Source organism: Anomaloglossus baeobatrachus, chromosome 2, assembly GCF_048569485.1.
Source record: "Anomaloglossus baeobatrachus isolate aAnoBae1 chromosome 2, aAnoBae1.hap1, whole genome shotgun sequence".
NCBI lineage: Eukaryota > Metazoa > Chordata > Amphibia > Anura > Aromobatidae > Anomaloglossus > Anomaloglossus baeobatrachus.
The window spans coordinates 356,270,756-356,399,928 of record NC_134354.1 but is presented as its reverse complement, the minus strand read 5'-3'; the positions used below and the strand labels follow the sequence as shown (position 1 = coordinate 356,399,928).

At 41.3% G+C, this 129,173-nt stretch overlaps 41 non-coding genes across 41 annotated transcripts; all 41 read left to right on the top strand.

Annotated features, from left to right (window-relative positions):
* Positions 1–17,627: 17,627 nt before the first annotated feature.
* On the top strand, positions 17,628–17,700 carry TRNAV-AAC (transfer RNA valine (anticodon AAC)). The gene has a single exon. It is a non-coding gene; the product is annotated as a tRNA-Val (tRNA).
* Positions 17,701–18,616: 916 nt separating this feature from the next.
* TRNAV-UAC (transfer RNA valine (anticodon UAC)) lies at positions 18,617–18,689 on the top strand. The gene has a single exon. It is a non-coding gene; the product is annotated as a tRNA-Val (tRNA).
* A 4,018-nt stretch (positions 18,690–22,707) lies between these two features.
* Positions 22,708–22,780, top strand: TRNAV-CAC (transfer RNA valine (anticodon CAC)). The gene has a single exon. It is a non-coding gene; the product is annotated as a tRNA-Val (tRNA).
* A 1,406-nt stretch (positions 22,781–24,186) lies between these two features.
* TRNAV-UAC (transfer RNA valine (anticodon UAC)) lies at positions 24,187–24,259 on the top strand. The gene has a single exon. It is a non-coding gene; the product is annotated as a tRNA-Val (tRNA).
* A 176-nt stretch (positions 24,260–24,435) lies between these two features.
* On the top strand, positions 24,436–24,508 carry TRNAV-CAC (transfer RNA valine (anticodon CAC)). Its single transcript has one exon. It is a non-coding gene; the product is annotated as a tRNA-Val (tRNA).
* Positions 24,509–27,607: 3,099 nt separating this feature from the next.
* On the top strand, positions 27,608–27,680 carry TRNAV-UAC (transfer RNA valine (anticodon UAC)). Its single transcript has one exon. It is a non-coding gene; the product is annotated as a tRNA-Val (tRNA).
* A 668-nt stretch (positions 27,681–28,348) lies between these two features.
* Positions 28,349–28,421, top strand: TRNAV-UAC (transfer RNA valine (anticodon UAC)). Its single transcript has one exon. It is a non-coding gene; the product is annotated as a tRNA-Val (tRNA).
* A 1,655-nt stretch (positions 28,422–30,076) lies between these two features.
* On the top strand, positions 30,077–30,149 carry TRNAV-UAC (transfer RNA valine (anticodon UAC)). Its single transcript has one exon. It is a non-coding gene; the product is annotated as a tRNA-Val (tRNA).
* A 665-nt stretch (positions 30,150–30,814) lies between these two features.
* Positions 30,815–30,887, top strand: TRNAV-AAC (transfer RNA valine (anticodon AAC)). The gene has a single exon. It is a non-coding gene; the product is annotated as a tRNA-Val (tRNA).
* Positions 30,888–31,063: 176 nt separating this feature from the next.
* On the top strand, positions 31,064–31,136 carry TRNAV-UAC (transfer RNA valine (anticodon UAC)). The gene has a single exon. It is a non-coding gene; the product is annotated as a tRNA-Val (tRNA).
* A 1,651-nt stretch (positions 31,137–32,787) lies between these two features.
* On the top strand, positions 32,788–32,860 carry TRNAV-UAC (transfer RNA valine (anticodon UAC)). Its single transcript has one exon. It is a non-coding gene; the product is annotated as a tRNA-Val (tRNA).
* A 2,757-nt stretch (positions 32,861–35,617) lies between these two features.
* Positions 35,618–35,690, top strand: TRNAV-UAC (transfer RNA valine (anticodon UAC)). Its single transcript has one exon. It is a non-coding gene; the product is annotated as a tRNA-Val (tRNA).
* A 5,096-nt stretch (positions 35,691–40,786) lies between these two features.
* Positions 40,787–40,859, top strand: TRNAV-UAC (transfer RNA valine (anticodon UAC)). Its single transcript has one exon. It is a non-coding gene; the product is annotated as a tRNA-Val (tRNA).
* Positions 40,860–42,813: 1,954 nt separating this feature from the next.
* TRNAV-UAC (transfer RNA valine (anticodon UAC)) lies at positions 42,814–42,886 on the top strand. The gene has a single exon. It is a non-coding gene; the product is annotated as a tRNA-Val (tRNA).
* A 2,951-nt stretch (positions 42,887–45,837) lies between these two features.
* TRNAA-AGC (transfer RNA alanine (anticodon AGC)) lies at positions 45,838–45,910 on the top strand. The gene has a single exon. It is a non-coding gene; the product is annotated as a tRNA-Ala (tRNA).
* Positions 45,911–63,436: 17,526 nt separating this feature from the next.
* Positions 63,437–63,509, top strand: TRNAV-UAC (transfer RNA valine (anticodon UAC)). The gene has a single exon. It is a non-coding gene; the product is annotated as a tRNA-Val (tRNA).
* Positions 63,510–64,175: 666 nt separating this feature from the next.
* TRNAF-AAA (transfer RNA phenylalanine (anticodon AAA)) lies at positions 64,176–64,248 on the top strand. Its single transcript has one exon. It is a non-coding gene; the product is annotated as a tRNA-Phe (tRNA).
* Positions 64,249–65,164: 916 nt separating this feature from the next.
* Positions 65,165–65,237, top strand: TRNAV-CAC (transfer RNA valine (anticodon CAC)). Its single transcript has one exon. It is a non-coding gene; the product is annotated as a tRNA-Val (tRNA).
* A 416-nt stretch (positions 65,238–65,653) lies between these two features.
* Positions 65,654–65,726, top strand: TRNAV-AAC (transfer RNA valine (anticodon AAC)). The gene has a single exon. It is a non-coding gene; the product is annotated as a tRNA-Val (tRNA).
* Positions 65,727–69,357: 3,631 nt separating this feature from the next.
* TRNAV-UAC (transfer RNA valine (anticodon UAC)) lies at positions 69,358–69,430 on the top strand. Its single transcript has one exon. It is a non-coding gene; the product is annotated as a tRNA-Val (tRNA).
* A 551-nt stretch (positions 69,431–69,981) lies between these two features.
* Positions 69,982–70,054, top strand: TRNAV-AAC (transfer RNA valine (anticodon AAC)). Its single transcript has one exon. It is a non-coding gene; the product is annotated as a tRNA-Val (tRNA).
* Positions 70,055–73,686: 3,632 nt separating this feature from the next.
* TRNAV-UAC (transfer RNA valine (anticodon UAC)) lies at positions 73,687–73,759 on the top strand. Its single transcript has one exon. It is a non-coding gene; the product is annotated as a tRNA-Val (tRNA).
* A 552-nt stretch (positions 73,760–74,311) lies between these two features.
* TRNAV-AAC (transfer RNA valine (anticodon AAC)) lies at positions 74,312–74,384 on the top strand. Its single transcript has one exon. It is a non-coding gene; the product is annotated as a tRNA-Val (tRNA).
* Positions 74,385–77,279: 2,895 nt separating this feature from the next.
* TRNAV-AAC (transfer RNA valine (anticodon AAC)) lies at positions 77,280–77,352 on the top strand. The gene has a single exon. It is a non-coding gene; the product is annotated as a tRNA-Val (tRNA).
* Positions 77,353–80,249: 2,897 nt separating this feature from the next.
* TRNAV-CAC (transfer RNA valine (anticodon CAC)) lies at positions 80,250–80,322 on the top strand. Its single transcript has one exon. It is a non-coding gene; the product is annotated as a tRNA-Val (tRNA).
* A 5,916-nt stretch (positions 80,323–86,238) lies between these two features.
* Positions 86,239–86,311, top strand: TRNAV-AAC (transfer RNA valine (anticodon AAC)). The gene has a single exon. It is a non-coding gene; the product is annotated as a tRNA-Val (tRNA).
* Positions 86,312–87,228: 917 nt separating this feature from the next.
* Positions 87,229–87,301, top strand: TRNAV-UAC (transfer RNA valine (anticodon UAC)). Its single transcript has one exon. It is a non-coding gene; the product is annotated as a tRNA-Val (tRNA).
* A 1,653-nt stretch (positions 87,302–88,954) lies between these two features.
* TRNAI-UAU (transfer RNA isoleucine (anticodon UAU)) lies at positions 88,955–89,027 on the top strand. The gene has a single exon. It is a non-coding gene; the product is annotated as a tRNA-Ile (tRNA).
* A 6,556-nt stretch (positions 89,028–95,583) lies between these two features.
* Positions 95,584–95,656, top strand: TRNAV-UAC (transfer RNA valine (anticodon UAC)). Its single transcript has one exon. It is a non-coding gene; the product is annotated as a tRNA-Val (tRNA).
* A 1,654-nt stretch (positions 95,657–97,310) lies between these two features.
* On the top strand, positions 97,311–97,383 carry TRNAV-UAC (transfer RNA valine (anticodon UAC)). Its single transcript has one exon. It is a non-coding gene; the product is annotated as a tRNA-Val (tRNA).
* Positions 97,384–98,296: 913 nt separating this feature from the next.
* On the top strand, positions 98,297–98,369 carry TRNAV-UAC (transfer RNA valine (anticodon UAC)). Its single transcript has one exon. It is a non-coding gene; the product is annotated as a tRNA-Val (tRNA).
* Positions 98,370–100,904: 2,535 nt separating this feature from the next.
* Positions 100,905–100,977, top strand: TRNAV-UAC (transfer RNA valine (anticodon UAC)). Its single transcript has one exon. It is a non-coding gene; the product is annotated as a tRNA-Val (tRNA).
* A 3,279-nt stretch (positions 100,978–104,256) lies between these two features.
* TRNAV-UAC (transfer RNA valine (anticodon UAC)) lies at positions 104,257–104,329 on the top strand. The gene has a single exon. It is a non-coding gene; the product is annotated as a tRNA-Val (tRNA).
* A 911-nt stretch (positions 104,330–105,240) lies between these two features.
* On the top strand, positions 105,241–105,313 carry TRNAV-UAC (transfer RNA valine (anticodon UAC)). The gene has a single exon. It is a non-coding gene; the product is annotated as a tRNA-Val (tRNA).
* A 2,890-nt stretch (positions 105,314–108,203) lies between these two features.
* On the top strand, positions 108,204–108,276 carry TRNAV-UAC (transfer RNA valine (anticodon UAC)). The gene has a single exon. It is a non-coding gene; the product is annotated as a tRNA-Val (tRNA).
* A 1,550-nt stretch (positions 108,277–109,826) lies between these two features.
* TRNAV-UAC (transfer RNA valine (anticodon UAC)) lies at positions 109,827–109,899 on the top strand. The gene has a single exon. It is a non-coding gene; the product is annotated as a tRNA-Val (tRNA).
* Positions 109,900–110,810: 911 nt separating this feature from the next.
* On the top strand, positions 110,811–110,883 carry TRNAV-UAC (transfer RNA valine (anticodon UAC)). The gene has a single exon. It is a non-coding gene; the product is annotated as a tRNA-Val (tRNA).
* Positions 110,884–112,030: 1,147 nt separating this feature from the next.
* Positions 112,031–112,103, top strand: TRNAV-AAC (transfer RNA valine (anticodon AAC)). Its single transcript has one exon. It is a non-coding gene; the product is annotated as a tRNA-Val (tRNA).
* A 919-nt stretch (positions 112,104–113,022) lies between these two features.
* On the top strand, positions 113,023–113,095 carry TRNAV-UAC (transfer RNA valine (anticodon UAC)). The gene has a single exon. It is a non-coding gene; the product is annotated as a tRNA-Val (tRNA).
* Positions 113,096–114,753: 1,658 nt separating this feature from the next.
* Positions 114,754–114,826, top strand: TRNAV-UAC (transfer RNA valine (anticodon UAC)). The gene has a single exon. It is a non-coding gene; the product is annotated as a tRNA-Val (tRNA).
* A 911-nt stretch (positions 114,827–115,737) lies between these two features.
* On the top strand, positions 115,738–115,810 carry TRNAV-UAC (transfer RNA valine (anticodon UAC)). The gene has a single exon. It is a non-coding gene; the product is annotated as a tRNA-Val (tRNA).
* Positions 115,811–129,173: the final 13,363 nt, after the last annotated feature.

Here is a 129,173-nt window from a genome sequence, read left to right as displayed (position 1 = left end):
TAAGCCATTATACTAGCAAACACTCAGTGTACCTAGTGCATCCTAAACGTGGCTATTGGACTTTGCTATAGTCACACTAGTGCAAAGACATTTGCAGCACCTCTGCCTGCATTGCACACTCCAACTCATTATAACTAAGCCATTATACTAGCAAACACTCAGTGTACCTAGTGGCATCCCTAAACGTGGCTATTGGACTTTGCTATAGTCACACTAGTGCAAAGACATTTGCAGCACCTCTGCCTGCATTGCACACTCCAACTCATTATAACTAAGCCATTATACTAGCAAACACTCAGTGTACCTAGTGGCATCCTAAACGTGGCTATTGGACTGTTGTCTAGTCACACTAGTGCAAAGACATTTGCAGCACCTCTGCCTGCATTGCACACTCCAACTCATTATAACTAAGCCATTATACTAGCAAACACTCAGTGTACCTAGTGGCATCCTAAACGTGGCTATTGGACTGTTGTCTAGTCACACTAGTGCAAAGACATTTGCAGCACCTCTGCCTGCATTGCACACTCCAACTCATTATAACTAAGCCATTATACTAGCAAACACTCAGTGTACCTAGTGGCATCCTAAACGTGGCTATTGGACTGTTGTCTAGTCACACTAGTGCAAAGACATTTGCAGCACCTCTGCCTGCATTGCACACTCCAACTCATTATAACTAAGCCATTATACTAGCAAACACTCAGTGTACCTAGTGGCATCCTAAACGTGGCTATTGGACTGTTGTCTAGTCACACTAGTGCAAAGACATTTGCAGCACCTCTGCCTGCATTGCACACTCCAACTCATTATAACTAAGCCATTATACTAGCAAACACTCAGTGTACCTAGTGGCATCCTAAACGTGGCTATTGGACTGTTGTCTAGTCACACTAGTGCAAAGACATTTGCAGCACCTCTGCCTGCATTGCACACTCCAACTCATTATAACTAAGCCATTATACTAGCAAACACTCAGTGTACCTAGTGGCATCCTAAACGTGGCTATTGGACTGTTGTCTAGTCACACTAGTGCAAAGACATTTGCAGCACCTCTGCCTGCATTGCACACTCCAACTCATTATAACTAAGCCATTATACTAGCAAACACTCAGTGTACCTAGTGGCATCCTAAACGTGGCTATTGGACTGTTGTCTAGTCACACTAGTGCAAAGACATTTGCAGCACCTCTGCCTGCATTGCACACTCCAACTCATTATAACTAAGCCATTATACTAGCAAACACTCAGTGTACCTAGTGGCATCCTAAACGTGGCTATTGGACTGTTGTCTAGTCACACTAGTGCAAAGACATTTGCAGCACCTCTGCCTGCATTGCACACTCCAACTCATTATAACTAAGCCATTATACTAGCAAACACTCAGTGTACCTAGTGGCATCCTAAACGTGGCTATTGGACTGTTGTCTAGTCACACTAGTGCAAAGACATTTGCAGCACCTCTGCCTGCATTGCACACTCCAACTCATTATAACTAAGCCATTATACTTAGCGCAACACTCAGTGTACCTAGTGGCATCCTAAACGTGGCTATTGGACTTTGCTATAGTCACACTAGTGCAAAGACATTTGCAGCACCTCTGCCTGCATTGCACACTCCAACTCATTATAACTAAGCCATTATACTAGCAAACACTCAGTGTACCTAGTGGCATCCTAAACGTGGTTATTGGACTGTTGTCTAGTCACACTAGTGCAAAGACATTTGCAGCACCTCTGCCTGCTTTGCACACTCCAACTCATTATAACTAAGCCATTATACTAGCAAACACTCAGTGTACCTAGTGGCATCCTAAACGTGGCTATTGGACTGTTGTCTAGTCACACTAGTGCAAAGACATTTGCAGCACCTCTGCCTGCATTGCACACTCCAACTCATTATAGCTAAGCCATTATACTAGCAAACACTCAGTGTACCTAGTGGCATCCTAAACGTGGCTATTGGACTGTTGTCTAGTCACACTAGTGCAAAGACATTTGCAGCACCTCTGCCTGCATTGCACACTCCAACTCATTATAACTAAGCCATTATACTAGCAAACACTCAGTGTACCTAGTGGCATCCTAAACGTGGCTATTGGACTTTGCTATAGTCACACTAGTGCAAAGACATTTGCAGCACCTCTGCCTGCATTGCACACTCCAACTCATTATAACTAAGCCATTATACTAGCAAACACTCAGTGTACCTAGTGGCATCCTAAACGTGGCTATTGGACTTTGCTATAGTCACACTAGTGCAAAGACATTTGCAGCACCTCTGCCTGCATTGCACACTCCAACTCATTATAACTAAGACATTATACTAGCAAACAGTCAGTGTACCTAGTGGCATCCTAAACGTGGCTATTGGACTGTTGTCTAGTCACACTAGTGCAAAGACATTTGCAGCACCTCTGCCTGCTTTGCACACTCCAACTCATTATAACTAAGCCATTATACTAGCAAACACTCAGTGTACCTAGTGGCATCCTAAACGTGGCTATTGGACTGTTGTCTAGTCACACTAGTGCAAAGACATTTGCAGCACCTCCACCTGCATTGCACACTCCAACTCATTATAACTAAGCCATTATACTAGCAAACACTCAGTGTACCTAGTGGCATCCTAAACGTGGCTATTGGACTGTTGTCTAGTCACACTAGTGCAAAGACATTTGCAGCACCTCTGCCTGCATTGCACACTCCAACTCATTATAACTAAGCCATTATACTAGCAAACAGTCAGTGTACCTAGTGGCATCCTAAACGTGGCTATTGGACTGTTGTCTAGTCACACTAGTGCAAAGACATTTGCAGCACCTCTGCCTGCTTTGCACACTCCAACTCATTATAACTAAGCCATTATACTAGCAAACACTCAGTGTACCTAGTGGCATCCTAAACGTGGCTATTGGACTGTTGTCTAGTCACACTAGTGCAAAGACATTTGCAGCACCTCTGCCTGCATTGCACACTCCAACTCATTATAACTAAGCCATTATACTAGCAAACACTCAGTGTACCTAGTGGCATCCTAAACGTGGCTATTGGACTTTGCTATAGTCACACTAGTGCAAAGACATTTGCAGCACCTCTGCCTGCATTGCACACTCCAACTCATTATAACTAAGCCATTATACTAGCAAACACTCAGTGTACCTAGTGGCATCCTAAACGTGGTTATTGGACTGTTGTCTAGTCACACTAGTGCAAAGACATTTGCAGCACCTCTGCCTGCTTTGCACACTCCAACTCATTATAACTAAGCCATTATACTAGCAAACACTCAGTGTACCTAGTGGCATCCTAAACGTGGCTATTGGACTGTTGTCTAGTCACACTAGTGCAAAGACATTTGCAGCACCTCTGCCTGCATTGCACACTCCAACTCATTATAACTAAGCCATTATACTAGCAAACACTCAGTGTACCTAGTGGCATCCTAAACGTGGCTATTGGACTGTTGTCTAGTCACACTAGTGCAAAGACATTTGCAGCACCTCTGCCTGCATTGCACACTCCAACTCATTATAACTAAGCCATTATACTAGCAAACACTCAGTGTACCTAGTGGCATCCTAAACGTGGCTATTGGACTTTGCTATAGTCACACTAGTGCAAAGACATTTGCAGCACCTCTGCCTGCATTGCACACTCCAACTCATTATAACTAAGCCATTATACTAGCAAACACTCAGTGTACCTAGTGGCATCCTAAACGTGGCTATTGGACTTTGCTATAGTCACACTAGTGCAAAGACATTTGCAGCACCTCTGCCTGCATTGCACACTCCAACTCATTATAACTAAGCCATTATACTAGCAAACAGTCAGTGTACCTAGTGGCATCCTAAACGTGGCTATTGGACTGTTGTCTAGTCACACTAGTGCAAAGACATTTGCAGCACCTCTGCCTGCTTTGCACACTCCAACTCATTATAACTAAGCCATTATACTAGCAAACACTCAGTGTACCTAGTGGCATCCTAAACGTGGCTATTGGACTGTTGTCTAGTCACACTAGTGCAAAGACATTTGCAGCACCTCTGCCTGCATTGCACACTCCAACTCATTATAACTAAGCCATTATACTAGCAAACACTCAGTGTACCTAGTGGCATCCTAAACGTGGCTATTGGACTTTGCTATAGTCACACTAGTGCAAAGACATTTGCAGCACCTCTGCCTGCATTGCACACTCCAACTCATTATAACTAAGCCATTATACTAGCAAACACTCAGTGTACCTAGTGGCATCCTAAACGTGGCTATTGGACTGTTGTCTAGTCACACTAGTGCAAAGACATTTGCAGCACCTCTGCCTGCTTTGCACACTCCAACTCATTATAACTAAGCCATTATACTAGCAAACACTCAGTGTACCTAGTGGCATCCTAAACGTGGCTATTGGACTGTTGTCTAGTCACACTAGTGCAAAGACATTTGCAGCACCTCTGCCTGCATTGCACACTCCAACTCATTATAACTAAGCCATTATACTAGCAAACACTCAGTGTACCTAGTGGCATCCTAAACGTGGCTATTGGACTGTTGTCTAGTCACACTAGTGCAAAGACATTTGCAGCACCTCTGCCTGCATTGCACACTCCAACTCATTATAACTAAGCCATTATACTAGCAAACACTCAGTGTACCTAGTGGCATCCTAAACGTGGCTATTGGACTTTGCTATAGTCACACTAGTGCAAAGACATTTGCAGCACCTCTGCCTGCATTGCACACTCCAACTCATTATAACTAAGCCATTATACTAGCAAACACTCAGTGTACCTAGTGGCATCCTAAACGTGGCTATTGGACTTTGCTATAGTCACACTAGTGCAAAGACATTTGCAGCACCTCTGCCTGCATTGCACACTCCAACTCATTATAACTAAGCCATTATACTAGCAAACACTCAGTGTACCTAGTGGCATCCTAAACGTGGCTATTGGACTGTTGTCTAGTCACACTAGTGCAAAGACATTTGCAGCACCTCTGCCTGCATTGCACACTCCAACTCCTTATAACTAAGCCATTATACTAGCAAACACTCAGTGTACCTAGTGGCATCCTAAACGTGGCTATTGGACTGTTGTCTAGTCACACTAGTGCAAAGACATTTGCAGCACCTCTGCCTGCTTTGCACACTCCAACTCATTATAACTTAGCCATTATACTAGCAAACACTCAGTGTACCTAGTGGCATCCTAAACGTGGCTATTGGACTGTTGTCTAGTCACACTAGTGCAAAGACATTTCCAGCACCTTTGCCTGCATTGCACACTCCAACTCATTATAACTAAGCCATTATACTAGCAAACACTCAGTGTACCTAGTGGCATCCTAAACGTGGCTATTGGACTTTGCTATAGTCACACTAGTGCAAAGACATTTGCAGCACCTCTGCCTGCATTGCACACTCCAACTCATCATAACTAAGCCATTATACTAGCAAACACTCAGTGTACCTAGTGGCATCCTAAACGTGGCTATTGGACTTTGCTATAGTCACACTAGTGCAAAGACATTTGCAGCACCTCTGCCTGCATTGCACACTCCAACTCATTATAACTAAGCCATTATACTAGCAAACACTCAGTGTACCTAGTGGCACCCTAAACATGGCTATTGGACTGTTGTCTAGTCACACTAGTGCAAAGACATTTGCAGCACCTCTGCCTGCATTGCACACTCCAACTCCTTATAACTAAGCCATTATACTAGCAAACACTCAGTGTACCTAGTGGCATCCTAAACGTGGCTATTGGACTGTTGTCTAGTCACACTAGTGCAAAGACATTTGCAGCACCTCTGCCTGCATTGCACACTCCAACTCATTATAACTAAGCCATTATACTAGCAAACACTCAGTGTACCTAGTGGCATCCTAAACGTGGCTATTGGACTTTGCTATAGTCACACTAGTGCAAAGACATTTGCAGCACCTCTGCCTGCATTGCACGCTCCAACTCATTATAACTAAGCCATTATACTAGCAAACACTCAGTGTACCTAGTGGCATCCTAAACGTGGCTATTGGACTTTGCTATAGTCACACTAGTGCAAAGACATTTGCAGCACCTCTGCCTGCATTGCACACTCCAACTCATTATAACTAAGCCATTATACTAGCAAACACTCAGTGTACCTAGTGGCATCCTAAACGTGGCTATTGGACTGTTGTCTAGTCACACTAGTGCAAAGACATTTGCAGCACCTCTGCCTGCATTGCACACTCCAACTCCTTATAACTAAGCCATTATACTAGCAAACACTCAGTGTACCTAGTGGCATCCTAAACGTGGCTATTGGACTGTTGTCTAGTCACACTAGTGCAAAGACATTTGCAGCACCTCTGCCTGCATTGCACACTCCAACTCATTATAACTAAGCCATTATACTAGCAAACACTCAGTGTACCTAGTGGCATCCTAAACGTGGCTATTGGACTGTTGTCTAGTCACACTAGTGCAAAGACATTTGCAGCACCTCTGCCTGCATTGCACACTCCAACTCATTATAACTAAGCCATTATACTAGCAAACACTCAGTGTACCTAGTGGCATCCTAAACGTGGCTATTGGACTGTTGTCTAGCCACACTAGTGCAAAGACATTTGCAGCACCTCTGCCTGCATTGCACACTCCAACTCATTATAACTAAGCCATTATACTAGTAAACACTCAGTGTACCTAGTGGCATCCTAAACGTGGCTATTGGACTGTTGTCTAGTCACACTAGTGCAAAGACATTTGCAGCACCTCTGCCTGCATTGCACACTCCAACTCATTATAACTAAGCCATTATACTAGCAAACACTCAGTGTACCTAGTGGCATCCTAAACGTGGCTATTGGACTGTTGTCTAGTCACACTAGTGCAAAGACATTTGCAGCACCTCTACCTGCATTGCACACTCCAACTCATTATAACTAAGCCATTATACTAGCAAACACTCAGTGTACCTAGTGGCATCCTAAACGTGGCTATTGGACTGTTGTCTAGTCACACTAGTGCAAAGACATTTGCAGCACCTCTGCCTGCATTGCACACTCCAACTCATTATAACTAAGCCATTATACTAGCAAACAGTCAGTGTACCTAGTGGCATCCTAAACGTGGCTATTGGACTGTTGTCTAGTCACACTAGTGCAAAGACATTTGCAGCACCTCTGCCTGCTTTGCACACTCCAACTCATTATAACTAAGCCATTATACTAGCAAACACTCAGTGTACCTAGTGGCATCCTAAACGTGGCTATTGGACTGTTGTCTAGTCACACTAGTGCAAAGACATTTGCAGCACCTCTGCCTGCATTGCACACTCCAACTCATTATAACTAAGCCATTATACTAGCAAACACTCAGTGTACCTAGTGGCATCCTAAACGTGGCTATTGGACTTTGCTATAGTCACACTAGTGCAAAGACATTTGCAGCACCTCTGCCTGCATTGCACACTCCAACTCATTATAACTAAGCCATTATACTAGCAAACACTCAGTGTACCTAGTGGCATCCTAAACGTGGTTATTGGACTGTTGTCTAGTCACACTAGTGCAAAGACATTTGCAGCACCTCTGCCTGCTTTGCACACTCCAACTCATTATAACTAAGCCATTATACTAGCAAACACTCAGTGTACCTAGTGGCATCCTAAACGTGGCTATTGGACTGTTGTCTAGTCACACTAGTGCAAAGACATTTGCAGCACCTCTGCCTGCATTGCACACTCCAACTCATTATAACTAAGCCATTATACTAGCAAACACTCAGTGTACCTAGTGGCATCCTAAACGTGGCTATTGGACTGTTGTCTAGTCACACTAGTGCAAAGACATTTGCAGCACCTCTGCCTGCATTGCACACTCCAACTCATTATAACTAAGCCATTATACTAGCAAACACTCAGTGTACCTAGTGGCATCCTAAACGTGGCTATTGGACTTTGCTATAGTCACACTAGTGCAAAGACATTTGCAGCACCTCTGCCTGCATTGCACACTCCAACTCATTATAACTAAGCCATTATACTAGCAAACACTCAGTGTACCTAGTGGCATCCTAAACGTGGCTATTGGACTTTGCTATAGTCACACTAGTGCAAAGACATTTGCAGCACCTCTGCCTGCATTGCACACTCCAACTCATTATAACTAAGCCATTATACTAGCAAACACTCAGTGTACCTAGTGGCATCCTAAACGTGGCTATTGGACTGTTGTCTAGTCACACTAGTGCAAAGACATTTGCAGCACCTCTGCCTGCATTGCACACTCCAACTCCTTATAACTAAGCCATTATACTAGCAAACACTCAGTGTACCTAGTGGCATCCTAAACGTGGCTATTGGACTGTTGTCTAGTCACACTAGTGCAAAGACATTTGCAGCACCTCTGCCTGCTTTGCACACTCCAACTCATTATAACTAAGCCATTATACTAGCAAACACTCAGTGTACCTAGTGGCATCCTAAACGTGGCTATTGGACTGTTGTCTAGTCACACTAGTGCAAAGACATTTCCAGCACCTTTGCCTGCATTGCACACTCCAACTCATTATAACTAAGCCATTATACTAGCAAACACTCAGTGTACCTAGTGGCATCCTAAACGTGGCTATTGGACTTTGCTATAGTCACACTAGTGCAAAGACATTTGCAGCACCTCTGCCTGCATTGCACACTCCAACTCATTATAACTAAGCCATTATACTAGCAAACACTCAGTGTACCTAGTGGCATCCTAAACGTCGCTATTGGACTTTGCTATAGTCACACTAGTGCAAAGACATTTGCAGCACCTCTACCTGCATTGCACACTCCAACTCATTATAACTAAGCCATTATACTAGCAAACACTCAGTGTACCTAGTGGCATCCTAAACGTGGCTATTGGACTGTTGTCTAGTCACACTAGTGCAAAGACATTTGCAGCACCTCTGCCTGCTTTGCACACTCCAACTCATTATAACTAAGCCATTATACTAGCAAACACTCAGTGTACCTAGTGGCATCCTAAACGTGGCTATTGGACTGTTGTCTAGTCACACTAGTGCAAAGACATTTGCAGCACCTCTGCCTGCATTGCACACTCCAACTCATTATAACTAAGCCATTATACTAGCAAACACTCAGTGTACCTAGTGGCATCCTAAACGTGGCTATTGGACTGTTGTCTAGTCACACTAGTGCAAAGACATTTGCAGCACCTCTGCCTGCTTTGCACACTCCAACTCATTATAACTAAGCCATTATACTAGCAAACACTCAGTGTACCTAGTGGCATCCTAAACGTGGCTATTGGACTGTTGTCTAGTCACACTAGTGCAAAGACATTTGCAGCACCTCTGCCTGCATTGCACACTCCAACTCATTATAACTAAGCCATTATACTAGTATTTTTGCTGCCAGTTTAAGGGCTGTAGTTGCATTGTCAGGGATATTTATTCTTTATTATTCTGCTGTTAATAAAGCTAGACCACCACTGCAATCTACACCACCTCTCAATTTTTACTACCACATTTTCCGTGCACAATCTTGTCGCATTCAACATGAGTGGCAAAATATCAGATGCTGGTGGAAAGGGGAAGAGGCGTGGTGGAAAAGGCAAAAAAGGTTTTGTCCGTGGGGAAGGTGGCAAAGCTCCATTATCATCTGCTGAAGATAGACCATCTACCAGCAAAAGTAAGATGTCTACTACTTACCGTGGACAATCCGATGTGCTCCCTTTTTTACGGACACGAACAACAGGAACAAAGGTAGATGATGGCCAAAAAAGGAAAATGCTTGAATGGATCTCAAGTGGTCCAACAAGTGCCCTCTCAGCCACTTCAAGTACCGCATCCAAAAAACACCAGTCCTCTGAGTTGTCATCCCAATCAAACTTGCTTTCTCCCAGCTCTGAAGTCTCCATCAGCCCTGCACAGTATGGTGGAACTGAGATGGCTGAGTCTGCAGAGCTGTTCAGTCACACTATAGCATGGGAATCAGAGGTCTGCTCCCAAGCTACAGTGAGTACAGAACAGAAAATGGTCTGCAGTGATGCCCAGAACCTTTGTGACTCTGATTCAGGCCGTGAGGACCAAGTTTCTGAGCATAATGTTGACCCTTTGTCACAAACTGTAACACCTGTGGTTATAGACAATGAGGAACATACTGATGAAGATGAGACTCAGATACCCGATTGGGATGACAACTTAAATATTCGGTCAGGGCAAGAAGAGGCTCGGTCTGAGGGGGAGGGGAGTGCAAACACAACAATTGATGATGAAGTTCTAGATCCCACCTACTGTCAACCCACAGTCAGGCACTCGAGGAGGTCAACAGAGGTGGTGGAGGAGGATGCAACTGATGACAAAGTTACCTTGCGCCTTCCTGGACAACGTCGGAGTACTGGTAGCACGTCTACAACTGCATCCTCAGCCACCACTCTGCCTCTGAGCATTATTCGGGGTGGATCAACAGGTCGCATGGCCTCTAAGCCTTGCCTAGCCTGGTCCTTTTTTGACATAGAAAAAGATCGGCCAAATTATGTGATCTGTAAAATTTGTCAGGGTTCTCTTAGTAGAGGTCAAAACCTCAGCTGTTTGACAACTTCTTGCATGAATCGTCACATGAATAAATATCATATGGCCCGGTGGGAAGCTCACCGTGCTGCAATGCGGCCTAGCGGAGCGAACCATCCACCGCCTGCCCCTTCCATGGCATCCGCGCGCTCGTCATCTTCTAGGACTGTGGGGACAGCTGTCACACCTGTTTTTCCACCCACAACTTCCACCACTGTAACCGCAACAGGCAGTTTGCTTGGTAGGTCGTCAGTTGGTTTGGAAGAGGAAACAAGTGAGTGTGTACAGCTCTCTCAGACATCGATAGCACCAACGTTGGATGAAGGCAACATCATGTCTCCGCCTGCACTTTCCTCACAAACCTGCATTTTTCCAGGGACACCCTACTCAACACCGTCTACACACAGCAGCCAGATCTCTGTCCCTCAGATGTGGTCAAATAAAAGGCCACTTCCTGCGACCCATGACAAAGCTAAGAGGTTGACTCTATCCCTCTGTAAGCTGTTGGCTACCGAAATGCTGCCTTTCCGCCTAGTGGACACACAGGATTTTAGAGACCTTATGTCTGTCGCTGTGCCCCAGTACCAGATGCCTAGTCGCCACTACTTCTCTAAGAAAGGTGTGCCCGCGCTACACCAGCATGTCGCACACAACATCACCACTTCCTTGAGAAACTCTGTGTGTCAACGGGTGCATTTCACCACCGATACTTGGACCAGTAAGCATGGACAGGGACGTTACATGTCGCTGACTGGGCACTGGGTAACTATGGTGATAGATGGTGAAGGGTCTGCTGCACAAGTCTTGCCGTCCCCACGACTTGTGTGTCAATCCTCTGTCTGTCCAAGTTCCGCCACTGCTTCTGCATCCTCCACCTCATCTGGGTCCTCCACCTCCGCCCCAAGCCTGCCTGGTCAGGCCACCAGCATTCTCACAGCACAGAAGGAATCACGCACCCCTCATTACTATGCTGGCAGCAGAGCGCAACGGCATCAGGCGGTCTTTTGCTTGACATGTCTTGGGAATAAGAGTCACACAGCTGAGGAGTTGTGGTCAGCTCTGCGTTCCGAGTTTAATAAATGGTTGTCTCCACTCAACCTGCAGCCTGGTAAGGCCGTGTGCGACAATGCTGCAAACCTGGGTGCGGCCCTTCGCCTGGGCAAGGTGACACACGTACCTTGTATGGCTCACGTGTTGAACCTTGTCGTGCAGCAATTTTTAACACACTATCCCGGCCTAGATGGCCTTCTGAACAGGGCACGAAAACTGTCTGCTCACTTCCGCCGTTCAAGCGCCGCTGCTGAGCGACTTGCATCGCTCCAGAAGTCTTTCGGCCTGCCGGTTCATCGTCTGAAATGCGATGTGGCGACACGCTGGAATTCAACTCTCCACATGTTACAGCGACTGTGGCAGCACCGCCGAGCCCTGGTGCAATACGTCATGACGTATAGCCTGGGCCAACGAGATGCAGAGGTGGGGCAGATCACCCTGATGGAGTGGTCTCAGATCAAGGACCTATGCACCCTTCTGCATAGTTTCGACATGGCGACGAATATGTTTAGCGCTGACAATGCCATTATCAGCATGACGATTCCAGTCATTTACATGCTGGAGCAGACGCTAAACACTATTCGGAGTCAGGGGGTGGGACAACAGGAAGGGGAGGAACTACAGGAGGATTCACATGCGCAAGACACAACAACATCACTAAGGTCCAGACGTTCATCATCACCAAGGCGCCAGGCATGGGACCATGGGGGACAGGGATCAACAAGGGCGCATGGTAGCAGGCGAGATGTTGTGGAAGGTGCAGGAGGACATGAAGAAATGGAGGACGAAGTGTCCATGGACATGGAAGACTCAGCAGATGAGGGAGACCTTGGTCAAATTTCAGTTGAAAGAGGTTGGGGGGAGATGTCAGAGGAAGAAAGAACGGTTAGCACCTCTATGCCACAAACACAGCATGGACTTGGTCCGCATGGCTGCGCAAGACACATGAGTGCCTTCTTGTTACACTACCTCCAACATGACCCTCGTATTGTCAAAATTAGAAGTGATGATGACTACTGGCTTGCCACACTATTAGATCCCCGGTACAAGTCCAAATTTTGTGACATAATTCCAGCCATAGAAAGGGACGCACGTATGCAGGAGTATCAGCAGAAGCTGTTACTCGATCTTAGATCGGCTTTTCCACCAAACAACCGTGCAGGTGCAGGGAGTGAATCTCCCAGTTGTAACTTGACAAACATGGGACGGTCTCGTCATCTTCAACAGTCTACCCGTACCAGTAGGACCGTATCTGGTGCTGGTAACAGCAATTTTATGGAATCTTTTCATAATTTTTTTAGACCCTCCTTTGCAAGGCCACCAGAGACAACAAGTCTGACACATAGTCAACGGCTGGAGAGGATGATACAGGAGTATCTCCAAATGAACATCGATGCCATGACTTTGCAAATGGAGCCTTGCTCCTTTTGGGCTTCAAATCTAGAAAAATGGCCAGAGCTCTCCAGTTACGCCTTGGAGATTTTGTCGTGTCCAGCTGCCAGCGTTGTCTCTGAACGTGTCTTCAGTGCTGCTGGTTGTGTGCTGACAGATAAGCGCACGCGTCTGTCCAGTGACAATGTGGACAGACTGACGTTCATCAAAATGAACAAGTCATGGATCCAGAAGGAATTTACTACCCCTGTGTCATCCTGGGGAGAGTAAATGCTTGTGGATTTGGAATGTGCTTGATGCAAATCAAAACATCCTGTTTGCAACTAGGGCACAACTGCTGCCACTGATGGGGTGTGTGTGTGTGTGGCCCAATTTTTTTTTTAAAAAAGGGAGGCTCCGCTTGGAGTAACCCTTGCTTACATTGTTTTTAAAAGAAGCCAAGATGAACAAGTCATGGTTCAGCAAAGACTTTGCTACCTACCCCGGTGTCATCCTGGGGACGGATATGAATGGCGTATTTTTGAATGTGCTTGATGCAAATCTAGCTGTGAAGTGTACAACTAGGGCACAAGTGCTGCCACTGAATGGGTGGGTGTGTGTGGGGCACAATTTTTGGAAAAAAGGGAGGCTCCGCTTGGAGTAACCCTTGCTTGATGTGTTTTTAAAAAAAGCCAAGATGAACAGAGCTGGGATCAGGAAAGACTTTGCTACCTACCCCGGTGTCATCCTGGGGACGGATAAGGATGGCATATTTTTGAATGTGCTTGATGCAAATCTAGCTGTGAAGTGTACAACTAGGGCACAAGTGCTGCCACTGAATGGGTGGGTGTGTGTGGGGCACAATTTTTGGAAAAAAAGGGAGACTCCGCTTGGAGTAACCCTTGCTTGCTGTGTTTTTTAAAAATGATCCAAGATGAACAGAGCCGGGGTCAGGAAAGACTTTGCTACCTACCCCGGTGTCATCCTGGGGACGGATAAGAATGGCGTATTTTTGAATGTGCTTGATGCAAATCTAGCTGTGAAGTGTACAACTAGGGCACAAGTGCTGCCACTGAATGGGTGGGTGTGTGTGGGGCACAATTTTTGGAAAAAAGGGAGGCTCCGCTTGGAGTAACCCTTGCTTGATGTGTTTTTAAAAGAAGCTAAGATGAACAGAGCTGGGATCAGGAAAGACTTTGCTACCTACCCCGGTGTCATCCTGGGGACGGATAAGAATGGCGTATTTTTGAATGTGCTTGATGCAAATCTAGCTGTGAAGTGTACAACTAGGGCACAAGTGCTGCCACTGAATGGGTGGGTGTGTGTGGGGCACAATTTTTGGAAAAAAAGGGAGACTCCGCTTGGAGTAACCCTTGCTTGCTGTGTTTTTTAAAAATGATCCAAGATGAACAGAGCTGGGGTCAGGAAAGACTTTGCTACCTACCCCGGTGTCATCCTGGGGACGGATAAGAATGGCGTATTTTTGAATGTGCTTGATGCAAATCTAGCTGTGAAGTGTACAACTAGGGCACAAGTGCTGCCACTGAATGGGTGGGTGTGTGTGGGGCACAATTTTTGGAAAAAAGGGAGGCTCCGCTTGGAGTAACCCTTGCTTGATGTGTTTTTAAAAGAAGCCAAGATGAACAGAGCTGGGATCAGGAAAGACTTTGCTACCTACCCTGGTGTCATCCTGGGGACGGTTAATTATGGCGTATTTTTGAATGTGCTTGATGCAAATCTAGCTGTGAAGTGTACAACTAGGGCACAAGTGCTGCCACTGAATGGGTGGGTGTGTGTGGGGCACAATTTTTGGAAAAAAGGGAGGCTCCGCTTTGAGTAACCCTTGCTTACATTGTTTTTAAAAGAAGCCAAGATAAACAAGTCATGGTTCAGCAAAGACTTTGCTACCTACCCTGGTGTCATCCTGGGGACGGATAAGAATGGCGTATTTTGGAATGTGCTTGATGCAAATCTAGCTGTGAAGTGTACAACTAGGGCACAAGTGCTGCCACTGAATGGGTGGGTGTGTGTGCGGCACAATTTTTGGAAAAAAAGGGAGGCTCCGCTTGGAGTAACCCTTGCTTGATGTGTTTTTAAAAGAAGCCAAGATGAACAGAGCTGGGATCAGGAAAGACTTTGCTACCTACCCTGGTGTCATCCTGGGGACGGATAAGAATGGCGTATTTTGGAATGTGCTTGATGCAAATCTAGCTGTGAAGTGTACAACTAGGGCACAAGTGCTGCCACTGAATGGGTGGGTGTGTGTGGGGCACAATTTTTGGAAAAAAGGGAGGCTCCGCTTGGAGTAACCCTTGCTTGATGTGTTTTTAAAAGAAGCCAAGATGAACAGAGCTGGGATCAGGAAAGACTTTGTTACCTACCCCGGTGTCATCCTGGGGACGGATAAGAATGGCGTATTTTGGAATGTGCTTGATGCAAATCTAGCTGTGAAGTGTACAACTAGGGCACAAGTGCTGCCACTGAATGGGTGAGTGTGTGTGGGGCACAATTTTTGGAAAAAAGGGAGGCTCCGCTTGGAGTAACCCTTGCTTGATGTGTTTTTTAAAAATGATCCAAGATGAACAGAGCTGGGGTCAGGAAAGACTTTGCTACCTACCCCGGTGTCACCCTGGGGACGGATAAGAATGGCGTATTTTTGAATGTGCTTGATGCAAATCTAGCTGTGCAGTGTACAACTAGGGCACAAGTGCTGCCACTGAATGGGTGGGTGTGTGTGGGGCACAATTTTTGGAAAAAAGGGAGGCTCAGCTTGGAGTAACCCTTGCTTGATGTGTTTTTAAAAGAAGCTAAGATGAACAGAGCTGAGATCAGGAAAGACTTTGCTACCTACCCCGGTGTCATCCTGGGGACGGATAAGAATGGCGTATTTTGGAATGTGCTTGATGCAAATCTAGCTGTGAAGTGTACAACTAGGGCACAAGTGCTGCCACTGAATGGGTGGGTGTGTGTGGGGCACAATTTTTGGAAAAAAGGGAGGCTCCGCTTGGAGTAACCCTTGCTTGATGTGTTTTTAAAAGAAGCCAAGATGAACAGAGCTGGGATCAGGAAAGACTTTGCTACCTACCCCGGTGTCATCCTGGGGACGGATAAGAATGGCGTATTTTTGAATGTGCTTGATGCAAATCTAGCTGTGAAGTGTACAACTAGGGCACAAGTGCTGCCACTGAATGGGTGGGTGTGTGTGGGGCACAATTTTTGGAAAAAAAGGGAGGCTCCGCTTGGAGTAACCCTTGCTTGATGTGTTTTTAAAAGAAGCCAAGATGAACAGAGCTGGGATCAGGAAAGACTTTGCTACCTACCCTGGTGTCATCCTGGGGACGGATAAGAATGGCGTATTTTGGAATGTGCTTGATGCAAATCTAGCTGTGAAGTGTACAACTAGGGCACAAGTGCTGCCACTGAATGGGTGGGTGTGTGTGGGGCACAATTTTTGGAAAAAAGGGAGGCTCCGCTTGGAGTAACCCTTGCTTGATGTGTTTTTAAAAGAAGCCAAGATGAACAGAGCTGGGATCAGGAAAGACTTTGCTACCTACCCCGGTGTCATCCTGGGGACGGATAAGAATGGCGTATTTTTGAATGTGCTTGATGCAAATCTAGCTGTGAAGTGTACAACTAGGGCACAAGTGCTGCCACTGAATGGGTGGGTGTGTGTGGGGCACAATTTTTGGAAAAAAGGGAGGCTCTGCTTGGAGTAACCCTTGCTTGATGTGTTTTTAAAAGAAGCCAAGATGAACAGAGCTGGGATCAGGAAAGACTTTGCTACCTATCCCGGTGTCATCCTGGGGACGGATAAGAATGGCGTATTTTTGAATGTGCTTGATGCAAATATAGCTGTGAAGTGTTCAACTAGGGCACAAGTGCTGCCACTGAATGGGTGGGTGTGTGTGGGGCACAATTTTTGGAAAAAAAGGGAGACTCCGCTTGGAGTCACCTTGCGGTGTTTTACATGATTTTAGAAGGGCATGCCATGCCTATATCTGTGTCTCGTCCTCTTTTTCCTCGTAACGCTGTTTTGTTTTCACATGAGAATTTGTCCTTGTCACTTTCCCATGTGTTTGTGTTGTGAGTTGTTTGTCACCTTTTGGACACCTTTGAGGGTGTTTTCTAAGTGTTTTTCTGTGTTTGTGATTGCCTGCCATTGTTTCCTATGCAGTTCGAGTTCGGTTCGTCAAACGTTCGACGAACCGAACTCGAACGGGACCTCCGTTCGGCGAACCGACCTCGAGCCGAACGGGGACCGGTTCGCTCATCTCTACTTGTAATATGTGAAATTCTTGGTTTCGTTGCCAAATGACAATACATTTTGGCTTCCATCACAAAGAGAACTACGATTTTGGGTTTCTTTTTTATTGACCATTTTAGCAGAAAACATAATCCCATATTATAAAAATCCAATTTGTTTCAAAATATATAGTACCCATAAATACAAAAGCAAAAGACCAAACTTTGGAGAAAAAAGTAACACATTCAATATAAACTTCAATTTAAGCAAAATCCCTTTGTAGGAATAAAATTGGTAAAATATGTAATAATAATTGTAAATGTTTCATTAACCAAAAATACTTTCCTTCAGCAATAAAAAGGCCCGTCCCAATACTCAATGACTTTTCGTCAGGTTTCATAGTGTAGTGGTTATCACGTCTGCTTAACACGCAGAAGGTCCTGGGTTCAATCCCCAGTGAAACCAATCTGTTCTTAGTGTTGAAATAATATGCTATCCAACTACAATATATTAAGTTTTCGGCATTGTTGCCAAATGACGGGATGTTTTGGCTTCCATCACAAACAGAACTACAAATTATTTTTTTTTTCCCCTGGCGGTCAAAACGCGTCTCTAAATGCCATTACTTTGCACGATTTCACAGGTTTCATAGTGGAGTGGTCATCACGTCTACTTCACACGCAGAAGGTCCAGGGTTCAATCCCCAGTAAAAACAAGCCGTTTTCGCTGTTGAAGTAATTTTCTATCAACCTGTAATATATGAAATTCTTGGTTTTGTTGCCAACTGATAATATATTTTGGCTTCCCTCACCAAGAGAACTACGATTTTGGGTCTCTTTTTTATTGACCATTTTGGCAGAAAACATAATCCCATATTATAAAAATCCTGTTTGTTTCAAAATATATAGTTCCTTTAAATACAAAAGCAAACAACTAAACTATGTGGAAAAAAGTAACACATTCAATGTAAACTTCCTTTTAAGCAAAATCTCTTTGTAGGAATAAAACTGGTAAAATATGTAATAAAAATTGTAAATGTTTCATTAACCAAAAATACTTTCCTTCAGCAATAAAAAGGCCCTGTCAGTCACAATTCTGCTCTGCTAGCCAATACACAGTAACTTTCCATCAGGTTTCATAGAGTAGTAGTCATCACGTCTGCTTAACACGCAGAAGGTCCTGCGTTCAGTCCCCAGTAAAACCAATCTGTTCTTGGTGTTGAAATAATACTCAATTAAACTACAATATATGAAGTTCTTGGCTTTGTTGCCGAATGATGGGATGTTTTGGCTTCCATCCCCAACAGAGCTACGAATTTGTTTTTTTTTTCCCTGGCGGTCAAAACTCGTCTCTAATTGCCATTACTTTGCAGGATTTCAAAGGTTTCATAGTGTAGTGGAAATCACGTTTGCTTTACACGCAGAAGGTCCTGGGTTCAATCCCCAGTGAAACCCATGTGTTCTTGGTGTTGAAATAATCCCCTATCAACCTGCAGTATATAAAGTTCTTGGCTTTGTTGCCGAATAACGGGATGTTTTAGCTTCCATCACCAACAGAGCTACGAATTTGTTTTTTTTCCCCTGATGGTCAAAACTCGTCTCTAATTGCCATTACTTTGCAGAATTTCAAAGGTTTCATAGTGTAGTGGATTTAAGCAAAATCCCTTTGTAGGAATAAAACTGGTAAAATATGTAATAATAATTGTAAATGTTTCATTAACCAAAAATACTATTTTGGTTAAAAACATAATCCCATATTATAAAAATCCTATTTGTTTCAAAATATATAGTTCCCATAAATACAAAAGCAAAAGACCAAACTATGGAGAAAAAAGTAACACATTCAATATAAACTTCAATTTAAGCAAAATCCCTTTGTAGGAATAAAACTGGTAAAATATGTAATAATAATTGTAAATGTTTCATTAACCAAAAATACTTTCCTTCAGCAATAAAAAGGCCTCGTCAGTCACACTTCTGCACTGTTAGCCAATAAACAATAACATTTAGTCAGGTTTCATAGTGTAGTGGTCATCACGTCTGCTTAACAAGCAGAAGGTCCTGGGTTCAATCCCCAATGAAACCAATCTGTTCTTAGTGTTGAAATAATACGCTATCCAACTACAATATATGAAGTTCTCGGCATTGTTGCCGAATGACGGTATGTTTTGGCTTCCATCACAAACAGAACTACAAATTATTTTATTTTTTTTCCCCTGGCGGTCAAAACTCGTCTCTAATTGCCATTACTTTGCAGGATTTCAAAGGTTTCATAGTGTAGTGGTCATCACGTCTACTTTACACGCAGAAGGTCCAGGGTTCAATCCCCAGTAAAAACAAGCTGTTTTTGCTGTTGAAGTAATTTGCTATCAACCTGCAATATATGAAATTTTTGGTTTTGTTGCCAACTGATAATATATTTTGGCTTCCCTCACCAAGAGAACTACGATTTTTGGTCTCTTTTTTATTGACCATTTTAGTAGAAAACATAATCCCATATTATAAAAATCCTGTTTGTTTCAAAATATATAGTTAATTTAAATACAAAAGCAAACAACTAAACTATGGAGAAAAAAGTAACACATTCAATATAAACTTCAATTTAAGCAAAATCCCTTTGTAGGAATAAAACTGGTAAAATATGTAATAATAATTGTAAATGTTTCATTAACTAAAAATACTTTCCTTCAGCAATAAAAAGGCCCCGTCAGTCACAATTCTGCTCTGCTAGCCAATACACAGTAACTTTTCGTCAGGTTTCATAGTGTAGTAGTCACATGTCTACTTAACACGCAGAAGGTCCTGAGCTCAATCCCCAGTGAAACCAATCTGTTCTTAGTGTTGAAATAATACGCTATCCAACTACAATATATGAAGTTCTCAGCTTTGTTGCCGAATGATGGGATGTTTTGGCTTCCATCACAAACAGAACTACAAATTATTATTTTTTTTTCCCCTGGCGGTCAAAACTCGTCTCTAAATGCCATTACTTTGCAGGATTGCACAGGTTTCATAGTTGAGTAGTCATCACGTCTACTTCTCACGCAGAAGGTCCAGGGATCAATCCCCAGTAAAAACAAGCCGTTTTCGCTGTCGAAGTAATTTGCTATCAACCTGTAATAAATGAAATTCTTGGTTTTGTTGCCAACTGATAATATATTTTGGCTTCCCTCACCAAGAGAACTACGATTTTTGGTCTCTTTTTTATTGACCATTTTAGCAGAAAACATAATCCCATATTATAAAAATCCTGTTTGTTTCAAAATATATAGTTCCTTTAAATACAAAAGCAAACAACTAAACTATGTGGAAAAAAGTAACACATTCAATGTAAACTTCCTTTTAAGCAAAATCCCTTTGTAGGAATAAAACTGGTAAAATATGTAATAAAAATTGTAAATGTTTCATTAACCAAAAATTCTTTCCTTCAGAAATAAAAAGGCCCCGTCAGTCACAATTCTGCTCTGCTAGCCAATACACAGTAACTTTCCATCAGGTTTCATAGAGTAGTGGTCATCACGTCTGCTTAACACGCAGAAGGTCCTGCATTCAATCCCCAGTAAAAACCAATCTGTTCTTGGTGTTGAAATAATACTCAATTAAACTACAATATATGAAGTTCTTGGCTTTGTTGCCGAATGATGGGATGTTTTGGCTTCCATCCCCAACAGAGCTACGAATTTGTTTTTTTTTTTCCCTGGCGGTCAAAACTCGTCTCTAATTGCCATTACTTTGAAGGCTTTCAAAGGTTTCATAGTGGAGTGGTCATCACGTCTACTTCACACGCAGAAGGTCCAGGGTTCAATCCCCAGTAAAAACAAGCCGTTTTCGCTGTTGAAGTAATTTGCTATCAACCTGTAATATATGAAATTCTTGGTTTTGTTGCCAACTGATAATATATTTTGGCTTCCCTCACCAAGAGAACTACGATTTTTGGTCTCTTTTTTGTTGACCATTTTAGCAGAAAACATAATCCCATATTATAAAAATCCTATTTGTTTCAAAATATATAGTTCCTTTAAATACAAAAGCAAACAACTAAACTATGGACAAAAAAGTAACACATTCAATATAAACTTCAATTTAAGCAAAATCCCTTTCTAGGAATAAAACTGGTAAAATATGTAATAATAATTGTAAATGTTTCATTAACTAAAAATACTTTCCTTCAGCAATAAAAAGGCCCCGTCAGTCACAATTCTGCTCTGCTAGCCAATACACAGTAACTTTTCGTCAGGTTTCATAGTGTAGTGGTCACACGTCTGCTTAACACGCAGAAGGTCCTGAGTTCAATCCCCAGTGAAACCAATCTGTTCTTAGTGTTGAAAAAATACGCTATCCAACTACAATATATGAAGTTCTCGGCTTTGTTGCCGAATGACGGGATGTTTTGGCTTCCATCACAAACAGAACTACAAATTATTTATTTTTTTCCCCTGGCGGTCAAAACTCGTCTCTAAATGCCATTACTTTGCAGGAATTCACAGGTTTCATAGTGGAGTGGTCATCATGTCTACTTCACACGCAGAAGGTCCTGGGTTCAATCCCCAGTAAAAACAAGCCGTTTTCGCTGTTGAAGTAATTTGCTATCAACCTGTAATATATGAAATTCTTGGTTTTGTTGCCAACTGATAATATATTTTGGCTTCCCTCACCAAGAGAACTACGATTTTGGGTTTCTTTTTTATTGACCATTTTAGCAGAAAACATAATCCCATATTATAAAAATCCTGTTTGTTTCAAAATATATAGTTCCTTTAAATACAAAAGCAAACAACTAAACTATGTGGAAAAAAGTAACACATTCAATGTAAACTTCCTTTTAAGCAAAATCCCTTTGTAGGAATAAAACTGGTAAAATATGTAATAAAAATTGTAAATGTTTCATTAACCAAAAATACTTTCCTTCAGCAATAAAAAGGCCCCGTCAGTCACAATTCTGCTCTGCTAGCCAATACACAGTAACTTTCCATCAGGTTTCATAGAGTAGTGGTCATCACGTCTGCTTAACATGCAGAAGGTCCTGCGTTCAATCCCCAGTAAAACCAATCTGTTCTTGGTGTTGAAATAATACTCAATTAAACTACAATATATGAAGTTCTTGGCTTTGTTGCCGAATGATGGGATGTTTTGGCTTCCATCCCCAACAGAGCTACGAATTTGTTTTTTTTTTCCCTGGCGGTCAAAACTCGTCTCTAATTGCCATTACTTTGCAGGCTTTCAAAGGTTTCATAGTGTAGTGGAAATCACGTGTGCTTTACACACAGAAGGTCCTGGGTTCAATCCCCAGTGAAACCCATGTGTTCTTGGTGTTGAAATAATCCCCTATCAACCTGCAGTATAGAAAGTTCTTGGCTTTGTTGCCAAATAACGGGATGTTTTAGCTTCCATCACCAACAGAGCTATGAATTTGTTTTTTTTCCCTGGCGGTCAAAACTCGTCTCTAATTGCCATTACTTTGCAGGATTTCAAAGGTTTCATAGTGTAGTGGTCATCACGTCTGCTTCACACGCAGAAGGTCCTGGGTTCAATCCCCAGTGAAACCACTCTGTTTTTGGTGTTGAAGTAATTTCCTATCGACTTGTAATATGTGAAATTCTTGGTTTCGTTGCCAAATGACAATACATTTTGGCTTCCATCACAAAGAGAACTACGATTTTGGGTTTCTTTTTTATTGACCATTTTAGCAGAAAACATAATCCCATATTATAAAAATCCTATTTGTTTCAAAATATATAGTTCCCATAAATACAAAAGCAAAAGACCAAACTATGGAGAAAAAAGTAACACATTCAATATAAACTTCAATTTAAGCAAAATCCCTTTGTAGGAATAAAACTGGTAAAATATGTAATAATAATTGTAAATGTTTCATTAACCAAAAATACTTTCCTTCAGCAATAAAAAGGCCCCGTCAGTCACAATTCTGCTCTGCTAGCCAATACACAGTAACTTTTTGTCGGGTTTCATAGTGTAGTGGTCATCACGTCTGCTTAACACACAGGAGGTCCTGGGTTCAATCCCCAGTGAAACCAATCTGTTCTTAGTTTTGAGATAATATGTTATCCAACTACAATATATGAAGTTCTCGGCATTGTTGCCGAATGACGGTATGTTTTGGCTTCCATCACAAACAGAACTACAAATTATTTTTTTTTTTCCCCTGGCGGTCAAAACTCGTCTCTAAATGCCATTACTTTGCAGGGTGTCACAGGTTTCATAGTGGAGTGGTCAACACGTCTACTTCACACGCAGAAGGTCCTGGGTTCATTCCCCAGTAAAAACAAGCCATTTTCGCTGTTGAAGTAATTTGCTATCAACCTATAATATATGAAATTCTTGGTTTTGTTGACAACTGATAATATATTTTGGCTTCCCTCACCAAGAGAACTACGATTTTGGGTTTCTTTTTCATTGACCATTTTAGCAGAAAACATAATCCCATATTATAAAAATCCTGTTTGTTTCAAAATATATAGTTCCTTTAAATACAAAAGCAAACAACTAAACTATGTGGAAAAAAGTAACACATTCAATGTAAACTTCCTTTTAAGAAAAATCCCTTTATAGGAATAAAACTGGTAAAATATGTAATAAAAATTGTAAATGTTTCATTAACCAAAAATACTTTCCTTCAGCAATAAAAAGGCCCCGTCAGTCACAATTCTGCTCTGCTAGCCAATACACAGTAACTTTCCATCAGGTTTTATAGAGTAGTGGTCATCACGTCTGCTTAACACGCAGAAGGTCCTGCGTTCAATCCCCAGTAAAACCAATCTGTTCTTGGTGTTGAAATAATACTCAATTAAACTACAATAAATGAAGTTCTTGGCTTTGTTGCCGAATAATGGAATGTTTTGGCTTCCATCCCCAACAGAGTTACGAATTTGTTTTTTTTTTCCCTGGCGGTCAAAACTCGTCTCTAATTGCCATTACTTTGCATGCTTTCAAAGGTTTCATAGTGTAGTGGAAATCACGTCTGCTTTACACGCAGAAGGTCCTGGGTTCAATCCCCAGTGAAACCCATGTGTTCTTGGTGTTGAAATAATCCCCTATCAACCTGCAGTATATAAAGTTCTTGGCTTTGTTGCCGAATAACGGGATGTTTTAGCTTCCATCACCAACAGAGCTACGAATTTGTTTTTTTTCCCCTGGCGGTCAAAACACGACTCTAATTGCCATTACTTTGCAGGATTTCAAAGGTTTCATAGTGTAGTGGTCATCACGTCTGCTTCACACGCAGAAGGTCCTGGGTTCAATCCCCAGTGAAACCAATCTGTTTTTGGTGTTGAAGTAATTTCCTATCGACTTGTAATATGTGAAATTCTTGGTTTCGTTGCCAAATGACAATACATTTTGGCTTCCATCACAAAGAGAACTACGATTTTGGGTTTCTTTTTTATTGACCATTTTAGCAGAAAACATAATCCTATATTATAAAAATCCTATTTGTTTCAAAATATATAGTTCCCATAAATACAAAAGCAAAAGACCAAACTATGGAGAAAAAAGTAACACATTCAATATAAACTTCAATTTAAGCAAAATCCCTTTGTAGGAATAAAACTGGTAAAATATGTAATAATAATTGTAAATGTTTCATTAACCAAAAATACTTTCCTTCAGCAATAAAAAGGCCCCGTCAGTCACAATTCTGCTCTGCTAGCCAATACACAGTAACTTATCGTCATGTTTCATAGTGTAGTGGTCATCACGTCTGCTTAACACGCAGAAGGTCCTGGGTTCAATCCCCAGTGAAACCAATCTGTTCTTAGTGTTGAAATAATACGCTATCCAACTCCAATATATGAAGTTCTCGTCTTTGTTGCCGAATGACGGGATGTTTTGGCTTCCATCACAAACAGAACTACAAATTATTATTTTTTTTTCCCCTGGCGGTCAAAACTCGTCTCTAAATGCCATTACTTTGCAGGATTTCACAGGTTTCATAGTGGAGTCATCATCATGTCTACTTCACACGCTGAAGGTCCTGGGTTCAATCCCCAGTAAAAAAAAGCCATTTTCGCTGTTGAAGTAATTTGCTATCAACCTGTAACATATGAAATTCTTTGTTTTGTTGCCAACTGATAATATATTTTGGCTTTTATTACCAAGAGAACTACGATTTTGCGTTTCTTTTTTATTGACCATTTTAGCAGAAAACATAATCCCATATTATAAAAATCCTGATTGTTTCAAAATATATAGTTCCTTTAAATACAAAAGCAAACAACTAAACTATGTGGAAAAAAGTAACACATTCAATGTAAACTTCCTTTTAAGCAAAATCCCTTTGTAGGAATAAAACTGGTAAAATATGTAATAAAAATTGTAAATGTTTCATTAACCAAAAATACTTTCCTTCAGCAATAAAAAGGCCCCGTCAGTGACAATTCTGCTCTGCTAGCCAATACACAGTAACTTTCCATCAGGTTTTATAGAGTAGTGGTCATCACGTCTGCTTAACACGCAGAAATCCCCAGTGAAACCAATCTGTTTTTGGTGTTGAAGTAATTTCCTATCGACTTGTAATATGTGAAATTCTTGGTTTCGTTGCCAAATGACAATACATTTTGGCTTCCATCACAAAGAGAACTACGATTTTGGGTTTCTTTTTTATTGACCATTTTAGCAGAAAACATAATCCCATATTATAAAAATCCTGATTGTTTCAAAATATATAGTTCCTTTAAATACAAAAGCAAACAACTAAACTATGTGGAAAAAAGTAACACATTCAATGTAAACTTCCTTTTAAGCAAAATCCCTTTGTAGGAATAAAACTGGTAAAATATGTAATAAAAATTGTAAATGTTTCAGTAACCAAAAATACTTTCCTTCAGCAATAAAAAGGCCCCGTCAGTGACAATTCTGCTCTGCTAGCCAATACACAGTAACTTTCCATCAGGTTTTATAGAGTAGTGGTCATCACGTCTGCTTAACACGCAGAAATCCCCAGTAAAACCAATCTGTTTTTGGTGTTGAAGTAATTTCCTATCGACTTGTAATATGTGAAATTCTTGGTTTCGTTGCCAAATGACAATACATTTTGGCTTCCATCACAAAGAGAACTACGATTTTGGGTTTCTTTTTTATTGACCATTTTAGCAGAAAACATAATCCCATATTATAAAAATCCTATTTGTTTCAAAATATATAGTTCCCATAAATTCAAAAGCAAAAGACCAAACTATGGAGAAAAAAGTAACACATTCAATATAAACTTCAATTTAAGCAAAATCCCTTTGTAGGAATAAAACTGGAAAAATATGTAATAATAATTGTAAATGTTTCATTAACCAAAAATACTTACCTTCAGCAATAAAAAGGCCCCGTCAGTCACAATTCTGCTCTGCTAGCCAATACACAGTAACTTTTCGTCAGGTTTCATAGTGTAGTTGTCATCACGTCTGCTTAACACGCAGAAGGTCCTGGGTTCAATCCCCAGTGAAACCAATCTGTTCTTAGTGTTGAAATAATACGCTGTCCAACTACAATATATGAAGTTCTCGGCATTGTTGCCGAATGACGGTATGTTTTGGCTTCCATCACAAACAGAACTACAAATTATTATTTTTTTTTCCCCTGGCGGTCAAAACTCGTTTCTAAATGCCATTACTTTGCAGGATTTCACAGGTTTCATAGTGGAGTGGTCATCACGTCTACTTCACACGCAGAAGGTCCTGGGTTCAATCCCCATTAAAAACAAGCAGTTTTTGCTGTTGAAGTAATTTGCTATCAACCTGTAATATTTGAAATTCTTTGTTTTGTTGCCAACTGATAATATATTTTGGCTTCCATCACCAAGAGAACTACGATTTTGGGTTTCTTTTTTATTGACTATTTTAGCAGAAAACATAATCCCATATTATAAAAATCCTGTTTGTTTCAAAATATATAGTTCCTTTAAATACAAAAGCAAACAACTAAACTATGTGGAAAAAAGTAACACATTCAATGTAAACTTCCTTTTAAGCAAAATCTCTTTGTAGGAATAAAACTGGTAAAATATGTTATAAAAATTGTAAATGTTTCATTAACCAAAAATACTTTCCTTCAGCAATAAAAAGGCCCCGTCAGTCACAATTCTGCTCTGCTGGCCAATACACAGTAACTTTCCATCAGGTTTCATAGAGTAGTGGTCATCACATCTGCTTAACACGCAGAAGGTCCTGCGTTCAATCCCCAGTAAAACCAATCTGTTCTTGGTGTTGAAATAATACTCAATTAAACTACAATATATGAAGTTCTTGGCTTTGTTGCCGAATGATGGGATATTTTGGCTTCCATCCCCAACCGAGCTACGAATTTGTTTTTTTTTCCCTGGCGGTCAAAACTCGTCTCTAATTGCCATTACTTTGCAGGCTTTCAAAGGTTTCATAGTGTAGTGGAAATCACATCTGCTTTACACGCTGAAGGTCCTGGGTTCAATCCCCAGTGAAACCAATCTGTTTTTGGTGTTGAAGTAATTTCCTATCGACTTGTAATATGTGAAATTCTTGGTTTCGTTGCCAAATGACAATACATTTTGGCTTCCATCACAAAGAGAACTACGATTTTGGGTTTCTTTTTTATTGACCATTTTAGCAGAAAACATAATCCAATATTATAAAAATCCTATTTGTTTCAAAATATATAGTTCCCATAAATACAAAAGCAAAAGACCAAACTATGGAGAAAAAAGTAACACATTCAATATAAACTTCAATTTAAGCAAAATCCTTTTGTAGGAATAAAACTGGTAAAATATGTAATAAAAATTGTAAATGTTTCATTAACCAAAAATACTTTCCTTCAGCAATAAAAAGGCCCCGTCAGTCACAATTCTGCTCTGCTGGCCAATACACAGTAACTTTCCATCAGGTTTCATAGAGTAGTGGTCATCACGTCTGCTTAACACGCAGAAGGTCCTGCGTTCAATCCCCAGTAAAACCAATCTGTTCTTGATGTTGAAATAATACTCAATTAAACTACAATATATGAAGTTCTTGGCTTTGTTGCCGAAAGATGGAATGTTTTGGCTTCCATCCCCAACAGAGCTACGAACTTGTTTTTTTTTTTTCCCTGGCGGTCAAAACTCGTCTCTAATTGCCATTTCTTTGCAGGCTTTCAAAGGTTTCATAGTGTAGTGGAAATCACGTCTGCTTTACACGCAGAAGGTCCTGGGTTCAATCCCCAGTGAAACCCATGTGTTCTTGGTGTTGAAATAATCCCCTATCAACCTGCAGTATATAAAGTTCTTGGCTTTGTTGCCGAATAACGGGATGTTTTAGCTTCCATCACCAACAGAGCTACGAATTTGTTTTTTTTCCCCTGGCGGTCAAAACACGACTCTAATTGCCATTACTTTGCAGGATTTCAAAGGTTTCATAGTGTAGTTTTCATCACGTCTGCTTCACACGCAGAAGGTCCTGGGTTCAATAGCATTGAAACCAATCTGTTTTTGGTGTTGAAGTAATTTCCTATCGACTTGTAATATGTGAAATTCTTGGTTTCATTGCCAAATGACAATACATTTTGGCTTCCATCACAAAGAGAACTACGATTTTGGGTTTCTTTTTTATTGACCATTTTAGCAGAAAACATAATCCCATATTATAAAAATCCTATTTGTTTCAAAATATATAGTTCCTTTAAATACAGAAGCAAACAACTAAACTATGTGGAAAAAAGTAACACATTCAATGTAAACTTCCTTTTAAGCAAAATCCCTTTGTAGGAATAAAACTGGTAAAATATGTAATAAAAATTGTAAATGTTTCATTAACCAAAAATACTTTCCTTCAGCAATAAAAAGGCCCCGTCAGTCACAATTCTACTCTGCTAGCCAATACACAGTAACTTTTCATCAGGTTTTGTAGTGTAGTGGTCATGACGTCTGCTTAACACGCAGAAGGTCCTGGGTTCAATCCTCAGTGAAACCAATCTGTTCTTAGTGTTGAAATAATACGCTATCCAACTACAATATATGAATTTCTCGGCTTTGTTGCCGAATGACGGGATGTTTTGGCTTCCATAAAAAACAGAACTACAAATTATTTTTTTTTTTCCCCTGGCGGTCAAAACTCCTCTCTAAATGCCATTACTTTGCAGGATTTCACAGGTTTCATAGTGGAGTTGTCATCACGTCTACTTCACACGCAGAAGGTCCTGGGTTCAATCCCCAGTAAAATCAAGCCGTTTTCACTGTTGAAGTAATTTGCTATCAACCTGTAACATATGAAATTCTTTGTTTTGTTGCCAACTGATAATATATTTTGGCTTCCATCACCAAGAGAACTACGATTTTGGGTTTCTTTTTTATTGACGATTTTAGCAGAAAACATAATCCCATATTATAAAAATCCTGTTTGTTTCAAAATATATAGTTCCTTTAAATACAAAAGCAAACAACTAAACTATGTGGAAAAAAGTAACACATTCAATGTAAACTTCCTTTTAAGCAAAATCCCTTTGTAGGAATAAAACTGGTAAAATATGTAATAAAAATTGTAAATGTTTCATTAACCAAAAATACTTTCCTTCAGCAATAAAAAGGCCCCATCAGTCAAAATTCTGCTCTGCTGGCCAATACACAGTAACTTTCCATCAGGTTTAATAGAGTAGTGGTCATCACGTCTGCTTAACACGCAGAAGGTCCTGCGTTCAATCCCCAGTAAAACCAATCTGTTCTTGATGTTGAAATAATACTCAATTAAACTACAATATATGAAGTTCTTGGCTTTGTTGCCGAAAGATGGAATGTTTTGGCTTCCATCCCCAACAGAGCTACGAATTTGTTTTTTTTTTTCCCTGGCGGTCAAAACTCGTCTCTAATTGCCATTTCTTTGCAGGCTTTCAAAGGTTTCATAGTGTAGTGGAAATCACGTCTGCTTTACACGCAGAAGGTCCTGGGTTCAATCCCCAGTGAAACCCATGTGTTCTTGGTGTTGAAATAATCCCCTATCAACCTGCAGTATATAAAGTTCTTGGCTTTGTTGCCGAATAACGGGATGTTTTAGCTTCCATCACCAACAGAGCTACGAATTTGTTTTTTTTCCCCTGGCGGTCAAAACACGACTCTAATTGCCATTACTTTTCAGGATTTCAAAGGTTTCATAGTGTGGTTTTCATCACGTCTGCTTCACACGCAGAAGGTCCTGGGTTCAATCCCCAGTAAAAACAAGCCGTTTTCGCTGTTGAAGTAATTTGCTATCAACCTGTAACAGATGAAATTCTTTGTTTTGTTGCCAACTGATAATATATTTTGTCTTCCATCACCAAGAGAACTACGATTTTGGGTTTCTTTTTTATTGACCATTTTAGCAGAAAACATAATCCCATATTATAAAAATCCTATTTGTTTTAAAATATATAGTTCCCATAAATACAAAAGCAAACGACTAAACTATGTAGAAAAAAGTAACACATTCAATAAAAACTTCAATTTAAGCAAAATCCCTTTGTAGGAATAAAACTAGTAAAATATATAATAAAAATTGTAAATGTTTCATTAACCAAAAATACTTTCCTTCAGCAATAAAAAGGCCCCGTCAGTAACAATTCTGCTCTACTAGCCAATACACAGTAACTTTTCGGCAGGTTTCATAGTGTAGTGGTCATCACGTCTGCTTAACACGCAGAAGGTCCTGGGTTCAATCCCCAGTGAAACCAATCTGTTCTTGGTGTTGAAATAATTCTCAATTAATCTACAATATGTGACGTTCTTGGCTTTGTTGCCGAATGATAGGATGATTTGGCTTCCATCCCCAACAGAGCTACGAATTTGTTTTGTTTTTCCTGGCGGTCAAAACTCGTCTCTAAATGCCATTACTTTGCAGGCTTTCAAAGGTTTCATAGTGTAGTGGAAATCACGTCTGCTTTACACGCAGAAAGTCCTGGGTTCAATCCCCAGTGAAACCTATGTGTTCTTGGTGCTGAAATAATATCCTATCAGTCTGCAATATATGAAGTTCTTGGCTTTGTTACCGAATAACGAGATGTTTTAGCTTCCATCACCAACAGAGCTACAAATTTGTTTTTTTTCCCCTGGCGGTCAAAACTCGTCTCTAAATGCCATTACTTTGCAGGATTTCACAGCTTTCATAGTGGAGTGGTCATCACGTCTACTTCACACGCAGAAGGTCCCGGGTTCAATCCCAAGTAAATCAAGCCGTTTTTGCTGTTGAAGTAATTTGCTATCAACCTGTAACATATGAAATTCTTGGTTTTGTTGCCAACTGATAATATATTTTGGCTTCCATCACCAAGAGAACTACGATTTTGGGTTTCTTTTTTATTGACCATTTTAGCAGAAAACATAATCCCATATTATAAAAATCCTGTTTGTTTCAAAATATATAGTTCCTTTAAATACAAAAGCAAACGACTAAACTATGTAGAAAAAAGTAACACATTCAATATAAACTTCAATTTAAGCAAAATCCCTTTGTAGGAATAAAACTGGTAAAATATGTAATAAAAATTGTAAATGTTTCATTAACCAAAAATACTTTCCTTCAGCAATAAAAAGGCCCCGTCAGTCACAATTCTGCTCTGCTAGCCAATACACAGTAACTTTTTGTCAGGCTTTATAGTGTAGTGGTCATCACGTCTGCTTAACACGCAGTAGGTCCTGGGTTCAATCACCAGTTAAACCAATCTGTTCTTAGTGTTGAAATAATACGCTATCCAACTACAATATATGAAGTTCTCGGCTTTGTTGCCGAATGACGGGATGTTTTGGCTTCCATCACAAACAGAACTACAAATTATTTTTTTTCCCCTGGTGGTCAAAACTCGTCTCTAAATGCCATTACTTTGCAGGATTTCATAGCTTTCATAGTGGAGTGGTCATCACGTCTACTTCACACGCAGTAGGTCCTGGGTTCAATCACCAGTAAAAACAATCCGTTTTCGCTGTTGAAGTAATTTGCTATCAACCTGTAATATATGAAATTCTTGGTTTTGTTGCCAACTGATAATATATTTTGGCTTCCATCACCAAGAGAACTACGATTTTGGGTTTCTTTTTTATTGACCATTTTAGCAGAAAACATAATCCCATGTTATAAAAATCCTGTTTGTTTCAAAATATATAGTTCCCATAAATACAAAAGCAAAAGACCAAACTATGGAGAAAAAAGTAACACATTCAATATAAACTTCAATTTAAGCAAACTCCCTTTGTAGGAATAAAACTGGTAAAATATGTAATAACAATTGTAAATGTTTCATTAACCAAAAATACTTTCCTTCAGCAATAAAAAGGCCCCGTCAGTCACAATTCTGCTCTGCTAGCCAATACACAGTAATTTGCCATCAGGTTTCATAGAGTAGTGGTCATCACGTCTGCTTAACACGCAGAAGGTCCTGCGTTCAATCTCCAGTAAAACCAATCTGTTCTTCGTGTTGAAATAAGACCCAATTAAACTACAATATTTGAAGTTCTTGGCTTTGTTGCCGAATGATGGGATGTTTTGGCTTCCATCACCAACAGAGCTACGAATTTGGTTTTTTTTTCCCTGGCGGTCAAAACTCGTCTCTAATTGCCATTTCTTTGCAGGCTTTCAAAGGTTTCATAGTGTAGTGGAAATCACGTCTGCTTTACACGCAGAAGGTCCTGGGTTCAATCCCCAGTGAAACCCATGTGTTCTTGGTGTTGAAATAATGCCCTATCAACCTGCAGTATATAAAGTTCTTGGCTTTGTTGCCGAATAACGGGATGTTTTAGCTTCCATCACCAACAGAGCTACGAATTTGTTTTTTTTCCCCTGGCGGTCAAAACACGACTCTAATTGCCATTACTTTGCAGGATTTCAAAGGTTTCATAGTGTAGTTTTCATCACGTCTGCTTTACACGCAGAAGGTCCTGGGTTCATTTCCTAGAGAAACCAATCTGTTTTTGGTGTTGAAGAAATTTCCTATCGACTTGTAATATCTGAAATTCTTGGTTTCGTTGCCAAATGACAATACATTTTGGCTTCCATCACAAAGAGAACTACGATTTTGGGTTTCTTTTTTATTGACCATTTTAGCAGAAAACATAATCCCATATTATAAAAATCCTATTTGTTTTAAAATATATAGTTCCCATAAATACAAAAGCAAATGACTAAACTATGTAGAAAAAAGTAACACATTCAATAAAAACTTCAATTTAAGCAAACTCCCTTTGTAGGAATAAAACTAGTAAAATATATAATAAAAATTGTAAATGTTTCATTAACCAAAAATACTTTCCTTCAGCAATAAAATGGCCCCGTCAGTCACAATTCTGCTCTGCTAGCCAATACACAGTAACTTTTCGTCAGGTTTCACAGTGTAGTGGTCATCACGTTTGCTTAACACGCAGAAGGTCCTGGGTTCAATCCCCAGTGAAATTAATCTGTTCTCAGTGTTGAAATAATACGCTAGCCAACTACAATATATAAAGTTCTCGGCTTTGTTGCCGAATGATGGGATGTTTTGGCTTCCATCACAAACAGAACTACAAATTATTTTTTTTTTTTTTTTCCCCTGGCGGTCACAACTCGTCTCTAAATGCCATTACTTTGCAGGGTTTCACAGCTTTCATAGTGGAGTGGTCATCACGTCTACTTCACATGCAGAAGGTCCTGGGTTCAATTCCCAGTAAAACAAGCCGTTTTTGCTGTTGAAGTAATTTGCTATCAACCTGTAACATATGAAATTCTTTGTTTTGTTGCCAACTGATAATATATTCTGGCTTTTATCACCAAGAGAACTACGATTTTTGGTTTCTTTTTTATTGACCATTTTAGCAGAAAACATAATCCCATATTATAAAAATCCTGTTTGTTTCAAAATATATAGTTCCTTTAAATACAAAAGCAAACAACTAAATTATGTGGAAAAAAGTAACACATTCAATGTAAACTTCCTTTTAAGCAAAAACCCTTTGTAGGAATAAAACTGGTAAAATATGTAATAAAAATTGTAAATGTTTCATTAACAAAAAATACTTTCCTCCAGCAATAAAAAGGCCCGTCAGTCACAATTCTGCTCTGCTAGCCAATACACAGTAACTTTCCATCAGGTTTCATAGAGTAGTGGTCATCACGTCTGCTTAACACGCAGAAGGTCCTGCGTTCAATCCCCAGTAAAACCAATCTGTTCTTGTTGGTGAAATAATACTCAATTAAACTACAACATTTGAAGCTCTTGGCTTTGTTGCCGAATGATGGGAGGTAATTTGCTATCAACCTGTAACATATGAAATTCTTTCTTTTTTTGCCAACTGATAATATATTTTGGCTTCCATCACCAAGAGAACTACGATTTTGGGTTTCTTTTTTATTGACCATTTTAGCAGAAAACATAATCCCATATTATAAAAATCCTGTTTGTTTCAAAATATATAGTTCCTTTAAATACAAAAGCAAACAACTAAACTATGTGGAAAAAAGTAATACATTCAATGTAAACTTCCTTTTAAGCAAAATCCCTTTGTAGGAATAAAACTGGTAAAATATGTAATAAAAATTGTAAATGTTTCATTAACCAAAAATACTTTCCTTCAGCAATAAAAAGGCCGCGTCAGTCACAATTCTGCTCTGCTAGCCAATACACAGTAACTTCCCATCAGGTTTCATAGAGTAGTGGTCATCACGTCTGCTTAACACGCAGAAGGTCCTGCGTTCAATCCCCAGTAAAACCAATATGTTCTTGGTGTTGAAATAATACTCAATTAAACTACAATACATGAAGTTCTTGGCTTTGTTGATGAATGATGGGAAGTAATTTGCTATCAACCTGTAACATATGAAATTCTTGGTTTTGTTGCCAACTGATAATATATTTTGGCTTCCCTCACCAAGAGAACTACGATTTTGGGTTTCTTTTTTATTGACCATTTTAGCAGAAAACATAATCCCATATTATAAAAATCCTGTTTGTTTCAAAATATATAGTTCCTTTAAATACAAAAGTAAACAACTAAACTATGTGGAAAAAAGTAACACATTCAATGTAAACTTCCTTTTAAGCAAAATCCCTTTGTAGGAATAAAACTGGTAAAATATGTAATAAAAATTGTAAATGTTTCATTAACCAAAAATACTTTCCTTCAGCAATAAAAAGGCCCCGTCAGTCACAATTCTGCTCTGCTAGCCAATACACAGTAACTTCCCATCAGGTTTCATAGAGTAGTGGTCATCACGTCTGCTTAACACGCAGAAGGTCCTGCGTTCAATCCCCAGTAAAACCAATCTGTTCTTGGTGTTGAAATAATACTCAATTAAACTACAATATATGTAGTTCTTGGCTTTGTTGCTGAATGATGGGATGTTTTGGCTTCCATCCCCAACAGAGCTACGAATTTGTTTTTTTTTTTCCCTGGCGGTCAAAACTCGTCTCTAATTGCCATTACTTTGCAGGCGTTCAAAGGTTTCATAGTGTAGTGGAAATCACGTCTGCTTTACATGCAGAAGGTCCTGGGTTCAATCCCCAGTGAAACCCATGTGTTCTTGGTGTTGAAGTAATCCCCTATCAACCTGCAGTATATAAAGTTCTCGGCTTTGTTGCCGAATAATGGGATGTTTTAGCTTCCATCACCAACAGAGCTACGAATTTGTTTTTTTTCCCCTGGCGGTCAAAACTCATCTCTAATTGCCATTACTTTGCAGAATTTCAAAGGTTTCATAGTGTAGTGGTCATCACGTCTGCTTCTCACACTCAGAAGGTCCTGGATTCAATCCCCAGTGAAACCAATCTGTTTTTGGTGTTGAAGTAATTTCCTATCGACTTGTAATTTGTGAAATTCTTGGTTTCGTTGCCAAATGACAATACATTTTGGCTTCCATCACAAAGAGAACTACGATTTTGGGTTTCTTTTTTATTGACCATTTTAGCAGAAAACATAATCCCATATTATAAAAATCCTATTTGTTTCAAAATATATAGTTCCCATAAATACAAAAGCAAAAGACCAAACTATGGAGAAAAAAGTAACACATTCAATATAAACTTCAATTTAAGCAAAATCCCTTTGTAGGAATAAAACTGGTAAAATATGTAATAATAATTGTAAATGTTTCATTAACCAAAAATACTTTCCTTCAGCAATAAAAAGGCGCCGTCAGTCACAATTCTGCTCTGCTAGCCAATACACAGTAACTTTCCATCAGGTTTTATAGAGTAGTGGTCATCACGTCTGCTTAACACGCAGAAGGTCCTGCGTTGAATCCCCAGTAAAACCAATCTGTTCTTGTTGGTGAAATAATACTCAATAAAACTACAATATTTGAAGCTCTTGGCTTTGTTGCCGAATGATGGGAGGTAATTTGCTATCAACCTGTAACATATGAAATTCTTTCTTTTTTTGCCAACTGATAATATATTTTGGCTTCCATCACCAAGAGAACTACGATTTTGGGTTTCTTTTTTATTGACCATTTTAGCAGAAAACATAATCCCATATTATAAAAATCCTGTTTGTTTCAAAATATATAGTTCCTTTAAATACAAAAGCAAACAACTAAACTATGTGGAAAAAAGTAACACTTTGAATGTAAACTTCCTTTTAAGCAAAATCCCTTTGTAGGAATAAAACTGGTAAAATATGTAATAAAAATTGTAAATGTTTCATTAACCAAAAATACTTTCCTTCAGCAATAAAAAGGCCGCGTCAGTCACAATTCTGCTCTGCTAGCCAAAACACAGTAACTTCCCATCAGGTTTCATAGAGTAGTGGTCATCACGTCTGCTTAACACGCATAAGGTCCTGCGTTCAATCCCCAGTAAAACCAATCTGTTCTTGGTGTTGAAATAATACTCAATTAAACTACAATATATGAAGTTCTTGGCTTTGTTGATGAATGATGGGAAGTAATTTGCTATCAACCTGTAACATATGAAATTCTTGGTTTTGTTGCCAGCTGATAATATATTTTGGCTTCCCTCACCAAGAGAACTACGATTTTGGGTTTCTTTTTTATTGACCATTTTAGCAGAAATCATAATCCCATATTATAAAAATCCTGTTTGTTTCAAAATATATAGTTCCTTTAAATACAAAAGCAAACAACTAAACTATGTGGAAAAAAGTAACACATTCAATGTAAACTTCCTTTTAAGCAAAATCCCTTTGTAGGAATAAAACTGGTAAAATATGTAATAAAAATTGTAAATGTTTCATTAACCAAAAATACTTTCCTTCAGCAATAAAAGGCCCCGTCAGTCACAATTCTGCTCTGCTAGCCAATACACAGTAACTTCCCATCAGGTTTCATAGAGTAGTGGTCATCACGTCTGCTTAACACGCAGAAGGTCCTGCGTTCAATCCCCAGTAAAACCAATCTGTTCTTGGTGTTGAAATAATACTCAATTAAACTACAATATATGAAGTTCTTGGCTTTGTTGCTGAATGATGAGATGTTTTGGCTTCCATCCCCAACAGAGCTACGAATTTGTTTTTTTTTTTCCTGGCGGTCAAAACTCATCTCTAATTGCCATTACTTTGCAGAATTTCAAAGGTTTCATAGTGTAGTGGTCATCACGTCTGCTTCACACGCAGAAGGTCCTGGATTCAATCCCCAGTGAAACCAATCTGTTTTTGGTGTTGAAGTAATTTCCTATCGACTTGTAATTTGTGAAATTCTTGGTTTCGTTGCCAAATGACAATACATTTCGGCTTCCCTCACCAAGAGAACTACTATTTTGGGTTTCTTTTTTATTGACCATTTTAGCAGAAAACATAATCCCATATTATAAAAATCCTGTTTGTTTCAAAATATATAGTTCCTTTAAATACAAAAGCAAACAACTAAACTATGTGGAAAAAAGTAACACATTCAATGTAAACTTCCTTTTAAGCAAAATCCCTTTGTAGGAATAAAACTGGTAAAATATGTAATAAAAATTGTAAATGTTTCATTAACCAAAAATACTTTCCTTCAGCAATAAAAAGGCCCCGTCAGTCACAATTCTTCTCTGCTAGCCAATACACAGTAACTTTCCATCAGGTTTCATAGAGTAGTGGTCATCACGTCTGCATAACACGCAGAATGTCCTGCGTTCAACCCCCAGTAAAACCATTCTGTTCTTTGTGTTTAAATAATACTCAATTAAACTACAATATATGAAGTTCTTGGCTTTGTTGCCGAATGATGGGATGTTTTGGCTTCCATCCCCAACAGAGCTACGAATTTGTTTTTTTTTTTCTCTGGCGGTCAAAACTCGTCTCTAATTGCCATTACTTTGCAGTCTTTCAAAGGTTTCATAGTGTAGTGGAAATCACGTCTGCTTTACACGCAGAAGGTCCTGGGTTCAATCCTCAGTGAAACCCATGTGTTCTTGGTGTTGAAATAATCCCCTATCAACCTGCAGTATATAAAGTTCTTGGCTTTGTTGCCGAATAACGGGATGTTTTAGCTTCCATCACCAACAAAGCTACGAATTGGTTTTTTTTCCCCTGGCGGTCAAAACTTGTCTCTAATTGCCATTACTTTGCAGTATTTCAAATGTTTCAAAGTGTAGTGGTCATCACATATGCTTAACACGCAGAAGGTCCTGGGTTCAATCCCCAGTGAAACCAATCTGTTCTTAGTGTTGAAATAATACGCTATCCAACTACAATATATGAAGTTCTCGGCATTGTTGCCGAATGACGGTATGTTTTGGCTTCCATCACAAACAGAACTACAAATAATTTTTTTTTTTTTCCCCTGGCGGTCAAAACTCGTCTTTAAATGCCATTACTTTGCAGTATTTCACAGGTTTCATAGTGGAGTGGTCATCACGTCTACTTCACATGCAGAAGGTCCTGGGTTCTATCCCCAGTAAAAACAAGACGTTTTCGCTGTTGAAGTAATTTGCTATCAACCTGTAATATATGAAATTCTTGGTTTTATTGCCAACTGATAATATATTTTGGCTTCCATCACCAAGAGAACTACGATTTTGGGTTTCTTTTTTATTGACAATTTTAGCAGAAAACATAATCCCATATTATAAAAATCCTGTTTGTTTCAAAATATATAGTTCCTTTAAATACAAAAGCAAACAACTAAACTATGTGGAAAAAAGTAAAACATTCAATGTAAACTTCCTTTTAAGCAAAATCTCTTTGTAGGAATAAAACTGGTAAAATATGTAATAAAAATTGTAAATGTTTCATTAACCAAAAATACTTTCCTTCAGCAATAAAAAGGCCCCGTCAGTCACAATTCTGCTCTGCTAGCCAATACACAGTAACTTTCCATCAGGTTTCACAGAGTAGTGGTCATCACGTCTGCTTAACACGCAGAAGGTCCTGCGTTCAATCCCCAGTAAAACCAATCTGTTCTTGTTGGTGAAATAATACTCAATTAAACTACAACATTTGAAGCTCTTGGCTTTGTTGCCGAATGATGGGAGGTAATTTGCTATCAACCTGTAACATATGAAATTCTTTCTTTTTTTGCCAACTGATAATATATTTTGGCTTCCATCACCAAGAGAACTACGATTTTGGGTTTCTTTTTTATTGACCATTTTAGCAGAAAACATAATCCCATATTATAAAAATCCTGTTTGTTTCAAAATATATAGTTCCTTTAAATACAAAAGCAAACAACTAAACTATGTGGAAAAAAGTAATACATTCAATGTAAACTTCCTTTTAAGCAAAATCCCTTTGTAGGAATAAAACTGGTAAAATATGTAATAAAAATTGTAAATGTTTCATTAACCAAAAATACTTTCCTTCAGCAATAAAAAGGCCGCGTCAGTCACAATTCTGCTCTGCTAGCCAATACACAGTAACTTCCCATCAGGTTTCATAGAGTAGTGGTCATCACGTCTGCTTAACACGCATAAGGTCCTGCGTTCAATCCCCAGTAAAACCAATATGTTCTTGGTGTTGAAATAATACTCAATTAAACTACAATACATGAAGTTCTTGGCTTTGTTGATGAATGATGGGAAGTAATTTGCTATCAACCTGTAACATATGAAATTCTTGGTTTTGTTGCCAACTGATAATATATTTTGGCTTCCCTCACCAAGAGAACTACGATTTTGGGTTTCTTTTTTTATTGACCATTTTAGCAGAAAACATAATCCCATATTATAAAAATCCTGTTTGTTTCAAAATATATAGTTCCTTTAAATACAAAAGTAAACAACTAAACTATGTGGAAAAAAGTAACACATTCAATGTAAACTTCCTTTTAAGCAAAATCCCTTTGTAGGAATAAAACTGGTAAAATATGTAATAAAAATTGTAAATGTTTCATTAACCAAAAATACTTTCCTTCAGCAATAAAAAGGCCCCGTCAGTCACAATTCTGCTCTGCTAGCCAATACACAGTAACTTCCCATCAGGTTGCATAGAGTAGTGGACATCACGTCTGCTTAACACGCAGAAGATCCTGCGTTCAATCCCCAGTAAAACCAATCTGTTCTTGGTGTTGAAATAATACTCAATTAAACTACAATATATGAAGTTCTTGGCTTTGTTGCTGAATGATGGGATGTTTTGGCTTCCATCCCCAACAGAGCTACGAATTTGTTTTTTTTTTTTCCCTGGCGGTCAAAACTCGTCTCTAATTGCCATTACTTTGCAGGCTTTCAAAGGTTTCATAGTGTAGTGGAAATCACGTCTGCTTTACACGCAGAAGGTCCTGGGTTCAATCCCCAGTGAAACCCATGTGTTCTTGGTGTTGAAGAAATCCCCTATCAACCTGCAGTATATAAAGTTCTTGGTTTTGTTGCCGAATAATGGGATGTTTTAGCTTCCATCACCAACAGAGCTACGAATTTGTTTTTTTTCCCCTGGCGGTCAAAACTCATCTCTAATTGCCATTACTTTGCAGAATTTCAAAGGTTTCATAGTGTAGTGGTCATCACGTCTGCTTCTCACACTCAGAAGGTCCTGGATTCAATCCCCAGTGAAACCAATCTGTTTTTGGTGTTGAAGTAATTTCCTATCGACTTGTAATTTGTGAAATTCTTGGTTTCGTTGCCAAATGACAATACATTTTGGCTTCCATCACAAAGAGAACTACGATTTTGGGTTTCTTTTTTATTGACCATTTTAGCAGAAAACATAATCCCATATTATAAAAATCCTATTTGTTTCAAAATATATAGTTCCCATAAATACAAAAGCAAAAGACCAAACTATGGAGAAAAAAGTAACACATTCAATATAAACTTCAATTTAAGCAAAATCCCTTTGTAGGAATAAAACTGGTAAAATATGTAATAATAATTGTAAATGTTTCATTAACCAAAAATACTTTCCTTCAGCAATAAAAAGGCGCCGTCAGTCACAATTCTGCTCTGCTAGCCAATACACAGTAACTTTCCATCAGGTTTTATAGAGTAGTGGTCATCACGTCTGCTTAACACGCAGAAGGTCCTGCGTTCAATCCCCAGTAAAGCCAATCTGTTCTTGTTGGTGAAATAATACTCAATAAAACTACAATATTTGAAGCTCTTGGCTTTGTTGCCGAATGATGGGAGGTAATTTGCTATCAACCTGTAACATATGAAATTCTTTCTTTTTTTGCCAACTGATAATATATTTTGGCTTCCATCACCAAGAGAACTACGATTTTGGGTTTCTTTTTTATTGACCATTTTAGCAGAAAACATAATCCCATATTATAAAAATCCTGTTTGTTTCAAAATATATAGTTCCTTTAAATACAAAAGCAAACAACTAAACTATGTGGAAAAAAGTAACACATTCAATGTAAACTTCCTTTTAAGCAAAATCCCTTTGTAGGAATAAAACTGGTAAAATATGTAATAAAAATTGTAAATGTTTCATTAACCAAAAATACTTTCCTTCAGCAATAAAAGGCCCCGTCAGTCACAATTCTGCTCTGCTAGCCAATACACAGTAACTTCCCATCAGGTTTCATAGAGTAGTGGTCATCACGTCTGCTTAACACGCAGAAGGTCCTGCGTTCAATCCCCAGTAAAACCAATCTGTTCTTGGTGTTGAAATAATACTCAATTAAACTACAATATATGAAGTTCTTGGCTTTGTTGCTGAATGATGAGATGTTTTGGCTTCCATCCCCAACAGAGCTACGAATTTGTTTTTTTTTTTCCTGGCGGTCAAAACTCATCTCTAATTGCCATTACTTTGCAGAATTTCAAAGGTTTCATAGTGTAGTGGTCATCACGTCTGCTTCACACGCAGAAGGTCCTGGATTCAATCCCCAGTGAAACCAATCTGTTTTTGGTGTTGAAGTAATTTCCTATCGACTTGTAATTTGTGAAATTCTTGGTTTCGTTGCCAAATGACAATACATTTTGGCTTCCATCACAAAGAGAACTACGATTTTGGGTTTCTTTTTTATTGACCATTTTAGCAGAAAACATAATCCCATATTATAAAAATCCTATTTGTTTCAAAATATATAGTTCCCATAAATACAAAAGCAAAAGACCAAACTATGGAGAAAAAAGTAACACATTCAATATAAACTTCAATTTAAGCAAAATCCCTTTGTAGGAATAAAACTGGTAAAATATGTAATAATAATTGTAAATGTTTCATTAACCAAAAATACTTTCCTTCAGCAATAAAAAGGCGCCGTCAGTCACAATTCTGCTCTGCTAACCAATACACAGTAACTTTTCGTCAGGTTTCATAGTGTAGTGGTCATCACGTCTGCTTTACACGCAGAAGGTCCTGGGTTCAATCCCCAGTGAAACCAATCTTTTCTTAGTGTTGAAATAGTACGCTATCCAACTACAATATATGAAGTTCTCGGCATTGTTGCCGAATGACGGTATGTTTTGGCTTCCATCACAAACAGAACTACAAATTATTTTTTTTTTTTTCCCTTGGCGGTCAAAACTCGTCTCTAAAAGCCATTACTTCGCAGGATTTCACAGGTTTCATAGTGGAGTGGTCTTCACGTCTATTTCACACGCAGAAGGTCCTGGTTTCAATCCCCAGTAAAAACAAGCCTTTTTTGCTGTTGAAGTAATTTGCTATCAACCTGTAATATATGAAATTCTTGGTTTTGTTGCCAACTGATAATATATTTCGGCTTCCCTCACCAAGAGAACTACTATTTTGGGTTTCTTTTTTATTGACCATTTTAGCAGAAAACATAATCCCATATTATAAAAATCCTGTTTGTTTCAAAATATATAGTTCCTTTAAATACAAAAGCAAACAACTAAACTATGTGGAAAAAAGTAACACATTCAATGTAAACTTCCTTTTAAGCAAAATCCCTTTGTAGGAATAAAACTGGTAAAATATGTAATAAAAATTGTAAATGTTTCATTAACCAAAAATACTTTCCTTCAGCAATAAAAAGGCCCCGTCAGTCACAATTCTTCTCTGCTAGCCAATACACAGTAACTTTCCATCAGGTTTCATAGAGTAGTGGTCATCACGTCTGCATAACACGCAGAATGTCCTGCGTTCAACCCCCAGTAAAACCATTCTGTTCTTGGTGTTTAAATAATACTCAATTAAACTACAATATATGAAGTTCTTGGCTTTGTTGCCGAATGATGGGATGTTTTGGCTTCCATCCCCAACAGAGCTACGAATTTGTTTTTTTTTTCCCTGGCGGTCAAAACTCGTCTCTAATTGCCATTACTTTGCAGTCTTTCAAAGGTTTCATAGTGTAGTGGAAATCACGTCTGCTTTACACGCAGAAGGTCCTGGGTTCAATCCTCAGTGAAACCCATGTGTTCTTGGTGTTGAAATAATCCCCTATCAACCTGCAGTATATAAAGTTCTTGGCTTTGTTGCCGAATAACGGGATGTTTTAGCTTCCATCACCAACAAAGCTACGAATTTGGTTTTTTTCCCCTGGCGGTCAAAACTTGTCTCTAATTGCCATTACTTTGCAGGATTTCAAATGTTTCAAAGTGTAGTGGTCATCACATATGCTTAACACGCAGAAGGTCCTGGGTTCAATCCCCAGTGAAACCAATCTGTTCTTAGTGTTGAAATAATACGCTATCCAACTACAATATATGAAGTTCTCGGCATTGTTGCCGAATGACGGTATGTTTTGGCTTCCATCACAAACAGAACTACAAATAATTTTTTTTTTTTCCCCTGGCGGTCAAAACTCGTCTTTAAATGCCATTACTTTGCAGTATTTCACAGGTTTCATAGTGGAGTGGTCATCACGTCTACTTCACATGCAGAAGGTCCTGGGTTCTATCCCCAGTAAAAACAAGCCGTTTTCGCTGTTGAAGTAATTTGCTATCAACCTGTAATATATGAAATTCTTGGTTTTATTGCCAACTGATAATATATTTTGGCTTCCATCACCAAGAGAAATTCTTGATTTCGTTGCCAAATGACAATACATTTTGGCTTCCATCACAAAGAGAACTACGATTTTGGGTTTCTTTTTTATTAACCATTTTAGCAGAAAACATAATTCCATATTATAAAAATCCTATTTGTTTCAAAATATATAGTTTACATAAATACTAAAGCAAAAGACCAAACTATGTAGAAAAAAGTAACACATTCAATATAAACTTCAATTTAAGCAAAATCCTTTTGTAGGAATAAAACTGGTAAAATATGTAATAATATTTGTAAATGTTTCATTAACCAAAAATACTTTCCTTCAGCAATAAAAAGGCCCCGTCAGTCACAATTCTGCTCTGCTAGCGAATACACAGTAACTTATCGTCAGGTTTCATAGTGTAGTGGTCATCACGTCTGCTTAACACGCAGAAGGTCCTGCGTTCAATCCCCAGTAAAACCAATCTGTTCTTGGTGTTGAAATAATACTCAGTTAATCTACGATATATGAAGTTCTTGGCTTTGTTGCCGAATAACGGGATGTTTTAGCTTCCATCACCAACAGAGCTACGAATTTGTTTTTTTTTCCCTGGCGGTCAAAACTCGTCTCTAATTGCCATTACTTTGCAGGCTTTCAAAGGTTTCATAGTGTAGTGGAATTCACGTCTGCTTTACACGCAGAAGGTCCTGGGTTCAATCCCCAGTAAAACCCATGTTTTCTTGGTGTTGAAATAATCCCCTATCAACCTGCAGTATATAAAGTTCTTGGCTTTGTTGCTGAATAACGGGATGTTTTAGCTTCCATCACCAACAGAGCTACGAATTTGTTTTTTTTCCCCTGGCGGTCAAAACTCGTCTCTAGTTGCCATTATTTTGCAGGATTTCAAAGGTTTCATAGTGTAGTGGTCATCACGTCTGCTTCACACGCAGAAAGTCCTGGGTTCAATCCCCAGTGAAACCAATCTGTTTTTGGTGTTGAAGTAATTTCCTATCGACTTGTAATATGTGAAATTCTTGGTTTCGTTGCCAAATGACAATACATTTTGGCTTCCATCACAAAGAGAACTACGATTTTGGGTTTCTTTTTTATTGACCATTTTAGCAGAAAACATAATCCCATATTATAAAAATCCTATTTGTTTCAAAATATATAGTTCCCATAAATACAAAAGCAAAAGACCAAACTATGGAGAAAAAAGTAACACATTCAATATAAACTTCAATTTAAGCAAAATCCCTTTGTAGGAATAAAACTGGTAAAATATGTAATAATAATTGTAAATGTTTCATTAACAAAAAATACTTTCCTTTAGCAATAAAAAGGCCCCGTCAGTCACAATTCTTCTCTGCTAGCCAATACACAGTAACTTTTCGTCAGGTTTCATAGTGTAGTGGTCATCACGTCTGCTTAGCATGCAGAAAGTGCTGGGTTCAATCCCCAATGAAACCAATCTGTTCTTAGTGTTGAAATATTACGCTATCCAACTGCAATATATGAAGTTCTCGGCATTGTTGCCGAATGACGGTATGTTTTGGCTTCCATCACAAACAGAACTACAAATTATTTTATTTTTTTCCCCTGGCGGTCAAAACTCGTCTCTAAATGCCATTACTTTGCAGGATTTCACAGGTTTCATAGTGGAGTGGTCATCACGTCTACTTCACACGCAGAAGGTCCTGGGTTCAATCCCCAGTAGAGTTGAGCGCGGTTCGTGGTTCGTGGTTCTCCAGTTCTAGGCTCGAGTGATTTTGGGGCATGTTCTAGATCGAACTAGAACTCGAGCTTTTTGCAAAAGCTCGATAGTTCTAGAAACGTTCGAAAACGGTTCTAGCAGCAAAAAAACAGCTAAATCCTAGCTTGGTTTCTGCTGTAATAGTGTAAGTCACTCTGTGAATCACACTATTATGACATTTCAGTGTATAGTGTGCGTGAACAGCGCCTTCAGATCACTGCTGTTTGTATAATGGCGATCGCCATTTTTTTTTTTTTCTTGTCTTCCTTCCCTAAGCGCGCGCGTCTTGTGGGGCGGGCCAGCATGTCAGCCAATCCCAGACACACACACAGCTAAGTGGACTTTGAGCCAGAGAAGCAACGGCATGTGTGATAGGATGTCCATGTCACATGTCCCTGCATTATAAAACCGGACATTTTTTTCCAGGACGGCATTATCTGCCTTCTGCGTCTTTGGTGTCAGACATCACTGTCGCAGCTCCGTCCTTCTGAGTCCTATAGCCGATACAGCTGTATGCGCTGCATACACAGCGTTAGACAGCATAGGGAGAGCACTTTATAGCAGTCCTTTTAAGGGCTCAAACCGGCAGGGTCAGAGTTAAGGTGACAGGTCCTGAAAACAGCGCCAGCGTCTGTGCAGCTAAGGTCAGGGATTTCCTCCCTTCATTTCACCATTAGGAGGGAATAGAAAGGCAGGCTTCCATTCCACTACCCAGAGCACCAAAATCCTGCCACTGTACCCTCTTGTCCTCTGCACACTCCAACTCATAACTAAGCCATTATACTAGCAAACACTCAGTGTACCTAGTGGCATCCTATCTGTGGCTATTGGACTTTGCTATAGTCCCACTAGTGCAAAGACATTTGCAGAGCGCGTCTGCCTGCATTGCACACTCCAACTTTTTTAAACTAAGCAATTTTACTAGCAAACACTCAGTGTACCTAGTGGCATCCTAAACGTGGCTATTGGACTTTGCTATAGTCCCACTAGTGCAAAGACATTTGCAGAGCACGTCTGCCTGCATTGCACACTCCAACTTTTTTAAACTAAGCCATTATACTAGCAAACACTCAGTGTACCTAGTGGCATCCTAAACGTGGCTATTGGACTTTGCTATAGTCCCACTAGTGCAAAGACATTTGCAGAGCACGTCTGCCTGCATTGCACACTCAAACTTTTTTAAACTAAGCAATTTTACTATCAAACACTCAGTGTACCTAGTGGCATTCTAAACATGGCTATTGGACTTTGCTATAGTCCCACTAGTGCAAAGACATTTGCAGAGCACGTCTGCCTGCATTGCACACTCAAACTTTTTTAAACTAAGCAATTTTACTAGCAAACACTCAGTGTACCTAGTGGCATCCTAAACGTGGCTATTGGACTTTGCTATAGTCCCACTAGTGCAAAGACATTTGCAGAGCACGTCTGCCTGCATTGCACACTCAAACTTTTTTAAACTAAGCAATTTTACTAGCAAACACTCAGTGTACCTAGTGGCATCCTAAACGTGGCTATTGGACTTTGCTATAGTCCCACTAGTGCAAAGACATTTGCAGAGCACGTCTGCCTTCATTGCACACTCAAACTTTTTTAAACTCAGCCATTATACAAGCAAACACTCAGTGTACCTAGTGGCATCCTAAACGTGGCTATTGTACTTTTGTCTATTCACACTATTGTAAACATATTTGCAGCATGTCTGCCTGCATTGCACACTCAAACTTTTTTAAACTAAGCAATATTACTAGCAAACACTCAGTGTACCTATTGGCATCCTAAACGTGGCTATTGGACTTTGCTATAGTCCCACAAGTGCAAAGACATTTGCAGAGCACGTCTGCCTGCATTGCACACTCAAACTTTTTTAAACTCAGCCATTATACTAGCAAACACTCAGTGTACCTAGTGGCATCCTAAACGTGGCTATTGTACTTTTGTCTATTCACACTATTGTAAACATATTTGCAGCATGTCTGCCTGCATTGCACACTCTAACTTTTTTAAACTCAGCCATTATACTAGCAAACACTCAGTGTACCTAGTGGTATCCTAAACGTGGCTATTGTACTTTTGTCAATTCACAGTATTGGAACGTTATTTGCAGCACATCTGCCTGCATTGCACACTCAAACTTTTTTAAACTCAGCCATTATACTAGCAAACACTCAGTGTACCTAGTTGTATCCTAAACGTGGCTATTGTACTTTTGTCTATTCACAGTATTGGAACGTTATTTGCAGCACATCTGCCTGCATTGCACACTCAAACTTTTTTAAACTCAGCCATTATACTAGCAAACACTCAGTGTACCTAGTTGTATCCTAAACGTGGCTATTGTACTTTTGTCTATTCACAGTATTGGAACGTTATTTGCAGCACGTCTGCCTGCATTGCACACTCAAACTTTTTTAAACTCAGCCATTATACTAGCAAACACTCAGTGTACCTAGTTTTATCCTATTCGTGGCTATTGTACTTTTGTCTATTCACAGTATTGGAACGTTATTTGCAGCACGTCTGCCTGCATTGCACACTCAAACTTTTTTAAACTCAGCCATTATACTAGCAAACACTCAGTGTACCTAGTTGTATCCTAAACGTGGCTATTGTACTTTTGTCTATTCACAGTATTAAAACGATATTTGCAGCACGTCTGCCTGCATTGCACACTCTAACTTTTTTAAACTCAGCCATTTTACTAGCAAACACTCAGTGTACCTAGTTGTATCCTAAACGTGGCTATTGTACTTTTGTCAATTCACAGTATTGGAACGTTATTTGCAGCACATCTGCCTGCATTGCACACTTAAACTTTTTTAAACTCAGCCATTATACTAGCAAACACTCAGTGTACCTAGTTATATCCTAAACGTGGCTATTGTACTTTTGTCTATTCACAGTATTGGAACGATATTTGCAGCACGTCTGCCTGCATTGCACACTCTAACTTTTTTAAACTCAGCCATTATACTAGCAAACACTCAGTGTACCTAGTTGTATCCTAAACGTGGCTATTGTACTTTTGTCAATTCACAGTATTGGAACGTTATTTGCAGCACATCTGCCTGCATTGCACACTCAAACTTTTTTAAACTCAGCCATTATACTAGCAAACACTCAGTGTACCTAGTTGTATCCTAAACGTGGCTATTGTACTTTTGTCTATTCACAGTATTGGAACGTTATTTGCAGCACATCTGCCTGCATTGCACACTCAAACTTTTTTAAACTCAGCCATTATACTAGCAAACACTCAGTGTACCTAGTTGTATCCTAAACGTGGCTATTGTACTTTTGTCAATTCACAGTATTGGAACGTTATTTGCAGCACATCTGCCTGCATTGCACACTCAAACTTTTTTAAACTCAGCCATTATACTAGCAAACACTCAGTGTACCTAGTTGTATCCTAAACGTGGCTATTGTACTTTTGTCTATTCACAGTATTGGAACGATATTTGCAGCACGTCTGCCTGCATTGCACACTCTAACTTTTTTAAACTCAGCCATTATACTAGCAAACACTCAGTGTACCTAGTTGTATCCTAAACGTGGCTATTGTACTTTTGTCAATTCACAGTATTGGAACGTTATTTGCAGCACATCTGCCTGCATTGCACACTCAAACTTTTTTAAACTCAGCCATTATACTAGCAAACACTCAGTGTATCTAGTTGTATCCTAAACGTGACCTATTGTACTTTTGTCAATTCACAGTATTGGAACGTTATTTGCAGCACATCTGCCTGCATTGCACACTCAAACTTTTTTAAACTCAGCCATTATACTAGCAAACACTCAGTGTACCTAGTTGTATCCTAAACGTGGCTATTGTACTTTTGTCTATTCACAGTATTGGAACGTTATTTGCAGCACGTCTGCCTGCATTGCACACTCAAACTTTTTTAAACTCAGCCATTATACTAGCAAACACTCAGTGTACCTAGTTGTATCCTAAACGTGGCTATTGTACTTTTGTCTATTCACAGTATTGGAACGATATTTGCAGCACGTCTGCCTGCATTGCACACTCTAACTTTTTTAAACTCAGCCATTATACTAGCAAACACTCAGTGTACCTAGTTGTATTCTAAACGTGGCTATTGTACTTTTGTCAATTCACAGTATTGGAACGGTATTTGCAGCACGTCTGCCTGCATTGCACACTCTAACTTTTTTAAACTCAGCCATTATACTAGCAAACACTCAGTGTACCTAGTTGTATCCTAAACGTGGCTATTGTACTTTTGTCAATTCACAGTATTGGAACGTTATTTGCAGCACATCTGCCTGCATTGCACACTCAAACTTTTTTAAACTCAGCCATTATACTAGCAAACACTCACTATACCTAGTTGTATCCTAAACGTGGCTATTGTACTTTTGTCAATTCACAGTATTGGAACGTTATTTGCAGCACATCTGCCTGCATTGCACACTCAAACTTTTTTAAACTCAGCCATTAAACTAGCAAACACTCAGTGTACCTAGTTGTATCCTAAACGTGGCTATTGTACTTTTGTCTATTCACAGTATTGGAACGATATTTGCAGCACGTCTGCCTGCATTGCACTCTCTAACTTTTTTAAACTCAGCCATTATACTAGCAAACACTCAGTGTACCTAGTTGTATCCTAAACGTGGCTATTGTACTTTTGTCAATTCACAGTATTGGAACGTTATTTGCAGCACATCTGCCTGCATTGCACACTCAAACTTTTTTAAACTCAGCCATTATACTAGCAAACACTCAGTGTACCTAGTTGTATCCTAAACGTGGCTATTGTACTTTTGTCTATTCACAGTATTGGAACGATATTTGCAGCACGTCTGCCTGCATTGCACACTCTAACTTTTTTAAACTCAGCCATTATACTAGCAAACACTCAGTGTACCTAGTTGTATCCTAAACGTGGCTATTGTACTTTTGTCAATTCACAGTATTGGAACGTTATTTGCAGCACATCTGCCTGCATTGCACACTCAAACTTTTTTAAACTCAGCCATTATACTAGCAAACACTCACTGTACCTAGTTGTATCCTAAACGTGGCTATTGTACTTTTGTCAATTCACAGTATTGGAACGATATTTGCAGCACGTCTGCCTGCATTGCACACTCTAACTTTTTTAAACTCAGCCATTATACTAGCAAACACTCAGTGTACCTAGTTGTATCCTAAACGTGGCTATTGTACTTTTGTCTATTCACACTACTGCAAATCTATGTGCAGCACCTCTGCATGACAACCTCCTGCTCTGTTTTTAATAAGCTATAATGATAGCACAAAATACTGCCATTTAGTGGCATCATAAAACTGGCTGTTGTATTCCATTAGTGCCCCACTTGTGACAAGCTATTTCTAGCACCTCTACATCACACCCTCATGCACATTTTGCTACGCTAATGTTATAGCAAACTCATGGAATTCATTGCTGCATTTCATAATTCGGAGGGATAGAATGTCAGGCTTCCTTTAGCTTTTCCTTCTGTTCATAGACAGCATCTCCAAGACAAATTTCCCCTCCACGTCTAAGTGTGGAGAGGCAGCGAGTGCGCAAGCGTGTGCCGATGTACCCCAGCTGCAGCCTAATTACAGTGTTTCGCGTAGTGAGTATGCTCAGCCTGACTGTGTTATTCCTGACGCTAAGTCTTCTTTTCGGGATACAGCGCATGCTCCCACACTAAGTGTGAAAAGCCTCTTTGCACAGGTGCTTGCATTCCGTGCCGGGTCTAAGTCCTGTTTTGTGCCTAGACACCATGCTAAAGCTGATAGTCTTTTTTCAGAGACTGTATTTCATGCTACTGAGCATGCTCAGGCACTTCCTGCATCAGAGACTAGGTCCGGTAATGAACTCTTTGGCCCTGGCACTGATGTGGGGGTCCCATATAGACCACAGGGCATCAGGTGTCCTCCCAAATGGCTTGCAGAGGCCCACACCTATGACTTGTCACCGCATTATTGATGGTCAGACGATGACTGGTGAGGTGTTTGGGTCATGGCAGCCATGAGGTCATCATTGAAGTTGCGTTTCCAAATAGGAAGCTAGTTATGCCACTCATGACGTGTCACTCTACTTTTGTCTCCAGGAGGTGCATTGTGGTTCACCCTGGTTTGGGGCGGACCCAGGTTATAAAAGGGGCTGGAGCCAACAAGGAGGTGCGCAGTCTTCTATTATGCTCCGAAAGAGCACACCTCCATGTGTTGAACCCATTGCGACTTTAGGCCAGAGGTAGGCAGGGATAGGGTGGTGGATGCAGGCCACCACCACAGTTGGTAACGCAGAACGGTTAAGACCAGCTCCTGTCCTAACAGTCCTGCTTGTGCAGCCCAGTGGCATTAACAGGCCTGCTGCTGCTGATGCACCTGCTGTCCACAGGTGTGGCCCCTACGCACACGGTCAGCGTACTCAATGGCCCCTGTGTTGTTAACAGGGAGTTCCTGGGCTGGGTGGGCATGTGGACCCTGTGACGCTAACAGGGCTCCCAGTCTCCAGATCCGAATGGCGTCTAACTCGGTTCAGGCTACTATTAGTTTCATAGCCACACAGCTCTGTATCCTCCACCAAAACTTCAAGTTGCCAACCTCTCCTTTTCCAACTGGGAGCACGGTGGACACTGACTGCTGATGGGGATATATACCTTTGTCTTTCTTTTCTTATTAATTTTCGTTATATAGCGGTCACAGATTATATACCACTTTATCCAAATCTGCCAGTCCCACTGTAACAGATGTTGTTTCTTCAGCAAATGTTACAGTTGCTTAACCACCAAATCCACGGACCAAAACTTTTTTCCCCTTTCCAACACACCTGTTCCCCTTTCCAACAGCATCTGTCCTTTTTCAACTCATTTTGGGATATGACCAAAAGTGCAACTGTGCAGGGACACCGTACTCAACGCCATCTCAGCACAGCAGCCATCCCTCGGTCCCTCCGATGTGGACAAGTAAAAGACCATTTCCTCCTATCCATGACAAAGCGTTGAGATTCACTCTGTGCAGCACTGGTGTTTAGTGGAAAAGTAGATCTAAGATTGCGTACCACATTCTGCAGATACTCCTGTATACGTGCGTCTATTTCTATGGCAGGAATTAGTTCGCCAAATTTTGTCTTGTACCAGGGATCTAACAGTGTGGCAACCCAGTATTCAGGATTACTTCAAATTCATACAATCCGAGGGTTATGTAGGTAGTGCAGCAAGAAGGCGCTCATGTGTCTTGTGCATCCAGGAGGACCAAGTCCTTGGTGTGTTGGTGGCAGAGAGGTGAGAATCGTGCATCCTTCCTCTGCCCTCTACCCACAACCTCGCACAACCGAAATGTGAGCAAGCTCTCACTCATCTGCTGAGTCTTCCATGCCCATCGCCAGTTCGTCCTCCATTTCTTCATGGGCTCCTGCACTTTCATCAACACTTTTTGCTGATACTATGCGCCCTTGTTAATCCCTCTCCCTCACCATGACTGCCGCCTAGGTGCCGCTGACCATCTGGACCTCGTAGATCTTGTTATCCCTTCCGCATATGACTCCTCCTGTACTTCCTCCCCTTCCTCTTGTCCCAACACCTGACTCCGAATAATAATTACAGTGTGCTCCATCATGTAGATGACCAGAATTGTCACGCTGAGAATGACATTGCCAGTGCTAAACATCTTCGTCGACATTTGTGAACTGTGTAGCAGGGTGCATAGGTCCTTGATCTGACACCACTCCAGCAGCGTGATCTGCACCACCTCTTGATCAAGTTATCCCAGGCTATATGTCATACCGTATTTCAGCAGGGCTCTGCGGTGCTGCCACACACGCTGCAACATGTGCAGATTCAAATTCCTGCGTGTGGGCACATCGCATTTCAGGCGTTTAACCACCAGACCTAAAGACTTCTGTAGTGACGAAAGTTGTTGAGCTGCTGTGTACGCACGATGGAAGTGAGCAGATAGCGAGCGTGCACGCTGCACAAGGCCATGTAGGCCGTGATGGTGTTTTAAAAATTGCTGGAGAATTAGGTTCAACACGTGAGCCATACAAGGCACGTGTGTCACATTGCCCTGACGATGGCCCGCAGCCAGGTTTGCATCATTGCCGCACACGGCTGTTAAGTCACCAACGGAGTCCGCTCCGTCAATTTGTACTACGGTCGCCAGGTTACAACGTGTTCCTTTCATGAATAGTGCTGATGATGGGAGAGGAGTCGATGCCAGCGGCGCAGGTGGACGCAGGTTATGCTCACCCACTGGGCTGCATTACCTTGACAGATGCAGAATCTCTGGCTGAATGTAGCTGGTGGGTATCTCACAGATGAAATACCATCATTCAGCTACAACCAATGGGAAGACACCACACCCTTTTTTATGCCCATCCTGTCTGCAGACCACTGCCAGACATAGCTATGAACCTCTGGTTAATTTTACCCCCAGTTCAGTTTTATGATTTTGTGTGCTTGTTACCTGACTACTTTTCCTGCTTGCTGTTTATGTACCTTGTTGGCCGATCCGCATTTCACCTCTGCTTGTTTTCTGATTAAGTCCTGGCCGTCCCATTCTGTTCCTGTTCCTCAATTAATGTTTTGACCCTGCCTGACTCCTATTCTCTGGAATAGCGGTGTGACTCACATTTCCCATTCATTTCAAAGTAAAACTTTGACCGCCTGATGGCATTGAGCTCTGCTGCCAGCATAGTAAGGAGGTGTGTGGTAGTCCTTGTGCGCAGTTGCTTGGAAGGGTGGCCTGACCACACAGGGTTTGCGCCAAGGTGGAGGACTCACACGAGGTTGAAGAGGCAGAAGCAGTGTATTAACTTCTACATACAGAACAAGGATTGAAACAACTCGTGGGGACGGCAAGACTTGTACAGCAGACCCTTCTCCATCTCTCACCATAGTTTGCCAGTGCCCAGTCAGCGACATGTAACCCTATCCTTGCTTACTGGTCCAAGTATCGGTGGTGAAATGCACCTGTTCACACACAGAGTTTCTCAAGGAAGCGGTGATGTTGTGTGCGACATGCTGGTGTAGCGCAGGCACACCTTTCTTAGAGAAGTAGTGGCGACTGGGCATTTGGTACTGGGGCACAGTGACAGACATAAGGTCTCTAAAATCCTGTGTGTCCACCATGCGGAAAGGCAGCATTTCCGTAGCCAAGAGCTTACAGAGGGATAAAGTAAACCTCTTAGCTTTGTCATGGGTCGCAGGAAATGGCCTTTTATTTGTCCACATCTGAGGGACAGAGATCTGGCTGCTGTCTGTAGACGGTGTTGAGTAGGGTGTCCCTTGAAAAATGCAGGTTTGTGAGGAAAGTGCAGGCGGAGACATGATGTTGCCTTCATCTTGCCTTCAGATCTGTTCATCTTGTATCATTTTTAAAAAACACAGCAAGCAAGGGTTACTCCAAGCGGAGCCTCCCTTTTTTCCAAAAATTGTGCCCCACACACACCCACCCATTCAGTGGCAGCACTTGTGACCTAGTTGCAAACAGGATGTTTTGATTTGCATCAAGCACATTCCAAATCCACAAGCATTTACTCTCCCCAGGATGACACAGGGGTAGTAAATTCCTTGTGGATCCATGACTTGTTCATTTTGATGAACGTCAGTCTGTCCACATTGTCACTGGACAGACGCGTGCGCTTATCTGTCAGCACACACCCAGCAGCACTGAAGACACGTTCAGAGACAACGCTGGCAGCTGGACACGACAAAATCTTCAAGGCGTAACTGAAGAGCTCTGGACATTTTTCTAGATTTGAAGCCCAAAAGGAGCAAGGCTCCATTTGAAAAGTCATTGCATCGATGTTCATTTGGAGATACTCCTGTATCATCCTCTCCATCCGTTGACTATGTGTCAGACTTGTTGTCTCTGGTGGCCTTGCAAAGGAGGGTCTAAAAAAATTATTAAAAGATTCCATAAAAATGCTGTTACCAGCAACAGATCCGGTCCTACTGGTACGGGTAGACTGTTGAAGATGACGAGGCCGTCCCATGTTTGTCAAGTTACAACTGGAAGAATCATGCCCTTCACCTGCACAGTTGTTTGGTGGAAAAGCCGAGCTAAGATCGAGTAACAGCTTCTGCTGATACTCCTGCATACGTGCGTACCTTTCTATGGGTGGAATTATGTCACAAAATTTGGACTTGTACCGGGGATCTAATAGTGTGGCAAGCTAGTAGTCATCATCACTTCTAATTTTGACAATACGAGGGTCATGTTGGAGGTAGTGCAACAAGAAGGCACTCATGTGTCTTGCGCAGCCATGCGGACCAAGTCCACGCTGTGTTTGTGGCATAGAGGTGCTAACCGTTCTTTCTTCCTCTGACATCTCCACCCAACCTCTTTCAACTGAAATTTGACCAAGCTCCCCCACATCTGCTGAGTCTTCCATGTCCATGGACAGTTCCTCCTCCATATCTTCATGTCCTCCTGCACCTTCCTCAACATCTCGCCTGCTACCATGCGCCCTTGTTGATCCCTGTCCCCCATGGTCCCATGCCTGCCGCGTTGGTGATGATGAACGTCTGGACCTTGGTGATGTTGTTGTGTCTTGCGCATATGAATCCTCCTGTAGTTCCTCCCCTTCCTGTTGTCCCACCCCCTGACTCCGAATAGTGTTTAGCGTGTGCTCCAGCATGTAAATGACTGGAATCGTCATGATGATAATGGCATTGTCAGCGCTAAACATATTCGTCGCCATGTCGAAACTGTGCAGAAGGGTGCATAGGTCCTTGATCTGAGATCACTCCATCAGGGTGATCTGCCCCACCTCTGCATCTCGTTGGCCCAGGCTATACGTCATGACGTATTGCACCATGGCTCTGCGGTGCTGCCACAGTCGCTGTAACATGTGGAGAGTTGAATTCCAGCGTGTCGCCACATCGCATTTCAGGCGATGAACCGGCAGGCCGAAAGACTTCTGGAGCGATGCAAGTCCCTCAGCTGCGGCGCTTGAACGGCGGAAGTGAGCAGACAGTTTTCGTGCCCTGTTCAGAAGGCCATCTAGGCCGGGATAGTGTGTTAAAAATTGCTGGACGACAAGGTTCAACACGTGAGCCATACAAGGTACGTGTGTCACCTTGCCCAGGCGAAGGGCCGCACCCAGGTTTGCAGCATTGTCGCACACGGCCTTACCAGGCTGCAGGTTGAGTGGAGACAACCATTTATTAAACTCGGACCGCAGAGCTGACCACAACTCCTCAGCTGTGTGACTCTTATTCCCAAGACATGTCAAGCTAAAGACCGCCTGATGCCGTTGCGCTCTGCTGCCAGCATAGTAATGAGGGTTGCGTGATTCCTTCTGCGCAGTGAGAACGCTGGTGGCCTGACCAGGCAGGCTTGGGGCGGAGGTGGAGGACCCAGATGAGGTGGAGGATGCAGAAGCAGTGGCGGAACTTGGACAGACAGAGGATTGACACACAAGTCGTGGGGACGGCAAGACTTGTGCAGCAGACCCTTCACCATCTATCACCATAGTTACCCAGTGGCCAGTCAGCGACATGTAACATCCCTGTCCATGCTTACTGGTCCAAGTATCGGTGGTGAAATGCACCCGTTCACACACCCAGTTTCTCAAGGAAGCGGTGATGTTGTGTGTGACATGCTGGTGTAGCGCGGGCACACCTTTCTTAGAGAAGTAGTGGCGACTAGGCATCTGGTACTGGGGCACAGCGACAGACATAAGGTCTCTAAAATCCTGTGTGTCCACTAGGCGGAAAGGCAGCATTTCGGTAGCCAACAGCTTACAGAGGGATAGAGTCAACCTCTTAGCTTTGTCATGGGTCGCAGGAAGTGGCCTTTTATTTGACCACATCTGAGGGACAGAGATCTGGCTGCTGTGTGTAGACGGTGTTGAGTAGGGTGTCCCTTGAAAAATGCAGGTTTGTGAGGAAAGTGCAGGTGGAGACATGATGTTGCCTTCATCCAACGTTGGTGCTATCGATGTTTGAGAGAGCTGTACACAATCACTTGTTTCCCCTTCCAAACCAACTGACGACCTACCAAGCAAACTGCCTGTTGCGGTTACAGTGGTGGAAGTTGTGGGTGGAAAAACAGGTGTGACAGCTGTCCCCACAGTCCTAGAAGATGACGAGCGCGCGGATGCACTGGAAGGGGCAGGCGGTGGATGGTTGGCTCCGCTAGGCCGCATTGCAGCACGGTGAGCTTCCCACCAGGCCATATGATATTTATTTATGTGACGATTCATGGAAGAAGTTGTCAAACTGCTGAGGTTTTGACCTCTAGTAAGATAACCATGCCAAATGTTACAGATCACATAATTTGGGCGATCTTTTTTTATGTCAAAAAAGGACCAGGCTAGGCAAGGCTTAGAGGCCATGCGACCTGTTGATCCACCCCGAATAATGCTCAGAGGCAGAGTGGTGGCTGAGGATGCAGTTGTAGACGTGCTACCAGTGCTCCGACTGTGTCCAGGAAGGCGCAAGGTTACTTCGACGTCGGTTGCATCCTCCTCCACCGCCTCTGTTGACCTCCTCGAGTGTCTGACTGTGGGTTGACAGTAGGTGGGATCTAGGACTTCATCATCAATTGTTGTGTTTGCACTCCCCTCCCCCTCAGACCGAGCCTCTTCTTGCCCTGACCGAATATTTAAGTTGTCATCCCAATCGGGTATCTGAGTCTCATCTTCATCAGTATGTTCCTCATTGTCTATAACCACAGTTGTTGGAAAGGCAGCATTTTGGTAGCCAACAGTTTGCAGATGATGAAAGTCAACCTCCAAGCCATGTCATGCCCTTTTAAAAGCATGTAAAACACAGCGAGGGAACTCCAACCACAGTCTCCCTCGTTTCCACTAACTGGGCCACACACACCCCACTTGACTGACATCAATTGAGCCCCCTTTTGAAAAAGAAAAAGATGCTTTGCATGAAGCACTCTCAAAAATACACGTGCCTTTCCCGTCCCCTGGCTGACCCAGGGGAAGAAAAGTCCTCTGAGAGCCATGACTTGTTCATCTTGGTTCTTTTACAAACACAGCGAGGGGACTCCAACCACAGTCTCCCCCGTTGCCACTAACTGGGCCACACACACCCCACTTGACTGGCATCGGTTGACCCCCCCTTTTGAAAAAGAAAAAGATGCTTTGCATGAAGCACTCTCAAAAATACGCGTGCCTTTCCCGTCCCCTGGCTGACCCAGGGGAAGAAAAGTCCTCTGAGAGCCATGATTTGTTCATTTTGGGTCTTTTAGAAACACAGCGAGGGGACTCCAACCACAGTCTCCCTCGTTTCCACTAACTGGGCCACACACACCCCACTTGACTGACATCAGTTGAGCCCCCTTTTGAAAAAGAAAAAGATGCTTTGCATGAAGCACTCTCAAAAATACACGTGCCTTTCCCGTCCCATGGCTGACCCAGGGGAAGAAAAGTCCTCTGAGAGCCATGACTTGTTCTTCTTGGTTCTTTTAGAAACACAGCGAGGGGACTCCAACCACAGTCTCCCTCGTTTCCACTAACTGGGCCACACACACCCCACTTGACTGGCATCGGTTGACCCCCCCTTTTGAAAAAGAAAAAGATGCTTTGCATGAAGCACTCTCAAAAATACGCGTGCCTTTCCCGTCCCCTGGCTGACCCAGGGGAAGAAAAGTCCTCTGAGAGCCATGATTTGTTCATTTTGGGTCTTTTAGAAACACAGCGAGGGGACTCCAACCACAGTCTCCCTCGTTTCCACTAACTGGGCCACACACACCCCACTTGACTGACATCAGTTGAGCCCCCTTTTGAAAAAGAAAAAGATGCTTTGCATGAAGCACTCTCAAAAATACACGTGCCTTTCCCGTCCCCTGGCTGACCCAGGGGAAGAAAAGTCCTCTGAGAGCCATGACTTGTTCATCTTGGTTCTTTTAGAAACACAGCGAGGGGACTCCAACCACAGTCTCCCTCGTTTCCACTAACTGGGCCACACACACCCCACTTGACTGACATCAGTTGAGCCCCCTTTTGAAAAAGAAAAAGATGCTTTGCATGAAGCACTCTCAAAAATACACGTGCCTTTCCCGTCCCCTGGCTGACCCAGGGGAAGAAAAGTCCTCTGAGAGCCATGACTTGTTCATCTTGGTTCTTTTAGAAACACAGCGAGGGGACTCCAACCACAGTCTCCCTCGTTGCCACTAACTGGGCCACACACACCCCACTTGATTGGCATCGGTTGACCCCCCCTTTTGAAAAAGAAAAAGATGCTTTGCATGAAGCACTCTCAAAAATACACGTGCCTTTCCCGTCCCCTGGCTGACCCAGGGGAAGAAAAGTCCTCTGAGAGCCATGATTTGTTCATTTTGGGTCTTTTAGAAACACAGCGAGGGGACTCCAACCACAGTCTCCCTCGTTTCCACTAACTGGGCCACACACACCCCACTTGACTGACATCAGTTGAGCCCCCTTTTGAAAAAGAAAAAGATGCTTTGCATGAAGCACTCTCAAAAATACACGTGCCTTTCCCGTCCCCTGGCTGACCCAGGGGAAGAAAAGTCCTCTGAGAGCCATGACTTGTTCATCTTGGTTCTTTTAGAAACACAGCGAGGGGACTCCAACCACAGTCTCCCTCGTTGCCACTAACTGGGCCACACACACCCCACTTGACTGGCATCGGTTGACCCCCCCTTTTGAAAAAGAAAAAGATGCTTTGCATGAAGCACTCTCAAAAATACACGTGCCTTTCCCGTCCCCTGGCTGACCCTGGGGAAGAAAAGTCCTCTGAGAGCCATGACTTGTTCATCTTGGTTCTTTTAGAAACACAGCGAGGGGACTCCAACCACAGTCTCCCTCGTTGCCACTAACTGGGCCACACACACCCCACTTGACTGGCATCGGTTGACCCCCCCTTTTGAAAAAGAAAAAGATGCTTTGCATGAAGCACTCTCAAAAATACACGTGCCTTTCCCGTCCCCTGGCTGACCCAGGGGAAGAAAAGTCCTCTGAGAGCCATGATTTGTTCATTTTGGGTCTTTTAGAAACACAGCGAGGGGACTCCAACCACAGTCTCCCTCGTTTCCACTAACTGGGCCACATACACCCCACTTGACTGACATCAGTTGAGCCCCCTTTTGAAAAAGAAAAAGATGCTTTGCATGAAGCACTCTCAAAAATACACGTGCCTTTCCCGTCCCCTGGCTGACCCAGGGAAAGAAAAGTCCTCTGAGAGCCATGACTTGTTCATCTTGGTTCTTTTAGAAACACAGCGAGGGGACTCCAACCACAGTCTCCCTCGTTGCCACTAACTGGGCCACACACACCCCACTTGACTGGCATCGGTTGACCCCCCCTTTTGAAAAAGAAAAAGATGCTTTGCATGAAGCACTCTCAAAAATACGCGTGCCTTTCCCGTCCCCTGGCTGACCCAGGGGAAGAAAAGTCCTCTGAGAGCCATGACTTGTTCATCTTGGTTCTTTTAGAAACACAGCGAGGGGACTCCAACCACAGTCTCCCTCATTGCCACTAACTGGGCCACACACACCCCACTTGACTGGCATCGGTTGACCCCCCCTTTTGAAAAAGAAAAAGATGCTTTGCATGAAGCACTCTCAAAAATACACGTGCCTTTCCCGTCCCCTGGCTGACCCAGGGGAAGAAAAGTCCTCTGATAGCCATGATTTGTTCATTTTGGGTCTTTTAGAAACACAGCGAGGGGACTCCAACCACAGTCTCCCTCGTTTCCACTAACTGGGCCACACACACCCCACTTGACTGACATCAGTTGAGCCCCCTTTTGAAAAAGAAAAAGATGCTTTGCATGAAGCACTCTCAAAAATACACGTGCCTTTCCCGTCCCCTGGCTGACCCAGGGGAAGAAAAGTCCTCTGAGAGCCATGTCCACATTGTCAGTGGACAGACACGTGTGCTTATCTGCCAGCAGACCCCCAGCAGCACTGAAGACAGGTTCCGAGAGAACGCTGGCTGCAGGACACGACAAGATCCCCAAGACGTACGTGGCGAGCTCAGGCAATTTATCAAGATTGGAAGCCTAAAATGAGCAGGGCTCAAGTTGCACAATAATGGAATCGATGTTTCCTTGCATATACTCATATATCTGTGTGTCCTCCTCTTTTTCCTTGTCCAGCTCATTTGTTTTCACATGAGTATATGTCCTTGTCACTTTCCCATGTGTTGTGAGTTGTTTGTGACCTTTTGGACACCTTTGAGGGTGTTTTCTAGGTGTTTTTCTGTGTTTGTGATTGCCTCCCATTGTTTCCTATTGGCTCGAGTTCGGTTCGTCGAACGTTCGACGAGCCGAACTCGAACGGGAGCTCCGTTCGGCGAACCGAACTCGAGCCGAACCGGGACCGGTTCGCTCATCTCTAATCCCCAGTGAAACCAATCTGTTCTTAGTGTTGAAATAATACGCTATCCAACTACAATATATGAAGTTCTCGGCTTTGTTGCCGAATGACGGGATGTTTTGGCTTCCATCACAAACAGAACTACAAATTATTTTTTTTTTTCCCCTAGCGGTCAAAACTCGTCTCTAAATGCCATTACTTTGCAGGATTTCACAGGTTTCATAGTGGAGTCGTCATCACGTCTACTTCACACGCAGAAGCTCTTGGGTTCAATCCCCAGTAAAAACAAGCTGTTTTCGCTGTTGAAGTAATTTGCTATCAACCTGTAACATATGAAATTCTTTTTTTTATTGCCAACTGATAATATATTTTGGCTTCCATCACCAAGAGAACTACGATTTTGGGTTTCTTTTTTATTGACCATTTTAGCAGAAAACATAATCCCATATTATAAAAATCCTGTTTGTTTCAAAATATATAGTTCCTTTCAATACCAAAGCAAACAACTAAACTATGTGGAAAAAAGTAACACATTCAATGTAAACTTCCTTTTAAGCAAAATCCCTTTGTAGGAATAAAACTGGTAAAATATGTAATAAAAATTGTAAATGTTTCATTAACCAAAAATACTTTCCTTCAGCAATAAAAAGGCCCCGTCAGTCACAATTCTTCTCTGCTAGCCAATACACAGTAACTTTCCATCAGGTTTCATAGAGTAGTGGTCATCATGTCTGCTTAACATGCAGAAGGTCCCGCGTTCAATCCCCAGTAAAACCAATCTGTTCTTGGTGTTGAAATAATACTCAATTAAACTACAATATATGAAGTTCTTGGCTTTGTTGCCGAATGATGGGATGTTTTGGCTTCCATCCCCAACAGAGCTACGAATTTGTTTTTTTTTTTCCCTGGCGGTTAAAACTCGTCTCTAATTGCCATTACTTTGCAGGCTTTCAAAGGTTTCATAGTGTAGTGGAAATCACGTCTGCTTTACACGCAGAAGGTCCTGGGTTCAATCCCCAGTGAAACCCATGTGTTTTTGGTGTTGAAATAATCCCCTATCAACCTGCAGTATATAAAGCTCTTGGCTTTGTTGCCGAATAACGGGATGTTTTAGCTTCCATCACCAACAGAGCTACGAATTTGTTTTTTTTTCCCCTGGCAGTCAAAACTCATCTCTAATTGCCATTACTTTGCAGGATTTCAAAGGTTTCATATTGTAGTGGTCATCACGTCTGCTTCACACGCAGAAGATCCTGAGTTCAATCCCCAGTGAAACCAATCTGTTTTTGGTGTTGAAGTAATTTCCTATCGACTTGTAATATGTAAAATTCTTGGTTTTGTTGCCAAATGACAATACATTTTGGCTTCCATCACAAAGAGAACTACGATTTTGGGTTTCTTTTTTATTGACAATTTTAGTAGAAAACATAATCCCATATTATAAAAATCCTATTTGTTTCAAAATATATAGTTCCCATAAAAACAAAAGCAAAAGACCAAACTATGGAGAAAAAAGTAACACATTCAATATAAACTTCAATTTAAGCAAAATCCCTTTGTAGGAATAAAACTGGTAAAATATGTAATAATAATTGTAAATGTTTCATTAACCAAAAATACTTTCCTTCAGCAATAAAAAGGCCCCGTCAGTCACAATTCTGCTCTGCTAGCCAATACACAGTAAATTTTTGTCAGGTTTCATAGTGTAGTGGCCATCACGTCTGCTTAAAATGCAGAAGGTCCTGGGTTCAATCCCCAGTGAAACCAATCTGTTCGTAGTGTTGAAATAATACGCTATCCAGCTACAATATATGACGTTCTCGGCTTTGTTGCCGAATGACGGGATGTTTTGGCTTCCATCACAAACAGAACTACAAATTATTTTTTTTTTTCCCCTAGCGGTCAAAACTCGTCTCTAAATGCCATTACTTTGCAGGATTTCACAGGTTTCATAGTGGAGTCGTCATCACGTCTACTTCACACGCAGAAGGTCTTGGGTTCAATCCCCAGTAAAAACAAGCTGTTTTCGCTGTTGAAGTAATTTGCTATCAACCTGTAACATATGAAATTCTTTGTTTTATTGCCAACTGATAATATATTTTGGCTTCCATCACCAAGAGAACTACGATTTTGGGTTTCTTTTTTATTGACCATTTTAGCAGAAAACATAATCCCATATTATAAAAATCCTGTTTGTTTCAAAATATATAGTTCCTTTTAATACCAAAGCAAACAACTAAACTATGTGGAAAAAAGTAACACATTCAATGTAAACTTCCTTTTAAGCAAAATCCCTTTGTAGGAATAAAACTGGTAAAATATGTAATAAAAATTGTAAATGTTTCATTAACCAAAAATACTTTCCTTCAGCAATAAAAAGGCCCCGTCAGTCACAATTCTGCTCTGCTAGCCAATACACAGTAACTTTCCATCAGGTTTCATAGAGTAGTGGTCATCCCGTCTGCTTAACATGCAGAAGGTCCTGCGTTCAATCCCCAGTAAAACCAATCTGTTCTTGGTGTTGAAATAATACTCAATTAAACTACAATATATGATGTTCTTGGCTTTGTTGCCGAATAACGGGATGTTTTAGCTTCCATCACCAACAGAGCTACGAATTTGTTTTTTTTCCCCTGGCAGTCAAAACTCATCTCTAATTGCCATTACTTTGCAGGATTTCAAAGGTTTCATAGTGTAGTGGTCATCACGTCTGCTTCACACGCAGAAGGTCCTGGGTTCAATCCCCAGTGAAACCAATCTGTTTTTGGTGTTGAAGTAATTTCCTATCGACTTGTAATATGTGAAATTCTTGGTTTTGTTGCCAAATGACAATACATTTTGGCTTCCATCACAAAGAGAACTACGATTTTGGGTTTCTTTTTTATTGACAATTTTAGCAGAAAACATAATCCCATATTATAAAAATCCTATTTGTTTCAAAATATATAGTTCCCATAAATACAAAAGCAAAAGACCAAACTATGGAGAAAAAAGTAACACATTCAATATAAACTTCAATTTAAGCAAAATCCCTTGGTAGGAATAAAACTGGTAAAATATGTAATAATAATTGTAAATGTTTCATTAACCAAAAATACTTTCCTTCAGCAATAAAAAGGCCCCATCAGTCACAATTCTGCTCTACTAGCCAATACACAGTAACTTTTTGTCAGGTTTCATAGTGTAGTGGCCATCACGTCTGCTTAACATGCAGAAGGTCCTGGGTTCAATCCCCAGTGAAACCAATCTGTTCTTAGTGTTGAAATAATACGCTATCCAGCTACAATATATGACGTTCTCGTCTTTGTTGCCGAATGACGGGATGTTTTGGCTTCCATCACAAACAGAACTGCAAATTATTTTTTTTTTCCCCTGGCGGTCAAAACTCGTCTCTAAATGCCATTACTTTGCAGGATTTCACAGGTTTCATAGTGGGGTCATCATCACGTCTGCTTCACATGCAGAAGGTCCTGGGTTCAATCCCCATTAAAAACAAGCCGTTATCGCTGTTGAAGTAATTTGCTATCAACCTGTAATATTTGAAATTCTTGATTTTGTTGCCAACTGATAATATATTTTGGCTTCCATCACCAAGAGATCTACGATTTTGGGTTTCTTTTTTATTGACCATTTTAGCAGAAAACATAATCCCATATTATAAAAATCCTGTTTGTTTCAAAATATATAGTTCCTTTAAATACAAAAGCAAACGACTAAACTATGTAGAAAAAAGTAACACATTCATTGTAAACTTCCATTTAAGCAAAATTCCTTAGTAGGAATAAAACTGGTAAAATATGTAATAACAATTGTAAATGTTTCATTAACCAAAAATACTTTCCTTCAGCAATAAAAAGGCCCCGTCAGTCACAATTCTGCTCTGCTAGCCAATACGCAGTAACTTTCCATCAGGTTTCATAGAGTAGTGGTCATCACGTCTGCTTAACACGCAGAAGGTCCTGTGTTCAATCCCCAGTGAAACCAATCTGTTCTTAGTGTTGAAATAATACCCAATTAAACTACAATATATGAAGTTCTTGGCTTTGTTGCCGAATGATGGGATGTTTTGGCTTCCATCACCAACAGAGCTACGAATTTGTTTTTTTTTTTTCCCTGGCGGTCAAAACTCGTCTCTAATTGCCATTACTTTGCAGGCTTTCAAAGGTTTCATAGTGTAGTGGAAATCACGTTTGCTTTACACGCAGAAGCCCCTGGGTTCAATCCCCAGTGAAACCCATGTGTTCTTGGTGTTGAAATAATATCCTATCAACCTGCAATCTATAAAGTTCTTGGCTTTGTTGCCGAAACACGGGATGTTTTAGCTTCCATCACCAACAGAGCTACAAATTTGTTTTTTTTACCCTGGCGGTCAAAACTCGTCTGTAATTGCCATTACTTTGCAGGTTTTCAAAGGTTTCATAGTGTAGTTTTCATCACGTATGCTTCACACGCAGAAGGCCACTGGGTTCAATCCCCAGTAAAAACAAGCCGTTTTCGCTGTTGAATTAATATGCTATACACCTGTAATATATGAAATTCTTGGTTTTGTTGCCAACTGATAATATATTTTGGCTTCCATCACCAAAAGAACTACGATTTTGGGTTTCATTTTTATTGACCATTTTAGCAGAAAACATAATCTTATATTATAAAAATCCTGTTTGTTTCAAAATATATAGTTCCTTTAAATACAAAAGCAAACGACTAAACTATGTAGAAAAAAGTAACACATTCAATGTAAACTTCCATTTAAGCAAAATCCCTTTGTAGGAATAAAACTGGTAAAATATGTAATAAAAATTGTAAATGTTTCATTAACCAAAAATACTTTCCTTCAGCAAAAAAAAGGCCCGTCAGTCACAATTCTGCTCTGCTAGCCAATACACAGTAACTTTACATCAGGTTTCATAGAGTAGTGGTCATCACGTCTGCTTAACACGCTGAAGGTCCTGTGTTCAATCCCCAGTAAAACCAATCTGTTCTTGGTGTTGAAATAATTCCCAATTAAACTACAATATATGAAGTTCTTGGCTTTGTTGCCGAATGATGGGATGTTTTGGCTTCCATCACCAACAGAGCTACGAATTTGTTTCTTTTTTCCCCTGTCGGTCAAAACTCGTCTCTAACTGCCATTACTTTGCAGGATTTCAAAGGTTTCATAGTGTAGTTTTTATCACGTCTGCTTCACACGCAGAAGGTCCTGGGTTTAATCCCCAGTGAAACCAATCTGTTTTGGTGTTGAAGTAATTTCCTATCGACTTGTAATATGTGAAATTCTTGGTTTCGTTGCCAAATGACAATACATTTTGGCTTCCATCACAAAGAGAACTACGATTTTGGGTTTCTTTTTTATTGACCATTTTAGCAGAAAACATAATCCCAAATTATAAAAATCCTATTTGTTTTAAAATATATAGTTCACATAAATACAAAAGCAAACGACTAAACTATGTAGAAAAAATAACACATGCAATGTAAACTTCAATTTAAGCAAAATCCCTTTGTAGGAATAAAACTGGTAAAATATGTAATAATAATTGTAAATGTTTCATTAACCAAAAATACTTTCCTTCAGCAATTAAAAGGCCCCGTCAGTCACAATTCTGCTCTGCTAGCCAAAACACAGTAACTTACCATCAGGTTTCAAAGTGTAGTGCTCATAACGTCTGCTAAACACGCAGAAGGTCCTAGGTTGAATCCCCAGTAAAACCTATCTGTTCATGGTGTTGAAATAAAACCCTATCAACCTGCAGTATATGATGTTCTTGGCTTTGTTGCCGAATGACCGGATGTTTTAGCTTACATCACCAACAGAGCTACAAATTTGTTTTTTTTCCCCTGGCGGTCAAAACTCGTCTCTAATTGCCATTACTTTGCAGGATTTCAAAGGTTTCATAGTGTAGTGGTCATCACGTCTGCTTCACACGCAGAAGGTCTTGGGTTCAATCCCCAGTGAAACCCATGTGTTCATGGTGTTGTAATAATTCCATATCAACCTGCAATATATAAAGTTCTTGGCTTTGTTGCCGAATAATGGGATGTTTTAGCTTCCATCACCAACAGAGCTACGAATTTGTTTTTTTTCCACCTGGCGGTCAAAACTCGTCTCTAATTGCCATTACTTTGCAGGATTTCAAAGGTTTCATAGAGTAGTGTTCATCACGTCTGCTTCACACGCAGAAGGTCCTGGGTTCAATCCCCAGTGAAACAAATCTGTTTTTGGTGTTGATGTAATTTCCTATTGACTTGTAATATGTGAAATTCTTGGTTTCGTTGCCAAATGACAATACATTTTGGCTTCCATCACCAAGAGAACTTCAATTTTGGGTTTCTTTTTTATTGACCATTTTAGCAGAAAACATAATCCCGTATTATAAAAATCCTATTTGTTTTAAAATATATAGTTCCCATAAATACAAAAGCAAACGACTAAACTATGTAGAAAAAAGTAACACATTCAATGTAAACTTCAATTTAAGCAAAATCCCTTTGTAGGAATAAAACTGGTAAAATATATAATAAAAATTGTAAATGTTTCATTAACCAAAAATACTTTCCTTCAGCAATAAAAAGGCCCCATCAGTCACAATTCTGCTCTGCTATCCAATACACAGTAACTTTCCATCAGGTTTCATAGTGTAGTGCTCATCACGTCTGCTTAACACGCAGAAGGTCCTAGGTTGAATCCCCAGGAAAACAAATCTGTTCATGGTGTTGAAATAAAACCCTATCAACCCGCAGTATATGATGTTCTTGGCTTTGTTGCCGAATGACGGGATGTTTTGGCTTCCATCACCGACAGAGCTACAAATTTGTTTTTTTTCCCCTGGCGGTCAAAACTCGTCTCTAATTGCCATTTCTTTGCAGAATTCCAAAGGTTTCATAGTGTAGTGGAAATCATGTCTGCTTTACACGCAGAAGGTCCTGGGTTCAATCCCCAGTGAAACCCATGTGTTCTTGGTGTTGAAATAATCCCCTATCAACCTGCAATATATAAAGTTCTTGGCTTTGTTGCCGAATAACGGGATGTTTTAGCTTCCATCACCAACAGAGCTACGAATTTGTTTTTTTTCCCCTGGCGGTCAAAACTCGTCTCTAATTGCCATTACTTTGCAGGATTTCAAAGGTTTCATAGTGTAGTGGAAATCACGTCTGCTTCACACGCAGAAGGTCCTGGGTTCAATCCCCAGTGAAACCAATCTGTTTTTGGTGTTGAAGTAATTTCCTATCGACTTGTAATATGTGAAATTCTTGGTTTCGTTGCCAAATGACAATACATTTTGGCTTCCATCACCAAGAGAACTACGATTTTGGGTTTCTTTTTTATTGACCATTTTAGCAGAAAACATAATCCCAGATTATAAAAATCCTGTTTGTTTCAAAATATATAGTTCCTTTAAATACAAAAGCAAACGACTAAACTATGTAGAAAAAGTAACACATTCATTGTAAACTTCCATTTAAGCAAAATTCCTCACAGTACACAGTAACTTATCGTCAGGTTTCATAGTGTAGTGGTCATCACGTCTGCTTAACACGCAGAAGGTCCTGGGTTCAATCCCCAGTGAAACCAATCTGTTCTTAGTGTTGAAATAATACGCTATCCAACTCCAATATATGAAGTTCTCGTCTTTGTTGCCGAATGACGGGATGTTTTGGCTTCCATCACAAACAGAACTACAAATTATTATTTTTTTTTCCCCTGGCGGTCAAAACTCGTCTCTAAATGCCATTACTTTGCAGGATTTCACAGGTTTCATAGTGGAGTCATCATCATGTCTACTTCACACGCTGAAGGTCCTGGGTTCAATCCCCATTAAAAACAAACCGTTATCGCTGTTGAAGTAATTTGCTATCAACCTGTAATATATGAAATTCTTGGTTTTGTTGCCAACTGATATTATATTTTGGCTTCCATCACCAAGAGAACTACGATTTTGGGTTTCTTTTTTATTGACCATTTTAGCAGAAAACATAATCCCATATTATAAAAATCCTGTTTGTTTCAAAATATATAGTTCCTTTAAATACAAAAGCAAACGACTAAACTATGCAGAAAAAAGTAACACATTCATTGTAAACTTCCATTTAAGCAAAATTCCTTAGTAGGAATAAAACTGGTAAAATATGTAATAACAATTGTAAATGTTTCATTAACCAAAAATACTTTCCTTCAGCAATAAAAAGGCCCCGTCAGTTACAATTCTGCTCTGCTAGCCAATACACAGTAACTTTCCATCAGGTTTCATAGAGTAGTGGTCATCATGTCTGCTTAACACGCAGAAGGTCCTGCGTTCAATCCCCAGTGAAACCAATCTGTTCTTGGTGTTGAAATAATACCCAATTGAACTACAATATATGAAGGTCTTGGCTTTGTTGCCGAATGATGGGATGTTTTGGCTTCCATCACCAACAGAGCTACGAATTTGTTTTTTTTTTTCCCTGGCGGTCAAAACTCGTCTCTAATTGCCATTACTTTGCAGGCTTTCAAAGGTTTCATAGTGTAGTGGAAATCACGTTTGCTTTACATGCAGAAGGCCCTGGGTTCAATCCCCAGTGAAATCCATGTGTTCTTGGTGTTGAAATAATATCCTATCAACCTGCAATCTATAAAGTTGTTGGCTTTGTTGCTGAATAACGGGATGTTTTAGCTTCCATCACCAACAGAGCTACAAATTTGTTTTTTTTTCCCTGGCGGTCAAAACTCGTCTGTAATTGCCATTACTTTGCAGGATTTCAAAGGTTTCATAGTGTAGTTTTCATCACGTCTGCTTCACACGCAGAAGGCCACTGGGTTCAATCCCCAGTAAAAACAAGCCGTTTTCGCTGTTGAATTAATATGCTATACACCTGTAATATATGAAATTCTTGGTTTTGTTGCCAACTGATAATATATTTTGGCTTCCATCACCAAAAGAACTACGATTTTGGGTTTCTTTTTTATTGACCATTTTAGCAGAAAACATAATCTTATATTATAAAAATCCTGTTTGTTTCAAAATATATAGTTCCTTTAAATACAAAAGCAAACGACTAAACTATGTAGAAAAAAGTAACACATTCAATGTAAACTTCCATTTAAGCAAAATCCCTTTGTAGGAATAAAACTGGTAAAATATGTAATAAAAATTGTAAATGTTTCATTAACCAAAAATACTTTCCTTCAGCAAAAAAAAGGCCCGTCAGTCACAATTCTGCTCTGCTAGCCAATACACAGTAACTTTACATCAGGTTTCATAGAGTAGTGGTCATCACGTCTGCTTAACACGCTGAAGGTCCTGTGTTCAATCCCCAGTAAAACCAATCTGTTCTTGGTGTTGAAATAATTCCCAATTAAACTACAATATATGAAGTTCTTGGCTTTGTTGCCGAATGATGGGATGTTTTGGCTTCCATCACCAACAGAGCTACGAATTTGTTTCTTTTTTCCCCTGTCGGTCAAAACTCGTCTCTAACTGCCATTACTTTGCAGGATTTCAAAGGTTTCATAGTGTAGTTTTTATCACGTCTGCTTCACACGCAGAAGGTCCTGGGTTTAATCCCCAGTGAAACCAATCTGTTTTGGTGTTGAAGTAATTTCCTATCGACTTGTAATATGTGAAATTCTTGGTTTCGTTGCCAAATGACAATACATTTTGGCTTCCATCACAAAGAGAACTACGATTTTGGGTTTCTTTTTTATTGACCATTTTAGCAGAAAACATAATCCCAAATTATAAAAATCCTATTTGTTTTAAAATATATAGTTCACATAAATACAAAAGCAAACGACTAAACTATGTAGAAAAAATAACACATGCAATGTAAACTTCAATTTAAGCAAAATCCCTTTGTAGGAATAAAACTGGTAAAATATGTAATAATAATTGTAAATGTTTCATTAACCAAAAATACTTTCCTTCAGCAATTAAAAGGCCCCGTCAGTCACAATTCTGCTCTGCTAGCCAAAACACAGTAACTTACCATCAGGTTTCAAAGTGTAGTGCTCATAACGTCTGCTAAACACGCAGAAGGTCCTAGGTTGAATCCCCAGTAAAACCTATCTGTTCATGGTGTTGAAATAAAACCCTATCAACCTGCAGTATATGATGTTCTTGGCTTTGTTGCCGAATGCCCGGGTGTTTTAGCTTACATCACCAACAGAGCTACAAATTTGTTTTTTTTCCCCTGGCGGTCAAAACTCGTCTCTAATTGCCATTACTTTGCAGGATTTCAAAGGTTTCATAGTGTAGTGGTCATCACGTCTGCTTCACACGCAGAAGGTCTTGGGTTCAATCCCCAGTGAAACCCATGTGTTCATGGTGTTGTAATAATTCCATATCAACCTGCAATATATAAAGTTCTTGGCTTTGTTGCCGAATAATGGGATGTTTTAGCTTCCATCACCAACAGAGCTACGAATTTGTTTTTTTTCCACCTGGCGGTCAAAACTCGTCTCTAATTGCCATTACTTTGCAGGATTTCAAAGGTTTCATAGAGTAGTGTTCATCACGTCTGCTTCACACGCAGAAGGTCCTGGGTTCAATCCCCAGTGAAACAAATCTGTTTTTGGTGTTGATGTAATTTCCTATTGACTTGTAATATGTGAAATTCTTGGTTTCGTTGCCAAATGACAATACATTTTGGCTTCCATCACCAAGAGAACTTCAATTTTGGGTTTCTTTTTTATTGACCATTTTAGCAGAAAACATAATCCCGTATTATAAAAATCCTATTTGTTTTAAAATATATAGTTCCCATAAATACAAAAGCAAACGACTAAACTATGTAGAAAAAAGTAACACATTCAATGTAAACTTCAATTTAAGCAAAATCCCTTTGTAGGAATAAAACTGGTAAAATATATAATAAAAATTGTAAATGTTTCATTAACCAAAAATACTTTCCTTCAGCAATAAAAAGGCCCCATCAGTCACAATTCTGCTCTGCTATCCAATACACAGTAACTTTCCATCAGGTTTCATAGTGTAGTGCTCATCACGTCTGCTTAACACGCAGAAGGTCCTAGGTTGAATCCCCAGGAAAACAAATCTGTTCATGGTGTTGAAATAAAACCCTATCAACCCGCAGTATATGATGTTCTTGGCTTTGTTGCCGAATGACGGGATGTTTTGGCTTCCATCACCAACAGAGCTACAAATTTGTTTTTTTTCCCCTGGCGGTCAAAACTCGTCTCTAATTGCCATTTCTTTGCAGAATTCCAAAGGTTTCATAGTGTAGTGGAAATCATGTCTGCTTTACACGCAGAAGGTCCTGGGTTCAATCCCCAGTGAAACCCATGTGTTCTTGGTGTTGAAATAATCCCCTATCAACCTGCAATATATAAAGTTCTTGGCTTTGTTGCCGAATAACGGGATGTTTTAGCTTCCATCACCAACAGAGCTACGAATTTGTTTTTTTTCCCCTGGCGGTCAAAACTCGTCTCTAATTGCCATTACTTTGCAGGATTTCAAAGGTTTCATAGTGTAGTGGAAATCACGTCTGCTTCACACGCAGAAGGTCCTGGGTTCAATCCCCAGTGAAACCAATCTGTTTTTGGTGTTGAAGTAATTTCCTATCGACTTGTAATATGTGAAATTCTTGGTTTCGTTGCCAAATGACAATACATTTTGGCTTCCATCACCAAGAGAACTACGATTTTGGGTTTCTTTTTTATTGACCATTTTAGCAGAAAACATAATCCCAGATTATAAAAATCCTGTTTGTTTCAAAATATATAGTTCCTTTAAATACAAAAGCAAACGACTAAACTATGTAGAAAAAAGTAACACATTCATTGTAAACTTCCATTTAAGCAAAATTCCTCACAGTACACAGTAACTTATCGTCAGGTTTCATAGTGTAGTGGTCATCACGTCTGCTTAACACGCAGAAGGTCCTGGGTTCAATCCCCAGTGAAACCAATCTGTTCTTAGTGTTGAAATAATACGCTATCCAACTCCAATATATGAAGTTCTCGTCTTTGTTGCCGAATGACGGGATGTTTTGGCTTCCATCACAAACAGAACTACAAATTATTATTTTTTTTTCCCCTGGCGGTCAAAACTCGTCTCTAAATGCCATTACTTTGCAGGATTTCACAGGTTTCATAGTGGAGTCATCATCATGTCTACTTCACACGCTGAAGGTCCTGGGTTCAATCCCCATTAAAAACAAACCGTTATCGCTGTTGAAGTAATTTGCTATCAACCTGTAATATATGAAATTCTTGGTTTTGTTGCCAACTGATATTATATTTTGGCTTCCATCACCAAGAGAACTACGATTTTGGGTTTCTTTTTTATTGACCATTTTAGCAGAAAACATAATCCCATATTATAAAAATCCTGTTTGTTTCAAAATATATAGTTCCTTTAAATACAAAAGCAAACGACTAAACTATGTAGAAAAAAGTAACACATTCATTGTAAACTTCCATTTAAGCAAAATTCCTTAGTAGGAATAAAACTGGTAAAATATGTAATAACAATTGTAAATGTTTCATTAACCAAAAATACTTTCCTTCAGCAATAAAAAGGCCCCGTCAGTTACAATTCTGCTCTGCTAGCCAATACACAGTAACTTTCCATCAGGTTTCATAGAGTAGTGGTCATCATGTCTGCTTAACACGCAGAAGGTCCTGCGTTCAATCCCCAGTGAAACCAATCTGTTCTTGGTGTTGAAATAATACCCAATTGAACTACAATATATGAAGGTCTTGGCTTTGTTGCCGAATGATGGGATGTTTTGGCTTCCATCACCAACAGAGCTACGAATTTGTTTTTTTTTTTCCCTGGCGGTCAAAACTCGTCTCTAATTGCCATTACTTTGCAGGCTTTCAAAGGTTTCATAGTGTAGTGGAAATCACGTTTGCTTTACATGCAGAAGGCCCTGGGTTCAATCCCCAGTGAAATCCATGTGTTCTTGGTGTTGAAATAATATCCTATCAACCTGCAATCTATAAAGTTGTTGGCTTTGTTGCTGAATAACGGGATGTTTTAGCTTCCATCACCAACAGAGCTACAAATTTGTTTTTTTTTCCCTGGCGGTCAAAACTCGTCTGTAATTGCCATTACTTTGCAGGATTTCAAAGGTTTCATAGTGTAGTTTTCATCACGTCTGCTTCACACGCAGAAGGCCACTGGGTTCAATCCCCAGTAAAAACAAGCCGTTTTCGCTGTTGAATTAATATGCTATACACCTGTAATATATGAAATTCTTGGTTTTGTTGCCAACTGATAATATATTTTGGCTTCCATCACCAAAAGAACTACGATTTTGGGTTTCTTTTTTATTGACCATTTTAGCAGAAAACATAATCCCATATTATAAAAATCCTGTTTGTTTCAAAATATATAGTTCCTTTAAATACAAAAGCAAACGACTAAACTATGTAGAAAATAGTAACACATTCAATGTAAACTTCCATTTAAGCAAAATCCCTTTGTAGGAATAAAACTGGTAAAATATGTAATAAAAATTGTAAATGTTTCATTAACCAAAAATACTTTCCTTCAGAAATAAAAAAGGCCCGTCAGTCACAATTCTGCTCTGCTAGCCAATACACAGTAACTTACCATCAGGTTTCAAAGTGTAGTGCTCATAACGTCTGCTTAACACGCAGAAGGTCCTAGGTTGAATCCTTAGTAAAACCTATCTGTTCATGGTGTTGAAATAAAACCCTATCAACCTGCAGTATATGATGTTCTTGGCTTTGTTGCCGAATGACCGGATGTTTTAGCTTACATCACCAACAGAGCTACAAATTTGTTTTTTTTCCCCTGGCGGTCAAAACTCGTCTCTAATTGCCGTTACTTTGCAGGCTTTCAAAGGTTTCATAGTGTAGTAGAAATCACATCTGCTTTACACGCAGACGGTCCTGGGTTCAATCCCCAGTGAAACCCATGTGTTCTTGGTGTTGAAATAATCCCCTATCAACCTGCAGTATATAAAGTTCTTGGCTTTGTTGCCGAATAACGGGATGTTTTAGCTTCCATCACCAACAGAGCTACGAATTTGTTTTTTTTCCCCTGGCGGTCAAAACTCGACTCTAATTGCCATTACTTTGCAAGATTTCAAAGGTTTCATAGTGTAGTGGAAATTACGTCTGCTTTACATGCAGTAGGTCCTGGGTTCAATCCCCAGTAAAACCAATCTGTTCTTGGTTTTGAAATAATACTCAATTAAACTACAATATATGAAGTTCTTGGCTTTGTTGCCGAATGATGGGATGTTTTGGCTTCCATCCCCAAAAGAGCTACGAATTTGTTTTTTTTTTCCCTGGCGGTCAAAACTCGTCTCTAATTGCCATTACTTTGCAGGTTTTCAAAGGTTTCATAGTGTAGTGGAAATCACATCTGCTTTACACGCAGAAGGTCCTGGGTTCAATCCACAGTGAAACCAAACTGTTTTTGGTGTTGAAGTAATTTCCTATCGACTTGTAATATGTGAAATTCTTACTTTCGTTGCCAAATGACAATACATTTTGGCTTCCATCACAAAGAGAACTACGATTTTGGGTTTCTTTTTTATTGACCATTTTAGCAGAAAACATAATCCCATATTATAAAAATCCTATTTGTTTCAAAATATATAGTTCCCATAAATACAAAAGCAAAAGACCAAACTATGGAGAAAAAAGTAACACATTAAATATAAACTTCAATTTAAGCAAAATCCCTTTCTAGGAATAAAACTAATAAAATATGTAATATTAATTGTAAATGTTTCATTAACCAAAAATACTTTCCTTCAGCAATAAAAAGGCCCCGTCAGTCACAATTCTGCTCTGCTAGCCAATACACAGTAACTTTTCGTCAGGTTTCATAGTGTAGTGGTCATCACATCTGCTTAACACGCAGAAGGTCCTGGGTTCAATCCCCAGTGAAACCAATCTGTTCTTAGTGTTGAAATAATACGCTATCCAACTACAATATATGAAGTTCTCGGCATTGTTGCCGAATGACGGTATGTTTTGGCTTCCATCACAAACAGAACTACAAATTATTTTTTTTTTTTTCCCCTGGCTGTCAAAACTCGTCTCTAATTGCCATTACTTTGCAGGATTTCACAGGTTTCATAGTGGAGTGGTCATCACGTCTACTTCACATGCAGAAGGTTCTGGGTTCAATCCCCAGTAAAAACAAGCCGTTTTCCCTGTTGAAGTCATTTGCTATCAACCTGTAATATATGAAATTCTTGGTTTTGTTGCCAACTGATAATATATTTTGGCTTCCCTCACCAAGAGAACTACGATTTTGGGTTTCTTTTTTATTGACCATTTTAGCAGAAAACATAATCCCATATTATAAAAATCCTGTTTGTTTCAAAATATATAGTTCCTTTAAATACAAAAGCAAATAACTAAACTATGTGGAAAAAAGTAACACATTCAATGTAAACTTCCTTTTAAGCAAAATCCCTTTGTAGGAATAAAACTGGTAAAATATGTAATAAAAATTGTAAATGTTTCATTAACCAAAAATACTTTCCTTCAGCAATAAAAAGGCCCCGTCAGTCACAATTCTGCTCTGCTAGCCAATACACAGTAACTTTCCATCAGGTTTCATAGAGTAGTGGTCATCACGTCTGCTTAACACGCAGAAGGTCCTGCGTTCAATCCCCAGTAAAACCAATCTGTTCTTGGTGTTGAAATAATACTCAATTAAACTACTATATATGAAGTTCTTGGCTTTGTTGCCGAATGATGGGATGTTTTGGCTTCCATCCCCAACAGAGCTACGAATTTGGTTTTTTTTTCCCTGGCGGTCAAAACTCATCTCTAATTGCCATTACTTTGCAGGCTTTCAAAGGTTTCATAGTGTAGTGGAAATCACGTGTGCTATACACACAGAAGGTCCTGGGTTCAATCCCCAGTGAAACCCATGTGTTCTTGGTGTTGAAATAATCCCCTATCAACCTGCAGTATATAAATTTCTTGGCTTTGTTGCCAAATAACGGGATGTTTTAGCTTCCATCACCAACAGAGCTACGAATTTGTTTTTTTTCCCCTGGCGGTCAAAACTCGTCTCTAATTGCCATTACTTTGCAGGATTTCAAAAGTTTCATAGTGTAGTGGTCATCATGTCTGCTTCACACGCAAAAGTTCCTGGGTTCAATCCCCAGTGAAACCAATCTGTTTTTGGTGTTGAAGTAATTTCCTATCGACTTGTAATATGTGAAATTCTTGGTTTTGTTGCCAAATGACAATACATTTTGGCTTCCATCACAAAGAGAACTACGATTTTGGGTTTCTTTTTTATTGACCATTTTAGCAGAAAACATAATCCCATATTATAAAAATCCTATTTGTTTCAAAATATATAGTTCCCATAAATAGAAAAGCAAAAGACCAAACTATGGAGAAAAAAGTAACACATTCAATATAAACTTCAATTTAAGCAAAATCCCTTTGTAGGAATAAAACTGGTAAAATATGTAATAATAATTGTAAATGTTTCATTAACCAAAAATACTTTCCTTCAGCAAAAAAATGGCTCCGTCAGTCACAATTCTGCTCTGCTAGCCAATACACAGTAACTTTTCGTCAGGTTTCATAGTGTAGTGGTCATCACGTCTGCTTAACACGCAGAAGGTCCTGGGTTCATTCCCCAGTGAAACCAATCTGTTCTTAGTGTTGAAATAATACGCTATCCAACTACAATATATGAAGTTCTCGGCTTTGTTGCCGATTGACGGGATGTTTTGGCTTCCATCACAAACAGAACTACAAATTATTATTTTTTTTTTCCCCTGGAGGTCAAAACTCGTCTCTAAATGCCATTACTTCGCAGGATTTCACAGGTTTCATAATGGAGTCGTCATCACGTCTACTTCACACGCAGAAGGTCCTGGGTTCAATCCCCAGTAAAATCAAGCCGTTTTCACTGTTGAAGTAATTTGCTATCAACCTGTAACATATGAAATTCTTTGTTTTGTTGCCAACTGATAATATATTTTGGCTTCCATCACCAAGAGAACTACGATTTTGGGTTTCTTTTTTATTGACCATTTTAGTAGAAAACATAATCCCATATTATAAAAATTCTGTTTGTTTCAAAATATATAGTTCCTTTAAATACAAAAGCAAATAACTAAACTATGTGGAAAAAAGTAACACATTCAATGTAAACTTCCTTTTAAGCAAAATCCCTTTGTAGGAATAAAACTGGTAAAATATGTAATAAAAATTGTAAATGTTTCATTAACCAAAAATACTTTCCTTCAGCAATAAAAAGGCCCCGTCAGTCACAATTCTGCTCTGATAGCCAATACACAGTAACTTTCCATCAGGTTTTATAGAGTAGTGGTCATCACGTCTGCTTAACACGCAGAAGGTCCTGCGTTCAATCCCCAGTAAAACCAATCTGTTCTTGATGTTGAAATAATACTCAATTAATCTACAATATATGAAGTTCTTGGCTTTGTTGCCGAATGATGGGATGTTTTGGCTTCCATCCCCTACAGAGCTACGAATTTGTTTTTTTTTCCCTGGCGGTCAAAACTCGTCTCTAATTGCCATTAATTTGCAGGATTACAAAGGTTTCATAGTGTAGTGGAAATCATGTCTGCTTTACACGCAGACGGTCCTGGGTTCAATCCCTAGTGAAACCCATGTGTTCTTGGTGTTGAATTAATCCCCTATCAACCTGCAGTATATTAAGTTCTTGGCTTTGTTGCCGAATAACGGGATGTTTTAGCTTCCATCACCAACAGAGCTACGAATTTGTTTTTTTTTCCCTGGCGGTCAAAACTCGTCTCTAATTGCCATTACTTTGCAGAGTTTCAAAGGTTTCGTAGTGTAGTGGTCATCACGTCTGCTTCACACGCAGAAGGTCCTGGGTTCAATCCCCAGTGAAACCAATCTGTTTTTGGTGTTGAAGTAATTTCCTATCGACATGTAATATGTGAAATTCTTGGTTTCGTTGCCAAATGACAATACATTTTGGCTTCCATCACAAAGAGAACTACGATTTTGGGTTTCTTTATTATTGACCATTTTAGCAGAAATCATAATCCCATATTATAAAAATCCTATTTGTTTCAAAATATATAGTTCCCATAAATACAAAAGCAAAAGACCAAACTATGGAGAAAAACGTAACACATTCAATATAAACTTCAATTTAAGCAAAATCCCTTTGTAGGAATAAAACTGGTAAAATATGTAATAATAATTGTAAATGTTTCATTAACCAAAAATACTTTCCTTCAGCAATAAAAAGGCCCCGTCAGTCACAATTCTGCTCTGCTAGCCAATACACAGTAACTTATCGTCACGTTTCATAATGTAGTGGTCATCACGTCTGCTTAACACGCAGAAGGTCCTGGGTTCAATCCCCAGGGAAACCAATCTGTGCTTAGTGTTGAAAAAATAATACGCTATCCAACTACAATATATGAAGTTATCGGCATTGTTGCCGAATGACGGTATGTTTTTGCTTCCATCACAAACAGAACTACAAATTATTATTTTTTTTTCCCCTGGCGGTCAAAACTCGTCTCTAAATGCCATTACTTAGTTGGCTACAAAACTAGGGGGAACCCTACGTCATTTTGTTTTCATTGTTTTGGCTAAATACAAAGCTAAGCACCCCTTAGTGCCACATGAAAGGCACCAAAGGGTGCTCCACTTATTCTCCACTTTTTCTCCACTTCTCCACTTTTTCTCCACTTTTTCTCCACTTTTTATCCATTTTTTTCTCCACTTTTTCTCCATTTTTTTCTCCACTTTTTCTCCATTTTTTTCTCCACTTTTTCTCTACTTTTTCTCCATTTTTTCTCCACTTTTTCTCCGTTCTTTATGTATTAGTCGGTCTACCCATTAGCTCTGCCATGCATACTGTAGCTCTACACCTACTGCACATGTTACTTTATGATTGACATCTTTTTCGTACCAGAGCTGTCTAAGCCTACTCTGACCCCATATTTGTCATTACTATATTGTCCTTGTACTGTATTATGACATTTGTATCATGTGTTTCATTTCTTGCTGTGTTGCAATTTTTTTGCTGCATCCCAATTGTACCTCTACATTGTTCGAGTTTATATTATTGTTCTCTCACTCTTATGTGATACTGATTATTGTCATTTTTCATGATTACATGCAGATAAGTCCAATCTGACGAAGGCTCAGGCCGAAACGTCATTTGTAACTTGTTTTGGACAAAAACATATATGCTTATGAAAAATTTTTTTTTCTTAATACGGACCAATAAAGAGTGATTTTGCATTACTATCCGTTGTGACTTACTGACTTAGTCTGGGAGATTTAGAGTGCCGAGGCTACTCTCTAATTTTATCTATTATTACCTCTGAGCACCTATATACCAGTGAGCAGAGCTTCCTCTACAGTAGTTCCCCTGATTAGGCATGCCCTTACCTCATGAGCAGGGCATTGCAGCTTTGGTAGCAACCATTACGACATGGACTCTGCTGCTGTGGACCCAGGGAGAGTGAGTGCAGATTCATTGCACCCACACTCCTCACATGAAGGGTCCGCACTCCTAGAAAATGGGGGATACGTTCCCTGAGTGTCTCCCCCCCATATTCTAGACGGTCCAGAGTCGTCGTGGGACCCCTTTATTTTTTTTCTTACAATAAATTGGTGAAAGAGGAAATGTTTTGGGGACTGTTTTTTCAAATAAAATTCTTTTGTCGATTTTTTTTTTTTTGTTAGTACTGACAGTTTATGATGTTGGGTATCTAATAGACGCCATAACATCACAAACTGCTGGGCTTGATCTCAGGTGACTTTACAGCTAGTATCAACCCGATTTATTACCCCGTTTGCCACTGCACCAGGGCACGGGATGAGCTGGGGTGAAGCACCAGGATTGGCGCATTTAGTGGATGCGCCACGTCTGGGGTGCCTGCGGCCTGCTATTTTTAGGCTGTGAAGGCCCAGTAACTATGTACCTTCCCACCTTGAGAATACCAGACCACAGCTGTCCGCTTTACCTTGGCTGGTGATCCAATTTGGGGGGGACCCTACTTTTATTGTGTAATTATTAATATTTATAAAATAATTATAAAAAAGAGCCTGAGGGGACCTCCACATTGGATCCCCAACCACGGTAAAACTGCCAGCTGTGGTTTTCAGGCTACAGCCGTCTGCTTTACCTTAGCTGGCTATCAAAAATGGGGGGACCCAACGTCATTTTTTTTTTTAACTATTTTTTAAATAGAAAAAATTAATGGGCTTCCCTGTATTTTGATTGCCAACCAAGGTAACGGCAGGCAGACTGGGGTGGCAACCCATAGCTGTCTGCTTTATCTGCACTGAGAATCAAAAATACCGCGGAGCGCTAGGTCATTTTTTTAAAGATTTATTTTTACAGCACTGTGATGTCCAGCAATCAAAATACAGGGAAGCCCAATTTGTTTTTAGTTATTTAAATAAATAATTAAAAAAAAATATATATGGGCTCCCGCTGCATTTTTTGTATTGCTAGGTAAGGGTAATCCAAGCAGCTACTGGCTGCTAACCCCCACTGCTTGGTGTTACCTTCACTGGCAATGGAAAATCCAGGGAAGCATTTTTTATTTTTTTTGCCAAAAAACTACAAAAAAAGGACGTGAGCTTCGCCATATTTTTGTATGCTAGCCAGGTATAGCAGGCAGGTGCTGGAAGAGTTGGATACAGCGCCAGAAGATGGCGCTTCTTTGAAAATGCCATTTTCTGAGGCAGCTAAAGACTGCAATTCTCAGCAGTGGGGCCCAGAAAGCTCAGGCCAACCTGTGCTGCGGATTCCAATCCCCAGCTGCCTAGTTGTACCTGGCTGGACACAAAAATGGGGCGAAGCCTACGTCATTTGTTTTCTAATTATTTAATGAAATTCATGAAATAATAGAAAAAGGGCTTCCCTTTATTTTTGGTTCCCAGCCGGGTACAAATAGGCAACTGGGGGTTGGGGGCAGCCGTACCTGCCTGCTGTACCTGGCTAGCATACAAAAATATGGCGAAGCCCACATAATTTTTTCAGGGGGCAAAAAACTTCTGCATACAGTCCTGGATGGAGTATGCTGAGCCTTGTAGTTCTGCAGCTGCTGTGTGTCTGTATGGAGAAGAGCAGACAGCAGCTGCAGAACTACAAGGCTCAGCATACTCCATCCAGGACTGTATGCAGAATTTTTTTGCCCACCAAAAAAATGACGTGGGCTTCGCCATATTTTTGTATGCTAGCCAGGTACAGCAGGCAGCCACGGGCTGCCTCCAACCCCCAGTTGCCTATTTGTACCCGGCTGGGAACCAAAAATATAGGGAAGCCCGTTTTTTTTAATTATTTCACTTATTTCATGAAATAATTAAAAAACAAATGACGTGGGCTTCGCCCCATTTTTTGTGTCCAGCCGGGTACAACTAGGCAGCTGGGGATTGGAATCCGCAGCACAGGTTAGCCCGAGGTTTCTGGTCGCCTCTGCTGCGAATTTCAGTCCGCATCCGTCCCAGAAAATGGCGCTCTCATAGAAGCGCCATCATCTGGCGCTGTATCCAACTCTTCCAACAGCCCTGAAGCCGGGTGGCTTGTTGGGTAATCATGCGTTAATACTGGCGTTGTTTTACTAGCCAGTATTAAGCCAGAGATTCTTAATGTCAGGCACGTTTGACCCGGCCATTAAGAATCTCCAATAAAGGGTTAAAAAAAAACACCACACAGAGAAAAAAATACTTTAATAGAAATAAATACACAGACACATTAGAGACTCCATCTTTATTACCCCCTGTCAGCCCTCCACGATCCTGCTCTTCTGTCTTCTTTCTTTCTAGTGTAGTAGTAGTGATGATTGTAGTGAGGATGAGGTTCACCAACTCATCACTTGGGGCTGAGGAACCTCATCCTCACTACAATCCTCACTAGTGTAGTAGTAGTGATGATTTTAGTGAGGATGAGTTTACCCAGCTCATCACTTGGGGCTGAGGAACCTCATCCTCACTACAATCCTCACTAGTGTAGTAGTAGTGACGATTGTAGTGAGGATGAGTTTACCCAGCTCATCACTTGGGGCTGAGGAACCTCATCCTCACTACAATCATCACTAGTGTAGTAGTAGTGATGATTGTAGTGAGGATGAGTTTACCCAGCTCATCACTTGGGGCTGAGGAACCTCATCCTCACTACAATCATCACTAGTGTAGTAGTAGTGACGATTGTAGTGAGGATGAGTTTACCCAGCTCATCACTTGGGGCTGAGGAACCTCATCCTCACTACAATCATCACTAGTGTAGTAGTAGTGACGATTGTAGTGAGGATGAGTTTACCCAGCTCATCACTTGGGGCTGAGGAACCTCATCCTCACTACAATCCTCACTAGTGTAGTAGTAGTGACGATTGTAGTGAGGATGAGTTTACCCAGCTCATCACTTGGGGCTGAGGAACCTCATCCTCACTACAATCCTCACTACAATCGGGAAGCAGCGTGCAGCCTTCACTCCGTGAGTGATCAGTGCTGGCTGTCAGCGGTAACAGCAGTAACGCTGACAGACGCGTTACCATAGCAACGGTGCTCTCGGAGCCGCGGTTAGCGGTGACGTCACCGCTAACTGCGTTGCTATGGCAACGGTGATCTCCGTTAATGAACGGCTGTGTCAGCCGGTCCCTAACGGAACGGGTAGTCGACCGTGTGGGAGAGCATGTCGCCGGTACACGGCGATACACATATGTGCACCATGTACCGGAGAGATGCACTCGCAGGTCCTACATGATGCGTCATAGTCATGTGACCAGTCTGTAGCCAATGAGATAATAGCCACGTGACTGGTCACATGGCTATTTTGACGTCATGATAGGTCCTGCATCTCAGCTGGCAGTGCTGGTCACGGGGAGGATTCAGCGATCATCGGATGGAATAGCGGCAGGAGACAGAGTACAGGAGGGATCGCGGGGACTGGTAAGTGTTATGGCAATGTTTATTAACTGTTTGTGTACATTTATAATGCATTTTTATGTGTTTGTGATTGCCTCCCATTATAGCCTATTGGTTCGAGTTCGGTTCGTCGAACGTTCGACGAACCGAACTCGAACGGGACCCCCGTTCGGCGAACCGACTCGAGCCGAACCGCGACCGGTTCGCTCATCTCTAGTCCTGGGTTCAATTCCCAGTGAAACCAATCTGTTCTTAGTGTTGAAATAATACGCTATCCAACTCCAATATATGAAGTTCTCGGCTTTGTTGCCGAATGACGGGATGTTTTGGCTTCCATCACAAACAGAACTACAAATTATTTTTTTTTTTCCCCTGGCGGTCAAAACTCGTCTCTAAATGCCATTACTTCGCAGGATTTCACAGGTTTCATAGTGGAGTCGTCATCACGTCTACTTCACACGCAGAAGTTCCTGGGTTCAATCCCCAGTAAAAACAAGCCATTTTCGCTGTTGAAGTAATTTGCTATCAACCTGTAACATATGAAATTCTTTGTTTTGTTGCCAACTGATAATATATTTTGGCTTCCATCACCAAGAGAACTATGATTTTGGGTTTCTTTTTTATTGACCATTTTAGCAGAAAACATAATCCCATATTATAAAAATCCTATTTGTTTCAAAATATATAGTTCCCATAAATACAAAAGCAAAAGACCAAACTATGGAGAAAAAAGTAACACATTCAATATAAACTTCAATTTAAGCAAAATCCCTTTGTAGGAATAAAACTGGTAAAATATGTAATAATAATTGTAAATGTTTCATTAACCAAAAATACTTTCCTTCAGCAATAAAAAGGCCCCGTCAGTCACAATTCTGCTCTGCTAGCCAATACACAGTAACTTTTCGTCAGGTTTCATAGTGTAGTGGTCATCACGTCTGCTTAACACGCAGAAGGTCCTGGGTTCAATCCCCAGTGAAACCAATCTGTTCTTAGTGTTGAAATAATATGCTATCCAACTACAATATATGAAGTTCTCGGCTTTGTTGCCGAATGACGGGATGTTTTGGCTTCCATCACAAACAGAACTACAAATTATTTTTTTTTTTCCCCTGGCGGTCAAAACTCGTCTCTAAATGCCATTACTTTGCAGGATTTCAAAGGTTTCATAGTGGAGTCGTCATCACGTCTACTTCACACGCAGAAGGTCCTGGGTTCAATCCCCAGTAAAAACAAGCAGTTTTCGCTGTTCAAGTAATTTGCTAACAACCTGTAATATATGAAATTCTTGGTTTTGTTGCCAACTGATAATATATTTTGGCTTCCCTCACCAAGAGAACTACGATTTTGGGTTTCTTTTTTATTGACCATTTTAGCAGAAAACATAATCCCATATTATAAAAATCCTGTTTGTTTCCAAAAATATAGTTCCTTTAAATACAAAAGCAAACAACTAAACTATGTGGAAAAAAGTAACACATTCAATGTAAACTTCCTTTTAAGCAAAATCCCTTTGTAGGAATAAAACTGGTAAAATATGTAATAAAAATTGTAAATGTTTCATTAACCAAAAATACTTTCCTTCAGCAATAAAAAGGCCCCGTCAGTCACAATTCTGCTCTGCTAGCCAATACACAGTAACTTTCCATCAGGTTTCATAGAGTAGTGGTCATCACGTCTGCTTAACACGCAGAAGGTCCTGCGTTCAATCCCCAGTAAAACCAATCTGTTCTTGGTGTTGAAATAATACTCAATTAAACTACAATATATGAAGTTCTTGGCTTTGTTGCCGAATGATGGGATGTTTTGGCTTCCATCCCCAACAGAGCTACGAATTTGTTTTTTTTTTCCCTGGCGGTCAAAACTCGTCTCTAATTGCCATTACTTTGCAGGCTTTCAAAGGTTTCATAGTGTAGTGGAAATCACGTCTGCTTTACACGCAGAAGGACCTGGGTTCAATCCCCAGTGAAACCCATGTGTTCTTGGTCTTGAAATAATCTCCTATCAACCTGCAGTATATAAAGTTCTTGGCTTTGTTGCTGAATAACGGGATGTTTTAGCTTCCATCACCAACAGAGCTACGAATTTGTTTTTTTTCCACTGGCGGTCAAAACTCGTCTGTAATTGCCATTACTTTGCAGGATTTCAAAGGTTTCATAGTGTAGTGGTCATCACATCTGCTTCCACGCAGAAGGTCCTGGGTTCAATCCCCAGTGAAACCAATCTGTTTTTGGTGTTGAAGTAATTTCCTATCGACTTGTAATATGTGAAATTCTTGGTTTCGTTGCCAAATGACAATACATTTTGGCTTCCATCACAAAGAGAACTACGATTTTGGGTTTCTTTTTTATTGACCATTTTAGCAGAAAACATAATCCCATATTATAAAAATCCTATTTGTTTCAAAATATATAGTTCCCATAAATACAAAAGCAAAAGACCAAACTATGGAGAAAAAAGTAACACATTCAATATAAACTTCAATTTAAGCAAAATCCTTTTGTAGGAATAAAACTGGTAAAATATGTAATAATAATTGTAAATGTTTCATTAACCAAAAATACTTTCCTTCAGCAATAAAAAGGCCCCGTCAGTCACAATTCTGTTCTGCTAGCGAATACACAGTAACTTTTCGTCAGGTTTCATAGTGTAGTGGTCATCACGTCTGCTTAACACGCAGAAGGTCCTGGGTTCAATCCCCAGAGAAACCAATCTGTTCTTAGTGTTGAAATAATACGCTATCCAACTACAATATATGAAGTTCTCGGCATTGTTGCCGAATGACGGTATGTTTTGGCTTCCATCACAAACAGAACTAAAAATTTTTATTTTTTTTTCCCCTGGCGGTCAAAACTCGTCTCTAAATGCCATTACTTTGCAGGATTTCGCAGGTTTCATAGTGGAGTCGTCATCACGTCTACTTCACACGCAGAAGGTCTTGGGTTCAATCCCCAGTAAAAGCAAGCCGTTTTCGCTGTTGAAGTAATTTGCTATCAACCTGTAATATATGAAATTCTTGGTTTTGTTGCCAACTGATAATATATTTTGGCTTCCCTCACCAAGAGAACTACGATTTTGGGTTTCTTTTTTATTGACCATTTTAGCAGAAAACATATCCCATATTATAAAAATCCTGTTTGTTTCCAAATATATAGTTCCTTTAAATACAAAAGCAAACAAGTAAACAATGTGTAAAAAAGTAACACATTCAATGTAAACTTCCTTTTAAGCAAAATCCCTTTGTAGGAACAAAACTGGTAAAATATGTAATAAAAATTGTAAATGATTCATTAACCAAAAATACTTTCCTTCAGCAATAAAAAGGCCCCGTCAGTCACAATTCTGCTCTGCTGGCCAATACACAGTAACTTTCCATTAGGTTTCATAGAGTAGTGGTCATCATGTCTGCTTAACACGCAGGAGGTCCTGCGTTCAATCCCCAGTAAAACCAATCTGTTCTTGGTGTTGAAATAAAACTCAATTAAACTACAATATATGAAGTTCTTGGCTTTGTTGCCGAATGATGGGATGTTTTGGCTTCCATCCCCAACAGAGCTACGAATTTGGTTTTTTTTTCATGGCGGTCAAAACTCATCTCTAATTGCCATTACTTTGCAGGCTTTCAAAGGTTTCATAGCGTAGTGGAAATCACGTCTGCTTTATACGCAGGAGGTCCTGGGTTCAATCCCCAGTGAAACCCATGTGTTCTTGGTGTTGAAATAATCCCCTATCAACCTGCAGTATATAAAGTTCTTGGCTTTGTTTCCGAATAACGGGATGTTTTAGCTTCCATCACCAACAGAGCTACGAATTTGTTTTTTTTCCCCTGGCGGTCAAAACTCGTCTCTAATTGCCATTACATTGCAGGATTGCAAAGGTTTCATAGTGTAGTGGTCATCACGTCTGCTTCATTCGCTGAAGGTCCTGGGTTCAATCCCCAGTGAAACCAATCTGTTTTTGGTGTTGAAGTAATTTCCTATCGACTTGTAATATGTGAAATTCTTGGTTTCGTTGCCAAATGACAATACATTTTGGCTTCCATCACAAAGAGAACTACGATTTTGGATTTCTTTTTTATTGACCATTTTAGCAGAAAACATAATCCCATATTATAAAAATCCTATTTGTTTCAAAATATATAGTTCCCATAAATACAAAAGCAAAAGACCTAACTATGGAGAAAAAAGTAACACATTCAATATAAACTTCAATTTAAGCAAAATCCCTTTGTAGGAATAAAACTGGTAAAATATTTAATAATAATTGTAAATGTTTCATTAACAAAAAATACTTTCCTTCAGCAATAAAAAGGCCCCGTCAGTTACAATTCTGCTCTGCTAGCCAATACACAGTAACTTTCCATCAAGTTTCATAGAGTAGTGGTCATCACGTCTGCTTAACACGCAGACGGTCCTGCGTTCAATCCCCAGTAAAACCAATCTGTTCTTGGTGTTGAAATAATACTCAATTAATCTACAATCTATGAAGTTCTTGGCTTTGTTGCCGAATAACGGGATGTTTTAGCTTCCAGCACCAACAGAGCTACGAATTTGTTTTTTTTTCCCCTGGCGGTCAAAACTCGTCTCTAAATGCCATTACTTTGCAGGATTTCACAGGTTTCATAGTGGAGTCGTCATCACGTCTACTTCACACGCAGAAGGTCCTGGGTTCAATCCCCAGTAAAAACAAGCGGTTTTCTCTGTTGAAGTAATTTGCTATCAACCTGTAACATATGAAATTCTTTGTTTTGTTGCCAACTGATAATATATTTTGGCTTTTATCACCAAGAGAACTACGATTTTGGGTTTCTTTTTTATTGACCATTTTAGCAGAAAACATAATCCCATATTATAAAAATCCTGTTTGTTTCAAAATATATAGTTCCTTTAAATACAAAAGCAAACAACTAAACTATGTGGAAAAAAGTAACACATTCAATGTAAACTTCCTTTTAAGCAAAATCCCTTTGTAGGAATAAAACTGGTAAAATATGTAATAAAAATTGTAAATGTTTCATTAACCAAAAATACTTTCCTTCAGCAATAAAAAGGCCCTGTCAGTCACAATTCTGCTCTGCTGGCCAATACACAGTAGCTTTCCATCAGGTTTCATAGAGTAGTGGTCATCACTAGAGTTGAGCGCGGTTCGCGGTTCGAGGTTCTCCAGTTCGGGGCTCGAGTGATTTTTGGGGCTGTTCTAGATCGAACTAGAACTCGAGCTTTTTTGCAAAAGCTCGATAGTTCTAGAAATGTTCGAGAACGGTTCTAGCAGTAAAAAGCAGGGCTTTTTACGGCTACAGTGTGCAGGAGCCATCACTGGCAGCCTGCCACAAGCTGGTAACCAAGAAAAACATCGGGTATCCAACCAAAGCGCTTTGGTTAGTAACCCGATGTTTATCCTAGTTACGTGCAGGAAGCCCACACTTCCCCGCTCAGCTCGCTCCTCCCCCTCCTGCCCGCGGCATGTACACATACACTCACACACACACTCACACACACATTCCCGCTCGGCTTACCTGCGGTGATGAAGTCCTGCCATCCCGACCTCAGCGCTGTCACTGTCCTCCATGGCCGCCGCTTGTCACGTCACCTCTCGCTTCCGACCCGAGACTGACTAGCGGTGACGTCACGGGCCTCTCTCGAGACTTGGTGTGAAGGCTCCGGTCATTGAACTCAGTGACAGGGGTTGTCGGCAGTGCTGGAGATCAGCGCAGGTAATGTACCTCGCTGACAGCAGCACTTGTCATGCCCTGCAGTGACCTGGGCTGACCCATTGATGTTAGCTCAGGTCACTGCACTGCTCTCCCAGCCAATGGGGAACATTCTGTTCTTCATTGACTGGGACAGTGTTAATCGTCATGGCAACCCCTTGGATTACACCAGACCTGGATTTATTTTTCATTCTAATAAATTGGTTAAAGAGGGAATGTTTTGGGGAGTGTTTTTTCAAATAAAAATGTGTTTGTCGTCTATTTTTTTTTATTACTGACTGGGTTGGTGATGTCGGGTATCTGATAGACGCCTGACCTCACCAACCCCAGGGCTTAATGCCAGGTGACATTACACATCTGGTATTAACCCCATATATTACCCCGTTTGCCACCGAACTAGGGCGCGGGATGAGCTGGGGCGAAGCACCAGGATTGGCGCATCTAATGGATGCGCCACTTCTGGGGCGGCTGCGGCCTGCTATTTTTAGGCTGGGGAGAGTCCAATAACCATGGACCTCCCTAGTCTGAGAATATCAGGCCCCAGCTGTCTGCTTTACCTTGGCTGGTGATCCAATTTTGGGGGACCCCTACGTGTTTTTTTTTTTAATTATTTATTTAATTTAAAATAACAGCGTGGGGTGCCCTCAGTTTTGGATTACCAGCCAAGGTGAGGTTGCCAGCTGTGGTCTGCAGGCTGCAGCCGTCTGCTTTACCCCAGCTGGCTACAAAACTAGGGGGAACCCTACGTCATTTTTTTTTTCATTTTTTTGGCTAAATAAAAAGCTAAGCACCCCTTAGTGCCACATGAAAGGCACCAAAGGGTGCTCCACTTTTTCTCCATTTTTTCTCCACTTTTTCAACATTTTTTCTCCACTTTTTCTCCATTTTTTTCTCCACTTATTCTCCACTTTTTCTCCACTTATTCTCCACTTATTCTCCACTTTTTCTCCACTTATTCTCCATTTTTTCTCCACTTTTTCTACATTTTTTCTCCACTTATTCTCCACTTATTCTCCACTTTTTCTCTACTTTTTCTCCACTTTTTCTCCATTTTTTTCTCCACTTATTCTTAACTTTTTCTCCACTTATTCTCCACTTTTTCTCCATTTTTTTCTCCACTTTTTCTCCACTTTTTCTCCACTTTTTCTCCATTTTTTTCTCCACTTTTTCTCCACTTTTTCTCCACTTTTTCTCTATTTTTTTCTCCACTTTTTTCTCCACTTTTTCTCCACTTTTTCTCCACTTTTTCTCTATTTTTTTCTCCACTTTTTTCTCCACTTTTTCTCCACTTTTTCTCCACTTTTTCTCTATTTTTTTCTCCACTTTTTTCTCCACTTTTTCTCCACTTTTTCTCCACTTTTTCTCTACTTTTTCTCCACTTTTTCTCAACTTTTTTCTCAACTTTTTTCTCCACTTTTTCTCCACTTATTCTCCACTTTTTCTCCACTTTTTCTACATTTTTTCTCCACTTTTTCTACATTTTTTTCTCCACTTTTTCTCCACTTTTTCACCACTTTTTCTCCATTTTTTTCTCCACTTTTTCTCCTCTTATTCTCCACTTTTTCCCGATTTATTACCCTGTTTGCCATTGCACCAGGGCACGGGATGAGCTGGGGTGAAGCGCCAGGATTGGCGCATCTAGTGGATGCGCCACGTCTGGGGTGCCTGCGGCCTGCTATTTTTAGGCTGTGAAGGCCCAATAACTATGGACCTTCCCACCCTGAGAATCCCAGACCACAGCTGTCCGCTTTACCTTGGCTGGTGATCCAATTTGGGGGGGACCCTACTTTTATTGTGTAATTATTAATATTTATAAAATAATTATAAAAAAGAGCCTGAGGGGACCTCCACATTGGATCCCCAACCACGCTAAAGCTGCCAGCTGTGGTTTTCAGGCTACAGCCGTCTGCTTTACCCTAGCTGGCTATCAAAAATGGGGGGACCCAACGTCATTTTTTTTTTTAACTATTTTTTAAATAGAAAAAATTAATGGGCTTCCCTGTATTTTGATTGCCAACCAAGGTAACGGCAGGCAGATGGGGGTGGCAACCCATAGCTGTCTGCTTTATCTGCGCTGAGAATCAAAAATACCGCGGAGCGCTACGTCATTTTTTTAAAGATTTATTTTTACAGCACTGTGATGTCCAGCAATCAAAATACAGGGAAGCCCATTTTATTTTTAGTTATTTAAATAAATAATTAAAAAAAATATATATGGGCTCCCGCTGCATTTTTTGTATTGCTAGCTAAGGGTAATCCAAGCAGCTACTGGCTGCTAACCCCCACTGCTTGGTGTTACCTTCACTGGCAATGGAAAATCCAGGGAAGCATTTTTTATTTTTTTTGCCAAAAAACTACAAAAAAAGGACGTGAGCTTCGCCATATTTTTGTATGCTAGCCAGGTATAGCAGGCAGGTGCTGGAAGAGTTGGATACAGCGCCAGAAGATGGCGCTTCTATGAAAATGCCATTTTCTGAGGCGGCTGCAGACTGCAATTCGCAGCAGTGGGGCCCAGAAAGCTCAGGCCAACCTGTGCTGCGGATTCCAATCCCCAGCTGCCTAGTTGTACCTGGCTGGACACAAAAATGGGGCGAAGCCTACGTCATTTGTTTTCTAATTATTTCATGAAATTCATGAAATAATAAAAAAGGGCTTCCCTTTATTTTTGGTTCCCAGCCGGGTACAAATAGGCAACTGGGGGTTGGGGGCAGCCGTACCTGCCTCCTGTACCTGGCTAGCATACAAAAATATGGCGAAGCCCACATAATTTTTTCAGGGGGCAAAAAACTTCTGCATACAGTCCTGGATGGAGTATGCTGATCCTTGTAGTTCTGCAGCTGCTGTCTGTCTGTATGGAGAAGAGCAGAGAGCAGCTGCAGAACTAGAAGGCTCAGCATACTCCATCCAGGACTGTATGCAGAATTTTTTTGCCCACCAAAAAAATGACGTGGGCTTCGCCATATTTTTGTATGCTAGCCAGGTACAGCAGGCAGCCACGGGCTGCCTCCCACCCCCAGTTGCCTATTTGTACCCGGCTGGGAACCAAAAATATAGGGAAGCCCGTTTTTTTTTAATTATTTCACTTATTTCATGAAATAATTAAAAAACAAATGACGTGGGCTTCGCCCCATTTTTGTGTCCAGCCGGGTACAACTAGGCAGCTGGGGATTGGAATCCGCAGCACAGGTTAGCCCGAGGTTTCTGGGTGCCTCTGCTGCGGATTTCTGTCCGCAGCCGTCCCAGAAAATGGCGCTCTCATAGAAGCGCCATCATCTGGCGCTGTATCCAACTCTTCCAACAGCCCTGGAGCCGGGTGGCTTGTTGGGTAATCATGAGTTAATACTGGCTTTGTTTTACTAGCCAGTATTAAGCCAGAGATTCTCAATGTCAGGCACGTTTGACCCGGCCATTAAGAATCTCCAATAAAGGGTTAAAAAAAAGACACCACACAGAGAAAAAATACTTTAATAGAAATAAATACACAGACACATTAGAGACTCCATCTTTATTACCCCCTGTCAGCCCTCCACGATCCTGCTCTTCTGTCTTCTTTCTAGTGTAGTAGTAGTGACGATTGTAGTGAGGAAGGATGAGGTTCACCAGCTCATCACTTGGGGCTGGGGAACCTCATCCTCACTACAATGCTCACTACAATCGTGCAGCCTTCACTCCGTGAGTGATCAGTGCTGGCTGTCAGCGGTAACAGCGGTAACGCTGACAGACGCGTTACCATAGCAACGGTGCTCTCGGAGCCGCGGTTAGCGGTGACGTCACCGCTAACTGCGTTGCTATGGCAACGGTGATCTCCGTTAATGACCGGCTGTGTCAGCCGGTCCCTAACGGAACGGGGAGTCGACCGTGTGCTAGAGCATGTCGCCGGTACACGGCGATACACATATGTGCACCGTGTACCGGAGAGATGCACTCGCAGGTCCTACATGACGTGTCATAGTCATGTGACCAGTCTGTAGCCAATGAGATAATAGCCACGTGACTGGTCACATGGCTATTTTGACGTAGGTCCTGCATCTCTGCTGGCAGTGCTGGTCACGGGGAGGATTCAGCGATCATCGGATGGAATAGCGGCAGGAGACAGAGTGCAGAAGGGATCGCGAGGACCGGTAAGTGTTATGGCAATGTTTATTAACTTTTTGTGTACATTTATCATGCATTTTTATATGTTTGTGATTGCCTCCCATTATAGCCTATACGTTCGAGTTCGGTTCGTCGAACGTTCGACGAACTGAACTCGAACGGGACCTCCGTTCGGCGAACCGCCTCGAGCCGAACCGGGACCAGTTCGCTCATCTCTAGTCATCACGACTGCTTAACACGCAGAAGGTCCTGTGTTCAATCCCCAGTAAAACCAATCTGTTCTTGGTGTTGAAATAATACTCAATTAAACTACAATATATGAAGTTCTTGGCTTTGTTGCCGAATGATGGGATGTTTTCGCTTCCATCCCCAACAGAGCTACGAATTTGTTTGTTTTTTCCCTGGCGGTCAAAACTCGTCTCTAATTGCCATTACTTTGCAGGCTTTCAAAGGTTTCATAGTGTAGTGGAAATCATGTCTGCTTTACACGCAGAAGGTCCTGGGTTCAATCCCCAGTGAAACCCATGTGTTCTTGGTGTTGAAATAATCCCCTATCAACCTGCAATATATAAAGTTCTTGGCTTTGTTGCCGAATAACGGGATGTTTTAGCTTCCATCACCAACAGAGCTACGAATTTGTTTTTTTTCCCCTGGCGGTCAAAACTCGTCTCTAATTGCCATTACTTTGCAGGATTTCAAAGGTTTCATAGTGTAGTGGAAATCACGTCTGCTTCACACGCAGAAGGTCCTGGGTTCAATCCCCAGTGAAACCAATCTGTTTTTGGTGTTGAAGTAATTTCCTATCGACTTGTAATATGTGAAATTCTTGGTTTCGTTGCCAAATGACAATACATTTTGGCTTCCATCACAAAGAGAACTACGATTTTGGGTTTCTTTTTTATTGACCATTTTAGCAGAAAACATAATCCCAGATTATAAAAATCCTATTTGTTTCAAAATATATAGTTCCCATAAATACAAAAGCAAAGGACCAAACTATGGAGAAAAAAGTAACACATTCAATATAAACTTCAATTTAAGCAAAATCCCTTTGTAGGAATAAAACTGGTAAAATATGTAATAATAATTGTAAATGTTTCATTACTAAAAATACTTTCCTTCAGCAATAAAAAGGCCCCGTCAGTCACAATTCTGCTCTGCTAGCCAATACACAGTAACTTTTTGTCAGGTTTCATAGTGTAGTGGTCACACGCCTGTTTAACACGCAGAAGGTCCTGAGTTCAATCCCCAGTGAAACCAATCTGTTCTTAGTGTTGAAATAATACGCTATCCAACTACAATATATGAAGTTCTTGGCATTGTTGCCGAATGATGGTATGTTTTGGCTTCCATCACAAAGAGAACTACAAATTATTTTTTTTTTTTCCCCTGGCAGTCAAAACTCATCTCTAAATGCCATTACTTTGCAGGATTTCACAGGTTTCATAGTGGAGTGGTCATCACGTCTACTTCACACGCAGAAGGTCCTGTGTTCAATCCCCAGAAAAAACAAGCTGTTTTCGCTGTTGAAGTAATTTGCTATCAACCTGTAGTATATGAAATGCTTGGTTTTGTTGCCATCTGATAATTTATTTTGGCTTCCCTCACCAAGAGAACTACGATTTTGGGTTTCTTTTTTATTGACCATTTTAGCAGAAAACATAATCCCATATTATAAAAATCCTGTTTGTTTCACAATATATAGTTCCTTTAAATACAAAAGCAAACAACTAAACTATGTGGAAAAAAGTAACACATTCAATGTAAACTTCCTTTTAAGCAAAATCCCTTTGTAGGAATAAAACTGGTAAAATATGTAATAAAAATTGTAAATGTTTCATTAACCAAAAATACTTTCCTTCAGCAATAAAAAGGCCCCGTCAGTCACAATTCTGCTCTGCTAGCCAATAGACAGTAACTTTCCATTAGGTTTCATAGAGTAGTGGTCATCACGTCTGCTTAACACGCAGAAGGTCCTCCGTTCAATCCCCAGTAAAACCAAACTGTTCTTGGTGTTGAAATGATACTCAATTAAACTACAATATATGAAGTTCTTGGCTTTGTTGCCGAATGATGGGATGTTTTGGCTTCTATCCCCAACAGAGCTACGAATTTGTTTTTTTTTTCCCTGGCAGTCAAAACTCGTCTCTAATTGCCATTACTTTGCAGGCTTTCTAAGGTTTCATAGTGTAGTGGAAATCACGTCTGCTTTACACGCAGAAGGTCCTGGGTTCAAGCCCCAGTGAAACCCATGTGTTCTTGGTCTTGAAATAATCCCCTATCAACCTGCAGTATATAAAGTTCTTGGCTTTGTTGTCGAATAACGGGATGTTTTAGCTTCCATCACCAACAGAGCTACGAATTGGTTTTTTTTCCCCTGGCGGTCAAAACTCGTCTCTAATTGCCATTACTTTGCAGGATTTCAAAGGTTTCATAGTGGAGTGGTCATCACGTCTGCTTCACACGCAGAAGGTCCTGGGTTCAATCCCCAGTGAAACCAATCTGTTTTTGGTGTTGAAGTAATTTCCTATCGACTTGTAATATGTGAAATTCTTGGTTTCGTTGCCAAATGACAATACATTTTGGCTTCCTTCACAAAGAGAACTACGATTTTGGGTTTCTTTTTTATTGACCATTTTAGCAGAAAACATAATCCCATATTATAAAAATCCTATTTGTTTCAAAATATAGAGTTCCCATAAATACAAAAGCAAAAGACCAAACTATGGAGAAAAAAGTAACACATTCAATATAAACTTCAATTTAAGCAAAATCCCTTTGTAGCAATAAAACTGGTAAAATATGTAATAATAATTGTAAATGTTTCATTAACTAAAAATACTTTCCTTCAGCAATAAAACGGCCCCGTCAGTCACAATTCTGCTCTGCTAGCCAATACACAGTAACTTTTTGTCAGGTTTCATAGTGTAGTGGTCACACGTCTGCTTAACACGCAGAAGGTCCAGAGTTCAATCCCCAGTGAAACAAATCTGTTCTTAGTGTTGAAATAATATGCTATCCAACTACAATATTTGAAGTTCTCGGCTTTGTTGCCGAATGACAGGATGTTTTGGCTTCCATCACAAACAGAACTACAAATTATTTTTTTTTTCCATGGCAGTCAAAAATCGTCTCTAATTGCCATTACTTTGCAGGCTTTCTAAGGTTTCATAGTGTAGTGGAAATCACGTCTGCTTTACATGCAGAAGGTCCTGGGTTCAATCCCCAGTGAAACCCATGTGTTCTTGGTGTTGAAATAATCCCCTATTAACCTGCAGTATATAAAGTTCTTGGCTTTATTGCCGAATAACGGGATGTTTTAGCTTCCATCACCAACAGAGCTACGAATTTGTTTTTTTTCCCCTGGCGGTCAAAACTCGTCTCTAATTGCCATTACTTTGCAGGATTTCAAAGGTTTCATAGTGTAGTGGATTTAAGCTAAATCCCTTTGTAGGAATAAAACTGGTAAAATATGTAATAATAATTGTAAATGTTTCATTAACCAAAAATACTTTTTTGGTTAAAAACATAATCCCATATTATAAAAATCCTATTTGTTTCAAAATATATAGTTCCCATAAATACAAAAGCAAAAGACCAAACTATGGAGAAAAAAGTAACACATTCAATATAAACTTCAATTTAAGCAAAATCCCTTTGTAGGAATAAAACTGGTAAAATATGTAATAATAATTGTAAATGTTTCATTAACTAAAAATACTTTCCTTCAGCAATAAAAAGGCCCCGTCAGTCACAATTCTGCTCTGCTAGCCAATACACAGTAACTTTTCATCAGGTTTCATAGTGTAGTGGTCACACGTCTGCTTAACACGCAGAAGGTCCTGAGTTCAATCCCCAGTGAACCCAATCTGTTCTTAGTGTTGAAAAAATACGCTATCCAACTACAATATTTGAAGTTCTCAGCTATGTTGCTGAATGACGGGATGTTTTGGCTTCTATCACAAACAGAACTACAAATTATTTTTTTTTTTCCCCTGGCGGTCAAAACTCGTCTCTAAATGCCATTACTTTGCAGGATTTCACAGGTTTCATAGTGGAGTCGTCATCACGGCTACTTCACACGCAGAAGGTCCTGGGTTCAATCCCCAGTAAAAACAAGCCGTTTTCGTTGTTGAAGTAATTTGCTATCAACCTGTAACATATGAAATTCTTTGTTTTGTTGCCAACTGATAATATATTTTGGCTTCCATCACCAAGAGAACTACGATTTTGGGTTTCTTTTTTATTGACAATTTTAGCAGAAAACATAATCCCATATTATAAAAATCCTGTTTGTTTCAAAATATATAGTTCCTTTAAATACAAAAGCAAACAACTAAACTATGTGGAAAAAAGTAACAAATTCAATATAAACTTCAATTTAAGCAAAATCCCTTTGTAGGAATAAAACTGGTAAAATATGTAATAAAAATTGTAAATGTTTCATTAACCAAAAATACTTTCCTTCATCAATAAAAATGCCCTGTCAGTCACAATTCTGCTCTGCTAGCAAATACACAGTAACTTTCCATCAGGTTTCATAGAGTAGTGGTCATCACGTTTGCTTAACACGCAGAAGGTCCTCTGTTCAATCCCCAGTAAAACCAAACTGTTCTTGGTGTTGAAATGATACTCAATTAAACTACAATATATGAAGTTCTTGGCTTTGTTGCCGAATGATGGGATGTTTTGGCTTCCATCCCCAACAGAGCTACGAATTTGTTTTTTTTTTTTCCCTGGCAGTCAAAACTCGTCTCTAATTGCCATTACTTTGCAGGCTTTCTAAGGTTTCAAAGTGTAGTGGAAACCACGTCTGCTTTACACGCAGAAGGTCCTGGGTTCAAGCCCCAGTGAAACCCATGTGTTCTTGGTGTTAAAATAATCCCCTATCAACCTGCAGTATATAAAGTTCTTGGCTTTGTTGCCGAATAACGGGATGTTTTAGCTTCCATCACCAACAGAGCTACGAATTTGTTTTTTTTCCACTGGCGGTCAAAACTCGTCTCTAATTGCCATTACTTTGCAGGATTTCAAAGGTTTCATAGTGGAGTGGTCATCACGTCTGCTTCACACGCAGAAGGTCCTGGGTTCAATCCCCAGTGAAACCAATCTGTTTTTGGTGTTGAAGTAATTTCCTATCGACTTGTAATATGTGAAATTCTTGGTTTCGTTGCCAAATGACAATACATTTTGGCTTCCTTCACAAAGAGAACTACGATTTTGGGTTTCTTTTTTATTGACCATTTTAGCAGAAAACATAATCCCATATTATAAAAATCCTATTTGTTTCAAAATATAGAGTTCCCATAAATACAAAAGCAAAAGACCAAACTATGGAGAAAAAAGTAACACATTCAATATAAACTTCAATTTAAGCAAAATCCCTTTGTAGCAATAAAACTGGTAAAATATGTAATAATAATTGTAAATGTTTCATTAACTAAAAATACTTTCCTTCAGCAATAAAACGGCCCCGTCAGTCACAATTCTGCTCTGCTAGCCAATACACAGTAACTTTTTGTCAGGTTTCATAGTGTAGTGGTCACACGTCTGCTTAACACGCAGAAGGTCCTGAGTTCAATCCCCAGTGAAACAAATCTGTTCTTAGTGTTGAAATAATATGCTATCCAACTACAATATTTGAAGTTCTCGGCTTTGTTGCCGAATGACGGGATGTTTTGGCTTCCATCACAAACAGAACTACATATTATTTTTTTTTTCCCTGGCAGTCAAAACTCGTCTCTAATTGCCATTACTTTGCAGGCTTTCTAAGGTTTCATAGTGTAGTGGAAATCACGTCTGCTTTACATGCAGAAGGTCCTGGGTTCAATCCCCAGTGAAACCCATGTGTTCTTGGTGTTGAAATAATCCCCTATTAACCTGCAGTATATAAAGTTCTTGGCTTTATTGCCGAATAACGGGATGTTTTAGCTTCCATCACCAACAGAGCTACGAATTTGTTTTTTTTCCCCTGGCGGTCAAAACTCGTCTCTAATTGCCATTACTTTGCAGGATTTCAAAGGTTTCATAGTGTAGTGGATTTAAGCTAAATCCCTTTGTAGGAATAAAACTGGTAAAATATGTAATAATAATTGTAAATGTTTCATTAACCAAAAATACTTTTTTGGTTAAAAACATAATCCCATATTATAAAAATCCTATTTGTTTCAAAATATATAGTTCCCATAAATACAAAAGCAAAAGACCAAACTATGGAGAAAAAAGTAACACATTCAATATAAACTTCAATTTAAGCAAAATCCCTTTGTAGGAATAAAACTGGTAAAATATGTAATAATAATTGTAAATGTTTCATTAACTAAAAATACTTTCCTTCAGCAATAAAAAGGCCCCGTCAGTCACAATTCTGCTCTGCTAGCCAATACACAGTAACTTTTCATCAGGTTTCATAGTGTAGTGGTCACACGTCTGCTTAACACGCAGAAGGTCCTGGGTTCAATCCCCAGTGAAACCAATCTGTTCTTAGTGTTGAAATAATACGCTATCCAACTACACTATATGAAGTTCTCGGCATTGTTGCCGAATGATGGTATGTTTTGGCTTCCATCACAAAAAGAACTACAAATTATTTTATTTTTTTTCCCCTGTCGGTCAAAACTCGTCTCTATGTGCCATTACTTTGCAGGATTTCATAGGTTTCATAGTGGAGTGGTCATCACGTCTACTTCACACGCAGAAGGTCCTAGGTTCAATCTCCAGTAAAAACAAGCCGTTTTCGCTGTTGAAGTAATTTGCTATCAACCTGTATTATATGAAATTTTTTGTTTTGTTGCCAACTGATAATATATTTTGGCTTCCCTCACCAAGAGAACTACGATTTTGGGTTTCTTTTTTATTGACCATTTTAGCAGAAAACATAATCCCATATTAAAAAAATCCTGTTTGTTTCAAAATATATAGTTCCTTTAAATACAAAAGCAAACAACTAATCTATGTGGAAAAAAGTAACACATTCAATGTAAACTTCCTTTTAAGCAAAATCCCTTTGTAGGAATAAAACTGGTAAAATATGTAATAAAAATTGTAAATGTTTCATTAACCAAAAATACTTTCCTTCAGCAATAAAAAGGCCCCGTCAGTCACAATTCTGCTCTGCTAGCCAATACACAGTAACTTTCCATCAGGTTTCATAGAGTAGTGGTCATCACGTCTGCTTAACTCGCAGAAGGTCCTGCGTTCAATCCCCAGTAAACCCAATCTGTTCTTGGTGTTGTAATAATACTCAATAAAACTACAATATATGAAGTTCTTGGCTTTGTTGCCGAATGATGGGATGTTTTGGCTTCCATCCCCAACAGAGCTACGAATTTGTTTTTTTTTTCCCTGGAGGTCAAAACTCGTCTCTAATTGCCATTACTTTGCAGGCTTTCAAAGGTTTCATAGTGTAGTGGAAATCACGTCTGCTTAACACGCAGAAGGTCCTGGGTTCAATCCCCAGTGAAACCCATGTGTTCTTGGTGTTGAAATAATCCCCTATCAACCTGCAGTATATAAAGTTCTTGGCTTTGTTTCCGAATAACGGGATGTTTTAGCGTCCATCACCAACAGAGCTACGAATTTGGTTTTTTTCCCCTGGCGGTCAAAACTCGTCTCTAATTGCCATTACATTGCAGGATTGCAAAGGTTTCATAGTGTAGTGGTCATCACGTCTGCTTCACACGCTGATGGTCCTGGGTTCAATCCCCAGTGAAACCAATCTGTTTTTGGTGTTGAAGTAATTTCCTATCGACTTGTAATATGTGAAATTCTTGGTTTCGTTGCCAAATGACAATACATTTTGGCTTCCATCACAAAGAGAACTACGATTTTGGGTTTCTTTTTTATTGACCATTTTAGCAGAAAACATAATCCCATATTATAAAAATCCTATTTGTTTCGAATTATATAGTTCCCATAAATACAAAAGCAAAAGACCAAACTATGGAGAAAAAAGTAACACATTCAATATAAACTTCAATTTAAGCAAAATCCCTTTGTAGGAATAAAACTGGTAAAATATGTAATAATAATTGTAAATGTTTCATTAACCAACAATACTTTCCTTCAGCAATAAAAAGGCCCCGTCAGTCACAATTCTGCTCTGCTAGTAAATACACAGTAACTTTTCGTCAGGTTCCATAATGTAGTGGTCATCACGTCTGCTTAACACGCAGAAAGTCCTGGGTTCAATCCCCAGTGAAACCAATCTGTTCTTTGTGTTGAAATAATTTGCTATCCAACTACAATATATGAAGTTCTTGGCATTGTTGCCGAATGATGGTATGTTTTGGCTTCCATCACAAACAGAACTACAAATTATTTTTTTTTTTTCCACTGGCGGTCAAAACTCATCTCTAACTGCCATTACTTTGCAGGATTTCACAGGTTTCATAGTGGAGTGGTCATCACGTCTACTTCACACGCAGAAGGTCCTGGGTTCAATCCCCAGGAAAAACAAGCTGTTTTCGCTGTTGAAGTAATTTGCTATCAACCTGTAGTATATGAAATGCTTGGTTTTGTTGCCAACTGATAATTTATTTTGGCTTCCCTCACCAAGAGAACTACGATTTTGGGTTTCTTTTTTATTGACCATTTTAGCAGAAAACATAATCCCATATTATAAAAATCCTGTTTATTTCAAAATATATAGTTCCTTTAAATACAAAAGCAAACAACTAAACTATGTGGAAAAAAGTAACACATTCAATGTAAACTTCCTTTTAAGCAAAATCCCTTTGTAGGAATAAAACTGGTAAAATATGTAATAAAAATTGTAAATGTTTCATTAACCAAAAATACTTTCCTTCAGCAATAAAAAGGCCCCGTCAGTCACAATTCTGCTCTGCTAGCCAATACACAGTAACTTTCCATCAGGTTTCATAGAGTAGTGGTCATCACGTCTGCTTAACACGCAGAAGGTCCTCCGTTCAATCCCCAGTAAAACCAAACTGTTCTTGGTGTTGAAATAATACTCAATTAAACTACAATATATGAAGTTCTTGGCTTTGTTGCCGAATGATGGGATGTTTTGGCTTCCATCCCCAACAGAGCTACGAATTTGTTTTTTTTTTTCCCTGGCAGTCAAAACTCGTCTCTAATTGCCATTACTTTGCAGGTTTTCTAAGGTTTCATAGTGTAGTGGAAATCACGTCTGCTTTACACGCAGAAGGTCCTGGGTTCAAGCCCCAGTGAAACCCATGTGTTCTTGGTGTTGAAATAATCCCCTATCAACCTGCAGTATATAAAGTTCTTGGCTTTGTTGCCGAATAACGGGATGTTTTAGCTTCCATCACCAACAGAGCTACGAATTTGTTTTTTTCCCCTGGCGGTCAAAACTCGTCTCTAATTGCCATTACTTTGCAGGATTTCAAAGGTTTCATAGTGGAGTGGTCATCACGTCTGCTTCACACGCAGAAGGTCCTGTGTTCAATCCCCAGTGTAACCAATCGGTTTTTGGTGTTGAAGTAATTTCCTATCGACTTGTAATATGTGAAATTCTTGGTTTCGTTGCCAAATGACAATACATTTTGGCTTCCTTCACAAAGAGAACTACGATTTTGGGTTTCTTTTTTTTTGACCATTTTAGCAGAAAACATAATCCCATATTATAAAAATCCTACTTGTTTCAAATTATATAGTTCCCATATATACAAAAGCAAAAGACCAAACTATGGAGAAAAAAGTAACACATTCAATATAAACTTCAATTTAAGCAAAATCCCTTTGTAGCAATAAAACTGGTAAAATATGTAATAATAATTGTAAATGTTTCATTAACTAAAAATACTTTCCTTCAGCAATAAAACGGCCCCGTCAGTCACAATTCTGCTCTGCTAGCCAATACACAGTAACTTTTTGTCAGGTTTCATAGTGTAGTGGTCACACGTCTGCTTAACACGCAGAAGGTCCTGAGTTCAATCCCCAGTGAAACAAATCTGTTCTTAGTGTTGAAATAATACGCTATCCAACTACAATATTTGAAGTTATCGGCTTTGTTGCCGAATGACTGGATGTTTTGGCTTCCATCACAAACAAAACTACAAATTATTATTTTTTCCCTGGCAGTCAAAACTCGTCTCTAATTGCCATTACTTTGCAGGCTTTCTAAGGTTTCATAGTGTAGTGGAAATCATGTCTGCTTTACACGCAGAAGGTCCTGGGTTCAATCCCCAGTGAAACCCATGTGTTCTTGGTGTTGAAATAATCCCCTATCAACCTGCAGTATATAAAGTTCTTGGCTTTATTGCCGAATAACGGGATGTTTTAGCTTCCATCACCAACAGAGCTACGAATTTGTTTTTTTTCCCCTGGCGGTCAAAACTCGTCTCTAATTGCCATTACTTTGCAGGATTTCAAAGGTTTCATAGTGTAGTGGATTTAAGCTAAATCCCTTTGTAGGAATAAAACTGGTAAAATATGTAATAATAATTGTAAATGTTTCATTAACCAAAAATACTTTTTTGGTTAAAAACATAATCCCATATTATAAAAATCCTATTTGTTTCAAAATATATAGTTCCCATAAATACAAAAGCAAAAGACCAAACTATGGAGAAAAAAGTAACACATTCAATATAAACTTCAATTTAAGCAAAATCCCTTTGTAGGAATAAAACTGGTAAAATATGTAATAATAATTGTAAATGTTTCATTAACCAAAAATACTTTCCTTCAGCAATAAAAAGGCCTCGTCAGTCACAATTCTGCTCTGTTAGCCAATACACTGTAACTTTTCGTCAGGTTTCATAGTGTAGTGGTCATCACGTCTGCTTAACACGCAGAAGGTCCTAAGTTCAATCCCTAGTGAAACCTATCTGTTCTTAGTGTTGGAATAATACGCTATCCAACTACACTATATGAAGTTCTCGGCATTGTTGCCGGATGATGGTATGTTTTGGCTTCCATCACAAACAGAACTACAAATTATTTTATTTTTTTCCCCTGGCGGTCAAAACTCATCTCTAAATGCCATTACTTTGCAGGATTTCACAGGTTTCATAGTGGAGTGGTCATCACTATTTATGAGCGAGCATGCTTGTTACTACTCGGTACTCGCACGAGTATCACTGTACTCGGGCTGCTCGGCGGGGACCGAGTAATCTCGCGATACTCGTGCTGTACTCGTGGTCTTCATCCCTGCATGTTGGCGCTCTTTTGAGAGCCAGCCCTCATGCAGGGATTAGCTGGCAGACCACTGCAATGCCACAGCCCTGTTAGTTGTGGAATTGCAGTGATTGGCCGGCCTGCACAGCGTGACCGAGCCTTTGTACCGGCCGGCGCGCTGTGCTCTGCTCACAGCTATCCAGACAGTCAGTGCAGGGAGCGTGTCGCTGCTTCAGGGAAAGGTTTGCGGCCCTTTATAGTTAGTTCCGGAGCAGGGCTGCAAACAGTGTGACCAGAAGTCCTTCTCAGGACTATTCTAGTTGTATACAGGCAGGCAGGGTATAGCCAGGTCGGAGTACAGTAGCAGAGTCCTTCTCAGGACTATTGTTGCTATATACAGGAAGGGTATAGCCAGGTCGGAATACAGGCTAGTGACCAGAAGAGTCCTTGTCAGGACTATTGTAGCAGTATACAGGCAGGCAGGCAGGCAGGGTATATAGCCATTCTTAGTGGTGACCGTATACCAGCCTTCATCATATCTGGGGCTGGTGTACACAGTCTAAAGCAGTCCAGATAGTGTCAGACTTCTCAGTATATGTGTCTGTCGGTGGCAGCGTACAGGTGCACGTTTTGCACAAACTATTATATAACGCACAAGTCTAGTGAATAATACACGTCAGTCAGCAGTGGCTGATAGTGTCAGACTTCTCAGTAATTGTCGCTCCTAAAAACCTGTTAGGTTCTTAGTGCGTCCGTGCTTGCATTTAAAAACCGCACGTGTGTGGCAGTAGGTGGAAGTGTCAGGCTCCATATTGTCCCTGGATAGAGACGTGCATGATGGCCTGTAAACCTGAAGTGCCCATTGTAAGGCAGTGGGTCTATTGTAGTATAGCCCTTAGGCAGGGCAGCCAAAAATTTGGAGGCTCCACATTGTCCCTGGATAGAGATGTGCATAAGGGCCTCAAAACATTGTTCCCATTGCAAAGGAGCGGGTTTCCTGTCGTTGTAATGCCCATTTTGAAAGAATGGTCGAAAAAATTTACCACTGGGGGTATACCTGAAACAACGGCCTAACTATTGTAACGGTCATCATGATGGCGCATGAGGAGAAGGAGGAGCAGTCCAGCGATTAGCCAAAGTCCAGAAGTGTGTTACCATGGGTGAGTGGAGGTACATGGCAAATTCCCGTTACAAACTTTAAATTTCGCTGTCATTTGCTGGTGGTGTGGTGAAGTCTGGCCCAATCCAACCCTTGTTCATCTTGATCAGAGTCAGCCTGTCAGCATTTACAGTTGACAGGCAGGTGCGTTTATCTGTAATGATTCCACCTGCGGCACTAAAAACAAGCTCTGACAAAATGCTAGCGGCAGGGCAGGCCAGGACTTCCAAGGCGTAGAGAGCCAACTCATGCCACGTGTCCAGCTTCGATACCCATTAATTGTAAGGCACAGAGGAATGTCGGAGTACAGTTGTTTGATCTGCAAGGTACTCCTTGAGCATCTGGGCAAACTTAGGATTTTTTGTGGCACAGGGAGAAAAAAGTAACACATTCAATATAAACTTCAATTTAAGCAAAATCCCTTTGTAGGAATAAAACTGGTAAAATATGTCATAATAATTGTAAATGTTTCATTAACCAACAATACTTTCCTTCAGCAATAAAAAGGCCCCGTCAGTCACAATTCTGCTCTGCTATTAAATACACAGTAACTTTTCGTCAGGTTCCATAATGTAGTGGTCATCACGTCTGCTTAACACGCAGAAAGTCCTGGGTTCAATCCCCAGTGAAACCAATCTGTTCTTTGTGTTGAAATAATTTGCTATCCAACTACAATATATGAAGTTCTTGGCATTGTTGCCGAATGATGGTATGCTTTGGCTTCCATCACAAACAGAACTACAAATTATTTTTTTTTCCCTGGCAGTCAAAACTCGTCTCTAATTGCCATTACTTTGCAGACTTTCTAAGGTTTCATAGTGTAGTGGAAATCATGTCTGCTTTACACGCAGAAGGTCCTGGGTTCAATCCCCAGTGAAACCCATGTGTTCTTGGTGTTGAAATAATCCCCTATCAACCTGCAGTATATTAAGTTCTTGGCTTTATTGCCGAATAACGGGATGTTTTAGCTTCCATCACCAACAGAGCTACGAATTTGTTTTTTTTCCCCTGGCGGTCAAAACTCGTCTCTAATTGCCATTACTTTGCAGGATTTCAAAGGTTTCATAGTGTAGTGGATTTAAGCTAAATCCCTTTGTAGGAATAAAACTGGTAAAATATGTAATAATAATTGTAAATGTTTCATTAACCAAAAATACTTTTTTGGTTAAAAACATAATCCCATATTATAAAAATCCTATTTGTTTCAAAATATATAGTTCCCATAAATACAAAAGCAAAAGACCAAACTATGGAGAAAAAAGTAACACATTCAATATAAACTTCAATTTAAGCAAAATCCCTTTGTAGGAATAAAACTGGTAAAATATGTAATAATAATTGTAAATGTTTCATTAACCAAAAATACTTTCCTTCAGCAATAAAAAGGCCTCGTCAGTCACAATTCTGCTCTGTTAGCCAATACACTGTAACTTTTCGTCAGGTTTCATAGTGTAGTGGTCATCACGTCTGCTTAACACGCAGAAGGTCCTAAGTTCAATCCCCAGTGAAACTTATCTGTTCTTAGTGTTGGAATAAAACGCTATCCAACTACACTATATGAAGTTCTCGGCATTGTTGCCGAATGATGGTATGTTTTGGCTTCCATCACAAACAGAACTACAAATTATTTTATTTTTTTCCCCTGGCGGTCAAAACTCATCTCTAAATGCCATTACTTTGCAGGATTTCACAGGTTTCATAGTGGAGTGGTCATCACGTCTACTTCACACGCAGAAGGTCCTGGGTTCAATCCCCAGGAAAAACAAGCTGTTTTCGCTGTTGAATTAATTTGCTATCAACCTGTAATATATGAAATTCTTGGTTTTGTTGCCAACTGATAATATATTTTGGCTTCCCTCACCAAGAGAACTACGATTTTGGGTTTCTTTTTTATTGACCATTTTAGCAGAAAACATAATCCCATATTATAAAAATCCTGTTTGTTTCCAAATATATAGTTCCTTTAAATACAAAAGCAAACAACTAAACTATGTGGAAAAAAGTAACACATTCAATGTAAACTTCCTTTTAAGCAAAATCCCTTTGTAGGAATAAAACTGGTAAAATATGTAATAAAAATTGTAAATGTTTCATTAACCAAAAATACTTTCCTTCAGCAATAAAAAGGCCCCGTCAGTCACAATTCTGCTCTGCTAGCCAATACACAGTAACTTTCCATCAGGTTTCATAGAGTAGTGGTCATCACGTCTGCTTAACACGCAGAAGGTCCTCCGTTCAATCCCCAGTAAAACCAAACTGTTCTTGGTGTTGAAATAATACTCAATTAAACTACAATATATGAAGTTCTTGGCTTTGTTGCCGAATGATGGGATGTTTTGGCTTCCATCCCCAACAGAGCTACGAATTTGTTTTTTTTTTTCCCTGGCAGTCAAAACTCGTCTCTAATTGCCATTACTTTGCAGGTTTTCTAAGGTTTCATAGTGTAGTGGAAATCACGTCTGCTTTACACGCAGAAGGTCCTGGGTTCAAGCCCCAGTGAAACCCATGTGTTCTTGGTGTTGAAATAATCCCCTATCAACCTGCAGTATATAAAGTTCTTGGCTTTGTTGCCGAATAACGGGATGTTTTAGCTTCCATCACCAACAGAGGTACGAATTTGTTTTTTTCCCCTGGCGGTCAAAACTCGTCTCTAATTGCCATTACTTTGCAGGATTTCAAAGGTTTCATAGTGGAGTGGTCATCACGTCTGCTTCACATGCAGAAGGTCCTGTGTTCAATCCCCAGTGTAACCAATCGGTTTTTGGTGTTGAAGTAATTTCCTATCGACTTGTAATATGTGAAATTCTTGGTTTCGTTGCCAAATGACAATACATTTTGGCTTCCTTCACAAAGAGAACTACGATTTTGGGTTTCTTTTTTTTTGACCATTTTAGCAGAAAACATAATCCCATATTATAAAAATCCTACTTGTTTCAAATTATATAGTTCCCATATATACAAAAGCAAAAGACCAAACTATGGAGAAAAAAGTAACACATTCAATATAAACTTCAATTTAAGCAAAATCCCTTTGTAGCAATAAAACTGGTAAAATATGTAATAATAATTGTAAATGTTTCATTAACTAAAAATACTTTCCTTCAGCAATAAAATGGCCCCGTCAGTCACAATTCTGCTCTGCTAGCCAATACACAGTAACTTTTTGTCAGGTTTCATAGTGTAGTGGTCACACGTCTGCTTAACACGCAGAAGGTCCTGAGTTCAATCCCCAGTGAAACAAATCTGTTCTTAGTGTTGAAATAATACGCTATCCAACTACAATATTTGAAGTTCTCGGCTTTGTTGCCGAATGACTGGATGTTTTGGCTTCCATCACAAACAAAACTACAAATTATTTTTTTTTCCCTGGCAGTCAAAACTCGTCTCTAATTGCCATTACTTTGCAGGCTTTCTAAGGTTTCATAGTGTAGTGGAAATCATGTCTGCTTTACACGCAGAAGGTCCTGGGTTCAATCCCCAGTGAAACCCATGTGTTCTTGGTGTTGAAATAATCCCCTATCAACCTGCAATATATAAAGTTCTTGGCTTTATTGCCGAATAACGGGATGTTTTAGCTTCCATCACCAACAGAGCTACGAATTTGTTTTTTTTTCCCCTGGCGGTCAAAACTCGTCTCTAATTGCCATTACTTTGCAGGATTTCAAAGGTTTCATAGTGTAGTGGATTTAAGCTAAATCCCTTTGTAGGAATAAAACTGGTAAAATATGTAATAATAATTGTAAATGTTTCATTAACCAAAAATACTTTTTTGGTTAAAAACATAATCCCATATTATAAAAATCCTATTTGTTTCAAAATATATAGTTCCCATAAATACAAAAGCAAAAGAACAAACTATGGAGAAAAAAGTAACACATTCAATATAAACTTCAATTTAAGCAAAATCCCTTTGTAGGAATAAAACTGGTAAAATATGTAATAATAATTGTAAATGTTTCATTAACCAAAAATACTTTCCTTCAGCAATAAAAAGGCCTCGTCAGTCACAATTCTGCTCTGCTAGCCAATACACTGTAACTTTTCGTCAGGTTTCATAGCTTCCATCACCAACAGAGCTACGAATTTGTTTTTTTCCCCTGGCGGTCAAAACTCGTCTCTAATTGCCATTACTTTGCAGGATTTCAAAGGTTTCATAGTGGAGTGGTCATCACGTCTGCTTCACACGCAGAAGGTCCTGTGTTCAATCCCCAGTGTAACCAATCGGTTTTTGGTGTTGAAGTAATTTCCTATCGACTTGTAATATGTGAAATTCTTGGTTTCGTTGCCAAATGACAATACATTTTGGCTTCCTTCACAAAGAGAACTACGATTTTGGGTTTCTTTTTTATTGACCATTTTAGCAGAAAACATAATCCCATATTATAAAAATCCTACTTGTTTCAAATTATATAGTTCCCATATATACAAAAGCAAAAGACCAAACTATGGAGAAAAAAGTAACACATTCAATATAAACTTCAATTTAAGCAAAATCCCTTTGTAGGAATAAAACTGGTAAAATATGTAATAATAATTGTAAATGTTTTATTAACCAAAAATACTTTCCTTCAGCAATAAAAAGGCCTCGTCAGTCACAATTCTGCTCTGTTAGCCAATACACAGTAACTTTTCGTCAGGTTTCATAGTGTAGTGGTCATCACGTCTGCTTAACACGCAGAAGGTCCTGGGTTCAATCCCCAGTGAAACCAATCTGTTCTTAGTGTTGAAATAATACGCTATCCAACTACACTATATGAAGTTCTCGGCATTGTTGCCGAATGATGGTATGTTTTGGCTTCCATCACAAACAGAACTACAAATTATTTTATTTTTTTTCCCCTGTCGGTCAAAACTCGTCTCTATGTGCCATTACTTTGCAGGATTTCATAGGTTTCATAGTGGAGTGGTCATCACGTCTACTTCACACGCAGAAGGTCCTGGGTTCAATCTCCAGTAAAAACAAGCCGTTTTCGCTGTTGAAGTAATTTGCTATCAACCTGTATTATATGAAATTTTTTGTTTTGTTGCCAACTGATAATATATTTTGGCTTCCCTCACCAAGAGAACTACAATTTTGGGTTTCTTTTTTATTGACCATTTTAACAGAAAACATAATCCCATATTAAAAAAATCCTGTTTGTTTCAAAATATATAGTTCCTTTAAATACAAAAGCAAACAACTAATCTATGTTGAAAAAAGTAACACATTCAATGTAAACTTCCTTTTAAGCAAAATCCCTTTGTAGGAATAAAACTGGTAAAATATGTAATAAAAATTGTAAATGTTTCATTAACCAAAAATACTTTCCTTCAGCAATAAAAAGGCCCCGTCAGTCACAATTCTGCTCTGCTAGCCAATACACAGTAACTTTCCATCAGGTTTCATAGAGTAGTGGTCATCACGTCTGCTTAACACGCAGAAGGTCCTGCGTTCAATCCCCAGTAAAACCAATCTGTTCTTGGTGTTGAAATAATACTCAATAAAACTACAATATATGAAGTTCTTGGCTTTGTTGCCGAATGATGGGATGTTTTGGCTTCCATCCCCAACAGAGCTACGAATTTGTTTTTTTTTTCCCTGGCGGTCAAAACTCGTCTCTAATTGCCATTACTTTTCAGGCTTTCAAAGGTTTCATAGTGTAGTGGAAATCACGTCTGCTTTACACGCAGAAGGTCCTGGGTTCAATCCCCAGTGAAACCCATGTGTTCTTGGTGTTGAAATAATCCCCTATCAACCTGCAGTATATAAAGTTCTTGGCTTTGTTGCCGAATAACGGGATGTTTTAGCTTCCATCACCAACAGAGCTACGAATTTGTTTTTTTTCCCGTGGCGGTCAAAACTCGTCTCTAATTGCCATTACTTTGCAGTATTTCAAAGGTTCCATAGTGTAGTGGTCATCACGTCTGCTTCACACGCAGAAGGTCCTGGGTTCAATCCCCAGTGAAACCAATCTGTTTTTGGTGTTGAAGTAATTTCCTGTCGACTTGAAATATGTGAAATTCTTGGTTTCGTTGCCAAATGACAATACATTTTGGCTTCCATCACAAAGAGAACTACGATTTTGGGTTTCCTTTTTTATTGACCATTTTAGCAGAAAACATAATCCCATATTATAAAAATCCTATTTGTTTCGAATTATATAGTTCCCATAAATACAAAAGCAAAAGACCAAACTATGGAGAAAAAAGTAACACATTCAATATAAACTTCAATTTAAGCAAAATCCCTTTGTAGGAATAAAACTGGTAAAATATGTAATAATAATTGTAAATGTTTCATTAACCAACAATACTTTCCTTCAGCAATAAAAAGGCCCCGTCAGTCACAATTCTGCTCTGCTAGTAAATACACAGTAACTTTTCGTCAGGTTCCATAATGTAGTGGTCATCACGTCTGCTTAACACGCAGAAAGTCCTGGGTTCAATCCCCAGTGAAACCAATCTGTTCTTTGTGTTGAAATAATTTGCTATCCAACTACAATATATGAAGTTCTTGGCATTGTTGCCGAATGATGGTATGTTTTGGCTTCCATCACAAACAGAACTACAAATTATTTTTTTTTTTTCCACTGGCGGTCAAAACTCATCTCTAACTGCCATTACTTTGCAGGATTTCACAGGTTTCATAGTGGAGTGGTCATCACGTCTACTTCACACGCAGAAGGTCCTGGGTTCAATCCCCAGGAAAAACAAGCTGTTTTCGCTGTTGAAGTAATTTGCTATCAACCTGTAGTATATGAAATGCTTGGTTTTGTTGCCAACTGATAATTTATTTTGGCTTCCCTCACCAAGAGAACTACGATTTTGGGTTTCTTTTTTATTGACCATTTTAGCAGAAAACATAATCCCATATTATAAAAATCCTGTTTATTTCAAAATATATAGTTCCTTTAAATACAAAAGCAAACAACTAAACTATGTGGAAAAAAGTAACACATTCAATGTAAACTTCCTTTTAAGCAAAATCCCTTTGTAGGAATAAAACTGGTAAAATATGTAATAAAAATTGTAAATGTTTCATTAACCAAAAATACTTTCCTTCAGCAATAAAAAGGCCCCGTCAGTCACAATTCTGCTCTGCTAGCCAATACACAGTAACTTTCCATCAGGTTTCATAGAGTAGTGGTCATCACGTCTGCTTAACACGCAGAAGGTCCTCCATTCAATCCCCAGTAAAACCAAACTGTTCTTGGTGTTGAAATAATACTCAATTAAACTACAATATATGAAGTTCTTGGCTTTGTTGCCGAATGATGGGATGTTTTGGCTTCCATCCCCAACAGAGCTACGAATTTGTTTTTTTTTTTCCCTGGCAGTCAAAACTCGTCTCTAATTGCCATTACTTTGCAGGTTTTCTAAGGTTTCATAGTGTAGTGGAAATCACGTCTGCTTTACACGCAGAAGGTCCTGGGTTCAAGCCCCAGTGAAACCCATGTGTTCTTGGTGTTGAAATAATCCCCTATCAACCTGCAGTATATAAAGTTCTTGGCTTTGTTGCCGAATAACGGGATGTTTTAGCTTCCATCACCAACAGAGCTACGAATTTGTTTTTTTCCCCTGGCGGTCAAAACTCGTCTCTAATTGCCATTACTTTGCAGGATTTCAAAGGTTTCATAGTGGAGTGGTCATCACGTCTGCTTCACACGCAGAAGGTCCTGTGTTCAATCCCCAGTGTAACCAATCGGTTTTTGGTGTTGAAGTAATTTCCTATCGACTTGTAATATGTGAAATTCTTGGTTTCGTTGCCAAATGACAATACATTTTGGCTTCCTTCACAAAGAGAACTACGATTTTGGGTTTCTTTTTTTTTGACCATTTTAGCAGAAAACATAATCCCATATTATAAAAATCCTACTTGTTTCAAATTATATAGTTCCCATATATACAAAAGCAAAAGACCAAACTATGGAGAAAAAAGTAACACATTCAATATAAACTTCAATTTAAGCAAAATCCCTTTGTAGCAATAAAACTGGTAAAATATGTAATAATAATTGTAAATGTTTCATTAACTAAAAATACTTTCCTTCAGCAATAAAACGGCCCCGTCAGTCACAATTCTGCTCTGCTAGCCAATACACAGTAACTTTTTGTCAGGTTTCATAGTGTAGTGGTCACACGTCTGCTTAACACGCAGAAGGTCCTGAGTTCAATCCCCAGTGAAACAAATCTGTTCTTAGTGTTGAAATAATACGCTATCCAACTACAATATTTGAAGTTCTCGGCTTTGTTGCCGAATGACTGGATGTTTTGGCTTCCATCACAAACAAAACTACAAATTATTTTTTTTTCCCTGGCAGTCAAAACTCGTCTCTAATTGCCATTACTTTGCAGGCTTTCTAAGGTTTCATAGTGTAGTGGAAATCATGTCTGCTTTACACGCAGAAGGTCCTGGGTTCAATCCCCAGTGAAACCCATGTGTTCTTGGTGTTGAAATAATCCCCTATCAACCTGCAGTATATAAAGTTCTTGGCTTTATTGCCGAATAACGGGATGTTTTAGCTTCCATCACCAACAGAGCTACGAATTTGTTTTTTTTCCCCTGGCGGTCAAAACTCGTCTCTAATTGCCATTACTTTGCAGGATTTCAAAGGTTTCATAGTGTAGTGGATTTAAGCTAAATCCCTTTGTAGGAATAAAACTGGTAAAATATGTAATAATAATTGTAAATGTTTCATTAACCAAAAATACTTTTTTGGTTAAAAACATAATCCCATATTATAAAAATCCTATTTGTTTCAAAATATATAGTTCCCATAAATACAAAAGCAAAAGACCAAACTATGGAGAAAAAAGTAACACATTCAATATAAACTTCAATTTAAGCAAAATCCCTTTGTAGGAATAAAACTGGTAAAATATGTAATAATAATTGTAAATGTTTCATTAACCAAAAATACTTTCCTTCAGCAATAAAAAGGCCTCGTCAGTCACAATTCTGCTCTGTTAGCCAATACACTGTAACTTTTCGTCAGGTTTCATAGTGTAGTGGTCATCACGTCTGCTTAACACGCAGAAGGTCCTAAGTTCAATCCCTAGTGAAACCTATCTGTTCTTAGTGTTGGAATAATACGCTATCCAACTACACTATATGAAGTTCTCGGCGTTGTTGCCGGATGATGGTATGTTTTGGCTTCCATCACAAACAGAACTACAAATTATTTTATTTTTTTCCCCTGGCGGTCAAAACTCATCTCTAAATGCCATTACTTTGCAGGATTTCACAGGTTTCATAGTGGAGTGGTCATCACTATTTATGAGCGAGCATGCTTGTTACTACTCGGTACTCGCACGAGTATCACTGTACTCGGGCTGCTCGGCGGGGACCGAGTAATCTCGCGATACTCGTGCTGTACTCGTGGTCTTCATCCCTGCATGTTGGCGCTCTTTTGAGAGCCAGCCCTCATGCAGGGATTAGCTGGCAGACCACTGCAATGCCACAGCCCTGTTAGTTGTGGAATTGCAGTGATTGGCCGGCCTGCACAGCGTGACCGAGCCTTTGTACCGGCCGGCGCGCTGTGCTCTGCTCACAGCTATCCAGACAGTCAGTGCAGGGAGCGTGTCGCTGCTTCAGGGAAAGGTTTGCGGCCCTTTATAGTTAGTTCCGGAGCAGGGCTGCAAACAGTGTGACCAGAAGTCCTTCTCAGGACTATTCTAGTTGTATACAGGCAGGCAGGGTATAGCCAGGTCGGAGTACAGTAGCAGAGTCCTTCTCAGGACTATTGTTGCTATATACAGGAAGGGTATAGCCAGGTCGGAATACAGGCTAGTGACCAGAAGAGTCCTTGTCAGGACTATTGTAGCAGTATACAGGCAGGCAGGCAGGCAGGGTATATAGCCATTCTTAGTGGTGACCGTATACCAGCCTTCATCATATCTGGGGCTGGTGTACACAGTCTAAAACAGTCCAGATAGTGTCAGACTTCTCAGTATATGTGTCTGTCGGTGGCAGCGTACAGGTGCACGTTTTGCACAAACTATTATATAACGCACAAGTCTAGTGAATAATACACGTCAGTCAGCAGTGGCTGATAGTGTCAGACTTCTCAGTAATTGTCGCTCCTAAAAACCTGTTAGGTTCTTAGTGCGTCCGTGCTTGCATTTAAAAACCGCACGTGTGTGGCAGTAGGTGGAAGTGTCAGGCTCCATATTGTCCCTGGATAGAGACGTGCATGATGGCCTGTAAACCTGAAGTGCCCATTGTAAGGCAGTGGGTCTATTGTAGTATAGCCCTTAGGCAGGGCAGCCAAAAATTTGGAGGCTCCACATTGTCCCTGGATAGAGATGTGCATAAGGGCCTCAAAACATTGTTCCCATTGCAAAGGAGCGGGTTTCCTGTCGTTGTAATGCCCATTTTGAAAGAATGGTCGAAAAAATTTACCACTGGGGGTATACCTGAAACAACGGCCTAACTATTGTAACGGTCATCATGATGGCGCATGAGGAGAAGGAGGAGCAGTCCAGCGATTAGCCAAAGTCCAGAAGTGTGTTACCATGGGTGAGTGGAGGTACATGGCAAATTCCCGTTACAAACTTTAAATTTCGCTGTCATTTGCTGGTGGTGTGGTGAAGTCTGGCCCAATCCAACCCTTGTTCATCTTGATCAGAGTCAGCCTGTCAGCATTTACAGTTGACAGGCAGGTGCGTTTATCTGTAATGATTCCACCTGCGGCACTAAAAACAAGCTCTGACAAAACGCTAGCGGCAGGGCAGGCCAGGACTTCCAAGGCTGTCACGGCCAGGTGTACGGGCAGGCCCAGGAGGTGGATCCACTGGACCGAACTCCTAGATGGTAGCAAAGAGTCCGGCAGCTGGAGCACTAGAAACAGCAGAGCAGTCCTTGCACACAGGTATAGCGGAGAAGTCCCTGGGACTACGGAGTTACGGGTGGTAGTCCGGGTGACGCAGCTCAGGTTCGGAAGCCGAGATGATGTCAGGCGGGGTCCGGAACCTTGGGAGCAAGAAGACGAGTCACCGCAGGGATCCGAGGTGATGCGGACTGTCAGGATGGCAGATGGACAGCGTTCGGGTTTCAGGATACGGCAGACTGGATGGCGAAGCAGGCACGGCTCTACAAAGAGAGATAGGTGAGTACGAGCACAGTAACACCAGGAGACCTGACTCCTAGCTCAGGGAACACGAAGATCAGGCCCCGCCCCCTTGGACAATGACCCCCTATATACCCTGTACCTGTGCAACCTCATTTCCTGTTAATGGACGCTGGCCCTTTAAGAAAGGGTCAGTGACCGCGCGCGCGCCCTAATGCGCATGCGCGCCGCCCGGGTGCCAGAAGCCAGGGAAGGAGGCTGCGAGGAGGACGCAGGGGAGCCGGCCAGGTCCAGGGAAGCTGTCGGGCGCCGGGATCGGGGGCCCGGAGCCCTGGGACGGACGGAATCCGGTGACTGGGGAGCGGAGAGCGTGGCAGGTGAGCCGGGGAACGGGGGTGAGGACCCGGGGAGCGTGACAGTACCCCCCCCCCCCCACGCCCCCCTCCCCGCAACCGGGACATGAAGGCACGGATAAGAGGAGTGCCCACGTTCTCCCTGGGCTCCCAAGACCTATCCTCAGGACCATACCCCTCCCAGTCCACCAGGAAGAACTGTCGACCTCGTACGGTCTTCATGGCCACGACATCCCTTACCGCATAGATGTCATCATCGGCAATAGGAGGAGGGGCCGGACTGGCAGCAGCGGAGAAGGGACCAAGGACAACCGGCTTGAGCAGAGAGATGTGGAAGGAGTTGGGTATCCTCATCGTGGCCGGGAGCTGTAGCTTGTAGGATACCTCATTGATCTTGCTGAGGACCTTAAACGGCCCGATGTAGCGAGGACCCAGTTTGTAGGAAGGTATCTTCAATCGGATGTACTGGGAAGCAAGCCAGACCAGGTCACCAGGAGAGAAACACGGAGGATCCAGACGTCTCTTGTCAGCGTGTTTCTTCATCCGCTGGGAAGCGCGCCCAAGGGACGTTTTGACAGAGTCCCAAATGGTAGCAAAGTCACGAACTGCAGTATCAGCAGCCGGAACATCCGATGAAGGGGATATAGGCAATGGGACGGCGGGCTGGAGTCCATAAACAACATGGAAGGGAGATTCGGAGGATGACTCACTGACGTGGTGGTTATGGGAGAATTCAGCCCAAGGCAGAAGCGAGGACCAGTCGTCGTGATGGGCGTTGACATAGTGACGTAGGTATGAGGTCACGATTTGATTGACCCTCTCCACTTGGCCGTTAGACTGAGGATGGTAAGAAGAAGAAAAGTCCAGAGTCACTCCCAGATGTTTGCATAGAGCCCTCCAGAAGCGGGAGGTGAACTGAGTTCCTCTGTCGGACACTATGTGGGATGGAAAGCCATGCAAGCGGAAGATGTAATGTATATAGGCTTCCGCGAGTTCCTGAGCAGAGGGCAGTCCGGCCATAGGAACGAAGTGGGCCATTTTGGAGAATCGATCAACCACGACCCATATGACTGTGTGCCCGGAGGATAATGGCAAGTCCGTAATAAAGTCCATTGCTATGTGTTGCCACGGGACTGAGGGTATCGGTAGAGGCAGAAGACGGCCATAGGGCAGGTGTTTGGGCGTCTTGTTCCTGGCACAAGAGGAGCAGGCAGAGACAAAAGCAGCGACGTCCGTGCGAAGGGATGGCCACCAATAATGGCGTACAATCGCACCCCATGTTCTCTTCTGGCCTGCATGACCGGCTGTTTTCGAGGCATGACCCCAGTGTAACACCTTTTGCCTGTCAGTCTCAGAGACATAGGTCTTTCCGGGCGGTATCTGGGCCAGGGTGACAGGGGCCACCGGAATAATCTTGCTAGGAGGGATGATAGGCTGGGTAGTCTCTTCCTCCTGCTCCATGGGCATGAAAGACCTAGACAAGGCATCCGCACGTACATTCTTGTCTGCGGGTCGGAAATGGAGCTGGAAGTCGAACCTGGCAAAGAATAAGGACCACCTGGCTTGCCGTGGGTTCAGTCGCTGAGCGGACCGTAGGTATTCCAGGTTCTTGTGGTCCGTGTAGATAATCACGGGGTACACTGCTCCTTCCAGGAGGTAGCGCCATTCCTCCAGAGCCAGTTTGACCGCCAATAGTTCTCGGTCACCGATGGTGTAATTACGTTCAGGTGCAGAGAAGCTCTTGGAGAAGAAACCGCATGTAACCATCTTCCCGGAGGAGGACTTTTGCATGAGCACTGCTCCGGCTCCCGAGGAGGAGGCATCCACCTCCAAGGTGAACTGGCGGTTTAACTCCGGACGGTGGAGTACAGGAGCGGAGGCAAATGCTCGCTTCAGTGAGCAAAACGCGGCGTCGGCCGCAGGTGACCAGTCCTTTGGATTAGCCTCCTTTTTGGTCAAAGCGGAGAGAGGAGCAGTCAGGGCAGAGAAGTGAGGGATGAACTGGCGGTAGTAGTTGGCAAATCCCAGGAACCGTTGGATTGCCTTTAGTCCAGAAGGGGGAGGCCAGTTGAGTATGGAGGACACCTTCTTAGGATCCATTTGCAGTCCAGTACCCGAGATGATGTATCCCAGGAAAGGGAGAGAAGACTGCTCAAAGACACACTTCTCATATTTGGCGTATAGACGATTCTCTCTCAGTCGTTGTAGGACTAGCTGGACGTTCTCTCTGTGGGTCTGGAGGTCCGGAGAGTAGATAAGGATGTCATCCAGATACACTACTACACAGACGTAGAGGAGGTCCCGGAAGATGTCGTTCACCAATTCTTGGAAGACTGCTGGTGCATTACATAGGCCGAAGGGCATCACGCAGTATTCATAGTGCCCATCGCGAGTATTAAACGCGGTCTTCCATTCGTCCCCAGAGCGGATACGAACTAGGTTGTAAGCACCCCGAAGATCCAGTTTGGTGAACACACGGGCTCCTCTGAGCCGGTCGAACAATTCGGGGATGAGCGGCAGAGGGTACTTGTTCTTTACGGTGATCTGATTCAGACCCCGGTAGTCGATGCAGGGGCGTAGGTCACCCTCTTTCTTCTTAACGAAGAAGAAGCCCGCTCCCGCAGGAGAGGAGGATCTCCGGATGAATCCCTTAGCCAGGCTCTCTGTGATGTAGGTAGACATGGCCCTGGTTTCGGCTGGGGACAACGGATATATCCGTCCTCGAGGTGGTGTTGTTCCTGGGAGCAGGTCGATGGCACAATCGTAGGGACGGTGTGGCGGAAGTACCTCAGACTCCTTCTTGTCGAAAACGTCTGCGAAGGACCAATAGGCCGAGGGCAGTTCCGGTAGGTTCTCTGGAACCGGAGGTCGTCGGATGTGTGGTATGGACTTCAGACACTTCTCATGACAAGAAGGACCCCATCGGGTGATTTCGCCAGTACCCCAGCTGACTGAGGGTTCGTGTGTCCGCAACCAGGGAAGTCCCAGCAGGATTTGATGGGACATGTGTGGAAGGACGTAGAGAGAGATGTTCTCGGTGTGCAGGGCACCGATACGTAGTTCGACCGGTCTGGTGACCCAGGAGATGGTATCAGAGAGAGGTCTCCCATCCACAGAGGCTATCACGAGGGGTTTGTCAAGTGGAGTAACAGGCAGCTGGTACTTGTCCACCGTGGCCTGCTGAATGAAATTGCCTGCTGCCCCGGAATCGAGGTATGCCTCAGCCGTGAACCGCGTCTCTCCCGTTGACACTTGCACAGTCCACATAACCGGGTCTGAGAGAGTCCCAGCACCTAGGGTGGCCTCTCCTACCAACCCTAGGCTTTGGAGTTTCCCGGCCTCTCTGGACAGGCGCGTAGCAGGTGTGTGCCCTCTCCGCAGTAAAAGCAGAGGCCCTTGGCGAGCCGCTCTGCTCGACGCTGTTCAGACTGTCGTACTCGGTCAATCTGCATGGGCTCGTGGACGGGAATCCCAGCTGTTGATGACTGAGGTGCGGAGGGCTTCTGGGGAGGTGAGGAATGCCGTACCGGTCGTCTCTCACGAGACAGCTCTTTAGAGCGCTCCTGAAAACGAATGTCCACTCGAGTAGCCAGGGCAATCAGGGCATCTAGGGTGGAGGGCAAGTCACGACCCGCCAACTCATCTTTGATGCGACTCGAGAGTCCCTCCCAGAAGGCGGCTGTCAGGGCCTCATTATTCCACCCGAGTTCAGAAGCCAAAGTGCGGAAACGGATGGCGTATTGGCCCACCGTCAGTGTTCCTTGACGGAGGCGGAGAAGTGATGAAGCAGACGCAGAGGCGCGTCCCGGCTCGTCAAAGGTACTGCGAAAGGCCTGCAGGAACTCTCGAAGGTTCTTGGTCACGGGGTCCTCCTTCTCCCACAAGGGGTTCATCCACGCCAGTGCCTCGCCCTCTAGGTGGGACATTATAAAGGCGACCTTGGCTTGGTCGGAGGCGAATAGATGTGGCAGCTGCGTGAAATGAAGGGAACACTGGTTGATGAAGCCCCTGCAGGTCTTGGGATCTCCAGAATAACGAGGTGGTGAAGCCAACCGGAGTTGGGAAGCACCCGACGAGGCTGCCACTGGTGCGGGAGCCGTGGATTGTCCATTGGAGGACCTGGGTGCCGCAGGCGTCATTGATGCTTGTAACGTGTACAGGCGGGTGTCCACGGAGGTCATAAATTGCAGCATGCGGGTCTGGACTTCACGCTGGCGTTGGAGTTCCTCTTGCAGGGCCAATAGTGCTGCAGCGGGATCCATGGCCTGATCTTACTGTCACGGCCAGGTGTACGGGCAGGCCCAGGAGGTGGATCCACTGGACCGAACTCCTAGATGGTAGCAAAGAGTCCGGCAGCTGGAGCACTAGAAACAGCAGAGCAGTCCTTGCACACAGGTATAGCGGAGAAGTCCCTGGGACTACGGAGTTACGGGTGGTAGTCCGGGTGACGCAGCTCAGGTTCGGAAGCCGAGATGATGTCAGGCGGGGTCCGGAACCTTGGGAGCAAGAAGACGAGTCACCGCAGGGATCCGAGGTGATGCGGACTGTCAGGATGGCAGATGGACAGCGTTCGGGTTTCAGGATACGGCAGACTGGATGGCGAAGCAGGCACGGCTCTACAAAGAGAGATAGGTGAGTACGAGCACAGTAACACCAGGAGACCTGACTCCTAGCTCAGGGAACACGAAGATCAGGCCCCGCCCCCTTGGACAATGACCCCCTATATACCCTGTACCTGTGCAACCTCATTTCCTGTTAATGGACGCTGGCCCTTTAAGAAAGGGTCAGTGACCGCGCGCGCGCCCTAATGCGCATGCGCGCCGCCCGGGTGCCAGAAGCCAGGGAAGGAGGCTGCGAGGAGGACGCAGGGGAGCCGGCCAGGTCCAGGGAAGCTGTCGGGCGCCGGGATCGGGGGCCCGGAGCCCTGGGACGGACGGAATCCGGTGACTGGGGAGCGGAGAGCGTGGCAGGTGAGCCGGGGAACGGGGGTGAGGACCCGGGGAGCGTGACAGTGGCGTAGAGAGCCAACTCATGCCACGTGTCCAGCTTGGATACCCATTAATTGTAAGGCACAGAGGAATGTCGGAGTACAGTTGTTTGATCTGCAAGGTACTCCTTGAGCATCTGGGCAAACTTAGGATTTTTTGTGGCACTACCCCGCACCTCAGGGGCTGTGGTATGTGAGGGCCTGAGAAAACTGTCCCACATCTTAAAGACTGTTCCCCTACCTCTGGCGGATTGGACTTGTGCCCCTCTCGGCTGTACGGCTTGGTTGTCCACTGATTCCTGACCTATGCTGCTAGCGTTTTGTGAGGGTAATGCTTTGCCTACTTCCGTGACTATGGCCTTCTGGAACTGCTGCATTTTGCCAGACCTCTTCGCCTCGGGAATAAGAGACATAAAGTTCTCATTTTAGCGTGGGTCTAACAGTGTTACCAACCAGTAATGATTGTCGGCAAAGATGTTCTTAACACGAGGGTCACGAGACAGGCAGCTTACCATAAAGTCAGCCATGTGTGCCAGACTCTTAACAGCCATCACTTCAGTATCCTGACCAACACGATGACTGAACATGCTGTCCTCCTCCTCCTCCTCCTCATCTACCCTGTCCTCTGGCCAGCCACGCTGAACCGAGGATATGACTGCATGTCATATCCTCAATTTGGCCAGAGAGTTGCTCCATGTCTTCATCCTCCTCCTCGTCATAGTCCTCCACTGCACGTTGTGATGAGACGAGGCTGGGCTGTGTGTTATCACCCACACCCACTACTGTTTCTTGCTCAAACTCATCGCGCTCCGCCTGCAATGCATCATGGTTGTTTTTTGAGCAGAGACCATTTTAGAAGGCAGAGAAGCGGTATGGTGACGCTAATAATGTCATCATCGCCGCTCACCATCTTGGTGGAGTCCTCAAACTTTTGGCGGATGGTACATAGGTCGGACATCCATCTCCACTCCTCAGGTGTTATGTGTGGAGTTTGACCCATTTCCCGACGGCTTAGGTGATGCAGGTACTCAACAACTGCCCTCTTCTGCTCACATATCATGACCAACATGTGCAGAGTTGAATTCCAACATGTGGGGACATCACACACCAGTCTGTGAGCCGGAAGATGCAAATGGCGCTGAAAGCCGGCAAGGCCGGCTGAAGCAGTAGGTGACTTTCGAAAATGTGCAGACAGGCGGCGAACGTTTACCAGCAGATCAGACAGCTCTGGGTATGACTTTAGAAACCGCTGAACCACGAGGTTGAGCACATGGGCCACGCATGGAACATGTGTCAGCTGGCCTCGCCTCAAAGCCGCCACCAGGTTCCGGCCATTGTCACACACAACCTTTCCTGGCTTTAGGTTCAGAGGTGTGAGCCAGTGATTTTCCTGCTGTTTCAGAGCTGTCCACACCTCTTCTGCATTGTGGGGTTTGTCACCTATGCAGATTAGCTTCAGCACAGCCTGTTGCCGCTTCGCCGAGGCAGTGCTGCAGTGCTTCTGTGTCGCCCTGGACAAGCCAGGGGCCACAGAGCACAACACTTACACACCCCACACTCCCTGCAGGCATATCATAGTCAAAACACCAAATCCTTGTTGCCTTCCCCAGGGGCTGTTGTCCACACCAGGGGGTGGAGCCAAGCGGTTGGTCTCCACCCACCAAGGAGGAGGGAAAACACAGGCAGTGAGAGTTAAGCTAAGGAAGTGGAAGGAGGAAAGTAGTAGAGAGGAGAAAAGTGACAGCAAAGAGCCTGAAGTTGGTCCGGGTGTGTGGCCCGGACAGGACAGCAAGGTTGGCAGGATGTGGTGACCGTCTGCAGTGGAGGCCGATTGGAGTCTGCCGTAAGGACCGTGGATGGGTGGTGACCCGGCCGTACCGGACCGGTATACAAAGAGAAGACAGCACCATTGGCAGGGGCCTTTCAGATCCCGGCAAGGCTTGGTGTCGCCGTGAATTTGCCAAATCCGTTAGTGAAGGGGACCTCAGGGTTTCCAAACAGCCAAGTCACGATAGAAGGCAACCGTCCAACCGTGAAGGGGAGACACCGCCACCACCAAGGGCAACCGTCTCCCAGGGCCAGCGCCTGTGGGCAAAAGGGGCTCCTCCAGCCCATATCCAGGTCGGGGAGCGGGTTACCGGTGGGAAACCATCACTACCAACACTGAACTTAGGTGCAGGGAGAGACAGTCATCACTAACCTGCAGGGAGGAACAACCGCAGCCGTCCGAGGGACCCGTCCATCCAGCCATTTGTTTTACCGTGAACTGTGTCATCATCATTGGGCTGAGTGAGTACCTCCGTGCCGTGCGGCACAGCGCTGCCCCTGCGACCCTTCACCTCATCAGGCCCCGCAACCCGCCTGTCATTTATCTCTACCCCATCACCGGGCCCCGGGACAACCAACCCCCCTACCCACGGAGGGGAGAAATAACAACAAAGCTGCTCCCTGTCACAGGCTCCCGGGATCCACGTCCAGAGCAGCGGTGGTGTCCACACAATCACCACAACCGTGGGTGGCGTCACGGACAATATCCCCAAAACCCAAACCACCCCTTTTCAATCACGGGCGAGGAGCGCCGCTCGAGCCACCGGGATCCGGCCATCGCTCGAGCCACCGAGCAGCAGCAGCCGTAGAGCAGCGGCAGCCGGACCTGAGCAGTGGGAGAGCGCAGCGTCCCCTCTTCCGCCCGCGACACTTACAGCTTGGGACTGGTGTGGAGGGTAAAGTGGATGAGGATGCGCAGGAGGAGGAGGAGGCTGAGGAGCATGACATTCCGGAGCTGTAGAGTGTGGGTGAAACCCTGACTGAGGTAGGGCCTGCAAAACTTGGTGTGTGAAGGACGTGTTCAGTCCCTCGCTCAGACTGGGTCCCAGCTTCCACAATATTAACCCAGTGTGACGTCAACGAGATGTAGCGGCCTTGCCCACATGCACTTGTCCACGTGCCTGTGGTTAGGTGGACTTTGGGTGAAACAGCGTTGTTCAGGGCACGTGTGATGTTTTGTGACACGTGGTTATGCAATGCGGGGACGGCACACCGGGAGAAATAGTGGCGGCTGGGGACCGAGTAACGTGGGACAGCTGCCACCATCAGGTCGCGGAATGCTTCTGTCTCAACCAGCCTAAAAGGCAACATTTCCAGCGCAAGCAGTCGCGAAATGTTAGCATTTAGAAGTGTGGCATGTGGGGCGTTGGCAGTGTATTTGCGCCTGCGTTCAAAGGTTTGCTGAATGGATAACTGAACGCTGCGCTGGGACAAGGACGTGCTTGATGATGGTGTTATTTCTGCGTGGGCAACTGCAGGTGCAGGGCCGGAGGAGGCTTGTTCGCGGGCAGCATGGACAGGGGATTGGCTCGCATGCGCAACAAGCGAAGATGTAGCAGTGACATCAGCAAGCACTGCTCCTCGACTCCGTTGTACATCCCACAAAGTCGGGTGCTTGGCTGACATGTGCCTGATCATTCTGGTGGTGGTCAGGCTGCTAGTTTTGGTACCCCTGCTGATGCTGGCACGGCAGGTGTTGCAAATGGCCTTTTTAGAATCATCTGGAGCCAACTTAAAAAACTGCCAGACTCGGGAAGACCTAACATTTGTACAGGCACCTTGTGTCGTGTTGTTCCGGGGAACAGTTGCCTGACGTCTGCCTGGGGCCACCACCCTGCTTCTTACTGCCTGTTGGGATGCTACGCCTCCCTCCCCCTGTGCACTGCTGTCCTCGCTCTGCATATCCTCCTGCCAGGTTGGGTCAGTTACTGGATCATCCACCACGTCGTCTTCCTCTTCCACACCCTGCTCCTCCTGACTTCCTGACAATTGTGTCTCATCATCGTCCACCCCTTGTTGAGACACGTTGCCAACTTCGTGAGAAAATGGCTGCTCAAATATTTGGGCATCTGTACATACAATCTCGTCATGGCCCACTTCAACAGGAGCTGGCGAGAGGCCAGAATGTGTGAATGGAAACGTGAACGAACAGCTCTTCCGAGTGTCCAAGTGTGGGATCAGTAATGTCCGTGGACGTGTACTCGGCCTGGTGGTAGGAAGGAGGATCAGGTTCGAAAATGTGCGGTGCAGTATCACGGCTACTGACACTTGACCGTGTGGAAGACAGAGTGTTTGTGGTGGTGCCAATCTGACTGGAAGCATTATCCGCTATCCAACTAACAACCTGTTGACACTGGTCTTGGTTCAAGAGCGGTGTACTGCTGCGGTCCCCAAGAATTTGGGACAGGACGTGCGAGCGAGTAGATGTGGCCCTTTGTTGTGGCAAAATTAGAGCTTGCACACGACCTCGGTCTCTGCCTGCACCACCATCATGTCCACTTCCTTGTTCGTTGCCAACGCCCTTGCGCATTTTGCAATGCTGTGCTGATGTGTATTCACTAGACTTGTGCGTTATATCCAAGTTTTTGCAAAACGCACACAAGTGCAGGGGAAAGCTGCCACCAACAGGCACACACGTGCGGTTTTTAAATGCAAGCACGGAGGCACTAAGAACCTAACAGGTCTCTATCCAGGGACAACGTGGAGCCTCCCAATTTTTGGCTGCCCTGCCAAAGGGCTATACTACAATAGACCCACTTCCTTACAATGGGCACTTCAGGTTTACAGGCCCTCATGCACGTCTCTATCCAGGGACAATGTGGCGCCTCCCAATTTTTGGCTGCCCTGCCAAAGGGCTATACTACAATAGACCCACTTCCTTACAATGGGCACTTCAGGTTTACAGGCCCTCATGCACGTCTCTATCTAGGGACAACGTGGCGCCTCCCAATTTTTGGCTGCCCTGCCAAAGGGCTATACTACAATAGACCCACTTCCTTACAATGGGCACTTCAGGTTTACAGGCCCTCATGCACGTCTCTATCTAGGGACAATGTGGCGCCTCCCAATTTTTGGCTGCCCTGCCAAAGGGCTATACTACAATAGACCCACTTCCTTACAATGGGCACTTCAGGTTTACAGGCCCTCATGCACGGCTGTATGCAGGGGCATTGGTGAACCTCCCAATTTTTGGCTGCCCTGCCAAAGGAAAATACTACAAAGACTCACTTCCTCAAAATGGGCACATTAGACTCAAGAGGCCTTCATGTACGTCTCTTCTCAGGGACATCGGAGTGCCACACAATGTTTTACGTAAAATCTTTCATGTATTAATCTCAAAAAGTAACATACACCAGCTCTATCTCACTATTGGGTATGTGCCCTGAACATTTCCGCCATGAAAAATCATTTTGGGGTCATTTTGGAAGGTTTTCTGGTGAGTCCGTAAAAATGGCGTAAAACGCGGACAAAATTGTTCACAGCTGTGACTTTTGAGTGATAAATGCTTCAAGGGGTCTTCCCCATGCTGTTGCCATGTCATTTGAGCACTCTTCTGAGACTTTT